The sequence below is a fragment of the Sander lucioperca genome, chromosome 12 (genome assembly GCF_008315115.2).
Source record: "Sander lucioperca isolate FBNREF2018 chromosome 12, SLUC_FBN_1.2, whole genome shotgun sequence".
In the NCBI taxonomy this organism is placed as follows: Eukaryota; Metazoa; Chordata; class Actinopteri; order Perciformes; family Percidae; genus Sander; species Sander lucioperca.
In genome coordinates, this window is record NC_050184.1 from 212,032 (window position 1) to 319,531 (window position 107,500).

The following is a 107,500-nucleotide window of genomic DNA, read 5'->3' on the forward strand; positions in this document are numbered from 1 at the left end:
CTAGAACTGCAAGCAGTTATGATGGGGCCCAAGCCACCCACGCCAGTCGCCCCCGACGCCCGGGGGAGCGCGCGAAAGCGGAACCCGAAGCCGGGCGGCGGGGAGGCGAACGTCGCTAAACGTCGAGAGGCGCGAGCCGCGACGTCTGCGGTGCGTCGCCGTCGCAAAAGTAGCGGTCGACTGTTCACCTCCACGCGTGTACGGACCGCCTTTAAGAATTCTCTACAACAAACAAACTTCTTAACCCCCCTGACCGCGGGACACAGCTGAGAGAAATGAGAGAGTGACCGAGAGGGTGGAGGGGGGAGGCAGGTGTGGTGGTTGAAGGAGCGGGGGAGGTGGTCAAGTTGTTGTAAACGACGTCACAGGCGCCGATTTATGTTTTCCTCCGTGGGTGCTTCGTGGGAAATTAAGCATCGATGCCACCGACGTAACCGATCACGCTACGACGGACGCTCCACTTAGCACCAACTGCAATGTTTAATTGCACGGTATCGCCGCCTACGAATGGTGTAGATTTTGGATTGAAAAAGTGAGAGAAAAGAGTTGCATTTGTCCACTGTGAAGGTTGTAGAAACTTTGTCAGGTGGGTTAAGATGTTTGTTTTATTGTAAAAAACCAAAGGAGCACGCAAAAGTAAAAACCAAAACCTAACGGTAAGAGGCAAACGTCAGTAAATATTGAGAAGTGTGAGCTGCAAGGTCTGTGGTACATTTCCATTGCAAATATCCCATTACAATTGAGTAAAAGGGCCAAAACATGTATACGTTGATTATAGCGCCCCCTAATGGCCGATCTTCGCCAAATTTGGTAATGAGCCTCGGAGCCGCATGCCGAACGAGCACCACAAGTTTCGTGTTGATTGCATGTACTGTGGCAGAGATATTGCAATTGCAAATTCCCCATTCAAATGCATTGAGTTATTGGCCAACACAAATAAAGGTTGCTTATAGCGCCCCCTGAAGGCCGATCTTCGCCAAATTTGGTACAGAGCATCAGACTGGCATCTTGAACAATGACCTGAAGTTTCTTGCTGATAACATTTAATTTGGCCGAGATATGATATGATACGTGTGCGGTAGCTAGCTATGCAAATTTGTTTGGTCGTCAAATGCGCATACTTTAACGTAGCAAAATTCCTTGGGTAACTTTTGGTCAGGTCCATCTGGAGATGCTACCTACCAGGTTTCGAGCTGATCCGTCGCACGGCCTAGGACGAGTTCGTAAAAGTTGGTTTTGCACATTGCGCGATTTTGCGAAAAAGATTTTAAGCAAAAATGGGCGTGGCCTATATCATGTGATTCAGCTTGATTCAAGGAACAAGTGGATGTATGGTTTTCTAATGTGCGATGTGTAATGTGGGAGATAAAGGCAAAAAAACATTATAGCGCCACCTAGTGGTCCACATGTGTAAGTTTTGGTAGGTGTGGTCCATGACCCATTGTCTATCTACCCTGTAAATTTAAAGTTGTTCACATTAGTGTAAGTGGTGAATCTAGACTTGGGTCCCATAGGCCACGCCCACTTTGACCCCTCAGTACCCCACTCTAGACATGGCGTCAGACGTGTCCCTAGATGGTGCCCATCAAATTTTGTAAAAATCGGATGAGCCGTTCATGAGATATAAACTTTTTGTACTTGTAGCGCCCCCTAGTGACCAATCTTCGTAAAACGCGTGGGGCACCTCCAAAGGGTCATGTCAAACAAGAATCTAAAGTTTGGCGTTGATAGCCTTTATTTTGGCTGAGATATGGCAAAGTTGGTGTTTTCATAGTTAGCTACACAAATTTGTTCGTCCGTAATATGCGCAATTTTTGTCCTATAAAAATTCTTTTTATTAACTTTTTGTCAGGTCGGTCTGGAGATGCTACGGTCCAAGTTTCGTGCAGATCGGTCGCACGGTCTAGGAGGAGTTCGAAAAAGTAGGTTTTTGATAAATCGCGATTTTTCCCTCATAAAAGTCTAGGCGGAAATGGGCGTGGCCTATATCACGTGATTCAGTTGGATCCAGGGAACACGGGGATATATGGTTTTTAAATGTGAGGTGTACGGTGTGGGAGTTATAGGGCCAAACGCGTTTTTTCTGCTATAGCGCCACCTAGTGGTGGAAGTGGGTGAATTTTTGTGCCTGAGGTCCTTGCGGCGTTTGGGACCAGTCCTGAAAACGGCAACCCCCCACCATGTATGGTTTAGGCTGTAGTCGGAGTTTTACACGGAGAGGATAATAATAATGTGAAGAAGAGGAAAAATCAGTAGAAAAACAATAGGGTTCTACAGCCCTGCTGTATGAACGGCATAGCTTTGCTATTGCCCGTTCTTACAGACTCGGGCTTGGACCCCTAAAAATGCACCACACAAAGGTATACATGCAAAAAAAACAGTCAAAACTACCAAAATCTAAACCGAATGAGCAATCAAACTAAACCTTTAACAACTATAACAAATTTGATTTTAATCTTTACTTTTGCCATAACAGTAGCCCTTTCCCAGCTCAGAAGAACTGATCAGAAAAAACACTAGCTAACCTGCCGCTGCAGTTAATGAGCCTGAAGTGAGAAATGATGACCGTCATGTGCCTGTTGGTTTGCTGCTCCAGATAAAGTCTGCAGAATTAACAGGGTCTCTGTTAGATATAGATGAAGCGTTAATGTTTCATGTAGCGTAATACTGCAAAGAATTAGGCAGTGAGAGCAGATTTTGATCCGGCCTGCATATCATTTTGGTTCACAATGCATTTTGGCTCACCTAGTTGTGCTACAAACCAAAAAGACGGGAAACTGTTTTCAAACTGCAATTACGCAACACTCACACATTCCCCCAGAAGCAGAGTTTTCATATTTAGGCTGTGAAACAGGTTGTTGTGAGCCGGCTGTGTGGTAAGCCCCCAATGTCGACTTCAAGGCAGCGCTGCGACCAGCGACTTCAAGGCACCTAACCCTAACCTTAACCCTAACCATTCCCTAATCCTAGTGCCTTCCAGGCAGCGCTGCGCGACGACGTTGAGGGCTTAAAACACCAAACACCGTGTGGTAGCTTCTTCTAAAAATGTAATTTTATTTGACGTGCTAAAGTCTACGATGGCTGATGAAGTTTCTTGCTGACTTTTTTAGGGCTTTATGTCGAGCAAACTGTAAGTGAGAAGACTATATGAGACATGCCAAATTACAGTCAAAGATATTTGATTTTTTCTCAGAAATAAAAGCATGTCAATTAACTCTACATGCCTGGCCCTGGATGTGATTCTCATTTTCCAGTGGGGCCCTTAGTGAAGTTGAGTTTGACAATGCTCTAACGGATCTGCATCCGAAATCAGAAAGGAGTTTATTGCCACAGTAGTTACCCTACGTGGAATTTGCCTTGGTGATAGGTGCACACATACACAAACCAACATTAACACATTAATAAGAATAAACAATACAGAAACAGAGATAAATATATAAAACATATCTGTTTAAGCACTGTGTGCAATGAGCAGATGTATAGGGGAAGACACTGTTTTTGTGGCATGAGGTTTTGGTCCTGATTGATTCACAGACACCTGTCTGAGGGGATAAAGACAACCTTCCCATACCACTGGGTGAAAACCAGGAATCCTAACCGCTAGACCATATGGGAGACTGCAGAGGAGATAGGCTATGTTCAGAAAACAACAGAGGATGCACCGCTGGGCGTATCGGTACAGGTACCAGAGAAGAGAAAATATGTATAATACAGTAAGTTACAAGGTAATCTACCAGCAAATATTTAAAGAGCCTCTATTATGTTTTTTTGATTTTTTTTTCAGACAGCACTTCTTCTCTGCCTGAAAACGCCTCGCCCACATTCCTGTTTGAAATTCCTCAGTTAGTGATGTCACTGATTGAGAAAGCCAGCCCAGTTTTTCATATGTGCTGCCCATAGGTGCTGCCTGAGCAAACACAGCCAGCCCAGGGGCTTGTTGACCAATCACAAGAGAGTGGGCCAGCAGACCAATCAGAGAAGACTGGGCTTTTCAGGAAGGCTTGCCAAGAGCTCAGACAGAGTGTTTTAGGCAGAGGAAAGCAATGGGCATTATGAGAAACATAATATGTTTTTGGAACATCAAATCATGTAAACCTATTCTAGTGGACCCCAAGAGTACAAATATGAGGCTGAAAAGGAGTATGATAGGGGCTCTTTAAATGTATGTGGGAGAATAAGACAGAGAAGTGAAAGGGTTAGTAAGAGAAAGGGTTAGTAAGAGAAACCGAGGACAGGATGAGAGAAGGAGGAGAGGCGGCAGATAGATTGGTATGTGACTGGAGGCAGTGTTATCCATCCAATCATCACCATGTCAGAGGAGACACTGTCACTCTTGCCTTGTCTCTCCCTCTCTCCCTTTGCTTCACCTTAATGACTTGGTCTCTGCCTTCTCCTCTGACCCACATAGCTCGATAATCACATGTTGGCCTGACAGAGAAGGAGAATAGGGGAGGACATTTCCTCAAGCCATTTAAACCAGGCCTCTGCAGCACACTGCAAGCAAAACACTTACAGGGCCCTATTTTAACAATCTAATCGCATGGCGTGAAGCGCAAGGCGCAGGTGCATTTAGGGCATGTCGAAATCCACTTTTGCTAGTTTGACGGCGGAAAAAAGGGTCTGTGCGCCGGGCGCATGGTTCAAAAGGGTTGTACTTAGTGTCTTCATTAATTCAAAAGCCAGGCGCGTTTGTACCTTGGTGCATTGCAATTATGATGGCGGATTTGCACTGTAATATTTTTATTTGTAATCTTTTACATGTTTGTGTGCTGCTGCGCTTGTGTGTAACAAGCATAGTGTGCGCACGCTGTGCACGAGCCTAGGCGCATTTTAATGATACGCTGTTAAAATAACAATGAATTGACTTCAGACCAGGTTTCTGTTGGTCAATAGCGCAATCACTTCCTGCTGCCTCAAGATAGCAATACGCCAAGAATGCACCTGAACACATCTCCCTGTAAGACCAGCACGCCCATGGGCGCACAGATGGGCGCAGGTGCATTTGCTATTAAAGGCGCTGGACAGGAACTTGACAACTGCATCGGTCTTAAACTAGCAAAGACACTTGCGTCGGGCTTTGCGCTGTGCCTGGTGCAAGATAGGGCCCACAGTGTTTAACATTTGGATTTTATTTCTCACACACACACACACACACACACAGACACACACACACACACACACAGGGTTTCTCATTATCATGTCACAGGACTGAGTGTGAATGATCAGAGAGACTCTTGCTGAGGCCTGCTGAAAGTGTTACAGGATGATGGCCGTGTGGTGAACATGTCCTGCCAGAAGGGATCGCCCAGACTTGTGTCTTATCGCCAACCAGGCAGTCAGTTGTTGAGTTTCTGTCAATCAACTGTTCATGCACTTAGATTATACAACACACTTAGCCCGTGCAGCAGTTAGTCATGCCAATAGTTTTATTTTCAGACGTTTTAGGGTCTTCATAGTCTGGATCGTCAATGTGGATGTAGGATGTTTGTTGCCGTTGTCTAACTCCGTTCGTTTCGGGAAACAACAGCAAGCTTCGAGCTAGCAAACTGCACACCGAAAATGGCAAGTGTTGAAGGATATTCGGATCTTGCAACAAGGCAGGCCTGCTTGGTTCTTTCAGGGAATGGTGCCTGTTAACACCCATCGGCCCTCCGGCGGGCCGTTTTTAATATTTATTAATATTTCAACATTAAAAATTATTTCACGAATGTGACACTTTTGTCAATATGGACATATTACACATCATTAGATCGGTTAGATTCTCAGTATCCAATTCTGAAGTTAATTTAATGGAAATCATAGCAACAAACATGATTCATTTAGATGTACAGACCTCTTAAACAAAAAAAGAAGGATTAAAAGTGACGACTTCTTACCTTTGAAGCAGTTGTAAAGTCTGAATATGCGCCCATTCCCTAATTGTTTATATTCATTTAGTCCATCAGGGTCCAACAATCAAAAGACCAAAAGGATTTCTCATAAAAATAATCCAGTAGGTACAAAATGCTGTGTAAAAACAAAACAAAAAGTCCGTAGCTAACGGTTTGCTAACCTCCTTCGTCAAATGCAGTCGGCAAAAATAATATTTTCTCTTCATCCTGCACGGTGTTGTTGGGTATGCTTGTTTTCCTTATCTTGCTGCCTACAATGCGAAAGCATCCCCAACTTTTTCTGTTTAGTTTTCACCCCGGCATCCAGCAAGCGCTCCCATTATGGAGCGGTCAATATGCTGCGTCATCTCTCTGAGCAGCCATTTTAGGAAAGCTGTCATTGGCTATCGACACGTCAATCATGGCAGTTGTAGCCAATCACATTCCCTTTCCAACGGTATATAGCATAATAGGAATATCCAATGGGAGCCAGTCCAAATGAATGGGTAACAGACCTAAGCCCCGCCTCCCAGAGCCAGCATGCACATACATCTGATTTATGAGAAAAAAATATGTTCAACAGTGTTTGAATGAATTTAAAACGATTTGGTAAGTAATTTTAAGTCTTTAGTATGTTTTTTCTAACAGCATAGAAGTGAGTAAAAACATTTAGCAACATTTGGTCACTTGGAGAAGTTTTGGAGAGGTTTTGGCACACCAGTGACACATATTATACCAAATACTGAAAACTCCCTAGCTCCCATTAGGTAAGGACTAGAGATCTGAAACCTTATAGAGGTCTTCTTGACAAGGTGTAGAAGGCATGTGTTGTGTTCTGCATAGTGTGGCACAAAGTATGTTTTAGTTTTTTTTTTTTTTTTTAAATTGCGTTTTTTTAGACCGGACCAAAATAACTATTTTGAACCATGTTTGAACTGTTGTAGTGTATGTTGTGTTTTAATCACATGCTAATCAAGCACATATCCATAAAGTAGAAGAATGTAGGTTTCAAATGAAGCCTGATACATGCATTTTGGCCTTGCAGTTCTTATGTTATAAGCTTTTCCATTTGGGAACGAGAAATAGACGAAAATCAAGCAAAAGAGGTGGATTTTGAACATATCTTTATTAAATTTCTTCGGGGCATATACAACATAAAGGAATACAGTTACTGAGTAAAGAACAAAGCCCTCCTTTTAACCCACCCGCAACCCCTTAAATTAAACAACCAAAAGGTATAAAACAAATACAACTAAACAAAACACAGAAGGTTTGCACATTTGAGGCATACTCAACGTAATCAGTCAAATTGGGTTACTTAAGCTATTATGTCACCTGGAAATGTACTTCGAGATCTCAGACCATGCTAAACCATAGAGGCCACTCTGAAGGGTCCGTGCACCATCCTCCCCAATATAGTCCAAGAAGGGGTCCCAGATTTCGAAAAAGCGAAAAGGCATGTCTCTGAGCCAGAAGCTAATAGCTGCTAATGGGAGAAGTTCCAACACACATCGAGTCCATTGTGAAATCGTGGGAACAGAGTCCGAGATCCACAGAAGAAGAATGCATCTCCTTGCATTAAAGAGAAGCACCTCCAGTAACTTTAGTTTGGAGGAGCCGAGACCCAATGCTTTAGTATTTAACCCCAGGATACAGCTGACGGGAGTAAGAGCTAATTTTTTCTTGAATATCACATCAATTTCCTTACATATTTTGATCCAGAAGTCATTAATAAAGGAACATTCAAATATACAGTGGAAATATGTACCTTCAGAAATCATACATTTATTACAAAATTTCGAGAGCAATGGGTTGAACCTATTGCGTTTCACCGGTGTGATTTGGAGCCTGTGTATGACCCTAAATTGCATCTCCCTGGCTTTGTTGGTAAATAAGCAACCTGCAGGGCCTGACCAAACCCCATTCCACACATCGTCCAAGATAGTCTCCCCAAAATCCGCTTCCCAGAGGGATCTGACGTGAACCGTACAGTCACTGGTTGAAGTTGACAGGGCCTTGTAAAACCTGCTAATAAGTTTGCTGGAGTCAGGATTCAAGAGAGCCTTCTCCAGTGCTGAGGTGGAAAACCCATTAGGATACAACTTAGTATTAGAAAGAATGAAACTGCGTATTTGCAAATACCTAAAAAAATTATTCTGCGGGAGATTGTATTTCTCTCTGAGCTGATCAAAAGACAACACAGTGCCCTCTGTCAGCAAGTCACCCACAGTCTTTATACCCCTACTAAACCACATTAAGAAGGCTTGATCGGCCAGACCAGGAGGGAAATCTGGGTTTAAATGGATAGTAAGGAGAGAAAAAAAACCATCTTGGTCTTCTAACTTTCTTGTCATCCTCCAGACTTTTAAAGTATTCTGTAGAATAAAATTGTCCTTTAAGTTAAGACGAGCCCACCCCTTAGATGCATATAATATATGGTGCAAAGGAATAGGGGCCAATGGGGCAGCCTCCAAACCAAGCCAAGTTTCGGCGCCTTTGTCAAACCAATGCCAAATATAGGTGCAAAGAGATGCTAACTGATAGCGTCTAAAATCCGGCACTGCCAAGCCCCCTTCCTCGAGGGGGCGCTGTAGCGTAGTGAGTTTCAACCTGGCTCGCTTGTTCTTCCAGAGAAAGGAAGTCATGGAGCTGTTTATAACAGAAAGAGATTTTCTTGTTAACAAAGCTGGGATCATTTGGAAAGGATACAGTAACCGGGGAAGTATAGTCATTCTGATAAGATTCACCCTACCTAGGAGAGAGAGTGGCAAAGCCGTCCATCGGGCCAAGTCTTCCTTAATCTTACGAATTGCAGGTACAAAATTGGCTTTGTAGAGGCCTGAGAGTAAGGGAGTAATGTGTACGCCCAGGTAGACAAAACCGGATGGGGACCAGCGGAAAGGGGCGGAACATTGTGGAGACCAAGATACATGAGAAGTGAGGGGCATAGCTTCAGATTTAGAGTAATTAATTTTGTAGCCTGAAAATCGGCCAAAGGTGTTAATTATGTCAACAACCCGTGTGATAGAAGATTCAGGACTACTTAGGTAAAGGAGGACATCATCACAGTAGAGTGAGATTTTATGACATGTGGGGCCCACTTCGATGCCTGTCACCAAAGGATCAGATCTAATGGCCTCTGCTAGGGGCTCCATGGCGAGGGCGAATAAAAGTGGCGAGGCCGGACAACCCTGTCTAGTGCCCCGTCTTACCGAGAACGGGAAAGACCTCAGGCCATTTGTAATAACAGAGGCGCGAGGGGCAGCATATAGCAGAAATATCCACTTAATAAAGTTGTCACCAAGATTAAATTTTGAAAGAACACCCAGCAGGTAGGGCCACTCAATCCTGTCAAAGGCCTTCTCTGCATCAAGGGAGATGACGAGAGATTTGGCCTTTGACGTTGAACCATACTGTATGAGGTTCAATAGTCTCCTTACATTGTTGCGCGAGTTACGACCCAATATGAACCCAGTTTGGTCCACTGCAATTAAATCTGGAAGGACACCCTCAAGCCTCTTAGCCAGAATTTTAGCCAATAATTTTTGGTCTACGTCCAGCAGGGCAATTGGTCTGTAGGAGGCACATTCATCTGCAGGTTTGCCTCTCTTTAAAATTAGGGAAATGTTTGCATCCATCATAGTGTCAGGGAGAGCCCCAGAATCAAAGGAATGGGATAGCATATTAAGAAGAGGGTCAACCAACAGGTCTCCAAAAGTTTTATAAAATTCAGGGGTCAGCCCATCAGGTCCTGGGGCCTTGTTATTTTGTAAGTCACCGATAGCCTCTATCACTTCCTCACGGGTAACAGGCCTATTCAACCTCTCTTTCTGAGTCTCAGAGGCTTGAGGGAGATTGATAGATGATAGGAAATTATGCATTAACTGCCCAGAACTGTGATCTGATTCAGAATTGTATAAGTGTTCATAGAAATCAAGAAACGAGTTGTTTATATCTTTGTTGCTATGGACTCTTGCACCAGCACCGTTCTTTACAACTGGAATAGCCTGGGAGCCAGCATTTCCCTTGATCAAATTGGCTAGATACTTGCTAGGCTTGTTACCAAATTCATATATCCTATGCTTACCGAACAGTATAGATTTCTGAGCCTCTTTAGATAGAAGAGTGTCCAGAGCTGCTGTGGTAGTGTCAATTTGAAGCCTCAGGCCTTCTGAAGGCTTAAGGTTAAATTCTCCCTGCAATTTGTTTAGTTGCTCTTCAAGAAGCTGTTGTTCTGCTCTCTGTTTTTTCTTAAGACTTACTGAAAACGATATAGTAGAGCCCCGCAAAACAGCCTTAGCAGTTTCCCAAAGCAAACTAGGAGATACATCTGGGGTACTGTTCTCAGTAATGAAATAATTAAACTGTTCACTAAGATATATTTTAAAATTGGGATTTTTAAGTAGATGGTTTGGAAAGCGCCATTGCCCCCTAATGCTTTGAGCCCTGCTGGACATGACTAAAAACACTGGCGAGTGATCACTAATAACTATATTGCCAATAGAGCAAGAGATGACCCTGTGAAGGGCATTTTTAGAGGAAAAAAAATAGTCAATTCTGGAGGACGATTTATGTACTTTTGAATAAAATGTATACTGCCGTTCGGTGGGGTGAAGGGTCCTCCAAGTGTCAATAAAATGTACATCCATGCAGCAGCCAAGTAGAGATCGACTTTGCCCCATATTAGACTGTACAGTTTTACTAGATCTATCTAAGCACGGGTTTAGGCAACAGTTAAAGTCGCCAGCTATCACAGAGGACTCAACAATCCACTCAGAGAACAAACAAAATACCTTGGTGTAGAAATCAGAGGGACGAACCGGGGGGGCATACACATTTAAATAGGAGACGGCTTCTCCAAAGAGTGTCCCTTTAATAATTACATATCTGCCTGAAGTGTCAGCCCTAACTTCCACCTCTGTCAAAGGCAGAGATTTGTGAACTAGGATGGCTACACCCCTGCTCTTACTTGTGAAAGACGAATAGTAAATCTGGCCCACCCACTCTCTTTTTAACTTTAGATGTTCATTGTCATCTAGATGGGTCTCTTGTAGCAATGCAATCTGTACTTTCTCTTTTTTTAAGTAATTAAGAATCTTCTTACGTTTAATGGGGCCCTGAATCCCGTGGACATTCCAAGAGCACAATTTAATTTCTGCAGTATTAACCATGATCCCACATTGTGCGTACAATGGATTTGCTGAGATATCTGTGCAGTATTAGACTCTGTGTACAATACCTTCTGATAGACACATTAACATAACTAAAAAACAATGTGGAGAAAAGGAAAAGAGAAATAGAAAAACAAACCAACCCAGCCCTCCTTCCCAAAACGCTTCCCTGAACTAAGCGTCTACACTCTACATTATGCATCCTAACTGTGCATCAAACCAGTGCTCCACAAGTAACCATTTATAGTTGTAAACGTCTATAAAACACGCTATAAAAACAAACTTAAACAGGACAAAGCATAAATAATATTCTGACTTACCACCTTCAGATACATAAGCCGCGTATAACAGAGGAGCCTACATAGTAAGTATCTGAGAAAGAAAAGGAAAAAAAAGGGAAACGGTCCGTCCAAAGTTGTCAGTCTGTGTGCAGCTATAAAGATACCGACATCAAGAGTTTGGTGAGAAGTTATCCAGTAGCGTCGTTCACCCGATCCGCCCGAAGAGTCGGGACTATGGTCTCCGCGTAAAAATTCACTGCCTCCTCCGCTGTAGCGAAGCTGTACTTGCCGCCGTTGAATGAAACTTGGAGCCTAGCGGGGAACAGCAGGCCGTATCTGATGTCTGCAGCCCGGAGCTTCTGCTTGATGTTGGTAAAAGATGCTCTCCGTTTAGCAACCTCAGCAGTAAAATCAGGGAAGATATGCACCGCGTGTCCGCGGAAGGTGAGCGGACCCTTCTCCCTGGCCAGCTGGAGAATGCGCTGCTTCACTCTGAAATGGTGCACCTTTACAATCATGGGTCTCGGGGTCGGACCCGAGGCTGGACGGAAAGCTAGCCGATGTGCCCGATCCAACATCTCTGGCCCGTCAGTGATCTCCATACCCAGCGTCTCGGCAAAGAAGTCGGTCATAAATGCCGTGACCTGCGGCCCCTCCATGTTTTCAGGTACACCCACAACACGTAGATTCTGTCGTCTGCTCCTCGACTCGAGGTCCTCCGATTTAGCCATTAGCAACTTGTTGCACTTCGCTAGCTGTTCACATTTGGCCTCAAGCGCAGTAATCCTATCGTCGCAGTCTTGCAAGGAAGTTTCAACTTCAGTAAGACGTGTCCCAAAAGTGTCTATAGTAGACTGCAGGGTACCCAGTGAGCCGCGGGTTTCAGCCCTGAAACTTTCAATGAGTTTTACCAACTGCGAGAGTGACGGGCCTCCTTCGTCGTCGCTGTCATGTGCGGGAGAAGGCTGGTTAGCTTTCTTGTTAGCATGTCGGTTTTGAGCTCGAACTGGGCGTTCTTGGCGAGTAGAACCCTTCCCAGACATATCGGCAGATGTCTCAAACAGTCCGAACCCAAAATAGGAGGAAGACAATGGGCTAAACAGGCGTTTAAAACAAAATCAATGGATAAATATGTCGGAGCTGGCAACGGCGCGTCTACTCTCTACCCATGCTCGACAGCGTCCCCTCAAGAGGTGGATTTTAACAGGCTAACTGGGCTTGCTGTGGACAAAATATACACAGTGACGTCATTCCCAGCTCTGGCTTCCGACTTTTGAGGTAAATGGAATGCACTATCAGACACAAATGCAGTACTTGAGGCCTGACAAGATGGATTTTCGTGTGATATGTGATCCCAAATCCAGCTGCTGTTCAAGGTAAGCTACAACCTGGAGTAACTGTGTTTTCACTCGCAATAAACAAAACATATCAACCCAAATAAACATGCTCAACTTTAATGGGCTTTAATGTTACAGTTCCGTATCATTACTTTGTCCTCTGTCATTCACAGATACGTTACCTCGCAAATCCTACGTAACCTTGAGGATTGCCCATAAGCCCTTGCTATTAATCCTCAATGCAGGTGCAATTTTACAATAGCAATGGCGTAGTTTTCCCATTTAGCGAGATTTCACATGAACCTATTTAACATACATACAACATAATAATCATTTTTCAATCTGTTACTCAATCTGTTCTCAGAGAAAGTCTTTTAAAAAAGCTGAAATGTACCTGAAGTATTCATTTAGTTAAACACACTTCACAACTTCATCAGCCTGGTGTTCAGAGCAACTAGACTTCTGTATGTAGCTAGTCTTGCATTGCTGTACGCTGTGTCAGTGCTGGAGTGAGGTCTGGCCAGAGCCGGTCTATGGAGAGCCATTTCACTCCCTATTTAGTCCCATTGTACCGAATTTGGTTGCAGTTCCACCAGAGTTCCACTGGGGGTGATTGCAGGCGAGTGCAAAATGAATGGGACTCTATGGAGCTAGACGGCTAAATTTGTCTCTTTCGCCTGATTGCCGTTGGCAAATCTCAGATTTGATTGTAGTTTTTGCAAGTTCAACATGGATTATAGGTCGAAAGTTGAATGAACGAGTACTTATGTCCTTTTGATTTCTTACAGGTTGAGTCGTTGTTGCCCGTAACATGCTAGCATTCTGCTAATGAATGCTGATTGGTCAGTGAAGGACTGATTACGACCAGTGATCCCACTTGATGGCATCCGAAGCGGAACCAGAATGTCAGAGTGAATATTTTGGCGTGGTCTTTAAAATATTAGCAAACCTCTTTCTAGCATGTGTATTGACAGGGAGAGCCTAACCTGTCTTCTGTGTTGTCGATGCCTCAACCACGTCGGACGGTTCACGCCTCACCGTCGTCCATTAATACCTGACAATGGACACCTCGTCGGGCATTAACCCTTACATAAAACACTCAAATTCAATGAAAGTAGTGAACTGATCATTTATTTAACTTGTGAAGAGTGTTGTATGGAACCATTCACGTTATTTTGTTTTAAAATTTGGTTGAAAGAAACGCACATTTCTGATATAGAAACTTTTTGAAAATGGGTCAAATTTGACCCGAGGATAACAGGAGGGTTAAACCAATAACAATCGCTAAGCTCCACATGGAGCCGCTGCAAAATAGCCTCGGGAAGGATCTTGTTTTGGTGGAACATGTGTACGCTCAAAGGTTGTTTTAGTCATGCAACAAAAAACTCAGATTGGACAGATAGTCTAGCTAGCTGTCTGGATTTACCCTGCAGAGATCTGAAGGGCAGTTAACCATAGTCCTCAACGCCAACACAAAGAAAGAGGAAGGTGACATTGAGAGCCACTGACCAAGCGTCAGTATTTGACGAGTTGGGAGTGAGAACGGGTTAGTCTGTTTGGTTTTTAAAATGTTCTTCCCCCTAGTGGCCAAGATTTGATTTGTACATTTTAAAGTTAATGTTGAGAGGCAAGCTTGCAAGTGGGATGTTGTCCCACAAAGCAACATCCCTCCTGTTTCTTATTTTTCTTTCCTGTTTCATGTTTTAATGGTGATTTTCTTTATCCGAATCATGTGTGAAATAGGTTGTAAAGAGTCAAATTTGTGATTTCAGTCTATATAAATAAAATTGACGGGCCTTCACTACTCTCAAAAAAAGTTTGAACATTTGAAAATAGCAGTTTTACAAGTACATTAGGTCTCAGGGAGTTGATTTGACCTAAACACTGAACCATGTCGACTGAGACTTTGTCTAGACAGACGTCCATTAAGTTCTTCCACTTTTTCCCCCCCACTGCATTGTCTGTCAATCTGAGTTCCACTTGCAACAGTAATTAACTTTCTCTCTCTGTCTCTGTTTCCTCTGTGACTCTTCCTCTCTGGCTCTCTCACCCTCTGCCCCCTTCTCTCTCTCTCTCTCTCTCTCTCTCTCTCTCTCTCTCTCTCTCCGTCTCTCCTGAGATATTTGGAGGAGATAATGGAGGATGGAAGATCACAAAGGACTGATATTGATTTAGAGCTGAGACGTGATGATTAACACACACATACAAACACATGCACATACACTCACACAGTGATTTGGTCTGAGTGAGTCACACTGATAGCTCTTAGCTTAGCGTGGCTCTGAGTGATACATATTCAGGTGTGACAAGCAGAGATATACAGAATGGATTTATCCTTCACATATTGAGCCTTTGAATATTGAACAGCATGTAGGGATAATTTAGATAGCAGTCTTTAACATTTCTGTCAGCCAAATGAGGATGAAATTTAACATAGAAATCATAGATAAAGCCCACAAAAATAGGAAAAGATGGGTCTTGCACAAATGCTACATACTGCTGCGGTAATGAGATTTTTCAGTTTTCAGGAAATTGTACAACCCCTTTGTTTTATGAAACCCCTCCAATATCAGGCGGCCAAATTAATAATTCATTGTCATAAGTCTGAAAGTAGGAATGTGTTTGGCCACCACAAAGGCTGACATTTCGGATGTGCTTTTCACTTCACGGGAATGGCACATATTCACTTGGATATTCCCTCTAAATACTCAGATGTAAATTAGTGTACTACTTGCATATCTTAAACCCACCTTTTTTTACAAAATGTCAGCCTTTTTCAAAATAGGAATAAACAGACCCAGATCCAGAACTAATGAATGGGATTTTATTTGTAGCTGTTTTTTAATGTCAGCTATGCTGCTTTTATCACTCACTCACTCTATCACAATATGTAGATAGAGAGAGAAGAGGATGGACATTTGAATGTACTATGGCTAGAAGGCTACAGTGAATATTTTAGTAAAGGTTTCCTTATAAGGAAACCCCTTTTTCCCTGAAAGTTCACACTATTCAAAAGGTTAATAAAGTCATATCTGCATAACACAACTGTCATGGTTTGTTTTGTGTTCTCTTAGCTAACTCGGAGATGACATTTGAATGCTTCCAGGCACCAGTGAGGAGGCATCTGGTGCTTGTTCCGTTCATCCTTAAGCATGATTTATGCTTCTGCGTTACATCTATGCTGTGGCTACTTACACAGGTACGTGGAGATACGGACCCTACACCGTAGTGCACCTCTCAAAAAATATAACAACACGTCGCGGTGACGGACATCGCTCGGCCGTGGCTTGGTAGCATTGCTTTTCCCCCTACTCATTTCCTGGTCCTCGTTCTCCATAAACAACATGAAATCAAGGAGAGGGTTAACTTTCCCTGCTACAGATTTCCCACCGTAGTCAGAAAGCACAGGGGAGACACTTTGTTTCTCTCGCTTTGACTCTAGAGTCACTACTCGCTCCAAAGCCACACACACACACACACACACACGCCGGCCCTGCTATTCTCTTGAAGAGATCGACGCACACACCAACACACAAGTATAAACTTCAGGCCACACGGCGAAAGCTCTGCGTGGAGCCTGCGCAGAACCATAAATCATGCTTAAGGGTTTGGGTTTGTCTACATCCAGCGCAACACTGATAAACTGTCTATCAATGTTTTTTAAGCCAAGGACCCCTTGGCTGAAAGAGAGATGGAGCAGGGACCCCGCCTATATTGTAGAAAATTAATTTGCATATTAAACTGGGCCTACAGTAACATGTAGGGTGGCCTAAAGCCTTTATACATACCTTTTTTTGCATAGAATACTAAGCTATTAAAATAATAATTGTCGGCAGGATTTAATAAATCATGTTTTAATGTTAAACATACCTTAGGATTAACTGTATCTGTGGATGGCTACCTTAGTGACTACCTTACCAATAGGCCAGTAAGCCTATCATCAGTGGGGATTTATATTTGCTAATATCTTGGATTCATGTTAAGACATTTGAATTTTTCAAAAAAACTTTAAAAAATTAACAATAATTTGGTGGACCCCCTGCAGTGACTCTGAGGACCCCCTAGGGGTCCCAGAGCCCCTGTTGAAGATCTTTGGTCTATGGGTCCTCTCGAGGAAGCTGCAGCAACGCCAGCGATCTGATGTGTCATTTTGTGCCACATCATAAACTCCATTCAGACGGGATTAGTGTCTGCAAGGGAGGTCAGGTAATTTCATGTCTGCAGCGGTGATGGTAATCCCATCCGGATCGGCCATGTCTGTGTTTATTTTTCACCTTAAACCATCAAGGCTCCCGCTGTGTGCAGACAAACTCTAAAGCTGCTGTGATTATAGTTGTTTTCATAAGAGCATCGCAGGCGAAATGACCAAAAAAAACTAAATCTCATTTTCTTTCCAGTAAACCAAGCACCCTCCAGTTCTCAAGCCAAATCCCTGCAGATTGAACTAATGCCACCCCTTGTCAGTCTGCCATTTCTCCGTTTTTCAGCGTGAATGTGTTTCAGTCTGAAGCAATGTTGTAGTACTCAAAATTGGTCTTGCTTTTAAAGGGTAACTACCATTTTTTCCAACCTATTTTCCTATGTTTTTGTATGAAAGTGACTGATAGGAACAACAATCTTTGAAATTGGTCCAGTATTAAGCGTGGCCCTGTATGCAAGTACTAGTGTCTTGAAGCGGATGCGGGCAGCAATTGGTAACCAGTGAAGAGAATGGAGGAGCAGTGTAGAACTTGGGGAGGTTGAAGACAATTCGAGCTGCTGCGTTCTGAATGAGCTGGTAGGGGCCGATGGCACATGCAGGCAGGCCAATCAGGAGGGAGTTGCAGTAGTCTACACGGGAGATGACTAGAGCCTGAACCAGAACCTGAGCCGCCTTCTGCGTTAGAAGGGGACGTATCCTTCTGATGTTAAAGTGCCCATATTATGAAAAAATCACTTTTTCTGGGATTTGGGGTGTTATGTTGTGTCTCTGGTGCTTCCACACACATACAAACTTTGAAAAAAAGCATGCTAACGCTAATGCTAACACTAGCATGCTAACGCTAGCATGCTACCTCGTTCTCAATAGCAAAGCACTGCTACAACACACACAAGTTCACCATAATCTACAAAAAAACTACTTCCATGTGCGCCCTCATTTAGAAGTCTCCCAGCTAATCCTGCCTTGTAACTGACCAAAGTTGTAGAAACAGCCTTTCTTTTACTGTCTATGGAGCTAGCTAGCTGACATGATCTACATCTGAGCTACTGCGCATGTGCAAGTGCAATCAAAGATAGTACAGAAGAAGAAAAGAGGTCTCACTCTGTAGCTAAAACAGAGACCAGCTGAAAAGAGGAGCTGCAGCAGTGAGAGAGAGCGGTGCAGTACAACAAAAATATGGTGTTTTTTGAAAATTAAACCATGTAAACCTATTCTGGTACAACCTTAAAATACAATTCTGAACCTGAAAATGAGCATAATATAGCTGCTTTAATGCAGCATCTATCTACACGATCGGGCAGCAATGTTGGCAATGAAGGAGAGTTGGTCGTCAAGTGTCACACCCAGGTTTCTAGCAGTCTTGGTGGGGACTACCACAGAGTTGTCAATAGTTATAGTCAGGTCTTGGGTAGGAGAGCACTCCTCCTTTCTTTTCTTATGCAACAGTTATTTAGCATGTATACATTTGTTTTCTGAATTTATTGTTTATTTCATATTAATGGTTAATACGTTTGATTGTTCATGCTTGCACCATTCACCAAGGCAAATTCCACATAAGTGTACTTATTGTGGCAATAAAGCTTTTTCTGATTCGGATTCAGATTCTTCCTCCTCAGCTACTTGATAACTCTGTCTCTGTGTTGTTTGATGCTGGGCAGGAAGTGTACAGAGAGTTTATCAGAGCTGGTTTGCTGAAAACAGCTGCCTGCTGCTGCTGGAAACGGAGTTACTGAGAGTGCTGAGACTGAACAGTGAATGTGCCATAAAACCAAGCAGCAGAAAGGGTGATCATTTACCTGTGGTTTTGTCGTTACAAGCTAGCGACCCCTTCATATTAGAAGCATTTGCATCGATGTCACTAAAAATATTGATTGTTGGAGCTTTAAATTATATATTTCTTAAATTTTTGCATGTCTTAGAGCAGCGTTTCTCAAATGGGGTAACTTGGAGTACTGCAGGGGGTACGGTAGATTATGTCTTCATGCATTATTCCTAAAATAATTATACTATAATAGTGACAGAATTTTTGATGGACTCTAAACATTTGAAATAGCATTTAAGTGTTAAAAATGGGGGACATTATTAAAAACAAATTGAGAAGCACTGTCTTAGAGAGCCTTCCTGGGGTCTGATTGGATGCAGAGGACCGTCGTTGAGTAAGTTAGTATATGAGGTTATCGCCCATTGGTTGGTCTGTCGAGTGTGTGCGTGGCTGCTTCGAGTGTGAACAATTATCAGCAATCTGCGGTTCACTTTACTCCAGTCTCTGTTCCAAACTCAACAGGAACAGGGGACTTGCTGATTGCAGCATACAGTTGTGTATTTAAAATGTATTTAACACAAACCGGGAACAACAGGAATACAAAATCATTGAGGTAAAATATAAAGAACACTATTTAGAAACAGCAGAGGAAAATGAAGGAGTATTAAATGCATGCGGAGATAGAATTGTAAGTTGCATGTGGGTGTGTGTTTGCATTTCCTGTTTTGCAGACATGGGGCGGACGTTTCACTTCCTCCTCCACAGCCAGACTTCAACCTGACAAAAATCTGCAGCTCTGCAGGTAAAATCTGTGCATGGCTGAAACAGTTTCTCCGAATGGAGCTGATCGTGGCAGAGAGAGGATGACATTTGACCTCTGATGTAAAAAGATGACCGAAAGAACGAGATCCAGGGTACAAGCGGCCGAAATGGGTTTCCTCAGGAGGGTGGCTGGCGTCTCCCTTAGAGATAGGGTGAGAAGCTCAGTCATCCGTGAGGAACTCGGAGTTGTGTCGAAGTGAGCCAGTTGAGGTGGTTTGGGAGGTGTTCCAGCAACGTCCAGCTGGGAGGAGGCCTCGGGGAAGACCCAGGACTAGGTGGAGGGATTATATCTCCAACCTGGCCTGGGAACGCCTCGGGATCCCCCAGTCGGAGATGGTTGATGTGGCTCGGGAAAGGGAAGTTACAAATAACACATTGCATGACTCGTAGCTCCATAATTAAACCCTGCAGGAAATGTTTTATGCTGGAAAAGGTGTTTATTTTTCCTATATTTATTAAACTGTTAACAGGGTTAGCTCCACCTGACATATATAACAGGTAGGCCGGTAACAATTCAAAATTTTGCTGGACAATTAATTGTCTCAGAAATAATTGCGGTTAACAATATAATTGTCCCTTTTAGTGAAATAACACATTTTTTATTTATTTATTACTTTTTCAAACAAATTAAAGTTTAAATGAATCCCAAGATACATCTTTTGTTATATACCTACAAAGTAAACCATGCCTCTTTATTATCATTTATACATCATAAAACATATTTTTTGCTTAAATGAACAAATAAATTAAAATAGAACGTGTATTACCTTCACTAAAAAACTAAGCATTAATCATAGCCAAAAAAACAAAGCATGTTTAATTTCTCTGGCTTTAGACAGCTACAGCCCAGGATGTTTGGAGTTGCTATGGCAACAAGAGACAGCTGCCGCTAGCACAGCTTAAACTAAACAGTCCAACCATTAATCACTTACGTAACTGACAATTTGGCACTTCCAAACAGAATCAACAATTACCTTCAACAGTCATAACAGTCATAACCCTTAGGACCTCAGCAAAAGTTAGCAAACAAGTTGTTCTGTACAGATTAGAAAGTAATTTTTCTGATGGGGCTGGTGCCACCCCGTGGCCCCTTCTAGCCCCGTCCTTGATGTAAATAATGCGGTGACTGGAGGTGAATTGTGCTTTTTCACACCGTGCTGTCGTTGTCTAAAGCTCCATCTTTCCGCCTCATGTTTATGTCATTCAAAACAAATATCAATACATGCATTGCCCCATTCAATGCAAACCACACCAGACTTGTTTCGTCACACCAGCTCCTGAATAGCCTACTCCAATGCTCTTGCTGAAAATACGTCTTTAAAATGGATTGCTGTGCTTAAGGCAATTCTACTTTACATAATAGATTTCCTTCCTTCCATTCGATTCTGTTCAGAATCCTCTGCATCGTGTCATGTTGTTGACATGCCAGATCTCTGCCGGCTCTGTCTCTGCGACGTCCTTCGAGACACACTTCATGAAAGTAAGAAATTAACTTGACATGAAACACTCGGCATTCCCTCAAAAAGAACTAGTCCTACCCTGAGGCAAAGTAATTAGGGTCCTAAATCCTCCAGTTGAACTAATCGCTATGATTATAGTTCCATATAGGCAGCACTAAGGCGGTAATGCCTGGGAATGTGAAAGTGAATCATGGTGTTGCTAAGACAAACTCTGACAGGCTCAGTCGACCTTCCCTGGATCATACAGTTATTAAGAAAATCAAAAGGAAGAGAACTACAACACAAACTGCCTGTCAGCAGATCTTTGAGTTCCTCAGATCAGGGCCTACTGGCTGTTAACCCTGTACGAAGCTAAAAAACAAAAGGAGACAGAACTTTTGAAACAGTGGCCCCTAGACTGTGGCTTTGCCTCATGTTTTTTTCAACAGCGGTGGCCTTTGTTGAGATTTTTTTAAAAGCAGAATTATACAACAACAACAACATACAACATTACTATGTATTTTATGTCCTTGTGATTTACTGTGACTTATTGGGATTTATATTGATCAATTCAATTTGATGTATTCATTTATTTGGCCTGTGAGGCACTTTGTGACTTTGTCTATGATAAGTGCTTTACTTTTAAAAACCTGACTTACTTTTACTTACTCTCAGTTCAGGTTCTTTGAGGACAAATCAAATGTTAGGAGCGGAGGGAGCATCTTGAATGCAACAATAAAACAGACCATCTGCATAACCTCAAACTGCTGTGTATCAGCGACTTGATGTGTAGCTTTAGTGCACCCCTGTGGTAACAGAAAGCACTGCACAGGCCATTCAACAAGCGGCAGAGTTAGTTTTTATTTCATGGAAACAGCCAGGGCAGCCAAGTGTGTTCCACTCTCTACAGCTTTTTTGGCATCATTTGGGCATATTGTAGACTTAATACCATGCAAGGAATTATTCAAATTCTGTCAAAAGTCCCACTATGTTGCGTGTTTTTGCCCTGTCTTGCTGTATCAGTGAGATTTACAACATCAAGGCCTCCCTAAATGTTTGAAATGTTTTCATGTCCATGACCTATACGCACAAAGCAGCACATGTGCTTTAGGCAGTGGAAATGCATTTGATAAGACTTCACACCCGTTCACATATCAGAGGAGATTTGTGCCACCAGATATGATTCAAAACTGTATCACCGATCAAAGGTCAACCTCTGATAACATATGGTGCTGGAGACTAAAGCCGACTCCAGCCAGTGTCAGCCACAGTGTTCCAACAGGGGGTGCTCGACTGAAAAAAAAAACATCTTACATCCAATATTTAAAATCAACTGCTAAATTCCCTGATCCTCTATTGAAGAGATAGATATGTTTTAGAAAAAGAATATAAATCAGGATACCTTTTTGAGAATTTAAAATGCCACAAAAGAAAAGAACAATTGGTTTTACTGGATGTGTATCTCTGATATCACTGGCAGTTATCTCTCCCTCTCTCTCTCTCCCTCTCTCTCTCTTCCTGTCTCTCTCTGTTTCGCCCTCTCTCTCCCTCTCTTCCTCTCTCTCTCTCTCTCTCTCTCTCTCTCTCTCTCTCTCTCTCTCTCTCTCTCTCTCTCTCTCTCTCTCTCTCTCTGCTTGGTATATGGCGCCCCCTCCTGTTGCTCTTCGTCCATTTACATCATTTGAAGTAGCCCCTTACAAAAACACACCAGCAAATCCTACTTTTAAACTAAGAAGATGATGATTTCATCCCATCTTATAACCCCCCCCCCAAAAAAAAACAGAATAAAGAACTCTTCAAGGTTAGATATTGCATCCACAAACACAAGAGTCCCTGAGTGTTGGCCGCTGACTTTCTAGGTGGGCTCAACTGTCGTTTACAGTTTTAGCGATTAGTTTCACCATGGTGACATCACACTGAACAGTTTTAATCTTAAATTGTTCCACAGTTTCAGCATTTAGACTTTAACGTGAACAAAAAAAATCTAAAGACCCCAAACCTGTCAGATAAACTTACTAGGAAACATTCGCACAAGCACAAGCACAAGCACTCACTGCGTTTCAAATTAGGGCCTTTAGAACCCCTTAGTCCATGCCGGTGATCCCCAAAAAAACGAATTATTGTTCTTTTAATAAGCAAGAATGTCGTGGTTACGTAGAACATTATCTCCTTACAGGTCAGGAAATATGGATGTATGAATTGAGGTGTATTTATTTAAAATAGGGACAGTGCATATTGATGAACATTATATAAAAATGGAAGAGTATAGCCGGTGGAATGGATGGATGGATGGATGGATGGTTGGATGGATAAATGGATGGATGGATGGATGAATGGATGGATGGATGGATGGATGGATGGATAAATGGATGGATGGATGGATGGATAAATGAATGGATGGATGGATGGATGGATGGATAAATGGATGGATGTATGGATGAATGGATGAAGGGATGGATGGATAATAGCATTGGTGGCTGCTGTAATTACTGATTCTCAATATGTGTTTAAGGACATGTGAACCTTAAGATTCCTGAAAGGAAGGAAGCATAGTTCATGAACCCCTGGTGTTGTTTTTCACCCTCTTTCTTGATATGTGTGTTATTATTTCTTTGGGTCATTGTTTTCCTCCCTCAATCCGTTGTTGGGTTGATTAGAAGAGACTGCTGCAGAGCCCTGTAAAGAACAGAGTAATATTCTTTTCTCACTCTTTGTGGAAGATTTAGGTGCGCATATTTGGTGGGGGGTTTAGACGTCCTTCCTCAAGAAAATTGTCAGTTTTTCAATTTAAAAAAAATGCAATTTCCCCATCTTTGTGGGAGTTTGTCTCTTTTTGGGTTATTGCATCTCTTTGTAGCCGGTTTGTGTCTCTTTTTGGTCATTTCTTTTGTTTCCTTTGGGGTTGTTTTGGGTCTCTGCGGTCATTTGGCGTCTCTTTGTAGTCTATTTGTGTCCCTTGTGGTAGTTTTGCGTCTCTTTTTCACATCACTTTGGACCGTTATTATCACCATATCTATCTAAAAATGTTGGTAAAGCAAGAGCAGATAATAAATAACTAACACTCAAAAAGCTTAAAGACAAAACTTGCAAGAGAAGTCCAACTACAATTATTAGATCTGAGATAAGTATTTACATTAATTCGGCTAAGGTGCTGCCCAAAACGGCTAAACCTTATAATGGCAGGGGATAACCCTGATGTTGGAAATTCAGCTGTGAAAGCGAGGGCCAGACTTTTGGAAAATGTCCTCGACTGAACTCTTCTCTCCATATTCCCCAGCAGGAGAGAAGAAAAGTCGGAGGGGCCCGTGGTTTGAACTTTGTCCAGAGATATATCACACTGATCTGTTGCGCACATGCAAAGCAGGATTTTGCCAAACAACTTTTACTCACTAGACATTTATATTTACCATTTCATCGGCATCTCTCAATGCACTGCATCTATAAAAAAAAAAAACAATCAGGGAATTTTTTGTAAAAAAAAAAAAAATATGTAGAAATAATCTGTTGTCTGATTTAGTGTCACTTTACTTTAGTGTTGATTTATGGTGAAAACTCTCTATGAAAGTTCATTGTGATGTGCACTTAAGTCATAAAATAAAAACACAATTTTCTTTAAACTGCAGGCTGGGAAACTTTATCATATTTATTATTACATTTGTATATATGAACAGCTGCATACCATTACAATTGCTTTTCACAAAACATACATATATAAAACACAAACCTGTAGGCATATTTTTTCAGTTGGGTCCATAAAACGATACGCCTATAAGACCCATATAGAGTTACATTAAGCTAATTATCATCTTTCATTACGTATGCATATTATGTGTAAAAAAAAACAAAAAAACTATTAGCCTACAAAAATTATAATTAACCTATGAAAAAATAAGTGTAGACAAGTAGGCCTATGTAAGTAGATTAAACTCGTGGTAAACTAGTGCATGCGTTATCACTTTAAACGATCTTTTATGACGTGTACTAACATGTAAAACCGATAAAAGTTAATATAGGCCTATATATGCAGTATATCAAGTTTTATTGTAGAGAACTCCCGCGTCTCCTGCTTGGATGGACGTGAAGCCACGCATGCGCTCTGCTGCCTCCGTCCGCCAGCGCGGTGATATCTCTCTCTCTCTCTCTCTCTCTCTCTCTCTCTCTCTCTCTCTCTCTCTCTCTCTCTCTCTCTCTCTCACACTCACACACACTCTTTCTTTAGGTCTCTCTACCACTCTCTCTCTGTGGGAAAAACGCGTGCAGGAGGAGAGCAGCAGAAGGGGGGAGGAGGCGGTCTCCTTCTTCTTCTTCCAATACAGCGGCGCGGCGGCAGGATATTTGGAAAAATAAATCAAAAACAAATCCACGCACCAACCACCCCCCTCCCCACGGGGCGGAGCGGCAGAAGAAAAAAAAAACACACACACGGATGTGCCTCCGAAAGCGCAGCGGATACCGCCCTCCGGACCTTATTAATGCCAAGATTGTGAGTATCTGATCGGCTGCAGAAACGAGCTTGAACACGGGGAGGGGAGGGGGGGTGCTGCGTTCAGTTTAATTTCCCCTTCCCCGGTCTCCAGTCAGCGGCGGGGCTTTTCCTCGCTCCGCGGTGTTGAGGAAAAGCTCGGTCTCAGTGATTCCTTCCCTCCCTTCCTTTCCTCCTTTGCCTTCTCACCTCCTCGATTCCTTCTCAAGAACGGGAAGCAGACAGGCAATATATTCTATGGGGGGAAAGAGGAGGAAAAGGAGTCGAGCGAACCCTTCTCATTTTCGTCTTTTTCTGTTTATCGTTCAAACGGGTGTCCTAATGACACTAACGGGGGGTGTTTCAGTCTAGCGCTCCGTCTTTAGCTGTTTTTTTTTGTAACATAAAAAGTAAAAACACATGAGCAGCTTGGTAGAAAACTGAAGGAGTAGTTTTCCTCCTGTCTATAGGCTATTCGTAAGGACATGACAACTGATAGAAAGTATCAGTTGTCATGTCCAGAAAGCGAGTTTGTAAAATAAAATAAAACGCCAGTAAACTGACTGTTAGCTTAACGTTAACTACTGTCTATGGAACCTTTAAGGCATGGTAACGGGTTCGGTTGTAACACAGGTCAGTTGTTAATTAGGCACACGACACACTATCTTATAAGGAGGGTTGGATACCGTTTGGATTTTTAAGATTCCGATGCCGAACAGGTACTTTCCGATTCCTAAACCAATTCTTGAAAAACTGAAAAATGACATCAAAGAATAAGGCTCTTTTATAGAGTTTTTTTTAATTGAAAATTATTTAAATTTAACAATATATTAACGTTTTAAAGTACTTAACTATATAATAAGTAAACCTAAGTCACCTAACACACAAGTACAATAATTTAACAATAAATAACAGTTACACTATTAACAAGTAACAACAAAATAAATGTTGAGTTGGTATGCTAACTAAGCCAGCTTCAAACTTTAGCAGTTCTTTTGCAGAAAAATTACCATATTTGCCTTCTGAGAAGGCAAAATATCACACTTTCTCTGATATTTTTACGTCCGTTTCGGAGCGACAGAGGGAAAATATTTCAGTCGAACCAAAATGAGGAACCGAAATTTGCGTTCTAATCCGGTCCGATTCCTACCGGTTGCGTAGGAACCGGTTCCAAAGCGGAACCGGGTTTCGGTACCCAACCCTCCTTATTAGACAATTACATTTTGTATAAATTTGTTTTGTGGCGGCGCAGTAACTGCAACAAGTTCTTGTTTCTATTTTCACTTTGGTATGTAACGTGATTTTTTTTTTTTCTGTCAACCCATAGCAAGTTGTCTTAACGGTGCTTATGTCTGAAGCCTGATTCATGGTTCAGCGTTGAACCAACGCCAAATAGCAGGGTTTTTCCTACATAGAGAAAGTTGCTATATTTTACACATGTGGCTGGCGCTGATAAGCCAGCTAAGCAGTTTTGTTTTGACTGGACCTGAACGCTCCGCTTTGAAGCTAGCGCTACTGGGTTCTATGTTTTCAGAGTGAGGCTGTACCAGACTCTCCTGGTGACCAGCGAGAAGGCGCTGCTAGCGGGCACGGAACTCAGCCTTCCACCGGAACTCCGACTGCTGTCTGTCTTTATGGCATCAGTATAACATTGAGACAGTGTAATGACCGGTTAAAAACGTCTCGTAGTCTTGTTAAATAGTAGTCTAATTCCGTGTTTTGGTATAGTTGGTTTTAACACGATGCAAACCTTACGGGAGTAGCCTACGCATCCTCCACAGCGCGGCGGAGGAGGGTCTGGCTAGTCCACACAGCATTCCGGGATGGGAGAAAAACGTGCTCTGGTTTATTGGCATTTCTTTAAACCAGTCATAATCGTCATGGGCGGTGCTAAGCTCTGCACGGAGCCACTGCAAAATAGCCTTGGGAAGGAACTTGTTTTGGTGGAATCTGAGTTTTCCGTTGCACGACTAAAACAACTTTTGAACGTACACGTTCCACCAAAAGAAGTTCCTTCCCGAGGCTATTTTGCAGAGGCACGGGGGCTCCGTCCGGAGTTTAGCACCGCCCAAGACGATTGTGATTGGTTAAAAGAAATGCCAATAAACCAGAGCACATTTTTCCCTCCCATCCCGGAATGCTGTTTGGACTAACCAGACCTTTCTTCGCAGTGCTGTGGAGGAAGATCTGGCAAAGCGAGACTAATCTAGAGATAACGTGCAGATGTTTTACCCCATCGACCAATCGATTGGTTGAAGAGTAGGTCAAATTTCAGTCGACCAAGATTTTCTATGGTTGAATACAGCCCTAGAATGAATGCATCAGCTATTGGTGACTGGTGTAGTGGACTTTTTTTTGGACCAATTTATATGACCAAAGTGCCTTAATAATAACATTTATATATTATTATAACATTTATACGTAAGTAAAATGTAAAAATGTTTTTTTTCTAAACAATGTCATGCTATTTCAACCTTATGATGAAGGTATAGTTGCTGAAAATGTAGAGTATAGCTGAAGTGTGTTTGGCCTGATTTTGACTTATTTAGATTGACTCGACTTTGAACGCGATCTTGACACCTGAAGTCCCTCTAGGAATTTTACAGACTACAGTGAATGCAACAGTGATGTCACAAGTTACTTTAAAAGGAAAAAGTAAATGTGGTTGCTGTGCCCCATAGGACTACAAGTGCATACATTGTTTCCCCAAGCTTTGTAGAAGACTTTTTGGTTATTTTTGTTTTCTTTGGGGTTACTTTGGGCCTCTGCGGACATTTGGCGTCTCTTAGTAGTCGGTTTGTGTCCCTTTGTGGTAGTTTTGGTCTCTTTTTATCATCATTTTGGACCGTTATTATTTCTATATCTGTGTCTAAAGCGTTGGAAAAGATAGAGCAGATAATAAATACACAATACTCAAAACTCTTAAAGACAAAACTTGCTAAAGAAGTCCACTGGGGACCAACTACAATCATTAGATCTGAGGAAAGTCTTTTAGTTACATTCATTCGGCTTAAGTGCTACCTAAAACGGCTCGGGTGCTGCACCTAAACCTTCTAATGGCAGGGAAAACCTTGGCATACATTTTTAAAAACCCTAAACTCTGAGAGAGTTACGGCCTTGCTCCACCCATAGTACACAGATAATTCAATCCAGATCCAAGTCTGTTCCATACAGATTCAGTGACCCATTAAAAAAAAGCTCCCTTCAGCTGATATTTGGGACAGTTAAGTCAAAGAAATAACTGTGCTTTCCTTTACTTTTCCTACAGTCTGTCTTTGTGGTTTCTGAGTTTCTGTTGACCTTGGTGTACTCGATGGTATGTTTATGTATAAACTGACACAATGCTACTCCCACGGGTCCAGTAATAGTCTTGTTGTATACCTTGTCTTGTATTGCACAACCTTAGTAAAGGTATAACTTTTCCTATTCCTATTGGGATTCTTATATAATTACTATTCATGACCATATAAGGTGTTGCCTCTGCTTACGCACTTTTAGGAGGAAGAGACACAGAAAAGCAGAAATGAATGTGTTGTGTTAATTTAAGCAGAGATGGTATTTTACAACTTCTTGTCCGTTCACTGTATCACCATATCTGTGTCTGAAACGTTGGAAAAGCTAGAGCAAATAATGCATACATAACACTAAAAAAGCTTAAAGACAAAACTTGCTTATTATTAGATTTGAGACAAGTTATTTAGTAACATTCATTTGGCTTAGGTGCTGCCTATAACGGCTCGGGTGCTGCACCTAAACCTTCTAATGGCAGGGGACAACCCTGACTGTCTAGTACATGTCTTTTAATGAATCCTACTGGACAGCTGTGGGTGGAAGTATCATAGTCAGACAGAAAGCACGGCTCTTTTTGGTTTACTTCTCTGTTTTCTAAGTGGTGTATCCGTCCGAGCATGTGGAATGGCTGGCTATCAAATGTCAACATCCATCTCCTTTTTTGTACTCGTGAATCCTCGTGTTTTGAGGTTCTGTTCTTGAAGCTGGTTCGAATTACACGCTGTTCTAAAAAGAAAAAGAAAACAAAGAATCTTCTTGAAAGAGAAGTGAGATTTGGTTGTAGGTGTCTCGGTGAGCTTCTTCGGTGCAAAACCTTTTTTCTCACGTGACTGAACTAGGGATCTATACTAGAGATGTTCCGATACCGATACCAGTATTGGTATCAGCTCCGATACTGTCTAAAACGCTGGTATCGGTATCGGGAAGTACTGGAGTTTATGCACCGATCCGATACCACATAATAAAGCCCTAAAGAAAATCTACGTTAAAGTAGTTTATTTATGTTCTTTTTCCGTTATAACTGACTGTCAAACTGCATAATAAAAGAAAGTTCTGTGGCATTCATGTTTCACAAAGAGTTTAACCTGAGCCAGACCGACAACAAAGATAGAAATCATATCACATCCATACAGGGATAGTAGTATACAGTTGTTAAAACATAATAACATATATGACACACTGGTATCGGATCGGTACTCGGTATCGGCCGATACGCAAGTTCAGGTATCAGAATCGGTATCGGGAAGCAAAAAATGGTATCGGACCATCTCTAATCTATACCGATTATTAGTTGTTTATGGAACCGATATTTGGAACCGATATACATTTACTGTACAGTAAAAATGAAAATCCTACAATGTTACAACTCCAACACAGAAGTTTAGTTTAAATGCTTTAAGCCGTTATTTAAAAAAAACTGAAACTTTAAACTCAGTCCAAAAAATTAATACATAAAAACAAATATATCTTCCTGAAGTTTTAACGTGCTAACAGTTTATTGCAGGTGTTGCAGACTGCTAACAGAGCTGTAGCGCAGCCAAAGTAGCGCACTTTCTAATAAATTAACTTTAAACACCGATACATATAATCTGCAAACTGCCAATTATCAGCCCCGATAATCGCCCAGGTTTGATTAAACAGCTTCAGACACATTTAGTGTGAAAACGCCTTCAGAAATCACAATTTCTCCTCTATATGATCATTCATTCATTCATTCGTCATTTATTTGGGAATTTTTACCCAAAGCTACGCCTGTAACATTACATAATAGTCTAATTGTCAATTTATTTATTTTTTTTACATAATGGTGGTTTCTTTGTTTAACTGCAATAATTACTAACATTAGCTAAGGTCTTAAGGCATATGACTGGTCATTTTTTTTATTTTGTTTAGATATGACAAATTGTAATTATATAAATGATTATTGGTGGGACTGTATATTCTTAATATTATTTCAATTGTTAGTTGTTGGCACGTGAACATATATACCTTCGTAGCAACAAAAAAGACAAGGGGGATACAGTTAGAAAACATGTTTCATGATAACAAAGAGGCGTGGTTGACTTGGTTATTACATTATCTGGGTCACATGACAGGGATATATAACCAAAAGATGTTTAAAAAAGTACTAACATAATGAATATTTTTTTAAATTGGACTGAAAGAGACAATTATGTTGTCAATTGCAATTATTCCTGAGACAATTCAGCAGTTGTATACCGCGTCACCATGGAAAACAGGATCATCAAATCGGATCTTAGAAAAAGAAAATGTGTAGATAATTTTAGGGGCTCCCAACCCTGAGATTAAGAAACACAACACACATGGACAGACCAGTGTTTCCCCCAGAAAAGTTGTTTAGCCCGGTGGCATACGTGTGTCTTTTTTGACGAGGGCCCGGCTGGGGCCGGTCACAGACAGATGGCAGCGTTAATGAAGAGCCCAATAGTTTCTGTGATAACAGAATCATGGACGAAATCGCGAAATTCAGAATTTAAAAAAGCTAAACACAGATTCCATAGGGCTCTACATTTAGTCAGTGTTAAAAGCTAACTGGAATTACAACAGTTTGAATATGTCTAAGTTTACAACTGAGCCGCCCCACTGTAACTCTAGTTTAAAAAAAGGTCTTAAAAATACATGAATAATTCCCAGTGGCTTAGGCCTGGTGGGCCGCCAGGCTGACAAAACACTGGGGGGGAAACCCTGCACACTTATACCTGATAGTTTTTTTTCCTCCTTCCTGTTGCCAGTTGGTAGACACTTCCTCTTCCTGTGTCTTTCTTCATTGTCTGTTGCTTGCTTCCTCTTTTTTTTTTTTTTTTTTTTTTTTTTAAAGTTGGTCATCATCGCCTTCTCTTCCTCTGTTTTTCTCTCGCATGTGCTACTTCTGTCTCCCCCGTTTCTTTTTGTCCACATTTACTGTAGTGATATGTGTTTTTGTCTATGTATGTTGCCAGTCTGTGAGGTGTGTGTGTTTTTTATCATCATCATTTTTCTTTTTCTTTTACCTTTATTCAGATTGAGATTCAGAGTCTCTTTAACAAGGGGGCCCTGGCCAAGACAGCAGCATAAAGAGTTCCACATTAAAGAACAAACAGCAGACTTAAAATCATGGGCGATTTTAGACCCTGTTTAGGGGGGCTCAAGCTCCCCTAAATTTCATCTCAGCCCCCCTAAAAATTATAATAATAAAAAAAACGTATTATTATTTATTTTTTCAATCAATTTTAGTGCTTCAAGTTAGAGTTAGCGAACGTGGCTGTTAGTGACAATTACAGGTTCAAAGGACTTGAAACAGGTTTAATATCCTAATAATGTCACTAATGCTATCCACCTGTAACCCAGTCAATGAAAGGGTTAACAGAAACGTAGTGTTGGCCAATCGGGGGTTGTTGTGCCAGACTCCCTTCTTTGGCTGAGTCTATCTGATCTGTCAGAGGGAGAGCAGGAGTGTGGTTGTGAAGTTTAATGTTGGTAGTCCTAGGGCTGGGCGATATATCGATATTATATCGATATCGGGATATGAGACTAGATATCGTTTTAGATTTTGGATATCATAATATCGTAATATGGCTTAAGTGTTGTCTTTTACTGCTTTTAAAGGCTGCATTACAGTAAAGTGATGTCATTTTCTGAACTTACCAGACTGTTCTAGCTGTTCTATTATTTGCCTTTTCCCCACTTAGACATTATGTCCACATTACTGATGATTATTTATCTAAAATCTAAGTGTGAAGATATTTTGTTAAAGCACCAATTCAACTCTAGACAGTCAACTCTAGAATATGCAAAACAAAAGGTGTCAGAGTATTGCGTAATGAGTGTGCAACATGGAAGATTATTCTTCTTTCTCCGCTAAATGAAAATCTTAACATTCACTTTTTTGCCCAGATAAAGTTATTTTGATGTCATGTGTGGTCACTGGCTGAGACCCGTGGATAACAGGAGAGTTAAGCCCCAGTCTGGTCCAATATGAACTGGTTTGGTCCAATGTTATACAATGATCCAATGGTGTTGTAGCCCAAATTTGGTCTAGTATTCACCGGGGATATTGCCCTGGTTTGGTCCAATGCGACTGGGTGTTAAAGCCTTGAATTGGTCCAATGATATATAATGTTAAGTCCTGTTTTGTTTGAATATTTGGTGGTGATTTAGTCTTGCTTTGGTCAAGTATCCACTGGAGTTTTATTGTGTTTAGGCCTTGGCTTGTTGAATATTTACTGGTCATTTTGACCTAGTTTGGTCCAGTATTTGTTGGTGTTTTAGCCTCGGTTTGTCCATTATTCAATGGTGTTTAGCTCTGTGTTGATTAGGGCTGAACGATTTTTGAAAATAATCTAATTGCGATTTTTTCCCCAAATATTGCGATTTCGATTCGATTATTTTTTTAAGCTCTTTGTCTTCTGTATTATTCAACAAAGAATAATATAATAATGTATAGTATGAACACACAATTACACACTAGACAGTTAAATAAGTAAAAATATAGTATACACACACACACACACACACACACACACACACACACACACACACACACACAATTTTTTACAGTGCACAGAGAGGAGCTGCCTCCAGCCCCTCCCCCTCGTGAAGTTGCGTGCTGCCGTGTGCACTTGTTCAGAGAGGCTATCGTTACGTTAGCTAGTTGCTGGTGTTCTGGCCGTGGGATTAACTGTACTAATAAAACCGTTGAAACACCGCGGCCGCGCTGCTGTGAAAGCTCCCCGAACGTCATTTATCAGAGTCTGATTGTTACCCCTCTCAGTGGCAGCTCCTCCACTCCATATCTTTATAACGGAGCTAACCGCTAATCGGAGCTAACCGCTAATCAGAGCTAACCGCTAATCGGAGCTAACCGCTAATCAGAGCTAACCGCTAATCAGAGCTAATCGTTGCCAACCGAACCTTGAGTTCTGTGTGCCTGTATCCATTAACTGCATGTATAGACTCAAGCCCGAATAAAACCCTTCATTTTATTAAAATGGCTGTAAAAGTTTTAAACTACAACTCAGAGTTGTTTGAATGACAGAAATCAGCTCAAGGTACAGTGTAGCGTTAGCATGCTAGTTGATGCTTTCTCTACGGAGTGCAGACTGATTGCTCTCGTGAGTCATGTGACCAAATCGCAGCCTTTGCGATTAAGAAATCGCGTTTTAACATATCGCGATATTATCGAAAATGCAATTAATCGTTCAGCCCTAGTGTTGATCCAGTTGTTACTGTAATGGTGTTTTAGTCAGGGATGCACAGATGCAACTTTTCCTCTCCCGATACCAATACGGCAACTCAGTTTATCTGCCAATACTAAGTCAAGGGACTAGAGACTGAGTTGGCAGCCAAAAGTGACTTAATCATTTTGAAACAAGTCATGTTGTATGTCATGTCATGGCTGATACCAAATCCCCTTAATAATGGCAGTATGTATAATGTTAATATAATATAAGATATAATCATTTGCTATAATGGAGTTTTAATGTGTCAATGTAACCTGTGTCATCTTTGAAGTAGCAGTGACTTAGCATGATGTACCAGGAGAAGACTTTCTGTTGCTCTTGATTAAATCATCGTGTGAGGACATCCTCAGAGTGTTTGCATGAAAGAAGTTCATGGAAACCCAAACTGATTAACTTTATCCTTAACTAGGGTGACCAGACGCCCTGGTTTGACCGGGACAGTCCCGATTCTGAGTTGCGTGTCCCGAGTCCCGACAAAAGCCTGTCGGGACGCTAAAATCTCCCGTTTTAACCAGTCCCTCCAGGTCCCCTGGAAAGTCAGCGGACGAGCGCTGGGTGGAAATGTTCGCGCATTTCAAAAGCAGGGAGATTCCGTTCAAAAATGTAGGTCTCCGTTGTCAGTTCGCCATGTGTCTACTGGGCACAAATGCTCCCGTTGAGCGGATCTTTTCGCTCATGAACAACACATGGACTGACGAGAGGAACCGTATGACCATTCCCACGTTAAAGACGCTACTCGTCACACGGGCCAATTTTGCTGACACCTGGGCGCAATTTCACAGTAGGCTTTCAGCCAACAAATTGATTCGTGTGCAAATTCCCTCCTCTAACAAATATACGGAATGAATGTTTCCAATAGGGAAGCTATCTGCTCTATCAAATGAGATTACATTTTTGCATGTGTGTTCTTGGTCAGAATTATCATGAATTCATGCATGAATTAATTGATGTAGGCCTATGTACTTATGCATTATGTAATTAATGATTTATGTATTGCTGCATTCCTTAATATCCCATGAATCATCAGGAAGTGACGTGATTATTTATTTTTCTGCAAAAAAATGTGGTCCTCACTGCGCAAATTCTGATTTGAACACAACTTGTGCATAATGATGTACCCACCTTACCTAATGCTTTAGTTGATGTGTTGTTCATGCATGAGGTCATGAATGAGAGGCTATGAACTCATGTCAATTCCTGATGAGTCATAAGATATAAAGGCATGAAGTAATGCACAAATCAGGAATTAATTCATGCATTAATTCATAATTCATGTACCCTTACCGTAAAGTGTTACCATAACTTTAGTTCAAGCCTGTGGCAGCAGTTCCAAATAATTTGTTTAGTGCCATGCAATGAAAAATACCTTTTCACAAAGTTTTTCACAAGTTCAGTGGGTGCATTTTCCAAAAGAATGCTTTAATTCTGAAAAAATAAAGTTGGTCCCACATTAAACTCACTCAATGTCTTTTAATATTATTTCTTAGGTATGTAGGCTACATACCAAGAAAATTCATGAATATTAACTGAGATACCCCATTATGTTGTGAGTAGTAGGCCTATGTGTGCTGTTGGCAAAATTGTGTCTAATCTGTCTGTGTCTATGTCTGACCTGGGCTGGCACATGTTCACGTTAAAAAGCGTGTACGTGCATGAGCACTACGGTCACGCGCAAAGTGTCCCGATTTTAGTTCCGGGAAATCTGGTCACCCTATCTTTAACTGAACTTTTGGAAATTGAAACTCAGTTGATGATTATCCGATTTTTTTATGTGTGCCTTTCTCAGAGTTTTTGTGTAATAGACGGAGGATCCACCATTAATGGAGGATCCTTAAGGTGACAGGTGAATGATTGGTACACACACACACACACACACACACACTCACTATGGCCTCTTTTTCTCTCCTCGTGTTTGTGTATGTATGTGTGTGTGCTACACCTGTGTTTTTGTGGATTAATGTACCTGGATGTTGGTACATTTTGTGGGTGATACTGTGTGTGTGTGTGTGTGTGTGTGTGTGTGTGTGTGTGTGCGTGCGTGCGTGTGTGTGTGTTTTACATTTGTTTAAATTGTGTTTTTGGATCATGACTGCATGTTCTTGTGGGATTTCACACACTCATGTTTGACTGTGTATGTTTTTGTAATGCATTTGTATTGTACTTGTGTGTGCTATGGTGTGGCATTTTGCATGAATGCATGTTTGCGTCTACATTTGTGCATTCCTCTGTGTGTGTGTGTGTGTGTGTGTGTGTGTGTGTGTATATGTGTGTGTATTTATAAAGGAGAGGTCCGAGGCAGAAGGGGGGATGACATGCATGTGTCCGGCCCGCTAACATCGCTGACGACTCACACACTAACCGACTGCCCGCCCTCGCGACATGACGGACGTACTGGTAAACCAACTGCACCTCTTCCTCTCTCTGTCTCCCAGATCACCCTTTTCTTGCTTTTCCTTTCTGTTTTCACCTTCTTTATGTGTTTGTAACTGAAACGCCTGCTAGCAAAGGAGCAGGCTAACGGGATTAACAGAAAAATGTGGCTGTTCCCAGCACAGCATATGTAGCGGGCGTGTACTCTCTGTCTCTCTCTTGCGTTGTGTTGTGTTACAGACGAAGCTGTCACTCTTCGTTGGCTATCACAGCCGTTTATTCTGATAAATAGAAGAATAGTATTTCACAATCACGTTCGTCGCTATAAAGAGCTCCAGTTAGCACGAAACAGGCTACTGCAGACTGGTTAACAGTATTACACATGACATTAACAAAATACCAGTATGAAATCACAAAAGTAGACAACTGTACCTGATAAATAGCAGAATAGTGTTTCACAATCACGTTTATCGCTATAAAGAGCTCCAGTTAGCTAAATGAAAAGAGAAATTATTCAGTTTACTGTTGCCACGGTTGTATCATAAAAGTTAGGTTATCAAGATAGGCCCCAACCAGACTAGCAAGCTAGCACAACGTGGTGAACTTTTTCATTTAAGCTAAAACAAAAGAAGCAAAACAAAAATGGTCTCTAATATAAAATTAGAGACCTCCCGTGTGGATATACTGCATGCATACTAACATATTATCACAATGAACACATTTACCTAGCTATAACAGTGGAGCTCAGTATATGCGACTTACCATGAAACCGGCTACTGCAGACTGGTGATGGTGTGTAAGAACTTACCCTAAAGTCTGCAGAATAGCACCAATATATGGCGCTCGTGTTACAGAAAAAGCCTGTCTCATATGGAAACTTCTAGCCAAATGAAAAGTTACCATTTAATGGAAAGTGGAATTATAACTCCGCTACACATACTGCAGCAAACTTGTGTCCTTGCTGTTCTATCTAATCCATCTAGCTGGTAGGGTTTATCCCGAACAAGTTTTTTTTTTTTTTTTTTTTTAAATATTGGGTAGATCTACCGACACGGAGTCTGATCAGATAGATAGATAGATAGATAGATAGATAGATAGATACTTTATTCATCCCGAGGGAAATTTTAGAAATATTTGCTTTCATGTTGAATGAAATCTGACACACTGAAACAGCTGTAGCTACTTCATCTGACACGCCTCATTTTTCACAAGCTATTTGATCCAAATACTGGAGGTCCTGGTTACAAAACTTTGCGTTCATTAGCTTAAATCATTATGATATTGACATGAGGCACTGTGCTAGAGAGAAGAGGTATTACTCTGGAGTTACAGAACCACAGAAACAACCTGGTAGTGCATTGACGTTAAAGAGCGAAGGTTCTTCCCTCACAAAGGATCTTTGGCTGTGTATCAACCCAACTGGTTTGCAGATAACTCACAAACCCGATAATAGGCTAGTTCAGTTTTGGCCATTAAGCTGATTTGACTAACTAAATAAAAACATGACAGGAGCCGGCCTACGTCCTGAGGTGAGCAACCGGGCGTGCATCTCAGAAACGGTTTAAGTAAATTTTCAAGTTGGTATTATTTTGATAAATTGTCCATAGAACGTGACTCACAGTTGTCTTTCTGTTTATTTGCATTTCGAATTGCATTATGGCACCAAGCGTCATATGGTTAAAAAAAGCTTTGAAAGCATCAAGCGTCAAACGTCAAAGCGTAACAAATCGTCAAAAGCATAAAAAAAGAATTGAAAAAAACGTCAAAATGGTAAAAAAAGAAGCTTTAAACAAATGAAGAACAGATTTAATTTCAGAAGTTAACTGAGCAGCTTTTAATGAGAGAATTTGAAATAACAGTAAATATCAATGTGAAAAACTGTATTTTTGCTGAAGCTACACACAAAACTTCAGTTTGTAATTACGGGTAATGAGGTGCCAGAACCCCTTTTCTGTTATTTTACAGATTTATATCTTAGAGTGTAGAATGAATATTATAACAGTAATGAGTCTCGCTCATGTCTTCCATCGTTGCTGCTGGTAGATGTGAAATGCATCCTACGATGCATGTGTACCCCGAGTCCACACACTCGAGTCAGAACCCAAAGCATCATGGATAAAAATGGGTGCAGCAAGAAGATTCCTGGACATTTGGACTGTATTTGGCCAAATGTGGATTGAACAGAACTTGAAACAGCAGTCGGATCGTGACTGAGGACATTTCAAGTGTCAGGGAGAACACAAAGGATGCAGTTTGAGAGGCTCAGTGTCACTGGTGTAGCGGACTGGGCCAATAAGTGTCTTTTTTAGCAACTTAACTGAATTTCAGTATAAAAAGAAAGAGATGCAACAAAATTTAAGCAAACAATATAAAGACTGTCTCTTTTGCCACTAACTTTGATTTAGTTAAAGGGATATTTCACCGTTGGAAAGATGAATATATCTTTAAATTGGGTCACTTATGTAGTAGAAATGTGAATTTTTTTTTTTAACTTGGTGGCTTCTATGCCAAGAAAAGCTCGAAATGTGTTTTTGGCTCATGTGGATGAAAGACACCAAATCCCAGAATGCACTTGCTTCGCTGCTTTAGAGTCCACTCCATGGATGTATTAAGAGAACTGGATACAGTGTTCGGCGGGAAGCCCCGTACGTTCCAATGAGAGTGCTCAAAAGCGCATAAAGCAAACATGGAGCTCGGCTCTTCCACATTGTTGGCCCATAACGCTGGTTGGCTCACGATGGGCATGCGCACTAGCAACAATTTGTTTGCGTTGTCGTAGCTGGCGTGTCTCTTACAAGTGGCGAACTCATGAACTCGCCGTTTTCATTGTCTAAAATATTCACTAACGTTAAACACTGTTTTCGTTGTTCCCTATCGTTTACATGCTTAGCTAAATAAACGATAGATGTATTTAGCTAGACAACCAAGGAGATTTAATAATTATGTTGTGCTACTAGCTAGCTGTTAGCCTGCAGTTTCGTGAACAAAGCTCATCCATGGCTTCAGCTCTCATCCACGTTACAAGCTTTACAGCATACAGCCCTCGGATGTATCATAAAAGAGAACCAAGGCGATGTAATCACTATGTCTGTAGTAACGTTATGTAGGCATATAGCTAGCTATGTATAGATCTTAATACAGCCATGCTAGCTACCCCTGATGTTAGCAACTAGCTAGCTAGCCGATAGCCCGCCAGTTTGGGAAACGCTAATGACGTTACATCCACGTAGCTAACAGGCTTTACAGCAGCTACATACATCCCTGGGATGTATCATGACTTCATAAGATAACACCATGGACGTATTAATAGAACGCATGATGAACTACAACCATTAGCTATATCCATTATTACAGCTAGCTACATGAGCTCGGGAGAACAGTCATGTGAGCGGGCTGGCGCAGTCCCGCGGCTCTGCTCGCGTCCACTATGCGCGTTCATCATGCCAAATTTAATAATTCTGGATTCGCTTCTAGTGAATGTTAAAAATGTTATCCACTAAGCCCATGGTGGCTTTTAGACTCGGCGCTCTTCCTGGGGGCTTGGTCCACTCCCAAGCCATGCCTACCGTTTATAGACAGACAGACAGTGAGACGGTCAACTCAACTCAAGTGTGTTTTATTGTCATTTCAACCATATACACAAAACGTTTCACCGTGGCTCAAGGGTGTTATATATTTAAAATATATAAAAACGACATTATATGAAAACGACATATGAAACAGGCTACATTTAGTGCACACACATTATAGGCTCCGTAAAGTTCAGCTAACGCATACTAGCATTAGCGATTGGTGGGCTGCAAACGCTGAGTATAAACATAGCCGTAAATTTGCATGGAATGTAGAATGGTCGGCATTTAACAGTCACAAACTCCACCAGCGGTTAGCAGTTAGTTGGATACAAGCAAACCATTTCTGCACCAGTCCGTGTTAACACAGCCCACCTCCGCTAGTCTTACCCGGCGACAGAGCAGCCGGCCTGGTAGCTGGATAGTCCGGTACACTGTTGTTCAGCCATGTTTCCACAACAACAAAAACACAGCAGTCAATGAACTCGCGTTAGGAGTTTCGTTGAAGTTGAAGTTTGTTGTCTAATGAGCGGACACTTGCAAGCAGGATTGATGGAACAGGTGGCCGGCTAGCGTTAGCTTTCCACCTAGCTCACCTCGAACTCCTGCACACCGCTGTCGAGGTCCCTTTCCCCGGCTTCCATCGGGCGACACCGCAGGCTGAGGTGCTGGTCTCCGTAGCAGGCGAAGCTCGCGTACTGTGTCGAGTATTCCGTCTGTAATAAAGTATCCTGCATATTCTCCGATCTGTACCAATGTATCCCGGTGGTACACATGTGCGGTAGTTTGAGTGCACATAATTGTTGTAAAAGTTTTCTGGCTGACACTCGTTTTGCTTCGGCAAGCTTCAGGTAAAGATGACAGTCCAATCCCCTATGGGCGGGTTGAAAACATGCGGAAGTAGCTCCTACTACTGGCTGTAGTCCATTGCCTCTGGGCAAAAAATCTTCCGATGACGCAAAAATCTTCGTTTTCCGTCATTGTAAGATTTTTTCCAGACCCACAATACAGAGATCTCTCGTCTCAGGGGGACATGAGGGAGGGAAGCACGGTCATTCGAAAATACTACCGTGGTTCTACTGATACAAAGCTTAATGCTAAATCGGTGAAGTATCCCTTTAAATCGAACAAGTGTATTTGTAACTTTTAAATATTGGTACCGGTTGGGCTCTACTGTACCTTCTCACCCCTCCTCTCGATCCTTCTCCTAAATCAAAATCAGTCTGTCTGTTTCCTTCATATCTGCTTGTCATTCACCTTCTTACTTTTTCTCTTACTTTTTCTCTCGCTCTCTCCCTTACTTGTTTTCTAATCTCTCACTCTCTGCCTTGTTTTCTTATCTCTTTCCCTTACCTTTCTTATCTTTCAGTCTCTCCCTCACCTTTCTTATCTCTCACTCTCTCCCTTACTTGTTTTCTTATCTCTCACTCTCTCCCTTACCTTCTTATCTCTCACTCTCCCTTACCTTATCTCTCACTCTCTACCTTACCTTCATATCTCTCACTCTCTCCCTTACTTGTCTTCTTATCTTGCTCTCCCCCATTCCACCCATTCCCTCTCTCTCACTATCTTTGCCTCTCAGCCACTTCCCCTCTTCATGTCCCCCTCTCTCTTTCTCTAGGTTTTCCTCCCACTCCATCAAATTCCTTCACTCTCTCAACTCACTCTCGCCCTCCCTCTCTCATCTTTCCTATTCTGCTTTTTCTTTATGCAAGGATACTGTTAAGGTAACTACATACACGCTGATTATGAAGTACACTTTGTCCATCCGTGACGTGATGAAAGACCAATGTAATGGCCAGGGTTAATGTTACAGTTTCTTCTGATGTTAGTGGAGGCGGTCTTTACGTCGGGCAACCCAGCTGAGCTACGATACACGGGGGAGGGGGAAACCCTCTGTATAGATTGTGTGTATAGATGGCTGTTCCCGCAAGAGTAGTTTGAGTAGTACGTTGCTACAGCAAAGTGTTCACAGACCTTCACACATACACTACGTGGTACGGACCAAAGGTGTGTGGACACTACGGCTGCACTTTATGAGGAAAATATCTAATTGCGGTTATTTTCATTGATATTGTGAGTCATGAGTCATTATATCGGAGGTGATCATTTTTTTTTATTCATTCTCATTTTCATTGAAAAATATAGAAATTAGAATGATTATTGTGTGAATTTTTTCTATATGGATATGCATATTGCGATTTCGATAAAATGTTTGCGATTAATTGTGCAGCCCTACATTACACCCACACAGTTTCCCCCAGGAAATTGGTAAGTGGAGGTGGTAAACGCTGCCCCTCCATGCAGGATTAGGGGAATCAGTTCTGGCTCGCAGTCAGACTTCCAGTTCATCCTAAAGGTGTTGATGATAGGGATGAAGTAGAGGGTCTGTGCAGGCCAGTCAAATCCCTCCACACCAAACTGGGAAAACCATTTAATAATGAACTTGGCTTTGTGCATGAGGGCATTATGCATTTAAAACAGAAAAAGGGTCTTCCCCAAACTGTTGCCACAAAGTTTAAAGCACGCTGTCTATAATATCATTGTATTATGAAGCATTTAGACTTACCTTCTTTGAAAAGTTGAGTTGAGGGCCCAAGCCATGAGAACCAGGCCTGGACCGACAGTATGCGGTGCCTACTTATGGCTATGTAATGTGCACCTTAATTCAATCAGAGGAAAGCAAGAACACAGCAAAGCTTCTCTGGGCAGTCCTGCAAACAGCTGGCCTCTTTACTGCTCTTCCCATCAAAGAATAAGGAGAGAGACAGGGCAGAGCTGTGAAGACACGTTCCTATATCTCATCCTTGGATGCCTGGGGCATTTATGCAGCTCGAGGGACACAGTCAGATTTCTAAAGTTTGGTGGTGTTGTGAAAAAGAGAGATGTTGACAAGTCTAGACTGGACTCAAGTGGTGTCCAAGTTTAGAGGAAGACGGCATGTAAACGTTGGGTTTAGCAGCTTTTCCCTTTAAGCCATCAGGGCATGAACAGGTCCACGCACTCATGTAGGGTGTGTGTGTGTGTGTGTGTGTGTGTGTGGACACCAGGTCTGATTCATCAAGTTTCAGAAAGAAACCAAGAAGCCCTGTGTGTCACAATACCTCTGACTCTGTTTCCTGCTTCTCTCTCTCTCTCTCTCTCTCTCTCCCCATCTTTTCCTGTTGCATTGAACTGCCTTTCGTCTCTCTCTTCCTCCTTTACTGGAGTGAAGTCGTGTTGATTGATGGAAACGAGGCTATTAGCCAAAGAGCGAGAGAAAAAGCAGCAGCCGTTTGTTCTTTGATTCAGTCGTCCGCCGTGGATCCACCATTGAATCGTCTCGTCTCTGGTGAGCGCTGCTTCTGCTGCTGCTGAGTGCTTTCTGTGTGCTGCCAGTTTAACGTGCCACTTATTGAACAGGGTTTGCTTGTTTTGTACGCCCTTACAAGTTGTGCCTTTATAGCTCAACAGGTAAAGCAAGGCAGTACCGGGGTTAGTGGTTTGATTCCCTCTCTGGCTGCCCGTGCAGTGGATAAGAGTGTGGATTTCACTTCATATCAAATCTAGGTGATTTACCAGCATCAATTCTCTGTTGTCTCTCTGAGGAAATGCTTTCAACACCCTGTTAGATGAATGTGAAAATGCATCGTCATCAAACTTTAAACAAGGCTGCTTGTCTCAGTTCCTGTAAAGTGGACATCCCGGGGATATGCAGTTTTTCATAACGTTGCCTGATAAACGAGAAATAACCTGCATATTTTACACGTTGGATTTCACACTTTCCGGGCAGTCATCGGCTTTCTTTTTGTTTTGTTTTTTAAGATTATTTTTTGGGCATTTTCGCCTTTTATCACCAGGAAAGCATAAGAAGGGAGAGAGACATGCAGGAAACTTGCCGCAGGTCGGATTCGAACCCTGCACCTCTGCGTCGAGGAATAAACCTCTTTATATGGGCTCGCACTCTACCAGCTGAGCTACCCGGGCGCCTAGGCATTGGTTTTCTTGGATACCCCTTCCTACTTAAACAATAAGGTAAAATGTGTACTTATAATTTATTGTAAGTACACATTCTACCTTATTGAGCTGCACAGATTAATCGATTAGTTGTCAACTATTTAATTAATTGCCAACTAGGGCTGCAGCTATCGATTATTTTAGTAATCAAGTATTCTTCCTTATTCCATCGATTTGTCAAGTAATCAGATAAGAAATACTTTTGCTTTATAGTAAACAGCAATAGTAAATATACAAAAGAGAGGTTTCCTTTTTTTTTTTTAGAAAAAGCAACACTTTTATTGCCTAAATTGCATGCAATAACAGGGAAATATGCTAATATTTTGAAGCACTGGCCGCATGGGCCACCAAGCCCCTTATTCTGTTGGCCACATTACATTTTTGGTGGCCCAAATGTAAATCTTCTCGCCCCCTTCCCCTCCATGCCTCTGGCTCTTTACACTGGATATGCAAAAGAGCTGTTCACTAAGCCCAGGTAAATGTGACTGTACAAAGCTTACAGCAGGGCTATTCAACTATACTGTTCAGCGTTTCCCGCAGAAAATGTGTCTCAAAGACCGGGCAACAGCCGGGACGTTGAGAATCCACCGTGAAAGGTGATGATAGTTCCAGTCACTTCGTCATGTATTCACTTCGTGGAAACAAGAGAAGAAAGCCTCACTGATGTGAAGAATAGGACAGAGATACATATATATATGCTCTCTGCCTGCCATATGCCAACACTCCGGTAAGTCCACTCACCCAGTCTCTGCCCGGGCATGCCCCAGCTGACCGCACATTTGTTGACAAACTACGACGCACAGGCGACGGTGAATTGGCGATTGTTCTCACAGACACACGCGCGATATCAACTGGCTAGTTATCCTCCAGACAGCGACGGACCACGTCTCTTTTTCTTTCTCTCATTTCGGCCGTGTGGCGCGCGTGCCCGCTCGTGGTGTGAAGCACGTCCGTGCTATTGTCCGAGATTTTTTTTTTTTTTTGATGACCTCGTTAAGGCGGTGGGGTTCCCCAACTTAGGCGGGCCGCCCGACCTGCAAAGTGCTGCGGGAAACCCTGCTGTTCTGGGAGGACACATTTTCAGAAGGCTAATACTGAGTGAGGAGAAAGAATAAAGAATGCAGACATCACCGGCCGATGATGTCATTCACGTGCATATTAAGTAGCCACGTGCAGGTGCTGCTGGTTTGTCTCCGGCAGCAGCTGAGTTTACAAGAATTTGTCAAAATGTCAAGATTCGTAGCAAACTAATCAACAGTTAAGACTACAAACCACCAGCTTTCGCTTTAGCTTGTTTATAAAACATCGCTATTTGCTGTAGTTGTGTAAAACAGCGCGGTGGACGAGAGCAGCAGACGTTAATGTTACCTTGTGTCGGGTTTGCTCTGTGGAATGGATGAGTAGACTGGCTGTTTTCCACTGAGATGATGTAGCATTGACGCCCTGCTATTGTACGCTCTTCCCTGGCGGGGGAGTGTAGGCTCTGTTTGGTTGGTTCTGCCGTTTGTTGTGGGTATCAGAGCAACGTTATCCGGTTTCCCTTGTTGAATGACCAGTAGAATATGGAGAGTTATTTCCTCTCACGCAGGCGCAGAACGTAGGTGGTACTTGGCCGTCGGCTGAAGTCTGTGTGGTGTGTTCCAGTGCTAATTTTTGAACGAGACAAGGCAATGCCACAGTTGGCCTTCATCGCCACTAGTTCCTGGCTGTCGGCTTGGTGTGTCAGGGTTAGAGCCCTGATATTAGGCCGATATTAGGCATTTTCCAAACTATCTTTATAACGGCCGATGAATGAATATTTAAAAAATAAAAACGGACAAAACACCCTTCAACCATGTTCTGAGTGTTGGCGTTGCATAGTTTGTCCACAAGAGGGCACTCTACAACGTCGCTGTTGGCAACACTCGCGTTTAACCCTTTAAGTTTAATATCTTAAGTTTGTATTTTTATACATTTTATTTATCAGAACTTTAATATATTTTGATGTTCCTCTGTAACAATAAAACAAACAAGTTTATTTTTAAACTGCATTATCATATTATTTTAGTGAGGACTCATAAATAACTACAAATAACTAATTTTTATGCGTTTCTGGATAGTTTTTTTTAAATATATATTGGCCGATATATCGGAATATCGGATTTTTAAATCACCAAATATTTGTATCGATATCTGCCTTAAAAATCCTTTATCGGTCGGGCTCTAGTCAGGGCCTTAACATGCAGATGCCAGCAGGGAGTTTTGGATGCTCCAACATCTGAGATTGAACATGTCAGATTTGACAGCTTTCCAAAAAATAAAAAAAGTAACATTATTGTTTTCATGTTTAACTCTGCCTATTGTAAGGCTGAAGCTAAACTTATTTTCCTTATTAACTAATCTTATGATTTTCTCCATTAATCAAAGACTTTTATTTGGTCTTTAAAAAAGTGACCAAAACAATTATCTTGTTTGTACAACCAACAGTCTAAAGCCCAGAGGTAGAGTGTTTTATGTTCCCCCTTTAAACCTTCAGCTGAGGCTCTTTTCCAGAGGTACTAACAGAGAACAGGTAGAGCAGAAAGTGTGGCTGTTGATGGACACATACTGTCCACACACACACACACACACACACACACCGTTTAAAGCACACGTGTCAAACTCAAGGCCCGCAGCCCAAATCCGGCCCCTTGCAGATGATGATCCGGCCCGCATATCAATTTAGGTTCACAATAGATTTTGGCCCGCTTAGTTGTGCGCCAAAACCGAAAACATGGGAACGTTTTTTTTTAACTGCAGTTATGCGACACTCAAAGCAGAATTTGGCAGATTTGCTGACTTTGAGACTCAGAAATTCCTTCATATTTAGGCAGAAACATTGTTGTAAAAAAAAATAAAGAAAAAAGATCAGTGTTTTGCTTGATTTGCTAAATTCTATGATGGCTAAAGAACATTTTTGCTGACTTTTGTAGGGCTTTATGTCGATAAAAATGCAACAAAAAACATAAGAAATTTCGGAAAATGCGACAAAAATGTCAAAAAAGGCAACAATTTAAATAAAAAGGTCACATCAACTTCTGAGAAAGCCATAAAGAAGTCGGAAAAAAACTCTACTCTGACTACAGCGCTACAGCGATGTCAAAAAAGCGACATGCAGTAATACAGTCAAAGATATTTTACTTTTTCAATGAAACAAAAGCATGTCAATAACCTTTACATGTCTGGCCCTTGATGTGATTCTCTTTTTCCAGTGTGGCCCTTAGTGAAAATGAGTTTGACATTCCTGGTTTAAAGGGTTAATGGAATGGGAACATCATCTTGTTCAGTGCAGGGAGATCCACTCTAAATGGACGTGTTGCAGCTTGTATGGTTGTAATTCTTTGTGTGTGTGTGTGTGTGTGTGTGTGTGTGCTTGTTTTACTATATTCGTGGAGTCCAAAAACCGGGGAATACAGTATACTTGTGGGGTCTGCACAGCCTTTTGGGGCCCAAAATGCTGGATCCCACAAGGTTAAAGGGCTGTTTGAGGGTTAAGACTTGGTTTTAGGATTAGGGTCAGAATTGGGTTATGGTTAGGGTGAGGGTAAGGGTTAAGGTTAGGCATTTAGTTGTCATGGTTACGGTTAGTGTAAGGGGCTAGGGAATGTCATTATGTCAATGACGGGTCCCCACAAAGAAGTGTGAACAACACTAGTTAGTGAAACAAACGTGTGTGTGTGTGTGTGTGTGTGTGTGTGCGCGTGTTTGTGTGTGTGTGTGTGTGTGTGACTATAAGTGGACATGTTGCGATTGTGTGCGCATAACTGTGTTTGTTTACTGTAACTTTGAATGCATGTGTGAGCAGTTGTAGCTTGATTGTGTGTGTGTGTGTGTGTGTGTGTGTGTGTGTGTGTGTGTGTGTGTGTGTGTGTGTTTAGACAGGCTTGTCCATATGACGATGGGAGATGAATTGGGGGGCTAATATGGTTTGTCGGTGCAGCCCTCTGGTGAAAAACCCTGATTCTGTCACCACATAGCACTGTTAGGCTGGATTTATAGACCCACTTACTGTGTGTGCAAGTGTGTGTGTGTGTGTGCGTGTGTGTGTGTGTGTGTGTGTGTGTGTGTGTGTGTGTATGTGTTAAACAGTGCATTAGCAAAGCTTTAGCGGTGTTTAACATGTCAGGGCAAGAGCTTCAAGCTCCTTTTCTCCATAAAACATTTCTCCGTCTTACTGTACCAGATCTGGGGTGTGACTCACTAAAACCCATGGCTTTTCCCTAGGGCTTTTTAGAGTGCTCAGGTGCATATGCTCATTTGCACATTGGTGACGTCATCATCGAGCTTCGGGGTTGTCGGGTGCAGCCGTAGACTGTATAAAATAGGTTGCACCGAGGGAAAGATCACTCAAGCAAAACTTGGAGGAGTGGCTTGTAAACCTGTGCAGAAGCTGTCTCTAGCTCCGTGGCTAACCCCCTTCACTTCAACCAGCAGGTAGCAAGCAAGACAAACACACCTGCCTCTTTCTTTTTCTCTGTCTCTATTCATCACAAACTGGCTAACGTGTGTATGAAGGCAGGGAAAACCCTTAAAGTCCACCTGTACTGTTTGTAAGAATTACTAGGGTTGTACACATTTAGCTCTGATTGACATCATGCAGCCTTCAAAGCAGCAAAGTTAACACTGACCAGAGCAGAAACACACTGGAAACAAAAGTCTGCTTAAAGTGAGTAAATCTACTTCATAGATGGAAGCAGTGGTGAACAAGGAACTACAGCTGGGACTTTAGTGAACATTGTTAATTGTTACAGTTGTTTTTTTTTCCCAAAAATGGCAAATATTGTCTGGTTCCAGCATCTCTGATGAAAACCTCTGCTGCTTTTCTGTGTTTAACAAAAAAACAATCAACGTCTTTGAGTTTTTGGAAAACAAGACGTTTGGTGTGTTTGCTAAAAAACTGTTTTTGTGTTGTGTTTTGTGCTGTGGCGTATTTTAGTCCCACCATACAATTTGAATATCAAAGTTCCAGCCAAACTTGAAGTCTCCTTTTTAGCATGTGTGTTTGTGTGTGTGCTACACACACAAACAAAATACATGGATTTTTTAGACTAGTGTATGTCCAAGACGTGTTCTCCAAATCCCTGCCATGCAGTTGTTATAGCAGTCTGACCTGAAATTGCCGTTATTATGGTTATATAACCCATTCAACTTTACACTTTCTGCGATTTGTTTAAATTATTTTTCATGTTAAAATAGCAATTTACAGTTCAGCTGTTTGACAAGACATTGCTTTTTAGATTAAACAAAGAAAGCGGAGAGCAAAATCTGCAGATGAAAACTATGCAGGTGGTTCAACAATGGGTTTAATCTGATGCGCAGAAAGAATCAAAGCAGTACAGCTGTTTGCAGAGCTGCATTCAACAGCCAGACATAGAACAATAAACAACATAAGTTTAAAGTTTACAGCTTTACTTTATCTATTTCATTTAATTTGGAGAATAAAGACAGTGTTGACAATTGAGGATCCCCTCCTTTCCTCAGCATGTGTCTTGTGTCCTCGATAACCCCAATTGCAGAGTGAACTCTGTACTCCCAGTATTCAACAACAAAAAAAAAAAAATGCTGTTTTAGGATTTTATAGTGTAAAACATTAAACCTCAAACCCACACAGACAAGCACCAGCAGCTGTAAACAGAAAACAGCACTGGTTAGCTGCAGGTGGCACATGTATCAGCATTACAGATGCGTTTACCTTCCATTGTCTGTAGATAGCACACGTTGCTATATCTACAGCTGCTGCTCTCTGTTAATCTACAAAGATCACATTTTGTTCTGGGAGTCCTCAGCATGAACATACTCATTAAATCCATAACAACCAATTATTGATTTTATAAGTGTTGATAAGCAGGGGTTAAAGTAATAATAATAATAATTAAAGCTGCAAGCAGCGATGAACGGGCCCTCGCCCCTTGCCCCGTGGGTACTGGCGGACGCTGCTCCTTGTGGCCATGCATTTGCGCGGCACTCAGACACTGCAAATCGTTACCAATGAAAAGGGAACTCTCTGCTGAGTTCAATGATACTTCACACAATAGTGTATAAGAAATGGGTCATTAGTTATTAAAGGGGGCGTGGGTTAAGCATTTGGGGCAGGGCAAACTGTCAACAATTATAAAGGAACTCTTTGCTGAGTTCAATGATACCTCTCACAAGAGTCTACCTTAAACGGTTCACAAGTTATGAAAAGGGGCGTGGTCTGTGTACATGGGTGTGGCTAGAGTCTAGGGGCTGGCTCAACATCACATGTAGACCACACATTCTAAGTTTCATGTAAATCGGAATAACTTTTGCCAAGATACAACCGTCCTGTTTCGACACCCATCTACAGGAAGTTGGTCCTCCATAACTTGCGCATTGTTTTAGCTATCAAAATTCTTTTGATAACTTTTTGTCATGAGGGTCCTCCGAATCTATATGCAAGTTTTCATGCCAATCGGACTCACGCCCCAGGAGCAGTTAGACAAAGTAGGTTTCCTATATATCGATATTTTGCTGATTATTTCAAAAAAATTAAAACAGCGCCATCTAATAGTCGATTGCCGCCAAGTTTGGCACAGATGCTAAACCGGCCATGAGGAACAACTTTTTCAAGTTTTGGGGCAATCGGAAAAATTGTTGCCAAGATAACGCAACTTCCTGTTTAGAGAGGAAGTTGCTATAACTTGCGCATTTTTTCAACTATCAAAATTCTTTGGATAACCTTTCGTCATGAGGGTCAACAGATAGTACCTGCAAAGATTCAAGAAGATTGAAATCACGGCCTAGGACAAGTTCGAAAGAATGTAAAACACATGAAAAATGCATAAATAAAAAATGTTTGCATTTTTGGCATGAAGGTAAATGGGAAATATGTCCGCAATGATTAGCGCAATATGTGTATTAAATCTGGTGAAGATCAGAGCAACTATGTCCAAGTTAAGGCCTTCCACGCATTAGGGGGTGCTATGGAGCCCGCTTATAGGTATGGGCCAAATCGCTGTACAGTCTTGCAAAGCTCCCAGGTGTTTATGTGGCCGCCAATATTTGTGAGTTTTCGTATATATTGAGGCAGTCAAAAATGTGCCCAAGGGCTAAAACCATTTAGCTATAGAGCAACCATACAACTCCCAAGCCTAAATGTGAATTCAGATGAAAGAGTTTACTATGCTGCACATGGCTGCAACATTTTGATAGTTTTCATGCATCCTAAAGTCCTCAAACAAGTGTTCGTAAAATGAAGATTGAAGATGAAGACCAAGATTTTTGAAATTTTCGAATTTTGTAATTTTTTCTAAAAATAGCTCCATGGACTTGAAGATGAGAACTATCGTATCAAAATTTAGTATATTAACTTATTACTTATTTTCCGAATTAAGGCGCACGTTATGGGGCGCTATGGAGCCCCCTGGCAACACCCGAGTCCAATCACTACAGAACTTTGCAATTTTCACCAGTTCTGACATGTGTGCAAATTTTTGTGAGTTTTCGTGCATTCTAACCCCCACAAAAAATAATCCTTACAAAAACAATAGGGTCCTTGCAGTTTCACTGCTCGGGCCCTAATAATACATTTTATTTAGGCACCCTTTAAAGCACTCAAGGTCACCTTACAAGAAAAAACAATTTACTAAGTTAAACACAATATAACAATCGTAAGATACAGGGCATATTTACAAATCAAAAAATCAGACCAGCAATTGATGTGAACATATATACAATGATAAAAATAATAAGCCAGTTTCAACAAAAATAATAAGCCAGTTTAAAAAGGTGTGCTTTTAGGTGAGTTTTGAAACTGGAAAGACAGTCAGTGTTGCGGATATTCGGTGGAAGGGAGCTCCAGATGTAGGGGGCTGAGCGACTGAATGCTCCAAGCCCAAAGGTGGTCAAACGGGCGGAGGGTTGAGTGAGGCGTATGAAAGTGGAGGACCTGAGAGTATGGGTGTGTGTGTTGATGTGAACGAGGTCAGTGAGGTAGAGAGGAGCGAGGTTGTGAATGGCCTTGAAGGTATGAAGCAGGATCTTGCAATTAATACGGCATTCAACCAGGAGCCAATGAAGAACAGGAGTGATATGATTAATAGAAGGGGTTCTGGCGACAACGCAAGCAGCAAAGTTCTGAACCAGTTGAAGTTGGTCTATGGATTTGCAGGGAAGACCATAGAGAAGGGAATTACAGTAATCAATGCGTGATGTGCAGACCGAGTGACATTGTTTATGTGTGCTCGGAATGATAGTGTGCTGTTGAGGATGACACCCAGACTCTTGACCCGTGAAGAGGGGGAATCCAAGGAGTTGTCAATGGTGAGAGAGAAACTGTTAGTGTTTCTCAGAGTGGATTTGGTGCCAATGAGGAGAACCTCAGTTTTTTCACTGTTGAGTTGGGTGTCATCCACGTAGCAATGGAAATTAATCAAGCTGGCGGCCAGGAACTAGTTGCGGCGAAGGCCGATTGTGGCGTCACCTAACGTCGGCCCACGTCGGCTCACGTCGGCCCACACCGGCCCACACCGGCTCACGTTGGCTGACGTCGGCTCACGTCGCCTTTGTCTTGGCCAAAAATTAGCACTGAATCACACCGTAGAGACTACAGCCGATGGCCAAGGAGGGGCTGAGTGAATCAATGTACTGCGTGCAGCTCTACAACAAATTAGGATTTGACTCGTTTCTAAATAGTAAAATACAGTAGAAAATAAATGTCGGTAGATGTTCATATTGTGGCAGGCCGCCACAAATAAATCTATGTATGGGAAGCACTGATTATTCCTCTCTTTCTCTGTCTCTTGATCTGTCATTGTGACCCCCGCCTCTTTGTCACACACGTGCACACACACACACACACACACACGCGCGCGCGCGCGCACACACAGTCACACTCACAGAGGGCTTTTGGTGATCAGGCGGTGAGATTATGGAACGGTAATCTCTCAGATTAATACTTAAAATGAGCGCTTAATTACTTAAAGCCTGCTGTTAGCTGCAGCTGCGTGTGTGTGTGTGTGTGTTGGTAGACGTACATTCAGTACACAAAAGCCCTGGCAATGCCTGAATTTAAATTTCATCTTGCTTTATTGGCATGGTGTGTGAGTCCATCTGTGCTGCCTAAGCACACAGAGAAGGCAAACAAATGAGTACAGTACAGAGAAGGTGATCACAGCAGAGTTGACCAATATGTATTTATTAATACACTCATGTTAGTGTAGGATGATATATTCTGATATATTATGCACCTGTATCCGATGTATCTAAATCTGAAATAAAAATGTATTGATTATGCTATACTACAGGCAGAAAGGACTATAGCTCTAATCTGAAAGAAAATGGATCAAGAATATGGCACAATGTATGCCCATGTAGAGATTAATGTACACTAAAAAACTAATTGGGGTTGTATGAGAACATTTGGAAACCATTTGACCAATTTAAAATGAGACATAGGGGAGCTTCCACAGAGGGACAAGAACCCCGCTCTCCTGGGAAAGTCATATGTTTGACCCATCCACCACCCCAACCAACCTTTTTACGTACTACTCGCTAAATCCTATCTAACTGCTGCTCTCCCCGGTGCGTTATACAAACACGCTGAAAGACGCCTTTTTCGTCGCATCAGATGCTGACAGCAACTGTCCAAACGTCGGTTGGCATATAATATCGTCATATAGTTTGCTTTTTTGTTTTTTGGGCTTTTGTAATACGGCAAACACTTGATAAGTAAAGTCATCAAATATGATCAAGCAATTAATTTCCAATATCTGAATGAAATCCTGAGAGTCTTGCTAGAGTCGGGGCGCTCCCGTCTTTTTCCTGTCTTGACGTTCAGACAAAATCAAACGTGTTTGATATCATCCTAAGTTTTAAGTCTTGGTAGTGAAGTTAAATCACGTGAACATTGTCAACAACCAATGGGTGCGTTTCCTCCAGCCCCAAACAGGAAGCAGCAAATGGCTAGAGCTGGTGTTGTTTATGGTTGCCATGGCGCCGTGCTAAGCTAAACGCTAAAGAGGGAAAGTTCAACCCTTCTGAAGCGTATCATCCAACGGGAGTTTTACCGGCAGATAAACGCAGACCTCCGGGTACTGGAGACATTCATCTATATGTACAGCAGAACAGAAAATCAGCAAACTTTCCCTTAAGTTACCAGCTAACGCTAGCGGTAGCTAGCTAGCTTGGTTACATTTTCCAAAACAAATCTAGTTGTAGTCTTGCAATGTGTGACCCTGCAAGATCCCCAGTCTTTACATATTATGACAATGTTGAACTTTAGATGTGAGATGATTGTCTTTAGATGTGAGATGGTGTCAGACTTTTCATCACCAATGCTATAGTATGACCATGTGTCTCTGTGCTTTTTTTGGTGCACACTTTGTTTTAATGCTAAGGAAACTTTCTCCTGTTGCAAAAAAAAGAAAGAAAATCTCCTTTCAGCTTTCTCATGCTAATAGCTAAATTTAATTTGAGAGGAATCACTCACTGAGGTGAAGTAATGTTGTCCAGTGTTTTTTTTGCGTCAAGTTCAAGTTACTGCAGTTGAACTTTTACATGTGAATCAGCGCCGTCGACCATTTGCAAACCGTCTTGATTGCTCTTACACATAAAATAGAAAGCACTGCAAACTTTTCTTCATGGCTTACCTCAACACATACATTTGGCCACAAATGAAAGTAGACACAAGCAGCTGTAGGTAGACACTACGTTACTCAGACGTTGCACTGAAACTGTATATAAAAGTATTCTGGCAGCTTCAAGGTTCCTAGTTTGAATTTCTCCACAGAACAATGTGACGAAGGAAATGACATAAGAAACCTTCACCTGTGCCCTGTGCAAGCCATTTATACTCTCATTTGAGTTCCTCATTGGCCTGTGTGTGTGTGTGTGTGTGTGTGTGTGTGTATAGCAGGGCATTGCGGGAAAACAGCATGTGTGCTTTGTCAACCTTACCAGTAAATAAAGGTTTAAAAATATTTACAGAGATGGAGTTAAGATGAGAAGGAAGTGAACTAGTGTGTGTGTGTGTGTGTGTGTGTGTGTGTGTGTGTGTGTGTGTGTGTGTGTGGTTTCTAGCTTTCTAATGTCATCTAGTTGAATCAGCTTAACAATCCTGTTAACACAAACACAAACACACACACACACATATATACACACACACACTCACACACACACACACACACACACACTGAAATGTACATGGAACAAGAGGAAGTGAGACATCTGCACAAACGGAACTGTACGCATTAGCTTCTTTCTTTCGTCATCTCTTTTTCTTTGTCTTTTTCTTTTCTTTCTTTATTTCTAAACTAAACTGGTAATGAACTTTCTCGTGTTCAGCCATCACCTCTAGAAAACATGAATCTACACACACTTTTCGTACCAACTTGCCTTTGCACACGCACACAAACACACACACACACACACACACACACACACACACACAAAGGCAGAAATGTGATAGCTGTGTGTTATAAAAGATGTGGCAGGTGATTAAAGAGAGGAAGGGAGTGTTCCTGTCTTTGCTCTGACTGTGCAGGTAAACTGTGACATCAGTGCAGTGTGTGGGTGTGAAAGTGTGTGGTTGGCTGTGTGTGTGTGTGTGTGTGTGTGTGTGTGTGTGTGTGTGTGTGTTTCAGCAGTAAGTACACTCACTCGCTGCACACCACAGCTGGCTGCCTTGCTCAAACACACATTAACAGGGAAAAAATATCAGTTTACCTCAAATTTCTAAGTCAGGTTTCTTTTCTTCAGGCAGTGTTCTGGCCACCATACAGACAGCCAGGCATCCGACTAACTAGCCTCTGGAACTCAGTGGGTACTGACTGGAACTGATTGTAATACAGTAAGAGCTGATACGTAAGCCTTGCTACCAAGCTGTCCCATTGGCCAACCGCGGTACTGCAGCTTTAAAAAGTATTTTCCCCATAGGCCACCGCTATAGAAGAAACTGTTGAAAGGACACCTCGAACAAAAACTGGGGTAAGAAGTTTGTCAAACTTTTCCAAAGCCTAGAAAATAATTTTATGCGTGACAGCATATGCATTAAAACAGAAGCTTTCATTGAATTAAATGGGTACCACAGTATCCAGATCTGATAATGCGTCCATGGTTTCAGTATACAGGGTTTATTTGATCAGTCTTTGGGAAAAACCCAACCCCATACAGCAGTAGACCATAAAGAGACAACACTCTTCATTTTAGTTCATGTACTGGCTTTATGTTGTATAATGGCTACATTTCAATTGTAGCAATGCAATCCAATTGTGCGTTTGTTACATTGGCGTGCGACCTCTGACATATATAGCAATTATAAGTCGCTTTGGATAAAAGCGTCAGCTAAATGACATGTAATGTAATTTACAGATAGAGTAGGTCTAGACCACACTATAATTTACAAAGAGCAAAGAATTTGGTGACAACAATGGCGAGGAAAAACTTCCTTTTAGGCAGAAACCGGTTTGGACACAGACACTGATACAGATATACAGAAATATGATTCATAATAATTATAGCAGTTGGAATGATGAACAGTGGCAGTTATAGTGACAATAAAGATAATGGAACTATGACTAGAAATAGTAGTTGTAGCAGTAGCGGGGCGATGCGAGGCGTAGTAGGGCGTTGCGGGGCATAGCAGGGCGTAGCGGTGTGTTGCGGGGTGTAGAAGGGCGTTGTGGGGCACAGCAGGGCATAGTGGAGCATAGTAGGGCACAGCAGGGTGTCGAGCGAGACCATGGCAGCTCCAACCATGATTTAGGTGCAACCCCAATCCAAGGAAAACTGTGAGGTGAGAAAACATAACAACTCCAGGGAATATAAGATAAGTTAGTGACAAGCATTTCTGAAACGTGAATGCACGCAGATGGAAAGAGATCAGTTTGTCAAAGGAAGTAAACAAGTGACGTTTGTGATTTACGATGTATATTTGACTCAACTTCTGCTGCTGTGTTGTATTTAATTTATGCCTTGATGTCTCTAGTTCCTTTTCTCATAGGCATGCTCTGTTCCCCCATGTGGGAGTATCACATGTGGGAGACACGTGTCATTCAGCTCTGCTCTGAGTGGTTCAGCTCGAGAGTAGATTGACTCTCAATCATGCAGATCACAATCACCTGAGTGATGAATGCGGCTGTGTCTATATATGGCTTGTTCTGCTTTGTGATGGGGATTTGACAAAGATCTCTGTTAGATCCAAACGTTGCGCAATTAAAATAAACTGGTAGCTTTTAATATGGTGTGTGGATCTTTTGTCTGATTCCTGTGTTTTATCAGTCAGCCCCTACAGGCAGCACAACATGAAAATCATGCAGGTTACTGCTTTCATTCACTAATCTACAGTGTTACCAGCATCACCGACCCTTCTGCCACATTCACCCGCTCTCTGGAATGTTGGCATCAAACACACACACACACACACACACACACACACACACACACACACACACACACACACACACACACAGACACACACACTGTGTGGACAGCTGGAGGCTAATGTTAGCTGCGCTGCAGTTTCATCATTTAGAGAAATGGATAAATAACAAATGCACCCAATCTAATGATGACATCGACATGGAATTATCTGCGCACACACACACACACACACACACACACACACACATACACTGTGCCTTTATGTGTGTGAATGCATGTCTCTTTGTGAGCTTTTTCATGATGTATGTGTGTATATTTGCTGTCTACGGGACCTAGTGATGTACACTATGTGCTCATACGTGTGTTACTGTTTGTGACCGACATGTTTCATAACTCTTTCTGGCCCATACGTCCCAAGATTACAAATTGTGTGTGTGTGTGTGTGTGTGTGTGTGTGTGTGATCACAGCTCAATCACATGATGCATCACATTGCCCGGTCTGTCTCCATAACCGCTCTCTTTCACTTCCTCTATTCTACATGGTGTCTCTCTCTCTCTTCTGCCCTACTCTGCCATCTCTCTAAATTTGTAATTCTCTTGTTTTCCTCTTTCTCTCTTCGTCTTTTACTCTATAATCTCTTTCTTGACATCTTTGAGCATCTCTTATCCTTTTGTTATATCTCTCCCTTGTCGTCTGTTTCTCCCAATCCATTAATTTATTCCCCCTGTCTCGCCGTCTCCCATCAGTTAACCCCACTCCTCTCTTTTTCCTTTCTTTCCGTCTCAATCTCCACCTCTTCACCATCCCACGCACTTTGAAAATTAAAAAAAGAGTGTGCTGACTGGAACGTGGTCAAAGACTGAATAATTTTTTTGTTGTTCATCTTGATCTAAATCAGCAGCTTTATGTTCCGTTCTGTTTTGCAAAGAAGTGCTCATAACTGCCTTCTAGTGACTGAAATGTGTGACAGATCTGTCTTTCTTCTCTTTTCTCCGCTTTATCTCTCCCTCCCATTTTGAATTATAATAAAATTATTATCATTATTAGCATGTCTGATTCACAGATACAGTATTACCTAAACCAGGGGTGTCAAACTCAATTTCCTTAAGGGCCACACTAGAAAATGAGAATCACATCAAGGGCCAGACATAGAGTGTATTGCTTTTATGTCATGGGAAAAGTCAAATATCTTTGACTGAATTATTGCATGTCTCATTTAGTCTTCTCACTTTTGGTCGGCAAAAATGTCGAAGAAAATGCCAAAAGCGTCAAAAATGTCGGAAAAAAACGTTGTGAAAAGTGACAAAAAGTCAGTGGGCCAAAACAATGTATTGTGAACCTAAATGTATATAGGGGCCGGATCAGAATTAGCAAGGGGCCGTAGTTGGCCCGTGGGCCTTGAGTTGAAGACTGTCTGGCAAGATAGACACTAATGTTACCAAATATATTCTAATAAAAACAAAATGAACCAAGTTAATTCTCTTATTTGACTTCAGATCCTTCACTGTGAACTCAGAATCATCCATCCTCTCTAAAGGCGAACATGCTATGTGTAGCATTTTAAAACACTGACACACACACACACAGACACACACACACACATATGTCCGTGCTTCCTCTGTAGGATGACTATAAACAAAAGTGATCATGTGAAGACCAGTTCTAGCCTGTTAGCAAAAGCGTACTGAACTTTCCAAGACCTGCAGTGTGTTAGGATTCAGCTCAGCTCTGCAAATGCAAAAAAATACAGCAAGAAGCTTACTAGCGTTCTTTTAGGATTCACTTGTGGGCTTTCCAAAACTGTACCAATGTCTCAAAATGAAAATCGTACATAAAAATACATATGATGCAGTGGTGGAGGAAGAAGAAGTATTCAGATCCTTTACTAAGTAAAAGTACTAATACCACACTGTAAAATACTCTGTAAAAGTAAAAGTCGAGCATTGAAAATGTTACCTAAGTAAAAGTATGTAAGTATCATTAGGAAAATGTAAAGTATTAAAAGTTAAAGTACTCAATGCAGAAAAATCCTCCCATTTTCTAAACTGGAAAGGATCCAAACAGTTGTGTGTTTAATGGTCTAATCATTTCAACTGGACTTGTAGGCTGTTATATTGTTGGCTAGTTTTATTTATAATAAAACATCGTGTTTTATAAACTACATATTTTTTGCGTGCAGAGATCTTAATGTGTAAAGTAACTAGTAACTAAAGCTGTCAGATGAATGTAGTGGAGTAAAAAGTACAATATTTCTCTCTGAAATGTAGCGGAGGAGAAGTAGAAAGTGGCATGAAAAGAAAAGACTCAAGTAAAGTGCAAGTTTTTAAATTAAAAAATACATTATTTAATTATTTCAACCAGTGGTTCCCTCACAAAAAAAACAGTATCAATTTGGGGGAAGTATAAATACTTCTTCCACCAGTAAAGGACAAAGAAGTCACAGAATATGTGTGTCTCTCTGTCTGTGTCTGTGCAGTACACGGGTCCCATCTCGGCCGAGCGAGGGGGCGAGCTGGCCATGGGGGGAGGTCGCAGCGAGACCTCGGCACTGAGCGGGACAGGAGGGGGGCGGGGCATGACCACTACCCATAATTCCCAACGGCCCAACGCCTGCTGCTTCTGCTGGTGCTGCTGTTGCAGCTGCTCATGGTAGGAGACAAAAACACATGCACGCACGCACGCACGCATGCACGCACGCACACACACACACACACACACACACACACACACACACACACACACACACACACAGGAATACATGGGACAAACCTGCTCACGATCACACACACTGAGTCTCCAGACATTAGTCAGACAGTAACTGTGCAGTGATTAGGTCTCTATAGTTCAGTATAGTTCCCACAGGGGAACTTATTATTTATAGCGCTCTCTCTGTCACACACACACACGCACACACACACACACACACACACACACACACACACAGCTGCTGCTTTACCCTGCTGTTAACATAACTGTGGTTAGTGGTGTTATTAAATGGGGTAGTAATATCATTGTAGGTGATTGTACATGTGTTTATAGTTCTGACAGCAATTACTCTTCTGTCATTCTGCCAGCTGTGTGTGTGTGTGTGTGTGTGTGTGTGTGTGTGTGTGTGTGTGTGTGTGTGTGTGTGTGTGTGTGTGTGTGTGTGTGTGTGTGTGCGTGCGTGCGTGCGCGTGTCCTGCCTGAGAGCAATTTTATTATCATGTCAGTCTCACCGTCAGGAATGAAGAGGAGCGACGGCGGCGGAGGAGGAGGAGGAGAATATCACAGGACACCAAGATGGAAACCATACCAAACTGTGAAGTTTGGTGGGTCTGCAGTGCTAACACACACACACATACACACACACACACACACACACACACACACACACACACACACTCACAGCCATGCTAGAAAATCATCAGGCAGTATTGTTAATTATGCTATAAAAGACAATATTTTGGATGCAGAGTGCTACTAATATATTATATATATATATATATATATATATATATATATATATATATTAGGGCTGGGACGATATGCTTTTCTTCCGATTTGATTACTTCACGATACATGGGTTCCGATTGGATTTGTATTGCGATTTTTATTTATTGCGATTCTGGATGTACGATACGATAGGATTGAGTGTTGCAATTTTCTTTTCCTTCTTTAACCAAAACTAAAGTTAAATACACTTTTAGAGACAATATATCTTGAGACATTTCTAAGAACTGATTGTTTTCAAGAAAATAATGCACATCACATGTCAGTCAGTCAGTCTGACATTTATTTAATTTGTAAAGAAGTACATATAATGGATTTTCTGCATTTTCTGCTTGCATGCAGCTTGCACACGCTACCACCAAACTACCATTTAGTTTTTATGTAATGCCATTATTGTCAACATGCACCTCGGCATGTTAACAATAATAAACAAATGGAGAAATTAACCATCTTTCCACTCATCCTTCCTCAGCACCAAACCCTCGGCGGAAGAGATCCGGCTGTGGTCTCAGTCTTTCGACAAGCTGATGAGGAACCCGGCGGGGCGGAATATTTTCCGGGAGTTCCTGCGGACGGAGTACAGCGAGGAGAACATGCTGTTCTGGCTGGCCTGCGAAGACCTCAAGCAGGAAATCAACAAGAGCGCCGTGGAGGAGAAGGCGCGCTCCATCTACGAGGACTACATCTCTATTTTGTCGCCCAAGGAGGTAGGAGAGCTGTCGGGTTGCTACGGTTACACCCCTTGTTTTAGCGCTCATGCTGGTTTTTGAGAGTTTTAACCGCTCTGACAGAATCCTTCAACCTGAACTATGGCTGGGCAATAATTCAATCATGATCATTTATCGTCTTCCAATGGAATCATATCGTGATTAAATCATATATTGAGATATCGTGACATACATTTATGTTGTCTAAATTGATAGTAACAAGCACATACTAACTCAATTTTCTCAGAAAATCTGTTGTGAAACATTTTTAGGGAATATCATTTGATGAATTGCAGATTTGTTTTAACATCACACTATTTTTGTGCATGCATGTAAACATAGTCAGTATATAGCTGGAAAAAATGTATTTATTTTTTCTCTATAATTTCACTTGAACCTGTTTATCACATTATTGATGATTATTTATTAGGACTGTCAAACGATTAATTTTTTCTTAATCGTGATTAATCACTGAATTTCTATAGTTAATCGCGATTAATCGCATGTTTTATCACATGATTAAAATTCTATTATTTTGCATTTCAGAACAGTTTTTAAGTACATATTAACAATGGAAAGCAATTCTTACCAGTGTATCTTGATTGGGAATCAAATGAATGCAAAGAAAGTTGCTTTATGAACTTGACTTTAAGATTTGTATTTGTTTATTATTTATTTACTGTAAACAAAAGAAAAATGTGTGAATCTGTCATTATTGCACAATTCATAACATGCCAACCGTAGTACGTCTTTAAGACCCGAGTCTTCTACAATGCTGACAGGTCTGCAGTTAATTGCCACCCGTTTTGCAAGAGCTGTAGTAATTTTTGGGGATTTGGTTTCATCTAGGGCTGCACGATATGAGGAAAAGCTGCGATGTGCGATAACATTGTTTAATATTGCGATGACGATATGACTTGCGATAAATATTCAAATGTGAAGCTATACTGTTCTCATGTCTTAGTGCTTTAATAGGTTCTTTGCGAACCTAAATATTGAATAGCCTATTCCCACTGAATAAAGAAATCAAGTAGATAATTTTTGACATGCTTTTATTGAACAAATTACACATAAATGAGGCATTATAACTATAAGAAATTAACGTTCGACGAAAATCTTTTAAACTGACCTTTGTTGATCTGAAATGGAGACAGATTCAGCAACTGCATGGCCTATTTCTCGCTTAAAATGTTTTCAGAAACACGTTTCGGTGAACTATTTTAGTACAATATGAGATCGTATTCTGAACGAGACGACATGACATTTGACATGACATTTACACAATGTGCATATGGCTTTCGACTTGTCTACTGAGCCGTCCGGGAGTTTTGGAAAATAAAAAGCGCCATTCAGAGTTATTGCTGCTGCTTTCTCCATCATGCCTGCAGCCTGCAGCAGCAGGATGTGTTAAGAGGAAGAATGGCAGCTTGATGATAAGTAACGGTGTGGCAAAGGGTCAAAATAGTAGCCTAACTAGATTCTAGTGATTTTAGAACAGCTAAGGAGCGTTGTTAGGCACGACGCGAAGCCGAGTGAAGTGTAAAATAAATTAATAAATGGCGGCATGCGATTAATGCAAATAAACATTTTATTATTAATAATAATAATAATAATTAACTGCGTTATGCTCGCGTATCGCGATTAACGCATTAATGCTGACAGCCCTATTATTTATCTAAAATCTCATTGTAAAAAATATTTTGTGAAAGCACCGATAGTCAACCCTACAATATCTTCGCAATATCGACATCTATGTATTTGGTCAAGACTATCGCAATATCTGATTTTTTTCCATATCACCCAGGCCTAACCTGAATGTTCTTTTTTTTTTTACTTTTAGATTTGATTTGATTTCATGACGTAGCACACAAATGCAATGCTCTCTGGAAGCTGAGGGCTAATTCTAAAATGTCCCTAACATCTCTTGAATGCACCGACTAGGCTTTGCCTACCTCAGCCACATCACAGTCTAGCAGGGGTCTTCAACGTTTTTTATGCCAAGGACCCCTTAACTAAAAGAGAGATGGAGCAGAGCAGGGACCCCTTACTACATATATTGTGTAAAATTGAGTTGCATATTAAACTGGGCCTACAATAACGTGTAGGCATAAAGCCTTTATACATACCTTTTTTGCTTAGAATACTTAATAATAATTGTTGGCATGATTTTATAAATCATGTTTTGATGTCAAACATACACGTACAGTGAATCCTTAGGATGAACTGTATCTGTGGATGGCTACCTTAGTGTCTACCTTACCTATAAGCCAGTAAGTCTGTCTTCAATTAAACAAAAAAAAAATCACAAATAGGCTGATTTATATTTGCTATTAATTTGTTGAAAAAATTAGTAACTCTGAGGACCCCCTAGGGTCCCTGACCCCCTGTTGAAGATCTCTGGAGATTAGGGCTGGGCGATATGGACCAATATCTTGATTTTGGTTAAAACAGACTGTGATAAAAATAAAAAACACAGGGTTTTAAAAAATACAGCTGCAACACGTTAATGGAAAACTATATTATATAAAAAAACAGGCCTATCTCTGAGAATGCTCCTTTAGCTGTTTTAACAAGAATAACAGACTGATTAAAGAGCCCCTATTATCCTCTTTTTCAGCATCATATTTGTACTCTTGGGGTCCACTAGAATAGGTTTACATTATTTGATGTTCCAAAAACATATTATGTTTCTCATAATGCCCTTTGCTGCAGCTCCTCTGCCTGAAACACTCTGTCCGAGCTCTTGGCCCCGCCTTCCTGAAAACCCCAGTCTGCTCTGATTGGTCTGCTGGCCCACTCTGTTGTGATTGGTCAACCAAATTCAAACAAGCCACTGGGCGGGCTGTGTTTGCTTAGGAAGCACCTATGGGCAACACATATGAAAAACTGGGCTGGCTTTCTCAATCAGTGACATCACTAACTGAGGAATTTCAAACAGGAATGTGGGCGAGGCGTATCTGGTAGAGAAGAAGTGCTGTCTGGGGGAGAGAGGTCCATTTGGAGGGAAATGTGATTTTTTTGTACTTTTTACATTTTTTACATACAGATACATACAAAAGCTATATAACACACTAACCAAACATGCATAATAGGGGCTCTTAAATTTGATTATGGCTTGCAAAGTGTTTGTGTGTAGGTTAGCCTAGGTTACTAGTTTGCATCGCTAGCTAAAGGCTACCGCTAGCTATTACTGGATTTTAAATTAGGCTACCAAGATTATCTTTTTTTTATGCACCACCTGTGTGCCATTCTAATTACCTTGATCTTGGCATTTACATTTCAAAGCCATCTCCTGCATCATTTTCCCTCGAGAGTATTTGCCTTAGTGCGGCAGCATAGCTGTTATGTTATGAACCATGAAGAGATTAAACATTTTAAAGGTGATAATTCAGGATTTATACAGCAACATAGTTAACTGACAACTATCATTTTCAGCATCTTACTGATTGTATTGTATTGCGAATAAAACCAATTTTGGCTGTTTATAGCATTATCTCTTAATGTGATAAAACACTGAATAATAATTTTGACTACATATTGGTATGTAATTTACGGTAGTGTAAGGTGTTGGAAAAAGCTTTAAAATGGTCATTGAAAGTGCTTGAAAAGTGCTTGAATTTGACCTTGGAAAAGGTGTACGAACCCTGAAGCAAATAACAGCCACTGAATACTTAATATTGAAATATTTTATTTTGAAAAACATGTATCTGAATTGATTTGTTCTGAATTCACCTCTTTGAAATTTAAATATGAAAAGTCTTGATTTCCATTTTAAAAACCTGAATTTCGATCAATATTTTTCAATGGCCACAAATTCAGATACAAAAAAAATCAACTTACAGAATTTCAGATAAAATAGATTCAGGTTGATCAAATTTGATTGCTCTAATTCAGATCTCAAATTTCAAGTTACAATTTTTCAAAGAAAACATCAGTCTAATTCGATTGCTCAAATTCAGATCGAAAAATTCAAGTTAAATATTCACACAGTAACATCCAAGGGGGTAAGCTTCACTTCAGAGCTCAAATCTCCTATGGCGCCATTTTGATGCTACAAAGCGATCACCCAACGTTAGCATTCCATTGACTGCCATTCATTTTGACGTCACTTTGACAGCGAATAACTTTACATCTGAAGCGTTTAAAGACTTTATTTGTCCATTGTTTATTTCTAAAGAAACACGACAATGTATAAAAGGTTCCATTACCTTGTACCTCACGTTATGGCTCCGTAGTATATGTTTTTGTAAAAATAGGCTAACGATTGTGTCATAACCACGCGACTTACTGTCGCATAGTAGAGGAATTACCGTATAGTACAGGAGAAGCTCGCAGGCAGTTTGGACTTACATTAGCTGTTTAAGTTTAATTACTAATGTTAACTAGCATTTTAGTTAGCAATAATTAGCCTGTGTCCATGTTATCTCCTTACATATACCTACGCTCTTCGTCTCTGCAATATTCGGAATGATTGAGATTTCTCTTGGCACAGCTACCAGAAGACTTCCAACTTTCAGACAGGTTGCTCACGTCACATTTACGTTGTTTCTCTCAGTTGGAGGCTACGCAGTAACGCTCAGCGCTCACCGGAAAAGTGCTTCTAAAGGCCTTCACTGGTCTCCGTCCAGAGCAACGGGATCTGTTGGTCCATTCTTATATACAGTCTATGGTAACATCCCGGCTACCCAGGATAGGAAAAGCAATTGAGCCTGCATGCAATCAAACCGATGTCTGGCCTATCAGAGCACTGCCTGTCCGTCATGTGATCCAAGAACTCAGCCCGACGTCTGGCCTATCAGAATATGACCTGTCTGTCATGTGACCCAAGAACTCGGCACGGATATTGAACCTGTAAAGAGGACTGCCAGGGAAAACAAAGGTGCTCTGGTAAGTTTGCTGTTCATGTACAATCAAACTCAGGGCTTGACAGAAGTATGTTGTAGCTAACTATGTTTGGAACACATAGCTATGGTTTGTGTGACTCGTGTCTCTATGTAGGTAAGTCAGCAAGACAACACGTTATATAGCTAGCTAACTTTAGAGCTCAACGGTGGCGCCCACTTTTTAACGGCTGAAATCTACATTAACGTTTATAAAAACAAGTTTTAAGTCTGGAACCAAGCCAACCAGCTCCAAGATTAATCGTGACAAAAAACATTTGATTTGGCGCAAAATAAAATTTTTAAAACGGCAAAAAAAAAGACTTCAATGGTAGAAGCTCACAGACAGACTGGGAGCCATCAATGTAGATGGATACGGTTAAAAGGATCAACACATATAATGTAACGTTACAGCGGGATATTTGTGTGATTTAAACAGCTGTCTATGCAGATTACCTATACTGACCATACCTGTAGGCTGGTCAATGATCCCACCTAAAACGCTTTTCAGAGTAGGATAAAGTTACATCACGCCAGACTTGGAGTGAATAACTTTAGGGAATCAGTTGGATAAGTCATAGTAATTAATTTGCTTAAAGTTGGGGATTCATCCATTGTGTGTGAATTTTCAGTGATTTACTACTACTACTTCTACTACTACTACTACTACTACTACTACTAGGTTGCTACTACACTCTTATCATAGTTCTAAGATAATAGCCATTGCTTTAAACATGTTGCTGAATATCGAGCCCTGAAACTGCATTTAAATTATTGGGAGAATGTTAGGGTTTGAAATGTAATTACTGTATGCTCATTAATGCAGCTGATTTTGTTGTTTCTAAGGAACTGCTGCTTGACCACATTTTGGAACGACTTCGCTCTCGTTTATAGCATATTCTTGGACAATTGCCTCTGGATTTGGACTACTTAAGAGTTCATTTGCACACAAGAATTTGTGTTTTTAAATGCCATATCCAGTCATGTAGCTGTTTCACAGCCTATTTTAGATGCCTTGACAGCTACATAGCCTTGTAAATGTGGAAAAAGAAAAAAGTAAGTAACATATTAAAACTGTGCAATTTGAGCAAGGACCAGTTGGACGACCGAGAATGGTCCTCTCTTTGGAGTACATTTTCAGCCTTTTGGACCTTAATCTGTCCATCCCATGCATAGTTGCGCTTTTGGGGGTGTTGATACGAACAGTCCATTGACGCATGGCTGAGTCTGATCTCTGTCAGGGCACCGTACAGCACTCTGACAGATGAAGAATTGGACCAGTGTGTGAGAGACATAAAATCCAGGCAGCCTCATTCTGGATATCGAATGGTGAAAGGACTTCTTCAAGCTCAAGGACTGCGGGTGCAGTATGAACGAATCAGAGCTTCCATGGACCGTGTTGACACCATCGGAGTCATATCCCGAATGACCAACTTAGGTTGCATTGTTCGAAGAACATTGAAATGCACATTGAAATCATAAACTAATCCGGTAAGTTTTTAGAGTCCTTTTATTGACAAAGGACAGATGAATTAAAAATAGTAAGATAATGGTATGATGATGAAGATATAATTATAATTTTGTATAGGCCTACTCATATATACAATCTTTATTTAATAGTGCTTCTTTCATGCTACTGCGTGCACATTCTTCATCAAACACGATAACTGTGTTGTTCACATCCACTTTTAACATACTAAATTACTTTTCGATTGCTTATAAAAATGACAGATAGAAATTGCTGTATTTCATATTGCAATTGGTAAATGGTTTTTTTACTTGTTCAGAAGTATAAGTTAACAATTCAGATGCTTTTTCAAAAGCTTACCTGTGAAAAAGCAAACAACTAAAATTTTCTCTAAGTTATGTAGCAGTTATTTTTGCTTGACTATAGATATTTTTTTGTTAAAGCAGAGATTTTCAAAGTCTATATAGATATAGTGGGGTACCCTTTATAACTAAGTTAAAAGCATGTTCATTTTTTGTTGAGATATATATTAAAAAAAAAAAAAAAAAACTCTTGTAAATGTTGCTCTGTTTTTAGGGTACGGGCTGATCAGGGCATGGAAAATGTAGACATTGCATGCCTCATGTTTACAGTCCGTGGCACTGGAAGGGCAGCTTCTTATACCACCTCACTGCTGCCATGCAAGAACAGTATTATTTGCTACACATACAGTATATCAGCTCATAGGTGCCGATTTATGTTTTCCTCTGTGGGTGCTCACAGGTGCATGCCCTTTAAAAAAAACATAGTCAAAAAATGTTTGCATTTCAGAACCTTAGGAAATGGACAGCGGCCGACACGAACACACACGCCTATTAACTCGATGATAAAGCCGTAAAGTAGGCTATCTTTCACCTCAGGACAACGCCACTTCTCACAAATACAGATAGGATTGGAGATGAACATGTAACCGTGATCAGCTTCGTGGTAAATTAAGAATCAATTCCACCTGTCTAGTAGCCAAGGCACACTATGACAGATGCTTCACTTAGCACCAACTGCAATGTTTAATTTTAAATGAATGTAGCCTTCTGGCAGTCTGGCACTTGGTGCTCAGTATTTTCATATCAGTGCCTATGTATCAGTTCGCAGCAGGACTACTATTTGAGGAGTGTGAGGTGAAAGTCCTATCTCCAGTGGAAGCTGCTGTCAGTTAAATGGTAATGAATAGCAACCTCCTTAGCATGCAATTTCAACAGCCTTTTCCTTGCTGCAAAAAAAATAAGTTAGAGTTTTTGCTGGGCAATGGGTCTGGAATTACACCTGTATGTCACATCTGTTTTGATAGTATGCAGTGACATTATATTCCATTAAACATGACTAAACAAATAAATAAAGTAGGTAAAGAAAAACACACCTATGCATTGAACAATCTGATGAATTTGACTGCATTGAAAGAAATTCCAACTGTATGCATCTGTTGTGGGTGGAAAATATTTTCTCAATAAAGGAATCTGCTGTGATTTTGCATGATCAGTTGTTTAATATACATATTTTATACATAAATGTGCCTTGAAATCCAGCTATTACAGTTCCCTGTACATTAAGTTTAAAGGTTTCTATTGAACTTCACAATTTTCCAGAATCGAGAGGCTTTGGAGAGACCTGTGGGCAGCTGTCACAAACATTTACTATGATGTTCTCAATACCTTGAAGAAGAGGGCTTCCTCAACATCGCCAATGCTACACACCTCCTCTGTTGCCATTATGTGTTCCTGCCACGACTGCAAGATGCCCTGGACACTTTCCGCAGTGGCTGGGACAATCATCCGATAAGAACAGAAGGCCATATGACCCCTAATCAGCTGTAGGAGCTGGGTCAAATCCATCACCCAATTCAAGGCCCAGATAACATGGAGGTATGTCCCAAATGTACAACTTGAATGCTTTCAATACTATAAATCCCTACATTTGTGCTTGCAAACATAAAATGTGTGTACACAAGTTATGAAGACATTGCACGTATGTTAATACTCCCTTGCCAAAGGCTGGCCTTAAGTTAATAAATATTTAGCAAAGTGGTTTACAAAAGTGCAGGTCAGAGTAAGTGCCATAAAGCCATTTGGATAATTAATACTGCAAACAAGTAAGGTTTTCTATTTTGCTTTGATAGGGTATGGATATTCCTCACATTGAGTGGGAAAACAGTGGACTTACTGCTGATGGCTACTCCAGTGTCATCGTCCCAGACACAGAAAGCCCACTGACTGATGGACAAATGGCAGCTTCAAGAGAGGTTGTTGACCCAAGAGCTGCATCCCAGTCCTTTGGCTGTGATATCTATGTTGCTGCTGTTCAATTTTGTGAGCCTGTTCTATCTGAAAACTGAAAGAGAGCCAACACACATGCCTCCCCTTGTTTCTGTTCTGTTTGAAACTCTTTTTTTCTATAGTGTGTCAGATCAGGGCAAGCTAACGCCCAACATTTACAAGACAGAAATACATTTTAGGCATTTCATGTAATTTTATTGGATAAAAGAATCTTCTTATGTAAGTATTGCTCAACCATGAATTTTTCAGGAAGACTTAACTGTCAAAAAGATATGAGAGTAGAAACAAGAGCAAAATGATTCCTTTTTTTTTATCCTGAGGACGACACCTATCAAGTTAACTATAAACTATTAAAAACAAATATTCAAAGTATATTGAATGTCTGGAGTTGTGTACACAAGTTGGAGAGTGTATATTCATAGGTAAAGGCCGTGACGGTTAAGGACAGAAATTACAACAGTAAAAAACAGAATTATAGCCGGTTCTCAGTGCCAAAGGGCAATGAGCTTCAACGGCTATTGGATAATCTCTCACCAAGCTACATGAGTCGAAACACCACTGACTAGTAAGAACTTTTAGGGTAGACAAAATAAGAAACACTTCATTGAAAAGGACATTAACTTTGAAGTAGCTACATCGCCATTGCTAGCAGTGCTACAGAGGTGGGTCATATTAGGTTGCATGCCAATTAATAGTATTGTTCAACCCCCTATACTGTGTATGCCCATCAAAAAGCATAACAATGAACTGTGCATATTAACATGCTAAATTACGAATACAATCTTTTAAACATTTAACATTAACACATGGCATTATTGAGCACTGCTTTGTACCTACATAAGACCAAATCCTGTTTGGCAAGTGCCAATACAAGCCAGGATGTCATTTTTAAAGGATGCATATTCCTTGTAATGTCCTGGGATTCGCAGGGTCTCAAAACAGGTGGAGGCTGTTGGGAAGTTGCCCTTGACCACCTCAATGGATAGGTTATTCCATGGCAGAATCTCCCACCCAGTCCAGAATTTTAACAGGTCGATGGATCAAATGATGGGTTGCTACAAATAATAAAAAATATTTTAGAACATTTGAATAATGTTTAGTATTCAATAAATGCATCATAGTAGTTATCTGTGATGTAACAAATACAGCAGTTTCTTTTACAGAAATACCGTAACACTGTATACCCCGGTAAAATGTCAAAAAGGTATGAAAAAATACTATTAATAAAACTGTAAGTGAAGAGTGTGCGGTTATCTACTCTTCCTGTCCTACGTACAGGTGTGCAAAGATAGTCTTTTTTTAATAATAAATTGAACAATTTCTATAACTAACTGTTTAAAAAGTAACTTGCCACTTATAAATATAAACTTTGGGTGACTAACTGATTTTAATAACATGTTGGCAAGATTTCTAACTCTGTAAACATACCATTTTCAATGAAGTGGCGAAGATAACCTGATACGCGGCATTTTGTGTCAAGTGAACAATCGTCGTCGTCGTTGTCGTCATCATCATCATCATGAGGCCAGGTGATGCGCTGCAGGATTATCTACATTGACAACAATAAAACAACATGACTTTAATAATTTTACCACTTTATCATGGCTTCTATCTATATAATATATACACACACAAATAAGATCTAATTGTAAAAAGTTACCGCAGGGTTACAATCCACTGCTCTCTCCTGTGGAAAAAGCTGGGCCACTGTGTCAGGTCGTTTGGTCAGCAATGTCCACATTGGTGTCTCTTTAAGACCACGTCTGAGTTGCTTAATTTGTCTTGTGACACGTCAATTACCTGTTAATGACAATAACGGACAGAAGGTCAAACACGTCTTTTTTTTTTTTTTTTTTATCCCAAAGCAAGTTCTGAGGATGACTTCTGCCAATATGTGACAAGTTCTTTAAATTTCACGCACAGCATGGATCAACATCTTCTCAAAAAGCCATCTTTTCGGTATTTCCAGTAAGGCCAGGGAGATCCCAAGCGTAGGCCAAGTCCTGGACACTTTTTTTGTCCTCGTCTGTGAGTTCGGATTCCCCTTCGAGCTTTAAGACAGAGAGGGAAGTGAAAGGCAAGGCAAGTTTATCTATATAGCACTATTTAAATTGCTTTACATAAAACATTAAAAAGCAGTTTAAAATGTAAAACCATTCAATAAGGAGAATATAAAAAAAGCTAAAATAGCGCAGTCTCCACCCCCTCAGCCGTTTTTCCATAAAATATTAGAGCCCACTGTAAAAAAAAAACAAATTGGCTAAGGGGGTGGAGACTTTCTTGCTTGATTTTATATAACAGGGAAGAAATAATGAGGTTAGATAAAAAACATACAAGCCTGATTGTTTCCCAGATGTCTAGGTCTGGACAGTCCTCTAGTGTTACTGTTGCAGTTTCCGGGCTTCCTCCAAACAGGACATGCACAACAGCAGGGCTGAGCCCTGACAGGCATGGTCCTCCATGAACAAAGGAGTGCCCCACCATTCTCCCTGCCATGACGAACATCTCACTTTCCACGAGAAAGTGAGAGGCTGAGGGCACTAAATGGCCTGGCTGTCCATCAAAGAGACGTGTAACAGCAGTGTTTGCTGTATAAGAAATTAAAAAATTTAGACAAAAGAAAATTCCAAATACTACATACTTTGCAAAGTAGGCATTATAGTACATATTCTATAAACTTTAGAAGTACCAGGGTCCAGCAAACAAACATATAAAAGCATAACAGAATTACAGTATGTGTAAAAGAAAAAACTTAAAACACAAGACTTTAATAACATAATATTTGCTATTGACAAGTCAGCTTACACGTAGCTACAGTCTACTAGCGCTGCACGATTATGGGCAAAATGATAATCACAATTATTTTGATCAATATTGAGATCACGATTAATTATCATGATTATTTGTTGATTTTAACCAAAACAAATTTGATTGTCACATAGGCTAATTATAACTGCTTTCACATCCATATTGTGCTACATTCCTGACAATAGGCTCGTTCGAGATGAACTGCGCCTCGCCTGTAAAGTGGACGTGAGCAGGCGGGAGCAGCCGGGGGCAGTGACAAAAATCCGCTGTCAAGTCGGACAGTTTCCAGCCGATTCCAGCAGCCTTCAGGCTGAACAGGAAGTCACAGAAACACTGTGGTCCGATTCTGATTTAATAAAATATTATCAGAGGCATATATCAGTTTGTACACAGTCTCCAGTTGTTTTAATTATGACAGAGTAGCTCTCAAAATGCTCTACATGCGATCTGTTGCTGATTTTAATTAACAACACACTGTAGATGATCCGTAATCTGAACAGATTTAGTCTCTGACTTCTAAACATAACTATCAGCCACACAACATGTGTTCTGTACAGAATAAGCCTTTAAATCAGACAAATAGCAGTTAAAATCCCTCCAATTCAAAATCAATAAAAAGTTTATATAAAATGTCATCATGTTGAGTCGATTCTGAACCAATCAGCTGTTAGATCAGCTGAGAGGCCGGCGTTTCCCAGCATGCCCTGGGTCCAACTGGGTCTTGCAGTCGGTGAAAAACAACTGCGCTGCCTGCGTCTCAGAACTGCGGCCACCTTGGTCTCGTGAGGTTATCGTTGCCCACGTGTGACGTCAGAGCAAGTCGGGATCAATTCGGACACAAATCTGACTGGCATGCAACGGGCAGCGATCGCCAGTTATCGATTCTGCGCACACCTGGCTCATCTTGAACGAGCCTAATGTATCCATATTGTGCTACATTCCTCCTTTGTTGAAGGATACTTAAATGTCTGCTCTGATGCTCCAAGACAGACGTTAGAGGCAACAGAAACATAGCTGCATGTCACGCTAGTAAACACTAATAACACGTTACACAGCAGGTAACGTTAGCCTACCATTAGCTACAGTAGTAACTGGATTAAACACGGCTAAAGTGCTGACAGCTAAACAGTGTAGTGTGACTGTATTTCACTGTAGAGGATTCCAACAGCGGGACGTACAACAGTCTGCCGCTAAAGCTATGCGCTAAAAGACTCAAACTAGCACTGGTCTCTGCTGTTGTCTAAAAAACAACACAGACGGGACTAAATGTTGCGTTTACTGGTAAACTGGTAAACCTCGTGACGACTTGACCGACTGCTATCTGTTGTGGAATGTCCTCTGTGACTGTCAACATCTAGAAACTAAGCTGCGCGATGCAGGGAACAACTCTGATTGGCTCATGGAGGCACATGATCAGACAGTGGTTTACGGAGCTTTGGAAAAAAAAAAAAAATTGATACGGAGCGTTCTATGAACGGAATGACGCATTTTAAATATCGCTCGATCACGTTAATTTGATCATGGGAAGCCAAAATCAAATTCTCACACCCTCTCCAATGGCTGCATCACCTGTAACACAATGGAGGGTTTGATATAGTAAAAGGGAACTTTAAGTAGGCCTTAACTACTTTGACATGAAATTTAAGTTACCTTCAAGTTTGCAATTCAAGGACCGTGCCCATTCCACATTCGGCTTCTTATAGAAGTAGATGAGCGCAGCAGGGTTCTTTCTAATATCCATGCTGAGAAGTAAGGGATTCTTACTTTCATGACTGCTAAGACTAGAATCCCAAAACAGAGACATGGCCTTGGTAGGGTCTTGTACCGTGAGCCACTCTAGTAAGAGATAAAATGAAAATGTTACCAATAAACTGATATGCAACTTATGGAAAGAGTATTTCTGCAATTACATATTCTAAAAATCAGACATTAAAATTTGTTGTAATAAATAGAAACTGCTATTTACTAAAAGCAGTACAATACCGTAATAATGTTTCACATGATCAGATGAGGTGTAGGTTATGCCATGTGACATGCCACTTTTGACTGCATTGCATCACCACAGTTTACCCTCCCTAACATTCTTGTCCTGCTGCTAACCCTGAATAGGACCTACCATCTGTAACTGTTTCACTACTGGACGGTCCAGGCATTGCTGCTTGCTCTTCAACAGTACTCCTATCCAACACCTTATTTCCTGCACTGACCACATTCACAACACAATGTTAAACACTATAATCATATTTGTAAAACTGCTTTAATGGTTTACATCTGCTGGTGAGTGAAACAAGTACATACAAAAACCCTAACCCATGTACCTTCTCCACACAAAGCAGTATGTACTTCAATGAAGCTAGCGGGAAACATTTTCATGCAGATAGGACAGGGCTCCTGAACTGGTGCTGAGAAAATGGAGTTAGCAAAGATAATCAAAAATTAGACTTCAGCATGAACCACTTCAATTTAGTCATTGCTTTGTATTTTTCAACAAAACCATTTGCCCTTATCAAAAATTTTGATTTTAGGCCATCCATATTGAATCTATTGAAAATGCTTAATTCATTTATTTTTTACATTGTCTCTCACCCTGCTCACTGTTATCCTCCACGTTAGCCAGGTTCTCTTCATCATTGTCAACATCGGTGATGTTGCAAGACTTCAAGTGTTCCATCAGGAGCTGTAGTGGAATGGCTGCTCCACACTTTTGGCACATTGCCTTAGGCATGCCACTGAATACTTCATTACTTAGTTGCAAAGGAGTAGTGTTGAGTTCGTCTTGAATTGGAGCTATGTAAAGAGGAGATTTACTCCCCTGGTTTGCAGCTTTTACTATATTGCCTGTGTAGCCAGTATGATCAGGTGCCACCAGGGAGAGCTTTCGGGAACCCCATCCTCCTATAGAAAACAACATGGAAAAAAATCAAAAGATGCTTTACATATGATATAAACTCTTTTGTGATGTTTTTTTTTTTTTTGTGATTTTGTGATGATGTAAACAAATTGTGCATACCTGTTGCTTTGTAAAGCAGCCAGCCTCCAATTGAAGACAACTTTGAGTGTCTCACATAACTGTAAGCAAAGAAGATACACAACACATTATTAATTTGCATGTATCCTTAGAAAGGATGCTGAACTGTTAAAATGAAGGATGATTGTACTAGAACATCAGTCTTGCTTAGATGCATTTTAGCTTATTAAAAAGCAGAATTAAAACCTGTGTCAAAGGATTATAATGCAGACTATGTTAAAGGTATAATTTACCCAAAGGTTTAAATCCAGTCATTATGGAAGTTATTATCTGCTCATCTTAATGCCATTATAAACTCAGATGACTGCTTCTTCATACAACTTATAGTAGTTTGCGTAACTGCTAAGAAGCTTTCATCCAAACAATTGCAGTAAATGGTTGCCAGTCCTGGTTGCCACATCTCAAAAAGGAATGGGGTAGGACTAATTAACAGAATTCTTCATAGTCATAGTACAACTAGCATAAATATATACATCTATGGAATCTGCTTACCTCATCATGTATTGCGCTCTCATCTAAATACACAGTCCTGTGTGCAAGTGGACTAGTTGGTCTTGTTCTTTTGGGGTTTTTTCATATTGTTTTGGCAAAAGGTGGAAAGCAACTTCTAGTGGTTTAGGCATTTTAGCAGGAACAAGATTCACTGCCGGAAAACGCCTCTTCCCTTTTCCCTTAGTGAACATACCTGGAAAAGACCTGTAGGAAATAACACAGTCTGTTAAAACTTGATTACTATCAAACTATGAGTTTTTATGAGATTAATTAATGCACAGAATATAATGCTGAACCTTGTCATTTCTATTTGAAGAGAAGGTCTTGGTGGCTGATTGCCTGACCTCTCATTTTGGCCTATTTGCCTCTGTTCCCTGCAGTATTGTAACCAAAAATAATCATTGATCACATATTAGAAAAATATCCATGTGAACAGATTTAAAAATGTATTTTAAACACCTAACCTTATATCCTGACTGCTGCAAGGAATATCACTACTGGCTGCACCTCCTCCCCTTTCAGATTAATAAGGACATTAAGTGCCTGGCTGATCGTAAAAGCTCAGCATGACTACCCTGTCAACACAAATATCATACAGAAAATACAAAATAACATCACAGAGAGAAAAAAAGGTAAAAAAAAAAAAAAAAACACCATACGTCTAATGTTAAAGCTAAAGTGTAATCTGCATAGACAGCTGTTTAAATCACACAAATATCCCGCAGTTACGTTACATTATATGTGTTGATCCTTTTAACCGTATCCATCTACATTGATGGCTCCCAGTCTGTCTGTGAGCTTCTACCATTATAGTCTTTTTTTTGTTGTTGCCGTTTTCAAAATTTTATTTTGCGCCAAATCAAATGTTTTATTGTCACGATTAATCTCTGAGCTGGTTGGCTTGGTTCCAGGCTTAAAACTTGGTTTCATAAACGTTAATGTAGATTTCAGCCATTAAAAAGTGGGCGCCACCGTTGAGCTCTAAAGTTAGGTAGCTATATAACGTGTTGTCTTGCTGACTTACCTACATAGAGACACAAGTCACACAAACCATGGCTTTGTGTTCCAAAACATGCTTAGCCAAAACATACTTCTGTCGAGCCCTGAGTTTGATTGTACATAAACAGCAAACTTACCAGAGCACCTTTGTTTTCCCTGGCAGTCATCTTTACAGGTTCAGTATCCGTGCCGAGTTCTTGGGTCACATGACAGACAGGCAGTGCTCTGATAGACCAGAAGTTGGTTCGATTGCATGCAGGCTCAATTGCTTTTCCTATCCTGGGTAGCCCGGATGTTACTGTGTGAATATTTAACTTGAATTTTTCGATCTGAATTTGAGCAATCGAATTACACTGATGTTTTCTTTGAAAAATTTTAACTTGAAATTTGAGATCTGAATTTGAGCAATCAAATTGATCAACCTGAATTTATTTTATCTGAAATTCTGTAAGTCGATTTTTTTTGTATATGAATTTGTGACCATTGAAAAATATTTATCGAAATTCAGGTTTTTAAAATGGAAATAAAGAATTTTCATATTTAAATTTCAAAGAGGTGAATTCAGAACAAATCAATTCAGATATATGGTTTCCGAAGTAAAATAAATGTAAAATAAGTTTTTTGAGTTTCAAAACATCTATTTATTTACACATTCGACAAACACAGACAACTATACAACAATGCCACTAAATCAAAACTCTTTCTTTGATCATGAGTCCGACTGTAATTCTCTATTCACAGAATGACGGCTGACTCATGTGAATGGGTCCAGTGTGAGTTGAATGCGCGTCGGCGCTGCATTTCTTTTAGGAAATCTGGTCATGGGTCACATCTCTCGCCCGCGTCGAGGCCATCTCACTCGCCCTTGCTCACAGCACTAAAGTTAACGTCACATACAGTAACCACTGTTCTTCGGTGTTTGTCAGATGGCAGACTTGTGTCATTGTTTAAATTCCAAGAGATTCTTGCTAGTTAATCACTTCAGGAAGTTGAACCATCAGGCCAAAGTTGCTCAAGGTCTGTTCTTTCATCCCAGAAATAAGGTGATTTTGATTTAGGGAAGTACAATGTTTTGAAAAACATTTTCTTACGTAAGATCTGGCTGATGCTTGGTGAGTTTTTTTTCCAGCATGGCTGTTGCTCAATCTGTGTATGTCCAACATTTTGAATTACAAAATCTCAACAGCCATTTCCATCAAATGTACTGTATTATCCCTGGCGGGGGGAGGGTGTATATCTTCAGACAGTTTTTCAAGTTTTTCCTCATCCCCAGATGATACTAATCCTGTTTAAAAGTGCTTTAAAAAGTCTTAAAAAAAAGTCTACAATACAAAATCAAAATGTCTTTGACTTAGTGAAACCTGCACAAACCCTGTATTCCTGTTGAACTTTTGAAATTTCCCTTGGGGTGGCAGTAGCTGTCTGTAGGGAGTTGGGTTGGGAACTAGAGGGTCTCTGGTTCAAGTCCCCATACGGACCAAAGTACGGAGAGTGGACTGGTAGCTGGAGAGATGCCAGTTCACCTCCTGGGCACTGCCAAGGTGCTTTTGAGCAAGGCATCGACCTCTATCTCTCTTCTGCCCACTTTACACACACACACACACAAACCCACACACACCCACACGCACTGAGCTCTCTTAAAGGAGCTGCAGCACCATTTTACAACATATGCCTTATGACCCAAACCCGAACATCATTTCTAAATATCTGTCCTAACCCGGCCTGGCTCGGGTCGGGTATCCATCCTCTAACACACACACATGCAAAAAAAGTGCAATGGAAACAGATTTAGCGAATAAATGAAATACATGAAACATGTCTGCTGTGTTTCCCACAGAGTTAGACGGGGGGGGGCAAGAGAACAGAAATGTCATATTTCCATCAAGCTTTCTACATAGTTTTTTCCGTTTGACTGGCGTTCTTGTTGCGCTACCTTCTTCTGCAGTGGTAAAATGGTTTTCTGACTGGAGAATCAGCGCCACCCACTGCCTATCTCAATAAACCAACTCCCAGCAACCACATAATGGTTGTAGTTGGAAACAAGCATCCATTCGCATATTCTTTTGCCGAATTATCTAGAAATTCTGTTAAAATCTGCTATACATTTGGAGAAAATCTGCTTTACTACTATTTTTAACTGACTGACGTGTGTGTGTGTGTGTGTGTGTGTGAGAGAAACAGTGGTTGCTTTATTTAGTAGGAGCGCTGGAGGCTTTGCTTTGCCAGTGTGTACATGTGTGTGTGTTGGCATGACACTGGTGTGATTGTGTGTACAGTTGTCCACATGTGTGTTAATGTGTGTTTACAGGAAGCTATAAATTGCTGCTCTCATCACCTTAAGGCAGTAGAGGATTTTTATAGACACACACACACACACACACCCACCCACCCACACACACACACACTCTAAAATAGAGAGATATCCAGACATGAGTTTGGCAGAGAAGATGCATGCCTGTCTGTCTGTCTGCATGTCTGACCTTTGGTAGGATGCGTGTGTGCGTGTGTGCGTGTGTGTGTGTGTGTGTGTGTGTGTGCGTGTGTGAGTGTGTGTGTCTTAGATAAATAAGAGCAGAAGGAGAACATGAGAGAAAGCTTGTCGTTCTATAAATATCTTCTGGTGCCTGTGGGGCCACTGTAAGAGTGTGTGTGTGTGTGTGTGTGTGTGTGTGTGTGTGTGTGTGTGTGTTTCAGTGCTGGAAACTGAATGTATTCATGCCTCTATGGAAGTTAATTAATAACAAAACTACAGAGTACAAAACAACTTCAAACTTTAAAGGGTAACTTCGTTTTTTTTTTTTTCAACCTAGACCATATTTTCCCATGTTTTGTGTCTAAGTGACTGATGGGAACAACAATCTTTGAAATTGGTCCAGTATTAAGCAAGATTGCTGCCGTCGGCAGTCAGCCAAACAAGTTGCAATGTAAGTTAATAGGGCAACTGCGCACCTTGACCCACTGACAGGCTCAGATTATTATTTTAAGTGTCTGACAACAATATGTAAAGGATCCCTACAGCGATAGACCTTTTTGTTAAAGAGTAAGATCATTTTTGTTTAACGTGAAACAGCCCCATAATCACCATCACAAAACCCGCCAGACTCCATGTAAATAAATAGTAATTTTATCATCGTAAAACACACTTCATTCAAAGTTGACAGAAACAAAATTTACATGGAGTCTGGTGGGTTTGGGGATGGCGATTTCAGAGCTATATAGCAATATTTGTTAAAAGCAAAATATGTGTCTAACCATTCTGAATGAAGTATTGTGGTGCTGCAGAGACGTCCCAGCCTACAAATCCTATCCTACAGACTAAATCCTCGCAAATCACAATATAATCAGTTTAATTTTAATATTTTTCAATGAAAATGAGAATAATGATACAAAATGATCATTCCCTCCAATATCGTGAATCATATCGCAATATCAGTCAAAATAAAAATCCGGCCTCTTTGCAGATTTTGATCCAGCCTGCATATCAGTTTAGGTTCCCAATAAATGTTGGCCCACCTAGTTTTTGCTATTTGCTATTTCCAATGTTTTTGTCATTTTCTGAAGTTTTTGTCGCCTTTTCTCACGTTTTTGTCACTTTTTTTCTACGAAGGCTGAACTTTTTTTAAGACTTTATGTCGACTAAACTGTAAGTGAGAAGATGCAACAATACAGTCAAAGATATTTGACTTTTTTTTATTAAATAAAAGCATTTCAATAAACTGTACATGATTCTCATTTCCCTGTGTGGCCCTTAGGGAAATCGAGTTTGACACCCCTGGATTAGTCTATGGGCAGCCATCTCTTAAATGTGTTTGTTATCTCCCTTATCTAAACCAAACTAAATGTCACCTCCAGGTGAGTCTGGACGCCCGGGTTCGAGAGGTGATCAACAGGAAGATCCAGGACCCGACGCCTCACGTGTTTGAAGATGCCCAGCTACAGATCTACACGCTGATGCACCGGGACTCATACCCACGGTTCCTCTCCTCCAGCATCTACAAGTCGCTCATTCACGGCGGCTCACGTACCTCCTCCGAATCCTAGTCCCACACCATCTCCTGATCCTGCACTTCCAGGGTCCATGCCAGACCACTTTCATCGCTTCTTTACCACGCTCCTCCCAGTACAACACTCTCCACAAAATGATCAGACGATTCCTCGCCTCCTCACTTCACTCATCCAAATCCCACATCTCTCAGATCACTGCCACGACTTCCTTCTCATTTCTTGTTTTCCCTTTAACTTTTAGTACTGTTGCCAAGACTTCCTCTCTTGACTCCTTTTTTCTTTACTCCTACTATTGTCTCTTTGTTCTCATTAAATCTTCTTTTTGGTGCTTTTTCCTTTCTTTAGTTCACTCTTATAATTTCTCCATTCCATTCTTCCAATTAGTAAAGTTCATCCACATTCAGGCCGCATGGCCGAAAACGTTCTGTCTATTGCCAGTCACGGAAGGCTTGTATCATGTGGATGCGCCTACAGTTTTGTTGTCATTACTTAGAATTCCTCATGGGGGAAACTACGCACTATAGCTTTAATTAATTCAATTGTCATTAACTATTTCCAGCCATTTTTATTTGGCCAAAATATCAAACAGCAAAATGAACTCATAACTTAAACATGAAAAAAAGCATTTAGATCAGTTTGCCAAACTAATCTCAAATGGGAACTTTGCTGATTTTCAACCTGCTGTACCGGTACGTGCAGATAAACGGCGCTCGGCCTCCCTCCATGCTGCCAGCGGCCAAAGTTCCCCGCTAAATTCAAAACTTGCATACATGATTTTTTGGGGGTTTTGTTTTATTTATCTCGAACAATCAACATACTGTAACAGACAAAAATAAGAAAAAAATCAGCTAAAAACACAATTAAGACAAAATCATATACAAATCAATCAGATTCCATTAAAACAAAACAAAAAAGGATGAGTTCGAGAAGTAGCAGGCAGAAGCATAATGCTTATAACATCCTGTCCCTACTTTACAATATCATTTATTACAGAAAAAAAAACAGAACACATAGATATGCATGTACAGCAAGTCGTACAATAATCCAATTTAGGCTTTCATCTTGTCCCTTCACCTCCATCCTTTTATTCATCATTTCAACCAACTTCTTCTACTTTAGAGCCTCCTTTCATCCCTCATAGCTAGGGTTGGGCATTGTTTTGATTTGAACAATTCAGATTTTTCGATTCTGGTTCTTATCGATTTCGATTCTTTGAGTGGTGGAGTTGAAACGGGGTCACATGCTTATTTCACAGATAAGAGAAACATTTTATTTTGATTCAATGGTGGTTTACTAGCCTGGATGCCAGCCAAACTTAGCCCCGCCCACAACATTTGAGGTTGGGAAGTTCGGTCTGGACTTCGGATCCGTTGTCGAGCAACTATGCTCGAACCAGAGCTGTTCGGACCAATCAAATTGTCAGGGTGGGCTTTAAAGGATGATGGACAGATGATCAACAGTAATGTAATCAACCACGTAACCAAAGAGCGCTTAGGTTGAATTTGTTTACAACAAAGTTGGCTGCCACTGGAGAATTGAGATGCGTAGATTCCGCCATCGCGTCTGTTACAGAAGATATCGACAGCGCATTCATTTTAAAAGATGAACAGAGAACCGCGATCAAGGCATTTGTCGATCGGAAAGATGTTTTTGCCGTCCTTCTTACGGGATTCGGCAACGTCACATACTCCGTTGCTCTGATTGGTTGTAGGTCTGTCCAGTTGAGTGCAGAGGCATTTTCTTTCCTGGTTCGGTTGAAACACGTCCCATAATCACAGCCCAATGGAGCAGTATCAGACTCAGATTCTGACTAGAATCTGAGTATGACGACGTCAGGCTAGTGGTTTACAGTTTTACCGGGCTTTTTCAACGTAAATGTAAAAGTGAAGCCGCACTAGAGTGCCGCTTACTGTGCTCCTTGGCTGCAACACAGCAAGTCTGGAAGTACGGTGGCTGCCACGGAAACCCAAACTTGTGCGTGTTAAACTTGGAACCGATGATTGGATTCAAAACCAAATTTTTCTGAACGATTCCAATAAGAAAATAAACCCGATTCCATTGGAATCGTAATTTTTGAAACGATTCCAAGTTGGAACCGGTTCTCGATGCCCAACCCTACTCATCACCTCCCATTTGTCTTGTTTTCCACCTCAACGACTCCTAAACAGAATGAAGCGATCTGCATGTGGAAGTATTGCTTTGGGATACGTTGGGATGCACAGCATTACTGGGGAGATTTGAATGCATTTCAAGGGGAGAACAGGGTTTCCGCGGGGGTCTTAAAAAGTCTAAAATTTAAAAATCAAAAATGTTATGCCTTAAAAAGTCTTAAATCCGCTGAAGTATTGTGTTCCAGGTCTTAAATAATTTTAAACAGGTCTTTATTTTCCTACGTCCATGCAACACTACCTCATTATGCTCTCTTTTTTTTATTCTGTGGTGTTGTAGTTCTTTCTTTTGCTAGTCCAAATATCATTTTGCTGTATTATGACTACAAATGAGACCAACATGCAACATATGTTGCAGCCAATCAGCTTTTGTGTTATTGGCGCGAGTCTTTCGGATTGTATCACAGATATAAAACGGATTTTATTCTTCAGCTATGGGGAAGTGCAAGTTTGGCGATACTTGGCTTGAAAAAAAACTGAATTTAGGGCTCAGTTGATGTTGTGATAAAGGTCTTAAATTTCATTCATAATGGTCTTAAAATGGTCTTAAAAAGTCTTAAATCAGACTTGGTGAAACCTGCAGAAACCCTGGGAGAAACATACACCTGTGCCTGTGCCATCATTTCTTTCGGATTTTCTTTTTTTTTTCTTTTTTTTTATTTGCTCCTCCCCTCATGACCGTCCAATGACCTTTCAAGAGCTTATTAAAGGTGGCTTTCCTACGTCCGAGTCTGGCGGAAAGACAAAAGGAAAAAGATGGACGCTGTCACATTCCTTCTCTTTCTCTTCTCCCTTTCAAACACAGGTTGCTCCCTCCATCCTCCCACTACAAACAACAAAAATGTGTGTTATTTTCTCGTTTATTTATCCACTCGTTTGCTGGATCAATCATTTCACTCATGCGATAAACAAACGGACGGATAGCTGGATGGATGGGTGGATTCCACGTCCCTCCGACTACTGATTTACAAACAAGACAGACAAGACGTTTATTTTTTAAAAGAAAACTATATGGAACATTTTAATGTTGATTTTTTTTTTTTTTTTTTTGGTTTCTCCCACTCTCTCCCCTTCCTTGGTTTTTATTTTTGCAAGAAGAGGAGGATTCCTCTGATACTGTACTGATCCCCACACCACCGACACCGCACACAGGTGCAATAAACACTGGAGTTTGGAAAAAAAAAAACATGCACACATTTACAACATTTGTGTTACTATACTTCAGGGCATCTTTCCTCCTTCCTGTCCAAATAATAAAACCCTCTGCAGGATATGGCCACGTCTACCAAAGCAACACGTTCTCACCCCCAGCGCGTCAAAAAGCCATGCTTGGTCAGGGGCCTTTGGCAGTTGTTATTGACGCAAAAATGTTACTGTGCTCCATGGCTGCAACACAACAAGCGTCTGAAAGTATGCTGGCCGCTACGGAAACCAAAACCTGCGCATGTTAAATCTGGAACCGATGATCGGATTCGAAACCAAACTTTACAAACGATTCCAATAAAAAAAAAAAAAAAACGATTCCATTGTAATCGTAATTTTTTAACCGATTCCAAGTTGGAACGGGTTCTCGATGCCCAATCCTAGCTTGGTCGGGACTCTTGGAGTCACTTTTTGGCATCACTATTTGACGCTCTCAGTACTCGCGTCTAGCCCTTTGGCGTTGTGTTTAGACACACTTGGTCGGGACTCTTGGCGCCACTTTTTGACGCTCTGGGTCAGGACGTACGTTTAACTAACATGTAGCACAAGAACGGGACAGTTAGTAAAAGGTGGGTTATAAAATGTACGTTTCAGTGACACGCGGGACAAGAACGGGAACGGGAAGTCCTGTGTTGTTTGACCCATCCACCACCCCAACCTGCGTCCTTACACTGATTTTCGGTGTTACATACTACTCTCTACCGTTGTCTCTCTTAATACTACGTCATCTTACAGCGCCATGGTCGAGCTGCTGCTCTGCCCGGTCCGTTCCATACAGACACTGAAGGTTGATTTGAAGGGGGATTTTTGGGTCGGTATCTGATGCTGAGAGACACTGACCAAGCGTCCGTATTTGACGAGTTGGGAGTGAGAACGGGCTCAGCAAAGTTACCACAGGTTCACCGCATCATTTCGGGATTTTATTTTTATCCGGTCATTAATGAAGCGATAATCCACTCCGACCCATGCAGTTATAAAGAAATAATGCACCCTACAGAGAATTATGTGTTTAAAATATAGCAATTATTTCTTCACATTTAGGGCAATACAACATTTGAATGTAAATGTCATGTTATCCAGTGTTTTCTTGAAGGCTGCCGTATAAGTAACCTTTTTAAAAGGAGTGTAATGGTTTCCTTCCATCCGTTTGTTTTTTTTAACGGTAGAGATGTGAAGTCATAGTAGAGCTGAAAATATTAGTCAATTAATTTCTGATTGATTCTCAAATGTGAATATTGTCTCCTTTTTTGTTTTTAAATTATTTAAAATTCAGTATCTTTGCCATTTTTAACTGAGACGAAACACAATGTGAAAATGTCTTTTTGGATTCTTGGAACTGGCCGAGTATGACATAATATATATAATAGTCAAGGTCCCATAGAAAATCGCAGGGAAGCAGCTGGGGCGGGGCGGGTCGCAGTTTATTGGCCAGGAAGGACCAAAGAGGATCGAATGTTCTCCGTTATCTCGAAAGATCTGCAAGTTTAAAATGTAGAAGTCAAAGTTGCCCTAATAAGTGTCAGGGCTGGGACGGTATGCTTTTGTCCCGATTCGATTTCTTTCCCGATACATGTGTGCCGATTCAATTTGTATTGCGATTTTCATTTATTGCATTTCGATAACAGGGTTCAAAGTTAAGTTTTTTTTTTTTGTCCGGTCGGGCAAGTGAAAAACAATTATACTTGCCCAAAGTCAATTTTTACTGGCCCCTATACAAATTAGCCTGGTTGACACCAGACCCTTCTCAGTTGTAACTGAGAGTGGGTCTGGGCAAGCTTCATTCGTAGCCCATTTCCAAATGGGCGTCACCAACGGATGTCGCTCAAATGCCTCTGGGCGCAATTGGATAGTCCTTCAACCAATCAGACCAACGATCCGTGTGACGTAGCAGCGGCATCAAAGGGTTGCTGCGCTTCGGTGGCCATTATGTTGAACGTAAACAAAAAGCTGCTTGCTGTCGCTGCGCTATCATCATTGTGTAAAGCCCGCCTCAACGGTTGTGATTGGTGCCTCGATTTGGAAAAAAATTTCAAAAATTGGAAATGGGCTTGAATGGGCTCTTGGCCAGACTGACTTGCAGAGCAAATCTCAAATTTGCCGGAAGTTCGTCAGGGTTTTCCCAGGCTATATACAAATAGTTTGTATCGAAAAAGTACGAAAAATTGTCAAAAGCTTTAAAAACAAAACGTTGAAAAAACGTTGAAAAGCATAAAAAACGGGTAAAACTTCATAGAAATGTCAGACTTAGGGAAAAAAACATTCAAAGCGTCGACAAAAACAAACAAGTAAATAGATATTTGTGAAACGATGATGCCCAAGTGGGTTGTTATATTTACTTGCCCGACATGGCGTTTTAGTTGCCCCGGGCCATCGGGCAACCCGTATTGTTGAACCCTGGATAGTATCGAGTATTGGGCTTTTCTTTTCCTTTTTTAACAAAAACAAAGGTTGAATAGCACACTTCTAGAGACAATATATCATGAAACATTTCTAAAAACTGACTGACATGTCGTGCATTCTTCTGAGAAAACAATCAGTGAGTCTGACATTTATTTACTTTGTGAAGAAGAACACAACATGGATTTTCTGCTTTTTTCTGCTTTCGCTTCCAATATAATGTAGTCGCCGTCAGTGGTACCGTATACACAGAAAATATTTTTGTGAATCATTGGTAAAATAAAGATTCTAGGGAAAATAGTTGATTTTAAAAACCGTCGCTAAAAAATTACGATACATACGTGAATCCATTTTTTCCCCCACCCCTAATAAGTATAGTAATACAAATACAAATACACACACACACACACACACACACACACACACACCAGGGTGGCCTACCTGGGCCCTGCTGCTGCTGACCTCTGCCTCTGTGACCTCTCACATTTGACCTCACCACTGTCTGTCGCCCGCTCAGACGCCTACTCCTGATTGGCTGCAGGAGGCTGCAGGGCTGAACTCTGGTTGGTCAATTCAGGAAAGGGGGTTGGGAGGAAATCCCAGGTGCAAAAAAAGTATATATAGATATATTAATGAGAAACAACTAATAATAAAAAAAACTATATATATAGAAGAAAAGATGTTACGTGAGATGGGATGGTTACACCCAGTGCTTCATGGGAAATGTAGTTTGAGGAAAACAACTGTTTGTAGTTGTCTGCGGAGGCAGAAACAACAGATTTAAAAAAAGAAAATGATAAAAGAAATAAAGCGGCCTTGTCTTTTGCAGACTGGTCATTCAGAATGCATTTATCTTAGTATTGTTAATGTTATTTATTTTATATTTTGTTAAAACTGTGATTTTAATTGTACATATATAAACGGAAACCCTTGAACATCACACGAGAAGCCGCGTTGTTTGTTCAGTGTTTGTGTGTGTGAGTAAATTTTCTTCCCTCGCAACAGTACAAGTTAATTTCTGATCAGATGTGTCTCCACTGAGAATCAAACCCTCAACCTTGCCACCGTCACTGCTTTGATATGACAAAGGTTTTATAAAATATGAGTTATAGAAACATAGTTTTCCCAACTCAGCATGAGGTTACAGGATGAAAAACTATTTCTAGAGTTTGGGTCTTATGTTTCTGGCCCCCCCCGATATTTAGGAGTTTAAAAAATCTCATCAAGTGACAGCAATAGTTTTTTTAGAAGATTAGGGCCAAAGAGAAAAATGTATTTGAGTGTTTAGTTAGAATTCTGAGGGGAAAAGTCCAAATTCTGAGTTTAAAGTCAGAAATCTAAGACTCAGGATACAAATTTTCTCAGAATTCTGACTCTAAACTCCGAACTCAAATACATTTTTCACACGTGGCCCTAATCGTCTTCCGTAGTTTTTTTTTAACATAAATACATAACATAAACAATCTTGAGACGGATCCTTTTAGGTAGACAAGGCTTCTAAACAGCCACTTCTCTACTGTGAAACTGCAGTTTGATCTGAAAGGGAACATAAACTGAGCAGAGACAGACAGAGCTGTTGCAGTTGACTCTCTCTGTGTTGATACTCCCAACACTCAGTTTCTAAAGGTAACCAACACACACACACTCACACACACACACACACAACCTGTGAAACAGTCAAATGTGTGGTTTGTGTGTGGGTGCCTGGTCTTTTTCCATAGTTCACTGTAACTTGATATATTTGTGTTTGGGAGTAATTATGTGACACACACACACACCTACATATATACAGTGTATAGACACGTCTCATACCTCTATATTCTCACACAAATGCACACTCCCACACTCACTGGCAATTTTTTATCTGTCCATACATGGCTTCTTTTCCCAGCATCCCTCTCTCTAGTTATATATATATATATATATATATATATATATATATATATATATATATATATATATATATACACTGTTCACCTCTCCTGCTCATCACTTTCAGGAATGGGTCAACATGCAGATGGCTCTTCTTAACCTTCTTTGGTGCTTCACAGTTAGCCACACTTTAACATGTGTCATGCCTTTGCTATTAAACCAGGAACAGTCAATTCAAATAATACTAGATCAAAGTAATACTACTAGAGCTAAAAGTCTGAAAATGTTGATATTATCTGGACTGATCCGTTATGAGACTCCACATATTATCCTCTATTATACACTTTAATTGCATAAATATATACGAAGAATCATGCTGCATAAAGTAAATATAACTTTTTCCTCTGCTACTTGTTTGTGTTAAGACGCATGTTCTCAAAATGACCATATGATGTCAGCACTTTTTTACACTTGGCCTATTGTTATTTATGAGGTCAGCATGTATTTCAGGTCTGTAAACTATTTTTAAGTGTCCTGGAAAAAAAACTATGCAGAAAGAATCATTCTTCTGCTACTTCTAAGTCAAATAGAAGCTATGTTGCTGTAGCTTTAGTTCAGTTACTTGTTATAAGCAGTTGCTTCTAATGCACTCTGGTTTGTTTAACCTGAAGAATCATTTAGCCAGTGCACAGCAGGCTTGCTGAAAGTTGTGTCAACAAGCAAACGTACATTTCACATATATCAAAATGTTCCAAATACATTATTAATAATGAAAGAATATATGATTTGGTTTAATCCAGCAGTTCCTTTTAAGGAAATTCTTCTTGCAATCAGCGCTTATAAACTAAATCTAACTAGCTTTTAATTAACTAAAATAAGTATGTCTTCCCCCTATAAAGTACTAATTACAGTAAACATCAGATATTGGAAATGTCTGTAAAAGGGTTAGCAAATTGTTTAACACTAGTGTTTGCTAATATTAGCAGTTAGCTAACGTATGTATATAATGTATTTTTTTACCTTAGCTATAGCCACTGTTTAACACTAGTGTTTGCTAACATTAGCAGTTAGCTAGCGCAGTTAGACCCCCCAGAATAATGTGGATGGTGTTCGCGACCCCCCTAACCCCTTCGACGACGAGAGAGAGCTGCAAACTGCTGAAACAGCTGTTTCTACGCGCCTCCCCCTGCTGATTTTGAGTGATTATTATGAATGCTTTGATTAATACATGTAAACAAACCATGCTTTGCTTTAATAGTTTATTTTAATTTTTTAGCAGCTAGCACCTAGCCTTGTCCAATGTGCTCCAGGCTCTGTGGATTTTTGGATGCGTTTGTGACTTTTTCTCTCCCTGTGACCCGCCTTCAGACCCCTTTCTGTGTTCCAGGTCCTCCTGATTTACACATGAAGCTCTGACTATAACACATGAGATGTACCAAACTCACACCGTCATGTAAAAACCATTCCCCAGTCTTGAATATGTTATTTCATTTTTTTTCTCTCCAACCATCTTGCAACCCACAGAAATGATCATGCGACCCCCTTGGGGGTCCCGACCCCCAGGTTGAGAACCACTGAGCTAAAGTATGGATAATGTAATTTTTTAGCTTACCTAGCAACTGTTTAACACTAGTGTTTGCTAACATTAGCAGTTAGCTAACGTATGGCTAATGTTTTCTTTTAGCTTAGCTAGCAGCTGTGACTACTTTCGGTAGCCACCTGTAGGGGAGAGCCGGGACGATTGAAATGCGGAACGAATGAAACATTCCAGTTTTCTCCGAGTGCAATGATGATAGACAGACTTCCTTAGGTCAAAACATAGAGCATGTTAACCTCCTTCTATCAGCGAAATATCTTCCTGTTATTTCCTTTTATCACAGATTTACAGGCGATAAACAAGTTTTGATGGTCGAAAGTAAACTTCATTAGCAGTTACATTTTTTCGATTATTAATGAGTGTTTTTCATTTAAAGGTTCAACTACATGCTTATTCAGTAGATCATTTAGTGTTCTCCACAATCCCAGCCTTTGATATTGCATGCTTGTTTACATGGAGCAAAACAGGCTATAATGGCGTCAATGTCGGGACGATTGAAACAGCTGTAACTCCATGTATTGTAAGTTAATGTACAAATATCTGTGTTTATACAATAATGTATGGAGGTGAGACATGGAAAAGCAGTTTTAGAAAGATGAAAATATATTTGGGCCCTCCAGGTAGGGGGTTGAGTTTTCCCATGTTATCCTATGGAGACTGACGGGCTGTGGGTCATAAAAGGCACTTATTTGGATGTGCAATGGCCTAACCTAGTTAAACAAAAAACCTAGTGAAACAACATTTTCCACAATAGAAACATGATATAAATGGGAAAACTTACTGTTCTAGCTATAAAAATGGCGGAAGCATCCACAGTGCATATTTCAATAACTGCTTCATACACGCTTCACGATAACGGCAATGAGTTGTTAACAGACATTCACGAAGACTTATAGCCCAGCAACAATCTATCTAAAATAACACCTTTTGGGAGTAGCACTCATGATATGTAGTAAAATATTGAAGTTGTGGGAAGTTTATATGGTTTAAACTGTATGTCCGACCAGGAGGGACGAATGAAACATTACGCACATCCCACTTTTGCTGTAATAATTCCTGAACCGTTTTGTTAAAAGCTGAAAATGCAACTATTTGACAGATGACAGGTGTAGGTTGCTAGTGACAAAATATTAGCATTCAGTGCGATACGATCGCTTTGTAAATTACGTTTAATTAAAAAGTGTTTCAACTGTCCCGGCTCTCCCCTAGTCTTATTTTTGCAGTTTTGGCAACAGTTATTACAGTTCTGATTATTGTTCTGTGTTGTGCTGCGACCTGCAAACATGAGGATGCTACTAATGCAGTAAAGTCAGACGTACTATTACTGCAACTTGGTGAGTACTGTTAAGGAGAGACATTGCAGGTGAATAGGGAAAATATTTTCACTAATAGATATCACCATGAAACTCCCCCAGTTGATAACTGACATTAAGACAAATGTTTTTTGGTATAAGCCTACAAGTTTTGTTTAAATGTGCAAATGAGGCATTGTCTTGTTAAATATTCCCTAATATGCATACCTACATTTCCAGAACAGAAATCTAAACACTGGATAAAGCTAGGTTCAAAATTGTTGTTTCATTTTGTCGGCATATTAGAGTCAAAGGTTTTTACAGAGGGAATTTGGGATATCTCTATCATTCCATAAATCAGAAAATACTGCCATAAAAAAAAATCAATTTCCGCCATGTTTTTAGGTATAAAATGTTACATGCATCAGGCTATGAATGATATATTAACAAATGTCTGTGTAAAAACCTTCAGAACATGACCTATGTTACATGTTAACATAGGATCCCTTCTTAATCTTATCACCTTTTTCTTGAGGATGCTCCAAAGGTTCTCAATAGGGTTGAGGTCAGGGGAGGATGGTTGCAGTGGGCCCAGAAATACATGAAGACTAATTTTCTCTCTCTCTCTCTCTCTGCAGTGTTTCCACAACAAACAGGAGCTTTCTCACCACCGCGTCGTTTGGAAAACGGACACAGCGACTTGGCTTTAAAGCCAGTTGTGATTTATTTGTAAATTAGTTATTATGTAAATCTGGTTCAGTAAAATGAACGGTGTCCCAACAAGTGGAATGTAACTACTAAAGTACAAATGTTGAGGTACTTGTACTTTACTTGAGTCTTTTCTTTTCATGCCGCTTTCTCCTCTTACTCCACTACATTTCAGAGATAAATATTGTATATACTGTGTATGTGTATATTCATCTGACAGCTTTAGTTACTAGTTACTTTACACATTAATATTTTTGCACATAAAACATGTAGTTTATAAAATCTGATGTTTCATTAATTATGTATTAATTAATTAAACTACACAACAATATAATGGCTTACAAGTCCAGCTGAAATGATTAGCCGATTTACATACTTTTAAACTTTGTGGTGCTGCTGGAATATCCCACTTCATAAATTGCCACAGATACCTCATTCTAATAAATGTGATCAGAAAACGGCATTTATTGAACTGTATCCTATTCAAAGTGTTGTCTGTCGAGGCTTCAAACAACCTAAATGTTACATCCATGTAGACAGTGGATTTTGGGATGCCATTTGGCAAAAGAAGATATTGTCTTAATTAAGTCAGACACACAGCTGACTTCTTTATAGTGATGTCAAGCAGTTGAATGTGTACGCAAGTGGATTAGGGCCACATGGGCAAAATATGTTTGTGTGCTGAGTTTAAAGTCAGAATTCTGAGATGAAAGTTAAGTGTTGTAGTACTCGAGATCGGTCTTGGTCTCAAGACCACTTTTTGAAAGTCTCGGTCTCACAACATTTTTACTCGGACTTGTCTCGTTTCATTCACTCTTAGATGTCGCTGTAGATTTTGCTGCACAGTACTGTAAAAACCTACAGTACAATACCACATTTCTTCCCCAGGTGAAAAAGAAATCTATTAAAAATATACTTTAATAAAGTGTACTAAGTATATTTTCTACATTTTGTACTTTTTTCGTCAAATCCAAGTATAGTTAAGTGTATTCAATTATGTATTAACTTCAACTTAACATATATTTGACTACACTTCAAGTGTAAATAATATGCTAAAATGGAACAACTTTTTTCAAACTTCAAGTGCACTGAAATACACTAATGAAAATCTAGATTCATAAGCAATTAAGCACACTTACAGTACAATTGCATTATATCGCCATTCTAATGGAAATACACTTAAAAAGGCATTGCAGCTCAACTTATAGTTGTGTTTAAGTACATTTTGTATATATTGTTATCATACTTGTTACTATAAACTATGTTAATTTAGTATGCCTCTGTAATATTTCAAGTGATCTACAAATGCACTTCCTAACTATATTTAGTGCTTTTAAAGTGTCCCACTATGACAATAATGTATTTGAAGTGAAGTTCAATAACAACCTAAACATCATAGACACATACTTTCAGTGCAATGTTATTATAGTGTTAGCAAGAAATGAATTGTTTGAAGTATACTTCATCTGTACTTTTACCCCCATTTTGTTATACTTAAGCATACATGTTGCTATTATACTACAAGTATATTATATTACAATTAATTTCAAGTGCATTACAACAACAAATTACAAATTGCATTTCAGAAAAGGATCTTTATTACTCACACAAAAGTAACACACAAAATATCCAACTCATTTGAATTAAATGTAATCAGAGCCTGTCTGTCATGGAATATTGCGCAAAAATCAGTGCAAATACCATAGGACACATGTATATATACCCCAAGCCATATACAACACAAAAGTCCAACATTACAAACTGGGGCAAACAAATCTGGAGCAGTAGTAAAGCCATTTCGAACCCCGTTTTACGCTTCCAGCTCACTTCTACCCAGTTTGAGCATTACCTGCTGAGTAAAGTTGAAAGTGTTTTTCATGCACATGGGTTAGTCCAGGTGCAGGGCGTAGATCAACCCGAAACGGCTGTGTGTGTGAAACGAAAGGACACAAAAGGCCTGAGGCAGGTTGGCCAGTTCATCCATTACCACAGACCCTTCCAAGATGATCCCTACACTGAATGGGTTGAGCTGGGTATTTTCTCAACCCAGGGAGAGAATTCCCACTGGAGTTTAACTGTACGAGTCCTTGTCAGTTACATCCTAATGTGAAAGAAACGTAGTGACAAGGAGAAAACATAAACATGCCAGTTAGACAATGGTGTTTTGTACACCAAAAAGAGCCTGTGACTGTTTATAATGAAAAGCGTTGTACAATATAAACTGCACTGATAGTATGATACCAGTTTAGATTTTTTTTTTTTTTTTAATCAAATGCCATATTTGGATCTGTACAGTATATTGCAACACTTTGTCCCAAATATGGAGTTTACCCACTTTCAGTCACAGTCGTGCTGAAAAGATGTAGAAAACTGCTCCCAGAAACTTTGTTGCTATGCAACAATTTTGTGAATCATATGACTCAGTACATTTCACCTTAATTGCTTTTTGTAAACTTTACTGTCACCGGTTGAAACTAACATTAAGTTAGTTGATTAATTGAGCAACCAGAATCTAACATGTGCACTCAGAACTCCCATTTCAGTTAAAGACCCGAGAACATTTTCACAACTTCCAACTGGTGACAGTAAAGTAAAAAAACAAAGTGGGCAATGTAAAAGGATTCATACAACTTTAGTTATGGTGAGCAATTTTCTACATCTTTTCAATAGAACTGGGACTGAAAGTGGGTAAGCTATCTTTGTTTGGCAATAGAGACTTAACAGAGGCCCTTAAGGAGACACTGATTGCTGATCAAATCATTCTGAAAATTAGTAGTACTGTTCATTAATGGCTTAAAATGAGACAAATGAGCATGCACCTGCAACATTTACAAAAAAATGATTAACTTACAGAGCATGTCTTGAAGAAGGCAGAAGAATCATCCGCCAAGATGACAGGCAGTCCCCGAAGACATAGGCACCTGATGTGTGTTGGCTCAGTGGTCTGGAAGATAATGGACACAAGAGTAAAACACTTGCTAAGGATAATCACATGTATTTATCAAATAAATTCCAGAAATTCCCCACAATGTTTATGTACAAGAGGACAGAAAAGAAGGGAGGGGAGATTTGATGGGAAGAAAAGGATAGAGCAGAGAAGAAACAAAAAGACATAAAAAGAAAAGCGATGAACAGAGAGAGGAAAGAGAGGTAGTAGACTAATGTAGCTAGTCAAACCCACCTTTGTCTGAAGTAAAGCTCAGCCAAAAGCTCGCTAGGGCAGGCCTTTCTTTTTTCCTAAAGGAGGTCCATCAGCCTTGGAGAGAAACGGTCAAGTTCAAAGAAATTCTCTTGCAGACTTTTCCCCACCACTCTCTGGCGAACTCCTAACAAACCTGAAACAAAACATAACAAAAACGAACCTTTGAGAGGAGGCATAGCTGTATAAATCAGTGATTGATAGCTCACTGCGTAGAGCTGCGGACTCGGGTGTTAGCTATTATTCTACTTGGGCGGGCCGCCCAAGTAGAATAATACTGAAACAGTTGAACTGGTTATGAACTGGTTAAAACGACGGTTTAGGCAATTTAGCTGACATTAGCTAAGCCAGCAAACAGGTGGCTAACGTTGATGTCCGCCGAACTTGTTAAAACAACGTTTTTGACTAACGTTACTCACAAAAAGGCCCTCCAGTGAGAAAAGTAATTTAGCTAGCTAGCTAACGGATGGCTAAATTAATGTCCATTGACGTCAAACTGACTAACTTCGAATCCTCACAAACAGCCCCAACTGAAAAATTCTTTTAAACTGTAGCTAGCTAACGTTAGCAGGTGAAAAAAGGGTGCCGACCTAGTTAAAAAATAGCTTCCCACTACTCACCAACATCCCCTTGAATCCACACACAAACACGGAAACATGAAGTTGTCTGACTCCTCAGCAGCTAGCGATAGCTAAACAATGGACAACGGGAGGGCAAGATCGTTACTTAACGTTACTTACCGTTACTTACCATTACTTACCGTCTCTGGCGAGTGTTAGCAGCAACTGGTCTGTCCGGCGGGCGGCGGCAAAGTGACAGCTTCTCAGCCAAAAGCGGATTGCGGCAAAGTAACGGCTTTCACGTTCCCATCGTGCATTGCATTAAACAGTGGAGCGTTGTCACAGTGGCCCATGAGTAGGCCTACAGTTAGTAGCATAGACTGTGGTTAGTAGCTAGTAGTTGGTGTTTTTAGACATACGGAAACAACAAAAAAATGTGATTTCTCAGAAATTAAATTGAAATTTATGGAAACAACGGCCCTAACATAACCATACTTTTAGTAATATCATTTATTTATCCACAAACCTGTGCGTTTGTGTTAAATAAAAAAATAACTTACTACTTAGCCTAATATCGCTGTTGTTACGTAAAACTCTAATGGGAAAAATGGCCTACTTTCAGATCTTGCGGCTTCATAGCAACTTATGTAGCCTAGGTAAAGAGATGGTCAGAATTGCCACTCTAAGTATGTCAAATTTAATACACTTCTATACAAAAATAAACTTCTATACAATTTAAAATACATTAACAACAAAGTACACTTTCAAAAAGTACATTTAAAAAAATAATTTGATTACTGCTAAATTAGTATACTTACTTTTTGGACTCTGAAGTTTAACTTAATTACATCTATTTTGAAGTATACTTTTAAAAAGTACATATTAAATACTCTTTAAATAAAGCACAACAAGTAGAAGCATACTTGTTTTATACTTCATGTACTTTATTCATATTTCTAATACACTAAAGTATACTACTTTTTTACCTGGGTCAATACAGTAATATACCCCAGTTTGTATTGCATTATGGGTAATTTTGACCAAGCGGAAAATTTTACAGTAATTTTAGGCTTGATGTAACTTCGCTGTAATCTTGCTGTATATGCCATGGCAATAATACAGGTTTACTGTAAATAGTGAAAGAGCGGCACCCAGCGTCACATCACGGAACACCAGCACATGATCAGCAGCAGATGGAGAAGGAAGATTGCTGAAAGTTCTTGTGTTTATTTATTTGAGTTTTTCAGACAAACTTTATTATAACGTTAGCTACATGATGTTATTCTCTAGTTTAACTAGCTAGCTAACTAGCTACATTTTGTGTAAGACAACTAACTAATATTCGCTATAGGTTAACATAACCCAGTGAGCACCAACCGGCACTTTAATGTGAATTTCTAGTTAAAAACTGGATGATGATCGCCCTCTTTTCAACCGGCTAACATGCTGTTACAAAACAACGTTTAATCCATTTTAATAATCAGAATCAGCTTTATTTGCCAGGTATGAGGCTACATACGAGGAATTTTGCTTTGGATTATACATTGCTCACAATGCGCTTACTCATACAAAACAAACAACAAAAACAAACAATATATACACACACTATAAACAGAAACAATATAGACAGGTTGAGGCAGTAGTGCAATGAATAATTTGTCATTTGTAGGTTGAAAGAGCTGATATTGATTATTCTGAAGATAATATTTCTTTAAAGCTATGTAAGGTTAATTGGTAATGTTAAAGCGTAACTCTCGCCAAAATGCAACCTAGGGTCTTTTTGTGAATGTACCCGAGTCAAACTTTTGGAGACGGAATCGCCACTTTTAAGATTTACCGTATTTTCGTTTGTCCGTCAAATGGCATTTTGAATGGGAGTGCTAGGGGCACTTTTATGCTAGCCTCAAAATAGCTATTTTTAAAACATTAGCTAAGTTTCCATCCACTTGTCAATCGAATTATCTGAAGTTCGGTAAAAAAACTCGAATATGCAAATGCGAATAAAGCTGGTGAAAGTGTGTTTCCATCCAACGGCTTTAAAGCGAATAAAAACCTGTGCGTAATGACGTCACATGCTGTTTTGCGATCAAATTGGTATATCGAATTGATTTTAGACATCTTAAGGTGTTTCCATTCATTTTCGCACTGAAACGCACAACATTCAAGCTAACTTTTGCGAACAAAGTTTTGCTAGACAAAATGGATCATGCCATCGACCAACAAATGATCAATATTGCACAAGTTGTAATAGTGCTTATGTGCCAGCTGATAGCGACATATCAAGCTATAATAAGAAAACAACGACGCTATCAACACATTGCTGTGATGATGCAGATGCAGATGCACGTAAATGCTCGACGACAACGGAGGCGGACTGTGGTGTGGGAACGACAGCGCTCCAAACAGTTCTGGGAGATCGTGGTTCAGAGACACTTCCCGGAAACCCTTTGGTTGAAGCATTTTCGGATGACCAAGACAACATTTGACCTGTTGTGTAATTTTTTTGGCCCGTCCCTTTTCCCAGATGTCGCAAGCTATCGCCCTCCGGTTCCAACCGAGAAGCGTATCGCCATTGCGCTCTACAAACTGGCTACATGTGTACATGAGTACAGAGTGGTAGGCGAAACGTTTGGAGTCAGCAAAACCACCGTGCACCGGTGTGTTTACGCCGTGTGCAATGCCATACGAACGAGGATGATGCGAAGGTATATATACCTACCTGGAGTGAATAAGGGGCATGATATCTCGCTGCGTAACTCCAGAGCACACCTTGTGCCACAGGTGTATGGCGCAATCCCGATTAGACCCCCTGCTGAAGGCTACAGGGATTTAGTCAATAGAAAGGGCTGGCCATCAATCTGTGGTAGACGATCGTTGCATCATAAGGGACATTTGTGTCGGCACTCCCGGTAGTGCGTCTCCTTGTTCGTCCACTTCCATCTGTCTTTGTTGACACCCGCCATGTGTGCAAACAGAGAGGAAATACTGGGCGGAAATTAACTAAAACTTCTTCTTTGTTTTGTGGTGGGATGTGGTGGTTGCAACCATAAAATGACCTAAAACTTAATCGCAATTCATTATTTATTCGGCAAATAACGTTTCCATCAGCGTTTATCACATAAGCCGTATATCGATCAAGATAAAATCCGATGAGACCGAACCTATTTCATTTGAGTCGATATTCATGAAATTCAATCGAATTTTACTGTTTCCATAAGGCATTTTTCATTCGATATCACTTAATTCGGATAAAAACGTGTGGATGGAAACATAGCTACTAAGAAGGATTGACACAACATGAAACTTTGCTTGAAGTATGACCAGGGGCTTTACACCTTAACGAAAGCATTGAGAACATTGTGTGCCCAGAGTTTACTAAAAAAAAGGTTTTGAGCAACTCACTGTAGCTGTTGTTCTTCTGGTCGCCGTCTATCGAGCCAGTCAAAAATAGTCGAGGGACGAGAGTAAAGATGGAAAGCTCCATATAAATGCAGGGATAATTTGTTGTTTTGTCGTTAGTGAAACATAATATTGACCTTGTAGTTGAAAAAGGAGCCTCATATAGGAATGACATTTCCTCCTATGCAGTCCGTTCGGAGATCGCCTATTTTTGACTGGGAAAATGGTGGATAGTGTAAACAACAACTGCTAACGTGAGTTGCTTAAAACCTTTTTTAGTCAACTATGGGTACACAAACAACGTTGTCAATGCTTTCGCTAAGGTGTAGAGCCCCTGGTGATACTTCAAGCCAAGTCATGTTGTGTCGAGCCTTCTTAGTGTTTTAAAAATAGCTATTTTGAGGTTAGTATAAAAGTGCCCCTGGCGCTCCATTTCAAAAGGCCATTTGACCGAAAAACGAAAATACGGTGAATCTTAAAAGTGCCGATTCTGTCCTAAATATGCTTTTAAACGAAAGTTTGACTCAGGTACATTCACAAAAAGACCCTAGGTTGCATTTTGGCGAGAGTAACGCTTTAACTTATCATTAAGGTGAACAAGACGTAACATTAACGTTAATTTCAATGTATTTAATGTTAATGTTTTATATAAAATGTCAAGAATTTGGAACTACAGCTAACGTTAAAGACAACTCTGGATTTATTTTTAAGACAGGTCAAGACCACAACTGCGTTTTGATTATTTTATAAAGGCATTTCTCATGATACACTTATGGCAATAAAAGAGGTGAATGAAGAAGAATCTTAATTTGTTTTCTGTGGGTGTTTTTTTATGGGAATGTGGATCTTTCAGATCAATTTGAGGAATGCCTTTGGTTAGCATTTTCCACATTTTATCGTGGCATGCAGTGTGGATCTCGCCCTGCCTTGGTCTTGACTTGAAATGCTGCTCTGCGTCACAGACCTTGCATTCTCCTAGTTTCATACAATCTCACTTTTTGGTGTGCATACATTTCCGTTCGATAGCACACGAACACGTTCACGATAATGCCTTGTGTCAGTACACCGTGACATCGCTGGTGTTGCGTTATCAGTCAGTAGATGTAAAGTCAACCAGACTACAGCTGCTACAGTTACATGGATGTTATATATGGAAATAAAACCTTAAAATGTGCAAAGTTCTCCTTAATAATGAGAGAACTACCAAATATAGGAGGGGTTTTTCACAGGGTGGCGACAAAGAAACCAACCAAACTTGCACTCACTGAATCGGTTCGCAGCCGAGTGTGAAGCGGCTGGGACCTCTAAATCTGAGGCCATGGTTCTCAGCAGGAAAGCGATGGAGCGCCTACTCCAGGTAGGGAATGAGTCCTTACCCAAGTGAAGGAATTCAAATACCTTGGGGTCTTGTTCGCGAGTGAGGGGACAATGGAGCGGGAGATTGGTCGGAGAATCGGCACAGCGGGGGCGGTATTGCATTCAATTTATCGCACCGTTGTGACAAAAAGAGAGCTGAGCCACAAGGCAAAGCTCTCGATCTACCGGTAAATTTTCGTTCCTACCCTCACCTATGGTCACGAAGGCTGGGTGATGAACGAAAGAACGAGATCCAGGGTACAAGCAGCCAAAATGGGTTCACTCAGGAGGGTGGCTAGCATCTCCCTTAGACATAGGGTGAGAAGCTCAGTCATCCATGAGGAACTCGGGGTAGAGCCGCTGGTCCTTTGCGTGGATAGGAGCCAGTTGAGGTGTTTTGGGCATCTGGTAAGGATGCCCCCTGGGCGCCTCCCTAGGGAGGTGTTCCAGGCACGTCCAGCTGGGAGGAGGCCTCGGGGAAGACCCAGGACTAGGTGGAGGGATTATATCTCCAACCTGGCCTAGGAACGCCTCGGGATCCCCCAGTCGGAGCTGGTTAATGGGGCTCGGGAAAGGGAAGTTTGGGGTCCCCTGCTGGAGCTGCTGCCCCCGCGACCCGACCTCGGATAAGCGGACGAAGATGGATGGATGGAAAAAGAAGAGTCAGAGGGCTCATAATGAGGTTGAGACTGCTCTAAAACCCTAAAAATGTTAATTAAAAAAATCATCTGTATCCAAATAATGATCGCTTATCTACGAATATGAAAGAATGATGAATTATGAATTACATGTACTTAGCAAGACAACCAAATTTCATTCAAATCTGTGAAAAAGCAGTTCAGATATTTTGATAAGAAAAAGAAAAAACTGCAGTGGCGTGGTTGTAATCCAAGAGCAACTTTAATAGAAATGTTAAGGGCAAAATATTGTGGAAGCACAACATGGCAAGGCCTACGTGTGAATTAAAGCTTCATCTAGCATAAGCAATAAACTCCAAGTGCTGCATACAAAACTAATGAAACCATATACACAACATGAAGTGGCATATCTTTTCTCTAAATATATTACAGCTTTTACTTTTATGTATAAAAAGAAATCATACAAAATAAAAACAAAAAACTAAATTCATTCTTTTCAAATCCAAATTCAATTCACTTCAGTCAGTTCTCTTCACGATAGAATAATACACACACGTCCTCTTCAACAGAACTGGAAGAGAGAGAACGAAAGATTGTGATTAAAGATTCATCAGGGCAAACTCATACCTTAAAATTTAGATTCCATTGGACAATTTCTATAATAAAAATGCTGAAGACCTAAAGTTATGGGTACCCTGTGGCATTTACCTGTAAACGGACCCCAACACTTTCCCTCATACTCACTCACTATTATTTTATTGTTCAAAAAATATTCGATACCGGTAGCAAAAACCTATACCGTGACTTCGATACCGGTTAATACTTTTTTTGATACCAATTTAATGAAACAAGAAGAAATTACAGCACAAATCTTTTAATGTATTTGTCAGCTCCTACTACGTGAGTGCGTAACGTACAGTTTATCCTGCGTGTCTCTACGACGTGTAACGTCAGACAGCCAATCACAGACAATTATTAGATCTTGGTAGAAGCATGCTGCGTGCTTATTGGCTCACTGACGCTGATGAGATTTACTCCTTAGGTATTGAAATTTGGTATTGATTTTTGCGATACTCAATACTTTAGAGGCAATTCGGTTGATGCCTAAACAGTATCCAATTCTGTACCCAGGCCTATTCACTATTCCCTATGTAGTGTTTATTAAATAGTGAACTATATAGGGAACGACCAAACGAGTCCTTCTGCTTCTTCTTCTCCTCTGGGAAAACACGACCATGCTGCATTGTGGGTATACGGGAGTAAATTTAGGTTACATCGTATGTAGGCTCAAATTAGCTGTGCATTGTGGGTATTTTATAGTGGACTACATAGTAAATGAAATTAACCACTGAGAATTCGAACACCACTACAAAACATGCCGAACACACCATATAGTGTACTATTTCCTTGATAGGGAACAGTTTCCAACACAGCTGCTGTGTGTGTGTGTGTGTGTGTATCTTTGAGGTGTGTATCTTAACGTGTAGATTGCATTTCTTTCCTCAAAACACTTGCAAACCCCGACTTTATTCAAATATTTTAAGTCCTGCATCGTTCACATCCATGTTTCCTTGCTAGCCGTCGTCTTCACTGCCTTTGTTGGTGCAATGCTGCATTTGCTAGCATGTTGCTGCTGCAAACTGTCAATCAGCAGAGTAGCATGAAATAAACAGCAAGATGTGAATCACAATGCCACTTTGATAGTGCTCACACGTGTGCACACGCAGGATGCAGAAGACCCACTCGTACAAACAGTTACTGGTGGTCTCCACAGGGTGGCTTTGAAAGGTGCTGTGCTGGAAATACTGAAAAAAAAGTGGTCTGGGAATAGTCTATATCGATGACGTTTCATTTCCGGGATTGTTCAGGTGCCGCCGGAAAATTCTGCTGATGTCCCTCATTTCGGCCGGTGTCCCTCCCCTTCTAGCCTCCGGTGGATTTATGAGGACTATGGTTAACTGCTCCTCAGATCTCGGCAGGGTAAATCCAGACAGCTAGCTAGACTGTCCGTCCAATCTGAGTTTTCTGTTGCACGACTAAAAAGCTTTTGAACGTGCACGTTCCATCAAAACAAGTTCCTTCCCGAGGCTATTTTGCAGAGGCACCGTCGCTGCGTCCGACGCTTAGCGCCGCCCAAGATGATTGCGATTGGATAAAGAAATACCAATAAACCAGAGGACGTTTTTCTCCCATCCCGGAATGCTGTGTGGACTAGCCAGACCCTCCTCCGCAGCGCTGTGGAGGAAGGTCTGGCAATGCGAGACTAGTCTGGGATTGAATCCACACGGCTCTCACAGACTGTTCCCCAACTCATCAAATGCTGTCACTTTTTCACGCCGCTCAGCGTCCGATTCCGACGCACCACGCAGCCCTCTAGTTTTTGCACATGCAGGGCGCCCTCTGCTGGCCATAGTACTTAGTACATAGTACTGGAGTAACGGAGGAACTCACAGAACGTGTAAAGAGCGACGGAGCGACCTATGAGACGGCTGTTTGTGTCCTGTGAAATCAAGAGTCAATATTGACTTATTTCAACTTACTTACTGTATGTAACGTACTTAACTTTCGCCACGTACGTAACGTAACATAATTATTCGACCCAAAACAAGATCTTCGGCACAACCTTACCAAGTACTTTTGTTGCCTAAATAGTATTTTTTGTGTCTTGTGTGTTGTTGGGTTAAAACCTTGTGCCTCCAAAATGTAAACTATCCCATCCATCCACATCAGAAGCAAAAATGTCAGTCATGTTAAAAGGTAATTTGCCCTGTAACAGTAATGATAGATCATGTTTGTGGCACGTCTTTATTAAAAGCTAAAACTAAGTTTAACTATAATTAAAAGAGCAAGATGTTATTTTCTTCACTCCTGCACCAAATAACATTGAACTAAAATTTCCAGATGTTCTGTGTGTCAATTTGTAAGAATCTCCTCCATATTCAGTCATATTTGGCACCTTTGCAAACAAGCGTTGTAGGGTTAGGTACATTTTCCAAAGGTTAAAGAGCGTAAAGTGTCTTTCTTCAACGAGGGCCCGGCTGGGGCCAGTCACAGACTGATGGCAGCATTAATGTAGAGAACGTGTGATAACAGCATCATGGACGGAATAGCGTAATTGAGGATTTAAAAAAGCTAAACATAGATTCAATAGAGCCCTACATTAAGTTAGAGCTAAAACCTAACTGGAGATTTGAAAATATGACTATGTCTAAGTTTACAACCGAGCCGTAAAAAAAAACTGTAGATTTACGTCTTATTATTCTATACATTACAAAATATTTCCCAGTGTGTTCCCCATGTTTCAGATTCTCAAAGTGCTGAAACGACAACACAGACACACACACTTCAAAAAAAAAAAACCCATCAGATTCTCAAATCAGTGGCTTCACCTTGACCCAGAGCCGCGAGCTAAATAAGGAAGGGAGGGAGGGGCCGGGAAAAACTACAAGAGGGAGGGAGAAAGTAAGGAAGGAGGAAATGTGGAGAGGGACGAGACGATATCTGAGCAAAGTGAACAAGAAAGACAAGAGAAGGAGAACAAAAGGACAAGTGAACAGGACAAAATAGGAAAGTAATAACTAAAAACAAAAAACAAAACAAGATGTGGAAAAAGTTGGAAAAGTTAAACAGGTGCAAGAGAGAGTTAGAGGGACAGAAAAAGAGAAACGGAAGCAACACTAACGGACGGTGAAGAAGAGAAACAAGCAGAGTCCGGTCTCTGCCGCCATCTAGTGCTGAGAGTCTGTTACTGACACTCATTCAACCTTTATTACAGCTACACGGGTTGCAATTTAGTTCTTTGGTAAAGCTGCCTCCTTCAGTCAATCATTTCCTATAAAATAATAATAATAATAATAATAATAATAATAATAATAATAATAACTAGAAAATGCATTTCCTGCGGAAAATGCGTGGGAATGCTGAATAGCTGAATTGCTAAAGCTAAACTGGTTGAATAGCTTAAATCATTAAGAAGAAGTTGAAGTAGTGAGAATAGTTGAAAAAGTGGAAATCGTTTTAATACGTATGAATTTCATTAAAAAGTTAAAAGCTTATGCTAAACTGAACTGTTGGCTTCAAAAGTTGAATAATGACAAAACACGTAGAACATTGTGAGGTCTGAGTTCATTTTCTAACTGATAATCACTCACAAATGCAGAAATATGAAACAAATAGTACGAAAAATCTTAAAGCTCAAATGCACTACACGCTAAAAAATCAGGAAAATTGTTAGAGTTGGAAGCTAAACTGCATTAACCAAGTGAAGAGCTAAAATACATTTTAGAAAAGCTGGAAGCTAAACTGTAATACTGTCAAAAGTGGACGTTTCAATGAATTGACTAAGAAGACTTATTATCAGCCATATCCGTTGCATAGAACAAACAAGCAGAAAGAGAGAGAGAGAGGAAAAAGAGAGGAAAGATAAAACGAGAGGAAAAAAGAGAAAAGGAATCAACTTTCAATAGCATATATGTCAGTGGTAACACACCTTTGGAGCAAGTATGGGTTAAGTGTTTACTTCAGGGACACATTGATTGATGTACCTCAGTGTGTGTATATATGTGTGGCTGTGTGTGTGTGTGTGTGTGTGTGTGTGTGCGTATGTGTCTGTGTGTGTGTATATGTGTGTGTGTGCACGTGTGTGTGTGCACGTGTGTGTGTGTGTCTGTGTGTGTCTGTGGGCGTGTGTCTGTGTGTGTGTCTGTGTGCGTGTGTCTGTGTGTGTGTTTGTTTGTGTGTCTGCGTATGTGTTTTGGTGTGTGTGTATATGTGTGTGTGTGCACGTGTGTGTGTGCACGTGTGTGTGTGTGTGTCTGTGTGTGTCTGTGGGCGTGTGTCTGTGTGTGTGTCTGTGTGCGTGTGTCTGTGTGTGTGTTTGTTTGTGTGTCTGCGTATGTGTTTTGGTGTGTGTATGTCTGTGTGCGTGTGTGTGTGTGTGTGTGTCTGTGTGCGTGTGTGTGTGTGTGTGTCTGTGTGTGTGTTTGTGTGTGTGTGTGTGTGTCTGCGTTTGTGTGTGCGTGTGTGTGTGTGTCTGTGTGCGTGTGTGTGTCTGTGTGTGTGTTTGTTTGTGTGTGTGTGTCTGTGTTTTTGTGTGTGTGTGTGTGTGTTTGTGTGTGTGTCTGTGTGTGTGTGTGTGTCTGCGTATGTGTGTTGGTGTGTATCTGTGTGTGTGTGTATGTGTCTGTGTGCGTGTGTCTGTGTGTGTGTTTGTGTCTGTGTGTGTGTGTGTGTGTGTGTGTCTGTGTGTGTGTGTGTGTGTGTGTCTGTGTGTGTGTGTGTGTGTCTGTGTGTGTGTGTGTTTGTGTGTGTGTCTGTCTGTGTGTGTGTCTGCGTATGTGTGTGTGTTTTTGTGTTTTTTTTTGTGTGCGTGTTTGTGTGTGTGTGTCTGTGTGTTTGTGTCTGTTTGTGTGTTTGTGTGTGTGTGTGTGTGTGTGTGTGTGTGTCTGTGTGTGTGTTTTTTTGTGAGTGTGTGTGTTTGTGTGTGTGTGTGTGTGCTTGTGTCTGTGTGTGTGTGTGTGTGTGTCTGTTTGTGTGTCTGTGTGTGTGTCTGAATAGATAGACAGAAAGAGAGAGAGAAAGAGAGAGACAGACAGAGAAACAAACAGACAGACAGACGGACAGAGACAGACAGAAGTGGAACACTAAAGATATAGACTAATGTTCATATTACTGCCTGTAGTATTCAATTCAACTGTCTGTGAAAGGGTTGTCATGGTAACGTATGACCAGTGAAAACACCCTTTGAAGTCTG

General features: G+C 40.7%; 1 protein-coding gene and 2 long non-coding RNA genes across 9 annotated transcripts; 1 reads left to right on the forward strand and 2 right to left on the reverse strand.

The window, feature by feature from the left end:
- Positions 1–25,121: 25,121 nt before the first annotated feature.
- Positions 25,122–81,699, forward strand: rgs19 (regulator of G protein signaling 19). Of its 7 annotated transcripts, none has more exons than XM_031312090.2 (6): positions 25,183–25,366; positions 36,160–36,270; positions 59,648–59,820; positions 60,384–60,482; positions 61,136–61,370; positions 81,207–81,699. In XM_031312090.2, exons 2-6 carry the CDS (start codon positions 36,256–36,258, stop codon positions 81,393–81,395), a joined length of 711 nt encoding a protein of 236 aa, XP_031167950.1. In that variant the 5' UTR covers positions 25,183–25,366; positions 36,160–36,255; the 3' UTR covers positions 81,396–81,699. The 7 variants fall into 7 exon arrangements, with proteins under 7 accessions (XP_031167937.1, XP_031167944.1, XP_031167950.1 ...); XM_036008117.1 differs by having other exon boundaries at positions 25,184–25,366; positions 60,396–60,482; XM_031312102.2 differs by lacking the exons at positions 25,183–25,366; positions 36,160–36,270 and adding exons at positions 42,963–43,146; positions 48,054–48,263.
- LOC118496437 lies at positions 75,154–77,048 on the reverse strand. The gene is made up of 4 exons (XR_004899001.1): positions 76,652–77,048; positions 76,356–76,559; positions 75,422–75,730; positions 75,154–75,237 (listed from the first exon to the last, which is right to left on the reverse strand). It is a non-coding gene; the product is annotated as an uncharacterized LOC118496437 (long non-coding RNA).
- Positions 81,700–94,171: 12,472 nt separating the features above from the next.
- LOC118496436 lies at positions 94,172–96,500 on the reverse strand. The gene is made up of 3 exons (XR_004899000.1): positions 95,778–96,500; positions 95,448–95,540; positions 94,172–94,697 (listed from the first exon to the last, which is right to left on the reverse strand). It is a non-coding gene; the product is annotated as an uncharacterized LOC118496436 (long non-coding RNA).
- Between the last annotated feature and the right edge of the window lie 11,000 nt (positions 96,501–107,500).

Excerpts from the sequence above, each read along its gene's own strand:
- rgs19 (XM_031312077.2), top strand. The coding sequence starts at position 25,310 with ATGTGCCTCCGAAAGCGCAGCGGATACCGCCCTCCGGACCTTATTAAT. Across the intron at positions 25,367-59,647 it reads ACCTTATTAATGCCAAGATT|TACACGGGTCCCATCTCGGC; the intron begins GTGAGTATCTGA and ends GTGTCTGTGCAG. Across the intron at positions 61,371-81,206 it reads CTATTTTGTCGCCCAAGGAG|GTGAGTCTGGACGCCCGGGT; the intron begins GTAGGAGAGCTG and ends TGTCACCTCCAG.